Here is a 121,993-nt window from a genome sequence, read left to right as displayed (position 1 = left end):
AGTTACAACAACAGCCGCAATATAGGCTAATAAGTTTAAGACTGCGAAGGAGAATAAAGTCCTAAGAAAGGGAAGCAACTTCTTAGACTAGTTAAGGATGCTTAAAGCAGCCCTTATAGACAAGGAGGTGTTAGGCTATGTCTTTTATAACATTCCCTAGTGCCCTACCTAACTAAAGCTAGGAATTAAAGTTAGGTATCCCTCTCTACTAACTAAGGAGAGTACTACTTTATCCTCCTAGGCTCTAACTCCTTCCTAAAAAGAAGGAGGGGACACTCTAGTAACAGAACCTATTCTAACTAGTAGACTAAGACTAACTCCTCTCTAAGTCTAGCATAAGCATAACCTAATTGCATACGGGATTGTTAGCAAAAGGATTAACTAATCTCTAAGGCCTAACTTTAGGGATATAGAGAAGATAGCTAAGGAACTATATAATACTATTGCAGCTACCTATAGGCCTGTTGTAACTATAAACATTTATAATAGCCTAAGGATTCTTAGAATTAGCAATATTAAGATCTAAGGAACAAACACTTAGAAGTACTATAAGGACTTCTAGAAGTGGTATTATAAGTATATCTCTGCAACAGAATAATACTCTAGGTCTAAGAGCATTCTAGTCTTAAAGCTTACCTTTAGTAATAAGCAGATTAGGCTGTTTTTTATCTAGGGCCTCTACTATCTAGAATACCTAAGAAGCTAGAGATAATCCTATTACATTAAGAACACAACTCTTAAAGAGCTAATTACCTTACTAATTAAGGAACCTCCTCTACAGACATAGAGGACAGTAGGAGGATTTAGGGGTGCTGCAGTAGATAATAATTAGTGTACTAAGTGTACCTATTATATCTACACAAATGCAGATTGCTTTAAGAAGTACCCTAATAAGGCCCTAAAGTCCTAGGTACACAGAGGAAAAGGAGGATCTAATAAGGACAAGAAGAAGTCCTAAGACAAGAGCAAGAGATATAACAAGAAGGGAGGAAAGGATGCTGCAGTAATTAAGCCTATCTCCTCTTCTAATGCAGGCTTAGGCTCTAATTTAGATAGCTTATTTGTAGGAGCAGCAATTGCTACCGCTAGAATACAAAGGAGTAACACTATTATCTAGGATTCTAGTATATTATACTACTTCTTTAACAACAAGTCCTAGTTCTTAGACCTTAAACCCCTAGAAACCCTAATTAGGTTCTCTTAAGCTATTAGACAAAGTATAGTTACACACTTAGGAAGTGTAAGGATTATGATAAAGTACAAGGGGAATAAGTTAAATATTACTTTACAAGATGTGTTGTACTCTCCTAACTCTAATTACAACCTTATCTTAGTAGAGACTCTCTAGCTAAAGTACAAGGTCTACCTAGACAGGCTATCTTTATGCATTCTAAGGAATAATAAGAAGATAGGCAAGGTTTAGTCTACTTATAATGTTCTAATCCTCTAGAATGCAACTGTCTCTCTCCCTAAGGGGAGTACTAAAGTTGCTTCTACAACTAACAGGAACATGTCCTATCTAGCCTTTGCTATGCCTAAGGCTAATATAACAAGATAGCACTAGAGACTAGGCTATGTAGGGAACAAGATTCTTAGTGCAACAAAGGCTTAAGTCTAAGGACTTAAGCAGATTAACACATCTACACTTAAGTACTATAAGCTATACAAGCTTGCAAGGTTATAGAGAGTAGTGTTAAGAACTCTAAGACTAACACCTTAATCCTTATTAGATAAGGTCTATATTAACATTATAGGACTAATCTTTCTACTAGACATCTTTGGATGCAAGTATATCCTTATAATTACTAATGCAAAGTTAAGAAGGAGATAGGCTATTTTCTACAAGCTTAAATTACAAGCTGTATAAATTATTAAGAAATAGACTACTAAGATATTTAACTAGTACAAAAAGATAATTAAGATCTAGTTCTTAGATAGAGGAGGAGAGTTTAATAACAATAATCTAATTACATTTGTAGAGAATAAGGGACTAAGATAGGATTTCTTAGCTCCCTATACTCCTAAGCAGAATAGAATTGCAGAATCATCTAACAAGGTTATCCTTAACAAGGTAAGAGCAATAATAATTAACTCTAGCCTACCTCTCCCTCTCTAGAGTTTTGCAGTTGCACATGCAATCTTCCTTACTAATAGGCTAGTATGCCTGTTAACTAACAAGATTCCTCTTTAGGAATTTGATTAAGATCTTAATACTAGAACTCTATATATTAATCTAACAAAGGTTAGGAGATTTAGATACAGAGCATATCTGCATAATTAGGGGAGACCTAATTTATAGAAGTTCTATCCTAGAGCAGAGAAATACTAGAATCTAGGATTCTAGGAGAACACTTTAACTAACTATATAGTTTAGAAGTTTAAACTATCTACCCTTGCTAGGTTTCAGCACAAGATTGTAACCTCTCCTTATATAACACATAATAAGGATAAGGTATATAGCATAATACCTGCTGCCCTAGACTTCTAGGGGGAGAGTTTCCTACAACTAATGCAACCTATTACTACAGAACAGGAAGTCTATACTATCTACACTAAGGATTAAGATTAGGGCCAGGATGCCTAAGGGCAAGATGCCTAACCTCTTACTACTTCTTATCTTTAAGAAGTAGAGAACATGTTTAATACTATGTAGAGAGAGAGAAACCAAGCCTCCCTTTTAACATCTTAGGGGGAGCAAACATTAGGTTAGGACATACAGTCCTAGGATAACTAACACAAGTAGTCTAAGCCTAATTAGCCAGAGGCTACTAAGCATAAAGAAGCCTCCTAGCTAGCTTAGGGGGAGCATGTTTCTAAGGAAACAGGAAGTCCTAAGGGATTCTAAGGAAGTCCTAAGGGATTCTAGGAGTAGGCTAATGCCTTATTAACACAGCTACAATATTAAGCATTAGCAGAGGATTGCCCTAAAAGGGAAGACCTCTAAGATTATGCTATAACTCCCTTCCTAGATATTTATGTTACAGGAAAGAGGAAAGTAGGGAGAAGCCCTAAGAGACCTAAGAAATTAGGTAATAAAGCAAGTCCTAAAAGCTTAGGCACATTTAGACTCTTAAGAAGTAGAAGATCAGTTGTAAGAAAAGACTATAGCAAGATCTAGAAGATAGGACTTAAAGCAACAAATCCTAATCTGTCTAATCCTAAGACAGTTAAGGAAGCTCTCTCTAGATCTAACTATAAGGAATAGGAGAAAGCTATTATTAAGGAAGCTAAGTTACTTAAGTCCACAGGATGCCTTAAATAGAAACTTATTAGCACCCTCCCTAAGGGGAGAGTCCCTCTTACAGGGAAATAGGTCTTTAAGATTAAGGTGCTCCTAGATAGAACTATAGAGAAGTACAAGGCTAGATAGATAGCTAGGAGATTTACACAAAGGAAGGGACTTAACTATGTTAATACCTTTGCTCCTACCCTAAGAGCTGTAATAGGGAGAATACTTCTATCCCTCTTAGTTAACTTTAGCTAGAAGAGGAGACAAGTTAATGTTAAGACTACATTCCTAAATCCAAACCTAGATAAGCAGATCTTTATTAAGCTACTAGAGGGAGCTTATCTCTTTAAGAAAGATGCCTACAAGTACATTATACATATTAAGAAAGGACTATATAGGCTTAAGCAGGCAGCTGCTCTCTAGTACTACGATGCTGTAGACACTCTCTAAAAGCTTGGTCTAATAAGAACTGTTAGCGATGCTTGCCTCTTTTAAGGGAAAGGCATCCTTGTTCTCCTTTATATAGATAACTTCCAGATCTTTAGACAGTTAGACCATAAGATTAACAAGCTAATTAAGGGATTAGAGCAGAAGTACATAATTAAGGTTGTTAATACTAATGTCTTTCTTAGACTTTACCTAAAGGAAGGGAAAGATAGCTCTATGTCTGTCTCTTAGGAATACTATTCTAGAGACAAACTCTAAGGACATAGTCTTAGCAATACAAAGAGTGTTAAGTACCCCCTTAACACCCTCCTTAAACCCCTCCAGGATAAGGGAACAAAGGAGGACTATAATCTCTTTAACAAGATTATTAGGGAACTGCAACATCTATTAAACCATACTAGACTAGATATTAGTTTTGCTATTAACTACTATGCAAGGTTCCTTTAGAACCTAGGACCTTTGCATATTTAAGCAGCTAAACACATCTAGAGATATGTTGCAGGCACAATTAACAAGTGCCTTATATACAGGAAAACTAAGGAGCAAATTTAGATTAAAGCATTCTTAGACTCTAACTTTGCTAGTAATCCTAGCATATCTAGGTCTACCTTAGGAATGCTCTTTAAAATTGTAGGAGGCCTAGTTGTCTAGAGATCTTAACTATAGAAAGAAGTAGTGCTGTCTAGCACTAAGGCAGAGTACCTCTCTCTTACTAAGGTAACAAGAGAAGTAAATTAGGTAAGGAATCTTATTAATAAGCTCTAGCCCTTCACCTAGGCCAAAAGCATTTCTACTATCCTTATTAAAGTGGACAATTAATTAGCTATTAGCCTTGTGGAAAACTATGCTAACTCCAAAAGATTAAGACATGTCTCTCTTAGGAACTATTACTGCAGAGAGTAACATAACAAGGGGAGCATTAAGGTAGAGTTTGTAAGGACAGACATGTAGCTTGCAGACTGTCTAATAAAACCAAAATCCCTAAACACTATCCTCTAATATATAGATCTATAAATCCAGCAAAAAGATGCTTATGTGTCTATGTTAGGCAGCTAATATAGACACATAAGAGAGGCTAATATAGGAATTGAACCTATGACCTTCTAATTTGTAGTTAGAAATTATACTACTAGACTAACTAGCCCTTAATAAGAAGAGGGAAATTGCTCTTAAATTTATGCCTTAATACCTACATTCCTACCTAAGAAGGATTCCCTCCCTAGAATTATACTATTTTATTTGTTACAAAACTAAGAAGTATAATACTTAGAACACTTATTTTATTCTCATCTGTATAAAGGAAAGGAGGCAATTACACACCTTTACAAAAGCATCTAAGAAACTATAAGAAAAACACCTAGCTAAAGGAAAACTTTTCTATAAAAACCTAAAAGCATTAGAGTATGTCCTAGAACCTATAGCCTGCCCCCCTAAAACTACTACTAAAAGACTAAGCTAATTCCCCTAGAATCTTAACTTAAAGCCTAGGAGAATATTAGTTTCTATTAGGGAAGAAGGGATTTTAAGGAGAACATATATAGGATGCTATGCTACCAACTACTACTTTATCTCTGCCTTGTTAGAGCTTAACATTTAGCTAAGAAGAGTCTAGTTATAGCACAACACAAATCCCTAAGGATTAGGAGTTATTAGACTAGGGTAGTTTTCTACTAGGAAGGCCTACTCCCTTAGGTTGTACAGCTCCTCTATTACTATGTTAATAAGGTCTGTAGTAAGGAGATCCTTATTAAGCTTAGCTATAAAGTTATTAAAGCAAGCTATAAAGGAGAAGGGACCCCAAGCCCTAACATTTACTCTATTGTAGTGTCTATTTATCTCTCCTCTAATAAATTAATGCATAGTCTAATATGCTACAGAACTATCTTTATAGATCTATAGGAGATCTCTACTACTAATAGCTCTTACTTTATCGATAACTTGCTAGAAGGTTTTCCTAGGGACAGAGAAAGCTGCTCTTCTTCTAGAAGCTATAGCTAGTAATATAGATTATGTTGTTAATAGCTATAAGGGATAGATAATAGATTAGCTAATAAATTAGCTAAATAGATAAGAGGTATAGATTGTAAAGTAGAGGAATAAAAAAAGCTAGAAGAAGATGCTTTTTAACAAGCTAAAGCCGAGCATTAGCTACGTAGTAGGTAAATACCTGCTATATTTAGGTAACAGACAGCTTGTAATAATGCAGCTGCTAATAGGGGAGTGTTGTAGATTATTAGACTAACTATTAGTAAAGTGCACGTAACTAGTGCCAAGGCACTTACACACACAGATAGCTAAAGTAAGAATCTCACACTTAAGATTCTCTCTGCATAACAATATATACCTGCCAATCAGAGGTCTTCTTCCACTCAGCTTGAGTCCAATCACAACAGACTTCACCTCTCCCTGTCAGCGCCTCAAACATGCTCTCGACGCGCGCGGTGGAGACTCTTGCTCGGACAGGGCATCATGAGCGCTTTCGACGATACGATGAGTTCCAGTCAGTCGACATTGTTGACGCGCGCTGCTTCTTAGCGAGCCATGCACTCAGTCAGGTGGAGAGACAATGACTGCGTTGGTGAATGAGTATTCACCTATTTCTACCTCGTCTTCGTCCTCTCATTTTCTTCAATTCACATTCTCCTTCATCCATTCCAAACTTCTGCATTGTCACTCGCTTTCATTGCATCTTTCCATCCCTTCAAGTTTCTCTTCCTGCACATCTGTACTCTCACACCGAAGCCGGTCTTCATTCTTGCACCTAATACAAAAGCATTCCATCTTCAATCCACACCAACCACATCAACACAACAATGCCTTCCACTAGGGACCTCCTCGTCTTGGTCCTTGGCTATGCGGCGGTCATTCAAGCTGGACCCATTGGTGCACGCGACAACGCTCCGGCGTACGGAGACAACCCAGCTCCCCCAGCTCCCGCATATGGAGGCAACACTCCTTCGTCCGCTCCACACGAGGCTCCATCTCCGCCAGCATACAACGCTCCATCATCAACTGCAGTGTCCGCGGCCGAGAGCTCGCCGGCCGCTTCGATCCCTGCATATGGTGGAGGCAGTTCTTCTGTACCGGCCACATCCTCGGCCAGCATTCCAGCTCCGTCCGCACCAAGCTATCAGGCCCCGAGCTCTTCCTCAGAGGCGTCTCCAGTGGAGACGTCGTCTGTGGCCTCTGTGCCAAGCTACCACGACTTGAGCTCTTCTTCGTCCTCGATTTCCAAGTACGAGACTATCTCAATTCCATCCTCGCCATCTTCGACTTCGTGCACGAACGGCAAGGGAGCCACTACGCCGCCTGCTGATGTGCCTCATTACGGGTCCATGGCCAGCTCCGCATCGTCTCCTTCTGCTCCGGTCAATACTGCGCCCGCCTATGGCGGATCTGCTTCCTCTGTTGCACCCGTGGCAACTAGCAGCGCTTCTGTTCCTGCTGGAAGTGCTTCGGTCCCAGCACATCCCGCCACAACTCACTCTTTCACCTTCGCCCCAACATCTTCCCACGTGCCACCAAGCTACGAGTCGAAGGATGGCTCGACGGCGCCTGCCTATGCGCCATCTGCGTCTAGCAGCGCTACCGTCCCAAGCTATGGTTCGCAGTCTTCAAGCGTCCGAGGACCTGTCGGCGGATCGTCCAGCTTCCCGACCTATCACGTCACTGCCAATGTTTCCACGACCTACAGCCATGCGCCTTCATCGGCAGTGACTAGTGCTACCGTGACGGCACCAGTTTATCCCGGATATTCTGCCCCTGCATACTCCGCTCCAATCCATTCCGCACCAGCGTCGTCCAAAGCTAGCAACAGTGCCCCAGCACCCTCTGCTCCAGCCTATGTGCCATCAGGCCCTGATGCCGCACCATCGGCGCCCTCGCATTCTCAGGACAAGCAAGTCACTCAAGCATCCGGTCCATCTGCATCAGCGTATCAGCCACCGCCACCGCCAAAAGAGTCGCCATCGGCACCTCACCCATACGGTCAGACCACTGCGAAGGTACCTGGATCTTACGAGACTTCCGCTCCAGCTCCCGCTCCATCCGCAACTGCATACAATCCCCTTCCCAGCGTGATCGTTCCGCCATCCCACGGGGGCTCCTCTGAAGCATCTCCAACGCAAGCCAGCAGCTCCGAAGCGCCAGGAATCACAATCGTTCCAGTCCATACGAATTCGTGCGTCCCAGTGACCATGACCGTGACGGAGAGCAAGGTCGAGACTGTCACTGTTACCGCCTCGCCCTCTGCTAGCTCGCATTCTGCTCCCGCGTACGGTGCTAGCACATCTGCTGCCACTTCGAAGGATGCTATGTCGACTTCCGCTGCTTCCTCGTCTGCTGCCCCGTCGACCACCCATGCTGCGTCCACTTCTGCCGCGTCCACTCCTGCCGCATACACGTCTGCGGTTTCGAGCTCCGCGGCTTCTTCCACACCGGCTGCGTACACATCAGCTGCTTCCTCCACCGCCGATGCTGTGACGAGCTCTGCTGCCGCTTCAACGCCTGTGGCCTACAGCTCTGCTGCCATTACGACAGAAGCTGCTCCTACGCCGCCTGCCTACCCGCCTGCTTCTACGAGCTCCTCTGCTGCCAGCACGACAGAAGCTGCTCCTACGCCGCCGGCCTATGCGCCTGCTTCTACGAGCTCCTCTGCTGCCAGCACGACAGAAGCTGCTCCTACGCCGCCTGCCTACGCGCCTGCTTATACGAGCTCCGCTGCTGCGAGCTCCGCCGCACCGTCCGCGGCGCCTTACTATTGAGTGTGGTCAGGAATGACATTCACTAAAAAGGAGTCTGGGATAGGAGTCCGTTCATGAACTTAATACTGGGCGTACATCATGCATGCTTTTATAGCTGGAGTTGGTTGATTTCAGGAGATCGCCGTCGGATTGTACCATCAACGCGACATTATGGAGGGAAAGCACAAGAGTCGTGAATTGCGGGAGGACAGTCCTTACGACAGCACATACATAGCATGAATGGACAAACGAATTGGATCAGAGGTTTCTTAGATGAATGCAGTGATGCCCTGGTGCGCATTGTTACGTCTCCTATTACACATCGCTAATTACCATGCTCTCCGTCCGAGCGCAATGGACCATGTGGCATCGGCCTCGGTCTCGGTCTCAATTTCGGAATCGTCGCTGATCGCCTGATCGACCGCATGGTTGAGCAAGGTTTGGCGCTGATTTGAGCGCTAAGCCTGAAGAAGACGCTGGACAGCTTTCCACGTGCTTCCCCGCAAAGCTGAACAACATCACGCCGTCACGTCCTGCCAGCCTCTCAGCGGAGCGCACCGAGTCACCGCTACCTCCTTCTCATTGAATCCATCTCGGAAGCATTGTGTGCGAATGCGGTATCTCGAGCTCTTCACGAAAGACCATGAACACCGGACTACACTCCCGTTATTCAGGGCTGAAAAGGAGATCGAAATACCGTGGACCAAGCACGCCATGCATTAGACCAGCATGATTCAGATGTACGTCCGCCGCGCCATGCACTCGCTTGCATACCGCTCCACCACTCGCTACTGGTAGGGCTGAAGGACCATGCGATCTTACGATGCAGCTACTGAGACCACCTTGTCCCGTCCGCGAAAGCTTCCAAGCTAGAGAGATTATCAGCCAAGCGCCATGTCTTGTGGCGTCGACAATACAAGCTGAACAGGCCCATACCGCTGGCATCTCCTTTCATTACGCGGGACAACGGGGGTAGCGCAACGTTTAGCGGCTCCTCAGCCAGCCATGAGCACGCTAAGCCCTACCACGACAACAGTGCTTCTGCAGTACCCTTGGCTATAGCAGCTGTTCAGCCAGCCCTACACGTTCTGTGGCTTGCTCAACACTGCCGCAGCAACGCTGTCTCTGCTCTACCTTTGGCTACGGTAGCTACTCAGCCAGCCCTACACGTTTTGTGGCTTGCGGACTTGCCGACCGCGCTGCCAGCACTGACTCCCGCTCCATGAGGGCTACCGGAGGTGAGACTGTTTATGACTCCCGACCGCGGATGGTGCCATGATGGCGGTCGTCAGACCCGGCGTGTTCTGATGCGAGTATGCTTTTGCTTCGCTGGTATGGGCAGATGGTATGTATATATGCTGAGAGGCAGTCCGCCTCTGTACCACCACATTCTTTCGGTCTGCATTTACTTCCGGCACTTCCTACTCTTAACTCAGCCCTGTACTTGCTTTCGAGATGGAGTCGAGCAAGTGGTCTTTCTCATCTTTCCGTTCATCAACAGCGTTCATCGCCTTCACCATCACCTTCGCCGTCTTCACGGATCAGTTCCTCTTCGCTGCGATTCTACCGATCGGACCTTTCACATTACACGAAAGACTACACATCCCCGAAGACAAAGTCCAATTCTGGATAGCCATCCTCCTAGCCGTCTTCGGTATTGGATGTTTCGTCACAGCCGGTAAGACCACCACTGTTCTCTGGTCCCTCCACCCACACATCTAACAACCATAACAGGACCATGGGGATGGTACACAGACCGCAGCACCTCCCGTCGCACACCCTTCCTCATCGGCCTCTCCATTCTCCTCGGAGCTACACTCGTCCTCTGGTTCTCACAACACATTGCTCTACAAATCCTCGGCCGCGCACTACAAGGGTTCTCCTCTTTGGTCGTCTGGGCTACAGGTCTGGCCGTCCTCGTTGACACGGTCGGATGCAAACATATCGGAGAGTACATGGGATACATCGGCATAGCGCTCAACATGGGAAGCTTGACTGCACCCATGGTCGGTGGTGTCGTGTTCGCTCAGGCGGGATACAATGCCGTCTTCGGCGTTGTCACCGCCGTTGTTGGGCTAGATATTCTGTCCCGACTCATCATGAAGGAGAAGACACCATCCGAGACCACATCTGTCGCTCCGTTACAGGATGACCTCGAATCTGGCTCACCAGACATCAAGGAGAAAGAAAAGACCGTCGTCACAATCGAAACCATCAGCCAATCCTCCTCGCCCTCAACTTCAACTCTCGACCTCACCACCACCACTCCATCCCGCCGCCATCTCCCACCCGTCATCCGCCTCCTCAATTCCCTCCGCTTCTGCGTCGCAATCTGGGGCGTCTTCGTAATCTCCTGTGTCTTCTCCGCTTTCCAAGCCGTCCTCCCCATGGCCGTGAAAACCGTCTTCGGCTGGAACAGCACCGGCACCGGACTCATATTCCTCCCTCTCAGTCTCCCCGCTTTACTCGGACCAATCGTGGGACGCATGACGGACCGCTATGGAGGAAGATGGTTCGCCACAGCCGGATTCGTGTTGTTGGGCATCGCGGTGACGATGTTGAGGGCTGTGGAGTATAACAGCCGCTCGCAGCAGGTGTTGTTATGCGTGCTCTTGTTCCTTTGTGGATGTTGTATGACGCTTGTGCTGGAGCCTCTGGCGGCGGAGGTGACGCATGGTGCTGCGAGGTTGGATGCGAAGGACAAGGAGATGGGGATCGAGAGTGCGGGATCATATGGTCAGTCGTATGCGCTGTTCAATATGGCGTGGGCGGCGGGGAATTCGACCGGGCCAGTGTGGGGAGGGATATTGTTGGATGCTGCTGGGTGGAATGCGATGGCTCTATCATTGGGCCTGCTGGGCTTTTTGAGTGCTGTGCCGGTGGCATTGTGCTTGGACGGGTGGATGTTTGAGAAAAAGTTTTAGAGATAAAAGTGGTTTGTGTAGCGTTCAAGCGAGCATGAGGATGAACATTATCGTAGATGCTGTCCTTGTACTCAGCCAGGCGATAAAAGCGTCTATCAGTAAAAGTCTTCTCCGCCGCCTCGTTCATTTGCGCACATGCTGTAGTCGTCTTGACCGCGAGCTCTCGAGTGGGGGGCGCCTTGGACTGACAAGACTGGTGACATGGTATTCGACTGCTTGAGAATGCATTTGGCCGCCTAAGCAGAAGAACAGCACGATCGGTAGCTAGAGCTGGTGACAGCCAGGCAAGTATCAATTCAATGTCTTCCGGCCACCTTCCCCACTTGCTGTGATCACTTTTGCAGCCAGTGGCAGCCGCCATGATGCGAGCTCCTGCGACGAATGTGCTTCGCCATGCAGATCTTCGGCCCGGGGTGCCCTTCAATACCTGCCTTCTCCGTCAGACTTCCAACGAGGCTTGTAGCGGAGAGAATCCGCAGATGAAGCATCCATATGGCCACGTTCACTTTGGAGTCGACTGGCACTGGTCCGAGCGCCATGACAAAAAAATGCTGTCGAGATTGGGAGAGACAGTAGCCAGCGTGCAGTCAGCACTGAACGAGATATCACTCGTACCCGCCGGAAGCTGAACGCCTGCACCTGCATTAGGCATTCTCGTCAAGAATCCGGTAGCTTCATACGTTGCCGCATCCAGCGTGAAGCGGTCAATCTCCACTGCCGCGCAAGTGACCACGTACGTGCAGGATCCTGCGGTAAAAGAAGGCACCCAATAGTTGTAGGAGAGGCTGTAGGTTCCTCCTTGAAGACCGTTCAAGGTCTGGACAGCAGTGCCACTGGAACCAACTGAGGAGAAGGTGACATATTTCGTGTCCTCCGGGGCATGGTCATCGTTATCGGCTGGATAGGTCGCAAAGTATGCGTTCGTCAGTCGCCAGGGGCCGTCTTGCGCCCCGACTCTGTTGAGATTGCTATCTTGGACGTTCTCGAAGCTACCATCGAAGATCGGCATGCATTTGTTGCTCGGAACTGCTGGTGTTGTCGTGCTTGCGGTCGTGGTGGTGGTGGAGGAGGATGCAGTAGTCGTTGCTGCTGTTGTCGCCGTCGTAGACGCAGTACTGGTCTTTGTGGACGTTGTGCTCGTTTTGATTGACGTTGTGCTCGTTTTCGTGGACGTGGTGCGCGTCTTTGGAGACTGGGCAAGATATCAGGTCAAGAAAGTCTCAGAGCAGAACCGAAAGTGAAAGATGTACTCACGGTCATCGACGACGTCGTTGTAGCCTGCTTCGCAGATGTCGTCGTCCGCGGGGCCGTTACAGACGAAGGGCATGGGCAAGCTCTATCGTAAAACTTGTACGGCGAGCCAGATTTGCGTGTGACATTATCCTTGACCGCAGCCGAGTAGAGCCTACACGTGTTCTGGCCATAGCCATAGCTCTTGCACTTTGAGTTCTTCTTGCACAATGCTTCGCACTGGGCGACACTGCACTGGGCCTTGTTCAGGACGTATTTCCCGCAGTCGTATCCAACGACGCCGCAGAGAGGTTGGCTAGATGTGGAACGCTCGTCGACATGCTGAACTGTTGGCGATGCGAATGTGGCTTGAAAAAGAAGCGGTACAACGAGGATGACGTTTTGGAGCTGCATGTTGTCCGAGGTATTGAATTTGCCTGGTATGTGACAATCCGTGGAGACGGGCGGGCGACCTCCTCTTATGCAAAGGAGCGAAGACACAGCCCGCTACACCCAGACACGGTCATGGCCGAAGCTCAAAGCCTTCTCAGTCCGTGCTTCATGCGTTTGCGACACTACGCGAGGCATGCGAGCGCGGAGTGGCCGAGTGGCGCTTGTAGAGTTCACACAGCGCCTCCCACGTGGAGGTATTGACTTTTCCGTCGGGCCAGATCTTGATGAACTTGAGGAAGATGCGTTCTTGACCGAGCGAGCGGACTCCAGGAGGAGTGTCACTAAGACTTGTCCAGTCCCTGTACATCCATAACCAGAATTGTGAAGCGCCGTGCCACGTTGCTCAGATGTCTATAGCAGTGAAGGGGTGGCGTGAGAAGGACAATCTCGTCCCGCGGGTGACTAGTCCCAAAAAGGTTTGTGGACAAATTAGGTTCGAGCTACTGTCGGAGTTGCGTGACATTCCGTGGTCTAGATTTCGCAATATTTCGCAGACTGATGATTGTATCGTCGGGACATGAGAATTTGCGGGTCGCGGCCAGCCCAGAATGCAAGCACACGGTGTGCGAAACGACGCCAGCCCCAGCAAGGGAAGGCTGCAGACGCCATGAATGATTCGTTGTGCTGCCTCCGTCTCCAGGCTGCTGCACTGATCTCGAAGGGAATGCACATCTGGGTCGCTCAATAGCTCCTGTTTTAAGCTTGACATGATGTAGGCATTCGAGTAGAGGCCTATCTCGTGGGTGCACTGGGTGCGTGGGTGGACTGAGCGAGGAATTCTTCGTGATCAGTGCATACATCGTGTCGGTGACCATTTGGGTTGACTGGCGACCATCTTGAGTCGTTCTTGCGAGCCAGCGAAGCACTCATGCCGTCGAATCTCCAATATCAGACTCCCTCACTCGTTCATCGTCCGAGAGAGCCGCTCCTGTCGCCGCATGATCGCCGTTGACATTGCCATTGCCATTGTTATTGACATTGCCGTCGCCACTGCCGTCGCCATTCGTCGCATCGGAAGGCACTGGTATCCGCCGCCATATCCTGATCGTCTTGTCAACACCGCATGTTGCCAGTCGCTGGTCTTCCAGTCCAACGTCCACGCCGAGCACCACGCCCTCGTGTCCATCGAGTACCTGCAAGGTCTCTTTCGAGGAGACATCCCAAAGATGAGTCTTCCCGTCTTCACTCCCACAGGCTGCAAAGGCCCAAGTCGGCTCGTCTTCGTCTTTGTCGACTTCCTTTCCATCTCCGCCCAGTATCGGATCCATCCCATACGTGCCGAAACATGTGCTGATACTAAACTTGCTGTTCTTGTGACCCTGATATGTCTTCACGACCCTTCCATTGACGTAGTCCCATAGGCGTAGACATGAATCCAGAGTAGCAGCGAGAACAAACTTCCCATTCGGCGAGAACTTCACACTCGTGACAGGTGCATTGTCTTCGTGGACTAGCGTTTTCAAGCACTGGCCGGTACTGGTGTCCCACAGTCGAATCAAACCGTCACTGCTGCAGCTCACCACAAGTGTTCCGTCGCGCACGAAATCAACACCAGAGACCGGATCAGAGTGCGCAGGGAGACTTCGCATGATCCGTGCTGCACGCACATCCCAGAGGAACACTGCTTCGTCGTAGGATCCTGAGACCATCATGTTCCCTTTCGGAGAAAAGGCGATACTGTAGACATAATTGTGGTGTCCTACCAATGGTGAAGGAAGAGCTTTGCCGGTGGAAATATCCCATAATCGAATAATCTTGTCGTCCGAGCCCGATGCAATCACTTTCGAGTCCGGTGTCCATGCTATCGTGCTGATGCCTGCGAGATGTCCTTCGAGGGTCTGTGAAAGCGCTCCAGTCTGGCTGTCCCATATCTTGATAGTGCTGTCCGCCGCTGCGAAATGTCAGTCGGGTTCCTGTTATCCTCTTTATCCCTGCGCGTCTTACAGCAACTTGCGATCCATTTCCCATTAGGTGAGAACTTGACCGCTGCCACACCGCGCTTGTGTCCTCGCAACGTCATGTACGGCACATAGTTCAATCTCGTCGGTCTCTCCACCTTCCGTCTCTTCGCGCCTGTGCCATTGGTCTGCTCGTCTTCACTGCCTTGGTCTGGGGTTGGAAATTGGTTGTCGGCGTCGCTCGTAAGCTCGTCGTCGTATGCGTATGCGAGCGCAGCATCTCCGGCTGCATCGTAGGATCGTTTCCGCTTCGGCGAGCGTCGCGGCTCTGGTGACGATTGGAGACTCATGGTGTGAAGTTGTTGCGATCACAAGCTCGAGGTTGTGGTGGTTCGGAAGACGTGACTACCGTACGCGATTCGTGCCTGAGGCATGTACTGCCATCATCACCTCTTGGTCAACATGGCACTTGTGACACTCCATGTGCGGTGCAGTCTTCACCGTTCATTGCCTCTCTACGGCCCCGAAGGAATTCATGGTCCACTTGAACAAATAGGAAAATCCCGATTTCCATGCTGGCAATCATTCTTCGCCGCACTCAAGATGACACGCTTCACACCATGTTCTGCACGCGCTGACTTGCTGCATGTCCTTCGTTCAACCTGCACTACTTGACCTGGACTCCGATGGCTGGGGTCATACATTCTGAGCCGGAGAACGTGTGCATTGTTGGTGTCTTGGTTCCCGCGTAAGCACATACGTCCTCCTCGAAATTAGATCTTCACGCTCTCGCGAAGACTGCACATTCCGAGCCACTAGAGTTCCTCTGACTGCATTTTGCTAATAGTATTAGCCCGTGTAGTAGCATTCCAGGCCACACGTCTTGCAGTCGACGAAGGAACGTTTGCCAATGCATTCGTATTGGACTTCCTCGACAAGCTCTAGCAGTAACCTCCCAGTCGATCGTTCTCGCTTCCATCTTCCGGACACTGCCTTCTTCTTGAGGAGACAGAGGCATACAAACACTTTGCCCGTGTCGAGCTTTTTGTCAGCCGCACGAGTGTAGAACTTGAGACTCACACCACCTTCAGGCCTGATCTTCGCCCAAAAGTGATAGTTGCGACGGATGGTGCCGTCCTGCCTGAATATGCTTTGTTGAGTCGTTGTTTCGAGGTGTACATTGACCAGATGTTTGATGTCAGGCCCAAGAAATCTGGTCCAGTGGGCCCAGGCACCCGGGAATCTGCCGTCATTGTGGCAGAAACGAGCAATCAGGAAGACGTTCTCTGCGTAGAACATGGAGCGGCATTCTGATTGGATCTGCCGATTGGTGTGTGCCAGTGCTGGCTCGAAATATGGCTTTGCATGTCGCCGAATGGGACGGTACCGGCGAAAGTCGGCATGAGGGGTAGTATAAAAGTCGAAGACATCGATTTCCTTCTTCGACATGACACAGAGTTGCCAAATCCTTTACCTCAGCTCTGGCGGGAGCATGAGGAGACGAGACTCTGTGTTTGCGGTAACAGCTTTGGAAGAGTTGGAAGCCATGTCCTGTAGTCTCAGGGCGTTCATGAGCGAGGGGTTCTCGTAAGCAAGGTGAGGTGGACTCTGGAAACCGTGATAAGCGGAGGCTTTATAGGAGTGCTTGTGGCAGATTTCTTAGAAGATGCGCTGACATTCATAAGACATTGAGCGAGACAGTCTCCAATCCGTTTCTGGTGCTCTGATGTTCACTTCTGGGGACCCAGGCTGTCTCGAACAAGAGACATACGATGTCCAGGCCGCTGGATTTCGGCTGACAGCAACACGATGCAAGTGATGTTGATGTTGCAATATATTGTGTCTCATAGTCTGATCACTACTCAGGTCTGTAAAGGGACACCTCGGTGCCGCGCTGTAATGATAGCATTCCGGTCTCGGACAACCGCCGCTTCCCACGATCCATCTCTTGAAGGACAGCACTGCGGGATTCTCCATCCTGACGGTCTGTGTCTCGCAAGTTCTCATTCTTCTCATCCGCCCTATTCCACGCCATGCGACCGAGAATCCGTTCCAGTCGCCTTGCCACTCATCCGATCCACGCGTGGATCACTTCCAGACCACATGACTTGCAGTTCACCTCGCAGCTTCGGCTGTCGTAGTGTTCGCTGACCTCTGAGGCCAAGTCTAATACGACTTTGCCATTTGGGCGTTTCTTTCCCACCCCACGAGCTCTCGCAAACTTCTTCAGACCGCACAGACATACTGGAGTGACCGCCATGGTTCCTGTCACCTTGCGGTCATGCGCGAGGAGCTCCATGATCAGAGTACCATCGCTGTGGAGCTTTGCGCTGAAGTAGTGGACTCGATTCGCCGGTGTGCCAGACGCACTCAGGAGGTGAGTTACGTCGTAGATCTGCGTTGGTGGTCTGTCCAGGCGCACTTCCCGAAGGTGCTGAAGGGATGGTCCGAGATGCCTGCGCCAGTGCGTGATACGCTGGATGGCGTTGTCGTGATGGACGAATGAGAGGTCCTTCCGAGACTCAAACTCGTACAAGTGAGCAAGCTGGAAGATGTTCTCGGAGTAAAAGATCGGCAGACACTCGCTGCGCACTTGATGATTCGTACGTGCAAGCGCCGGTTCGAAGTAAGGCTTGTACTCGTCATCATCCGGGATGTGGCCGTCGTCGTCGACGTGTGTTCGGACAACGTGGATAGGCTTCTCAAAGACGGTGCAGAGCCGCCAAATGTAGTTGCGCAGCTCAGGGCACAGATCAAGTAGGTGGCACTTCATTTGCGCAGCATCGGTCGAGGCCGAGGCCATCTTGTGCAAGTTGTGTTGATGTGACTTCGTGGTGTTGATGTTGGTGTGAGATTGAAGGTCAAGAGACTGGAAAGCGAATCGAGGCGTAAGGTGTGCTGCAGTGCTGTCAAGAGGCAGATGGTCCAGGATTGTAGCTGGCCTTTACCTAGCCGAGAGGAAGTTGAAGTGAAGTGAACTTCATGTTATCGAGCCTGGAACGTTGAACATTCACACACTTGCTTCTGATGCGTTTCCACACTCATTGCTCGTTGCACTCTACCTCTCGCATGTGGCAGACCTTGCGGCAAAATGTAGCTCATGCGCATTTTGCTGGATGAATGGTGAAGTGTACCCTCACGATCAGCTTTGACAAAGTCTGGACAGCGAAACTTACAGGCAGTATCTCCGTGCTCTCGCTCATACTGCATGGATACATTAAGACAAGTCGGCATTCAAGCTAAATCACCAAAAGCGAAGCTATGCCATCAAAAGCCCGGCTTTCCAATGTCCCGGCTGCCCTCAAGCAAAAGCCTCCAAGAACTGTCCGATCCGTTCGTGACAATCCCCTTCTGATCTCATCCAACTTCTCCCTCAACACTTTGCACCCGCCGTCAGTGTTCAGAGGTACCCAAAGAACACCTGCCTTCCACATTTGTTGCAATCAATCTCATACCCATACTTCGTGAAATGCTCATAAAACTCCGTTGCAGCCTCGATCAAAGCCTTCCCGTCCATCCTCTTCTTACTCCTCTTCCCCGGATTGACTCTCGCCTCAATCCCACACACACAAGCCCTCGGATAAATCAAGTGGAATTTGATTAGTCGATAATTCTTCGGGATGTACAGAACCTCGACTTCGACGCGTCCTTTGGCATTGATGCTCGCGGTGAGTTGGTAGGCCCGGCTCACCGCATGGGTCGTGAACTCGTTCGTTGGCGTCGGGAGGAGGGCGAGAGTTATGTTCTGAAGATGCTTCACCGAGGGTCCAATGTGTTTGATCCAATGTCGGAGACGCTCGCGACGGAGACTGATTTTGCACTCGTAGAGTTCTTGGCCCGTGAAGTTGTTCACGGAAAAGACTTGAAAGGTGTTGGCGGAGTAGTAGATTGAGAGGACTTCGGTGCGGATTTGGTAGTTCGTGAGTGCGAGGGCGGGCACGTAGTAGGGTTTCCAACGAATTGGAAAGTCGGGGTATTGGTAAGTCGATGGCAGCCTTTCGATTACTACGACTGGGTCGTCGTAAACTGTGCAGAAGCGATAGATCCTATTGCGAAGCTCTGGCGGTAGCGTCAGTAGTCGGCAGTTTGTGGGCGCGGTGGTGGCGGTGGTGGTGGTAGTGGAGGCCATCTTGACGGTGTTGCGTCTTCTCGAGATTGTTGCGTTCTCTCGAGGTTGGTCTAGCAGTCCGGTTTCTCCTTTATTGGCCCCTTTACAAACGCCATGCGAAGCAAACGGACAATGCCAGCATTGAGATGCCCTTTTCCGGTGAAGTTGCAAACAAAGAATTGGCATGGTCCGCAGGCGGTACAGCAGAATTTGTCCTCAGCTTGCCATATTTATGAAACCGAACCTACCTGTATGGTACAAACCTCGTGGCATGCTCGAGCTTCGATAACCACGGAATCGAATGCTATCTCGAGGCGGTGGTGTTCTCCATTCCCAAGGCCGGGAGACGTGGTTGAGCACACAATAGCGCGGATGACCAACGGGAAGCGATGAAGTCGCTTGGTGGATAAGGTATGCAAAGACCTGGTGGTGAACGCGATTGATAGCTTGGAGCCACTTGATCAGCCGTATGTCGTCCGCGTCTTGGTGCTCGAGTGAGGTGAGGGTCAGTGTCATTTATGACGTTGTTCTCAATCGGTTCTGCAGCTCGAGATGTCCGATATTGAGCCTGCACGGCCCATGTCGCAGCAGAGTCGCGTGACTGTCCGCCAATTGAGAGGTGCGTGCGGAGTATGAGTACCTTACCTCGAGCTTGCCCGCGCCCTACGACGAGACGCTGACAAGGCAGGCGATGAATGCTGAGCAAGCGGTGACTCTGCTGAGACGGCTGAGAAGGGCAGGATGGTGGTATTTGTGTCTTCAACCAGAATCCTGCCGGCGTTCCACGTTCCAGAGATAAGCTCTGCATGATTGACGTGGTCTTGGCCGGATAGGGTTGGTACATGTCGTGGTACAAGTGTACATGGAGTATTGTGTGCCTCGCTCAGGGTTCATCTTCCCCGGGCCTTGTCGCAACGAACGAAGATATGACGGGATCGCAGTCATACATGGCGATAACATACCTGCACGGCGGCCTTCATGCGGAAGCACCATGATGACTTGCAGATTGAATCTGAGCTGATCTTGTGCGTGTTGACTCTGCCCCTTTGCATGAATCTTGCATCGTTTCACGCATCCCTTTCTTCCCTGATCCCCACTGATGCAATCCACGTCCTGACAAGTACCACCCCACCATCGATCCAACACATTGACTGGCCGGACCACAGCTGCCCTGTCTTGCAACAAGTTTCATCAAGGTAATAAAAGAACAGGAGAGAACTCGTCGACTGGGCCCATCCCTACAACACGGCAATTAGAACTAGCTCGCTGCCCACTTTGATGGTCAACTGATCGCTCCGACTGACAACGTCTCCCACGCCCGGATTCCCTGTGTGAGGCTGAGGACGCCAACTTCGCCACTCTTCCCGCATCTTGGACATCATCTATCTCTCTATCTGTCATAACGATCTTCACACCATCCTCGTCGCCCCCATTCAAACTCCCGCCGGGTCGCGGGCGCGAATCCCGCGTATCAAGCTCCCCCCAAATACACTTTCGTAGCTCCATCTACGACGGGACCGTTCATCCGCGAGATCCTCCCTCCTTCGACTCAGCTATCTACCGAGCATACTTCAATCACGCTCGCATGGTCACCGCGTGACGTGCTCGACTGTCTTTCGCAACCTCGTCGTCGCCATCTTCACCATCGTCGCCGCTTCCACGTCCTGTCCCTCCAGCCCTGCCTCCGCGATCCCGGCGTCATCGACCTTATCGCAGTGGATATGGCGTTCCAACAACCACAACCGCGGCCGAAAGCCGTACGCCAGGTCTCTATCAATGCTCTCCCGAATCAACAGCAACATCCCGAATTGCAAGTTCCTGCCTCACCCTCACGAAGGCGAGCGATTGAAGATTCGCAAGAATGGATCCTCTTCTCACCACAAAACGACGGCCAGTCCTTATCGCAGACCACGTCGCGAACACCCCGCACCGCCACTCACCTCTCCGACTTCGGCTCATTACAGACACATGTGAGATCGCAGCAGCGGAGTGATAGTCAAGAGCAGGAGGAAGATCAGGATAATTGCACGTGTCAAGGAACGGATGTGGACGACGATGGTGCAGAGTTGGACAGTCTGGATGATGGCTTGCTCGCCTTCCATCACCCATTCGCTCCATCCTCGGCGAACCTCGATCAAAGTGGTGGTGCTGTGCTACCGACCCACGATGGACTTGGATCGTTCTTCCCGTCATCTGCAGGCATTCAAGAGCAACTGTGGCAGTTTGAGAGACACAACCCGCACAGGAGGAGTAGTAAGCATGTGCGAAGGCGGAGCAGCGTGCAGAGGAGGTTAGACATAATGGATGAAGAGCAGGACATTGCGGTCGAGGATGACCGGACAGAACGGATCGAAAAGTGGCGGTTGGATCAGAGCAAAGCAGTGCTGGAAGAGATTGAGCGTGAGACACGGCGGAGGAGACGACGTATGAGCCGCGCGAGTGGTACCACCGCTCGGCCATCATTGCAGAGCACCGCGGCGTTGGAGAGAGTCCTATCGCGGCGAGACTCAGTGACAACAAGGCAGACGTCCAGCGCAGACGATCAGCCTCCGAGTGAGTCTTTCTGGCGGAGGATAACCCGGAAAGTGATCAAGGATCTCATCGGACTGGACGAAACTACACTATCGGTCATCTTCGGAGAGCAATTCGTCGGAGAGGCATCTCCTACACCCACTCAGCCCTCGCCGTTGGCTACGGCGGCCTCTCGAGAATCTCGCGTATCTTTCCACGACTCTGAGCCTTCCTGGGAAGCCAAGCTCCTTGATCGCATCGCACGCGAGCTGGGCGTGCTCGTTCATCAATTGGCAGAGTCTGACGGTGCAGCCTTCAATAGCTACAAGAATGCTTTGTCGCAACCCATTGACTACGCAGGCCTGCCTCGCGAGCATCCACAATCCTTACGCCAACGACTCCGGGCGGAGACCTCCCGCAGAAATGACACCGAGAACGCAGAAACCTCTCTCTTCTCGCCGACAGTGCCGCAAACTCCGCTCACGCCCGCCACGACCAACAATAATCACGAGCTCGCCGACACCTCCCTCTGGGGCATTGAAGAGGAATCCGCATCCGACGATGACTCTCCTCGCGACACTACCGAGCAGGAATACTGGCAACGGGATATCGACGTTCACATGATCTTCTCCTATCTCCGCGACCGCTTTGCTCGGAACACTCCATCGCCTCCCGCGCAGCCCTCAGCCGAAACCTCAGGTCCCCTTCCAGCATCTTGGGCGACTCCGACCACATCGTCTCTCACGCCCGCAGCTCAAGCTTCACGCACGCAACGCGCCGAAGTCATCCGTCGTCAACACCCACTCGTGTCCCGCGCGGAGACACGGAGGAGGGACTTGCTCGCACAAGTCCTCGCTTCTCAAACACCGCAAAAGCGAGCAAGTAGCTGCGCGAGTCAGAGCACGAAGCGCAGTCGACGGAGTCGAGGAAGTTCGAGGAATTATTGGGACTTGGGAGGTGACAATTCAGCAAGCTGGAGCGCAAGTGGAGGTGGTGCTGCTGAGGGTGGTGGGTGGGGAGAGGTCTAGCCGCGCATGAGGCAAGAGCGCTTGGTGAAGGCGCAGATGAGATGGACACTCAAGGTCAACTTGAATTTGGCATACTCCGTGATACGATATAACACGACGATGAGGCTCTTCCGCTTGGATAAGCGAGATACCTGGGACTTTTTGAGGATGAGAAATGGAATATACCCACCTCTGGAGAGGTTTACATGAACGATGTCTTTTCACCCTATCAACCCTCGCTTGTCTCAAGTGTCGTTTGCCAAGAATGTACTTTGCCTTGGAGTGGGAGCGAGATTATCTAATTCCCGATCGTCTATTAATTCTCACATGGGTTCGCGTGACCACATTTCAAACCACAACATCACTCCCGCAATACTCAACCAAACTCTCCCTCCTCCTCACTTCTTCCCCAACACCTCCACCGCATACCTCTCCGCCCCCATCTCCACCAACCTCCCATCCTTCTCCCTCACCTCCCGTTCACTCTCAACCATATACTCCTCCACCCTCTTCCTCACGCTCAAATCCCCAGCGCCCAAAATCCTCGCCGCCAACAACGCCGCGTTGACACTATTATTGATACTCACCGTCGCGACCGGCACGCCCCGCGGCATATTGCAGATGCTCAACAGGGAATCCATACCATCTCCAATCGTCGGCTTCACCGGAACTCCGATCACGGGGAGAGGCGTGTAGGCCGCTGTCATACCAGGGAGGTGAGCGGCGCCGCCCGCGGCGGCGATGATGACGCGGATGCTGGAGGAGGCGGCGGAGGAGGCGAACTCGGCCATCCAGCTGGGTGTGCGGTGGGCGGAGGTGATGCGCACGGTGTAGGGGATGGCGAAGCGGTCGAGGATGGCCAGGCCGGGACGGAGGACGGGGAGGTCGGAGTCGGAGCCCATTACTACTGCCACTAGAGGGGAGGGGAAGGAGGTGGTGGGAGGAGTGGAGGTGGACTTGGGTTTGTCGGCATCGACGAGGTCGATCATGGGTTGTATGAGTTCTTCGGCTTCGGCCATGGTGGGCGCGCAGACGGTGAGATGGCCCATTTTACGACCTTTGCGGGCGGCGCCTTTGCCGTAGAGGTGGATTTTTGTGCGGCGGTGTTTGAGTGCTTCGCGGGCGATGATGAGGTGAGAGTCGGGTTGCTCGCCACCGAGGATGTTTAGCATGATGCTCGGTTCGCGGAGTTGCAGATCCTCTGCGTGCAAAGGGAGGTCGAGGATAGCGCGGAGGTGGGCTTCGTATTGAGACACAGGGCAGGCTTCAATGGTGTAGTGACCGGAGTTGTGGGGTCGCGGAGCGATCTCGTTGATGAGCAGGGTGTCGTCTTGGAGGAGGAACATTTCCACGCCGAAGACGCCTTTGCCCCAGAATGTGCTGACGGCTTTTTTGGCGAGTGCTTGGGCGCGTTCGTTGAGGGAGGAGGAGACGGTGCGGGCGGGAGCGTAGGTGAGTTTACAGATGCTGTTTTCGTGGATGGTCTCGACGGTAGGGAAGGAGAGGACATCGTTGGCGGTTTTGACGACCATGACTGCGAGCTCCATGCGGAATTTGGCCCATTTCTCGGCGTAGAGCTCCTTTGCTGGTGATAGGGCTTCCAGAGCCGCTTTGAAGTCGTCTTTTGATTTGACAGCAAAGTTGCCACGACCATCGTAGGCATCTCTCCTCGTCTTGAGCATCAATGGCAGACCGAGCTTCTCACTCACTCTCTCCAATTCCTTCAAGCTCGGCTCCTCCAGCGCCAAACTCTCCGCTGTAGCAACATCAAACCCGCTCAGATGGATTTTCTGGTTGAATTTATCCTGGATAGTACGAATCGTCTTCCACGCAGGCTGGACATCCACTTTGTCGGAGATTTCCTCAAGCATGTGCGTGTCGACATGTTCGATCTCGACGGTGACAACATCTGACTTGTCCGCCAGCTGTTGGATAGCTTCTCGATCTTTGAAGGAGCCGTCAACATGGCCGTCGTGATTTGAAAGTTGTTTTGCGGACGAGTTGGGTGCATCAAGGAAGTTTACTCGGATTTCGAGCAGGTTGGCGGCTTCGACCAGCATACGACCGAGCTGGCCACCGCCGAGGACACCGACTCGTTTCTCGGATGCCATTGAGTCGTGTCCTGAGAGACTGTCTTTCTGCTCAGATTGCTCTTCGCCCAGTGTTCCGGGAGGTGCGGTATCTTTTTGGTGTTCTAGTCCTTACAAGTAAGAGCTCAAAAACGGGTGTGACGTGGTGAGAATTTCAAAATTTGGAGTGAAGTCCGAGGGGTCGAACTTTACCAGGTTTTGCAGAAGCCGCGAAGGGCAGATTGACAGTTCAGAATGAAACGCAACGCTACGATACGATCATCCTACGTCAAATAGCGGAGACCAAACTATCAGATGTGTTCAACACCCATGCAAGAAATGCACAATCTACACAGATACGGACGTCACGCAATCTGTGATGGATCTCATCGGAGATTGACCACTGATATGGTCAAGAAAATGTTCGGACGGGTTTTCAGACTAGCTTGTCATTCCGTGAACTGCATTGCCCGTGAAAGAACTCCTCATGATGTTGCATTTTCGGACGATGCCCGCCCTGTGGAACCAGCAATCCTGCCGTGCATGTGCCAATGCTTTTCCCCGACCATATAATCTCCAGCTTAAGCGAGCAATACCACACAGTAATGCAACGTTTAAACCTTGAAACCCTTCGACCGTCTGCGACCACGAGCCTTCTCGAACTTGCGGCCCTTGGACTCGATCTTTGGCTTCTGTAGAATTTGTTAGAAGGTGTCCAGTATGCCTTCTTCTTGTAGCACGACGTACCTTGTTCTTGTGTGGTCCCATGCCGAAGTGCTTGACGGCCTCGCGGGCGTTCTTTGGTCCACGGAGGAGGATGACGTTCGAGCCAGTTGGTGCGCGGAGAGCGAGTTGATCGAAAGTGATGGCCTCACCACCGGCGGCCTCGATGCGGGCGCGGGCAGTCGCAGTGAAGCGGAGGGCGCAGATGCTGAGCTTGGGAACCTCGAGCATGCGGTTGTCGTCGGTGACAGTTCCAACAACGGCGCGGATCTTGCCCTCGTGCTCCTTGCCGGAGTGCTCGGTGGCAGAGACAGCGACGATCTTGGAGAGCGACATCGGTGGGGTGTTGATGCGCGACATGCGCAGTCTGGGGTTGTGTCAGGATTTGTTCCATCTCATCCAAGTGTTGAGGCCTTGTCTGGCTCTCCTCTCTTTCTACGCACCTCCTCAAGACGGTGGCATTGAACTTGCTCTCCGTGCGGCGGTTCAAGAACTCGTACAGCTTGTGCAGAATCTTGCGGTACGGGTTGGTGCTGTGGGGCGCCTAACTTTCGTTAGACTTGCAGAGACAAATCATCTGCTCAAGGTAGCTATACTTTTCTGTGCCCAGATTTTTGGTGATGAACTGAAGAGCAGAAGTGTTAGCAAAGGCTTGGATGCAAAAGGCACATTTGCGGACGAAGACCTGCTGGCAGGGCGCGAGAAATCGTCTCGGTCCGCTGCAGGCTCCTTGCTGTCCTTTGTTTTACGCACCATCCAGATCGATACCCATTTTGGCGGTTGTGTTGGCGTTAATTGGTAGCGACGACCGTGTCAAAAAGAAGTGTCGTCGAAGTGCGGATTTTGCGAAGTGTGCCAGCGTTCGCGCTAGGGCCATCTTGGCAGATTCCTTTTCGAGGAGACTATTGAGGCCTGAGGCATTCAAGGAATCAGCTGAAAGTGGCTTTGCATTCGGTCCGTACCTTACAATGATCACCTTCAAGACGCAGAGTGCCCCTCCTCCGCAAGCCATGCATTCACATGAAGAAGGGTGAAGGCTCTGAAGCCCGGTTGCGTGCTTTGCTGGCTGAGGTGATCTCCCGGCCATAGCATACCTCCCACTCAGCGAACTTGAGGTCGAGATGTCCCCCATATGCAAAACCTCAAGCGCTGGAATATCGCCATTGGTGATGGAGGTGCAGGTCTCAGCCTTCTCAGAGTCGTCTTGCCGACTAAGATGAAAGGCCGCGTTACGATGATCCAAGTTTTCCTGCAAGAGCTAGTTGTTGACAGGCGAGACTTCTTCGTTCGCCGGGTCAACACCAAGGGACAGTTGTGGTTTTTCATGTTAGCGGACAGAAATTATCCTAACAAGCCTTCTGTCGAATACACCGGCCCACCCTTTAACACAGCATTCTACCTAATCAGAGCAGCTGCTTCGCAAGCCGGCGATAAGATCTGTGAGTTCTTTAATCGACTGCCCTTTCCACCTGCAATGCTCGGCTCGGAGATCGCCCCTACGAGCAGAAGTACCATCTCCTGCCTCCTCCGTACGGTTATCTACAACTATGTCGACTACGAGAGTGGCACACCGGTAATTTATGCAGAATGACCTAACCGAACATATACGGCAAAAACAACAGTGAGGTCAAGTTCAAGCTCCCGGTCGTCTCGATCGACGACGACGGATCTATAAGAGATAATTTCCTCACCGATTTGCCCAATGATGACAGCGTCAATCTTAACACACCGGTCCCATCACCTACGGAGTTCAGCGCGTTGTTCGGAGAGTTGCCACGTAATGTGCCAATCGATGACAAGATTAAAGGCAAGAAGATCTCGGCGTTCTTGAGACCTGGATTTCAGCATACAGCGAGTGCCACACGCGACATATTCTGTCGCATGTATGGCGCCACTCGCACTGTCACGGATCTGCGTCGATGCGGAGACTAGCTGATCTGTCCGCATACAATGGTCGCGGAGTCCGTAACGATGGGCATGGGCAAATGGCGGACGAGGTGTGGATCGTACGGCGACAAGGAGCTGTCCTCGTTTGTGGTAAAGAGCCTTTGATCACCTGGCGTGTGTGAGAGGACGTGGGAGACTCAGGAAGCTCTGTTTGGAAGTGAGATCATCGGAAAGTTGTAAGAGCTAGGAGGGTCTTGTGTATGACCATAGCTTGCACGATACTCGTGTCCCCATCGGCAGATGTGCATCATGTACGGCAGATTCAACGCAGCCCTTACCAAGTTCCACTGCCCGTCGACACCATCAGCAGACAGCTCCCGGACATGGGTCCTTGCCGAGTGTGTGTGGCTGATAGCTTGACTTGGTAATCGATCGTGTGCTCTCGCTCCTGATTGAGCTAGTGTCTCGGTCCTTTTAGCAAGGAACAAGGAAGGTGCCCTGTCCTCTTCCAACTCGGTGGATCGTCCATTGCCTGCATTTTACATCAATAGAACACAGTTCGCACGGAGACAGTACAGTGTACCGTCCTCTTCTCCCAATCACTGATTATTCTGCCTTGTACTTCTCGTTGTAAGGATTGACCCGTCGAAGTTCTGGTTCCCAAAGATCTGGCAAGGGTACGTCACAACCCAAGCCAGGGCACGCCAACGGAAGCGGCTCGTGGAGCAAAAGCCAATCTATCGATCCGACCCGACCAATTCTCCAACCTTTATCTTCCTCCACATGCGGCCCTCGACTCCTTGACATCCCCTACCACACCCTCCGCCGGACGATCACACAATGGCTGGCAGCTCTCGAGATGCCATCGCCCGAGTGGCAGGCCCAGACTCGATGGCGAAGCCAGGACCGTCGAACGCCTCCTCCTCCGCCGCCAATCCGACCGAATCTGCGCCTCCGAAGAAAAAGAAGCACAGGGCAGGGAAGAAGCGAAGAAATCGTCGACAGAGCTTCATTGCGCCTTCAGAAGCGACCGAAGAGAATGTTCCTACCGGCGAACGGCCGAGTCTACTAGATACCGCGGCGCGCAATTCGGCTTCTCATCAGGCGAGCTTCTATCGGTTGAATAACAGTGGCAATCGCAGTAATACGAGCTTGGAGAGCGAGGCGTTGCTCGATCACAGGGAGTACCAACAGCCACGATCGAGGAGGGACACCATTAAATCCGGCTTTGCGCGCGTGGCTCAGCCATTCTCCTCTCGCCACCAGCATCGATCGTCGGCGGCGTCCGTGGAGAGGTCGAATTTGAATGCACCCAACAAATCTCGTCTCGGCCGTAGGAGCAACACTTTCGATGAAGAGGAAGAGGAGGAACGCGAGTCGAACGATCGGACACCATTGCTGTCAACGCAGAACCGCAATGAGCGGCCTGGCACTAGTCGAGGGAATAGCAACGCAAACTATGGCAGCCGTGGCCACCGCCGTGCATCCAACCATTCCAAAGCGTCGTCCCGCCAGCGCGGATTCGAGGTCATCACGCATAATCGCCTTGGACTTAATGAGGAGCCGCACGATGTCAACAACCCTCCCTCTATGCCGGGTTCTCCGGTCATTGGTGCCGCGGACGATGTCTTCATGGCAGGACTTGGCTCGTCGATGTCGGATCGTGGACGGGATGCTGTGATCAACATCGATCCGCGGGACAATGGGAAGCGCTGGACGAGCGAGTCGCCTGAGAGTCGGAGGAGACCTACGGTGGCGGAGCTGGCTGAACGGGATGTCTGCTTCCCTGCTGACGACGGAGACTCCGAAGCGTGTGAGGAGGAAGAGGAAGGACACACACACGAACGACACACTTCTTCTACCAGACGCAGACGTCGCCGCGCGAGGCAATGGCCGGACTTGGAGGTGCTGGACGAATGGAGTCGAGAGGAGAAGGAGGCGCGCACGCATCAGGACTTTCTCCGCGCGAAGAGGATCTCCGAGCCAGTCATGGTGGGTGGTCGCCTGCGACCTGCCAAGACGGCCTGGCATCGTGAGGAGGATGACGCGCCATTTCGATTCACCTACTTCAACGAAACTCTTGACGGGACTATTCATGCTCGCACGATCAGCGATTTGCTTCAGGATGGAATGGAGTTTAAGGAGCTCTTCCTGCCGGATCCAGTAGAGCTTAGCGATGACAGCGAGGACGACGACCAGGGACGGTCGGAGAATGCTCTTGCTCGACCTGCAATGCATCAGAGGGCGTCTTCTGACAGCAACGCGAAGCCCGCAGATGTGATGAGCACGAATGGAGATGGCCGAACTGCCTCCATTGCCGCCACCGCTAGGTCCGGCATCGAATCCGCTCCAGTATCCGGCAATGCTACTCCCAAACAACCGGCGCAGCCAGCACCAGGGAAACATCAAGGCCCGCGCCCCACGTTCTGGCTCGACGTCCTCAAACCCACCGAAACTGAGATGAAAATTCTCGCCAAAGCCTTCGGCATTCATCAGCTGACGATCGAAGATATTCTCATGGACGAACCTCGTGAGAAAGTGGAGCTCTTTCAGCACTACTACTTCGTCAACTATCGCACTTTCGAACAGGACAAGGACAGCGAGGACTACATGGAGCCCATCAATATGTACGTCATCGTCTTCCGCGACGGTGTCATCTCCTTCCATCATAGCATGAGCCCACATCCAGCGAATGTTCGCCGGCGAATCCGTCAGCTGAATGATTACATGTCGCCTACTGCCGACTGGATCAGCTATGCTATCATCGACGATGTGACGGATGTGTACGCCCCGCTTGTCAGCGAGATCGAGCAGGAGGTCGATGTCATTGATGAGGACATCCTGTATATGCACACCACTGCAGCTGATGCCGCGGACAACAACAACAGCGCTGTCAAGCAGAAACCGCAACCTCGTCCTGCTAAGAAGAACATTCTCGACACGAAAACCGAGCGCAGCGGGTCAGGCAACGCAGCCGACATGGGTGCTCAAAAAGCCGAAGGTGACAAGACGATCGGCGAGTCGGGAGGCGATCTCCTGAGAAGAGTCGGCGAGAGCAGGAAGAAAGTCATGGGTCTTTACCGCTTGCTGGGTAACAAAGCGGACGTCATCAAGGGTTTCGCCAAACGCTGCAACGAGCACTGGGAAGTCGCTCCGAGGTCTGAGATTGGGCTGTACTTGGGCGATATCCAGGATCATATTGTGACGATGACGGGCAACCTGTCACATTACGAGTCGTACGTTTCTCGCCCACCGTATCATGGACTCAAACGACGTACTGACAACGATCACAGCCTTCTCTCCCGAGCCCACGGCAATTACGTCGCCCAGATCAACATCCGCATGAACGAGCGCGCCGAACAAAACGCCGATGTGCTCGGCAAGCTCACTGTCTTGGGAACCATTGTGCTACCCATGAACATCATCACGGGTATGTGGGGTATGAACGTGTGGGTCCCTGGACAGGATATCGAGGGCGACTTGACGTGGTTCTTTTGTATTACCGCGGGTTTGGCGGCGTTTGGGCTGATTTGCTATTTCATTGCTAAGAAGGTTTATGGGATTGTTTGAGTTACGGCGTTGAGGGCAAGGGTGTACATAAGTGAGCGAGGAGTGGATCTAGGCAGGATGGGCCAGAGTCGATACAGCCGTGAGGAGGCATAGAGTGACAGGACGATGTTGGCAGATGTATGGCGGAACAGCACAAGACGAATGATTGATACCTACTCACCTGCGTCATCTTTGATGGCTTTCTTTTGACGCTCTGAGAGATCAGTAGTCCGGCCACTCTGGATCAACTTCTTCCCTCCATGCCCGGAACCCGCCCTTGATGTCCTTCACCCTCATACCATTTCCTTCAAGGCCGAATACATCTTCAATCGCCTTCGCCGCCATTTGCGAATCATTGCCAAATCTGCATACCACATAATAGTCACTCGGGCCTTGCCCCGCAAGCGCACCACTCTGTACCGCTTTTTCCACCCAGCTTCCTCCGTCTCCAGTCCAAGGTACATTCAGCGACCCTCGCAACGCACACATCTTATACTGTGTCTCATCTCGTACGTCGATGAGAACATTCGAGCCGTCCCGTGGTAATCTCGCAAACTCCCACGCCGCAACCCTTCGATCGGGAGCGAGGAGATTGACGGGTCGTGTGAGCCCGCAAAAGGCTGCGTAGTCCATCGACCCTACCAGCAGACTTTGTGGCGTTATTGTAGCGACCGACGAACAAGCAGCACACGTCGCATGTCTCCTTCTCATCCTCACGCTCCGAAATGGCGGGCTGTTATATGCTGAGAACATAAGCAGTGTCGGGCTAGGAGGTAGAGGAGTAGGATCAGCCATCAACATCTCCAGTTCGTCCAGCGGATCCGGCGTCGGGGCAGCGAGCAGTTTAATCGCTTCCAAAGCCTGTAATATGCCCATTGTGCCCACCACTGGTCCTAGTACTCCGCCTTCGCCGCAGGAAACCACACTTTCGGCGGGAGGTGGACGGGGCCAGATACATCGGTAGCAGGGACCTCCGCTCGGATCGCCGGGTCGGGAGGGAGGGTTGTTGAGGACTATGAGCTGGCCTTCGGTGCGGAGTGCGGAGGCCGAGACGAGTGGTTTACCGGCTAGCACGGCGGTGTCGGATATGAGGTAGCGGGAGGTGGGATGGTCGGTGCAGTCTAGGATGAGGTCGTATTCAGCGAAGATTTGGAGGGCGGTGGTTGGAGTTAGGTGGGAGGGGTGGAGATTGTAGTTCACGACTGGATTGAGACTTGAAGAACGATGAAGGATGTCAGAAAGTGTGATGTGATTTTTGGTATTTTGAGTGTTCTACGTACTCGAATAGATATGCGTGCGCGCTGTCCACTTTGCTCTTCCCGAGTCTTGATGTGCTGTGCGCGACTTGACGGTGCAAGTTAGACAGTTCCACCACGTCGCCGTCCATGAGACCGATTGTGCCGACGCCTGCTCCTGCAATATATGCCGCTGCTGGACAGCCCAGTCCTCCTACGCCTACGATCAAGACTTTTGCTTTCTTCATGCGGATTTGACCGTGTAGTCCAATCTCGGGCATAATCATTTGACGGCCGTAGCGTTTGTATTCTTCCGCGCTCAAAGGCCACCTTGAGGGTTTCGGTGGTGGTATTTGGTGATTCGGTGGACTTGTCGTCACGTCGTCCATCGCTTCGTAGCCAGGTACTTCGGGACTCTCCATGCCACCAAGGGCGGACAGCGTCTCCTGCATCCATTCTGGAGGGAAGCCTCCGCTGTAAGCTTGCTCTAGCTGTCTGGCTCGACTTGCCCGCTCTTCTGCGTCTGTTAGTTGCTGTCGTAGGCTTTGCAGATGAGTCTCTGCTCTAGCGATCTGTTCGCGCAGCGAAGCGACATGGCCGGCCATATTGCGCGAACTTCACACCCTGACCGGAAGTGGTGTCCAAGATGTTCCAAAGCTCGACGTGAAGTCCACGCGAGGCCGGGCGATCGTCCGCTGACTAAGTCAGTTGTCCTCCAGGTTCCGTTCGTCTGTCCAGAGCACTTGCATCTTTCCAACTTCCGTACATCACCCAAATCACGTGCTCTCTCAATGCCCATTTGCCGAGCGAGGAGGCGCCAGTATTGGAGTGTGTACTGTGCAGATCCGAAATCAATTCGAAAGGATTGTCGATGAGCTACGGACAGAACCGAATCGAAAGATCAATGCCCGGCTGATCCCCGATCAACGACATGCACTCCTCTTTCCTCCCGGACAATCTTGATGACCTCGCTACCAAGCAAATAAACCACAAGGTCAGCTCGCAGTCCCATCTAAGCTCTAGGTCAGCATCGTGCAACCCACGCTGAACGGCCATGGGCATAACGCCACGTGAGATGGGGCTGAAGACCGACGGACTCGTTCAACGGAGAAAGGAAGGACTGCCTTTAAACCGCTTTCTGCAGGTCCCGGAGCTCGATGCGGCTCAGAAACCGCATGGCGTCGTGCAGCGTGGTTCAAGCTGCGGCTCAGTGCAGTAGATCTGCATGAGAACCAAGCCGGCGTTGTCGGTCCGCAGATTTCGAATATGGTACGCACTGCAGGCTGCTCTAGGTGAATGGTTGTAGGAACCAGAAGATCTTCGGATCGTATCATTGAAAAGTCTTCACGTTTGCGTTGGTGGCGAGGCCTTCGGAGGTTTCCTCAGCTGAAGACAGGAAGGATGTGATGCCAAGAGGGTCTGGCGACGAAGACGATGTTTCTGGCAAGAACGACGCAAATTCCTTCCATCGATCCGACTATCTAATCTCTAACAAAACGCAGCAGTTCGCTCTGCTACTACTCGTCCACAACACATCCTCCTGCAGACCACGCCGACGCGGTCCAGTGTTATTGTGTCATGCCGCTCAAGGCACGCGAGGCACCTATCTGGTTCGTGGTGGTACCAGTACCACCTCCTTGCACCTCGATCCTCAACGGAGCAGGATTTGCCTAGCAGTCCTTGTCGAGGCCCACAGTCGATCCAGCAAGTTTTCAGCGAACTTTGATTCGCTGTGAGCATCCATGAAACGGCTGCTACTCGACAACGTTGTAACCAAAAGTGTCCATGGTCCTGCATGGTGCTTGACGTGATTGCAAAGTATCGACCGCGATGGATGGCATGCAGCATGAGGAGCGGTTGGGTCCGGCGTGATGTCCAACTTGTCGGTGAGGATGTATTGGAGGTCGCTGAGTAAAATCCATCTTGTCTCACGATGGCTTTCAAGATGCCAGCTTGGTTTTCGGCTTCGCCAGTAATGAGTTGAACACTCGTCGTTTGACAATGCTACTGGGCGACGGCATTGAAGTTTGGCAGCAGAGTCGTCTTCTGCGCGACAACGAGTTCGTGTCCTTGCAGCAGCCTGTTTGCAATGAGCTTTCAATCAAGAAGCCTTCAGCTTGAGTGAACTGACCGCATCGTTCCGACGTGAGATTCTCCCATCGACTGACTTTCAACGGACAGCATTTCTGGAGATCGGTGTATCGCGAGCCTGGATTCCGTCAGTTCTCGACCCCGCCAAATGAATCGCAATGTCGACTCACACCAACACAGCACACAGTACCGTGTATGTCCGCACGAGTATCTCACTTTGACGTGTTGACACATTTTGTGGTGTTGTTGAACGCAGGATCAAACAACCATGAAATCGAGAAGAAGTCGAGGTGTTTGTAACACAGGTGATACTGAGGTTTCATACCAGCATGGATACGAGGCAAGGTGGGCGGTGTCGAAACTTAGCTGAGATCCCGGCACTTGCACCTTGCTCCCTGATTATCGGTCATCAATGGTTGTTCCTGTTCCCTGCTTGGCGCCGTAAATGTGGACGGTCGGGTCCACGCTTTTGGGAGTTGGTACTGGAGGCAGGGTTTACTTTGTTTCCGACTTTCGCAGATCTGATGCCACAAATGCCGGTGGTCCTGCGAGAGTGCAAATGGAATTGCTGATGATTGCACAACTACATTAATACGACGAAGATGACGAATACTTGCGGTCAGATGCGGTCGGTACGAAGTACGAATGTTATGTTGCGGTGAGCACCATCTCGTCACGAGGGACGTCACACCTCCAGTCTTTCGGAACCCTGGCAATGACATGCAAGGTTCCGACCCCAAAGGGACGGCTCAGCTGTCAGAGCGTGTCTCGACTTCTTCCCATGCCTCGGGTGCCGAGATTTGATGGGGATGTTGTTACTACCCGCACGACACGAACCACTGGAGCATGTTTCAGCAGCAACGATTCGTCTCAGAGTTGCACTGCGGAGACTGTTGGCGCCCAGAGTATTGCTCACGCAGTCGTTTCAGCCCGACAAGTGCTTCGACGTCCTGCGACGATATATGAGCCAAATGCTATAAGCACAAGCTGCCCCTCGTTTCCAGAGTCGCCGGCGCCGCACAGTCCTCGCACACCCATCGACTGCACCCAGACAAATCGCCGAGATTGCTAGGATTGAGTGTTCTACGCTCACCCAGTGAAGTGGTATCGGATCCAAAATCGGCAGGGGCTCCACCAATACGAAATAAGGCACCGGGACGGCGCAGACGCTAGCCGGCGATCAACCAAGCTACCGGGCTCCGGTTATTAGACCGAAAAACTCCACGGAGCAAGCTCCACTACTCCTCATCACCACCCTTGCTCGCTCATTCCAGCAACAAGGTCTCTCGCGGGACGTCAAGACATCATAGCTCTCTTGATCGAGGCCAAAGCTCGATGTTCACCATGCCACCTGCCGGGCTCAGGAACATCCGCTCTCTCATCACACAACCTGGCCCTCTCTGGTCCGGAGCGGTGCAACAAGATCCGGCGATCCGGCCATAGACGAGGCAGGCCTTGTTGATCTTCCATGTCGCTCGTTGACGTCTGCATGGGCGGGAAGATGATGAGAAAGAAAATATCGCATATCCGCACTAATAAATGACAACCTGGGCGCATCGAGACCCATGTGCTGTGGACGGGCATTCGGTCTTTGCTCATCGCAGGCACCCTTGCTTGCCAGTACTAAAACGGTATGCTCTGCCCTCCCTGTCAATGTAGGAACGAGGTGGCGAATCGGATTCCTTCATGCGAACCTGCAAGATGAGCCCACGCTGACTGCACGAGCTGCTGCCACGCATATGCAGCCGTGAAGATGCGTGACTGTGGACTGAATGTCCATACACGCAGAGATCTCCCGCGACCACTAAAGCATGCCATATCCAAAGGAGCGAGCTGCGTGGGACTGCATCGCTGTGGGACCTGGCGGAGGAATCTGGACTCTGGAGAAGGCTGGTAATGCCAAGAATCCTGTATCGATTCAATGAACGGAAGACGGTCCTCCTTCCACCTAGGCGACCATGGTTCATGAATGTCTCGATCGCTCTGCAGCAATAGAAGCGGAGCATGGCCAGGCCACTCAGCCCATCATGCGATCGCCTTGACCTCCGATTTCTCAGGCTTCGTCATGCATGCCGCGCCTTATGGACGGATGCTTGGCTCGCGGAGCCCGTGATGCCGTGCTTTACTTCGATCCCGGACTGGTCGAGGATCCATTGCCGGTCAGCTGATGACATGATCCTTCACTTGCCCGCGTCAGTTCGGTCATGGACTAAGTATACAGCCGCGGAGGCCCGCTCTTCTCAGACAGATCTGGCGTTCTCACTCTCCTGGCCTCTTCCAAGGATGAGATCTTGGTATGCACGACATTTCCAGCAGAGATCACCTCTCAAGGCGTCGATACAATGGGTCCGCTATGATCATATAGCCTCACGTCAGTCACTGGCGCGCGCAACGCTGGAAGTGGACACTGCCCAATGCTACTACGGACTTCAGAGGATGCGCGATTAACTTACACGGCTGGGACATCGCGACAGTGCCGAATTCCGCTACCTTCGCCCCGTGTGCACCGAACAGCTGCGCGCCATCTTACCCGTATGATGGACACTCCGTACAAGAACGCCGGGGACCGGACGAACGTGTCCTTTTCAGCGATCATCGCTGAACTCGCAACCTTCTCATTCGACCCGACGTCCAATTTGTGTGCGTGGACGATATTGCCGGATGTGGCCGTATACTTTATGCCTGTCATGACCTCCACTACGATCCGCTGACCAGAGACAGAGTGCGTGCTCAGCAACAGAACTTACTGGATCGGATTGGACCACAGTCACCGCTGTTCACTATGACGGGAGACTGCCGCATTCCTGCGTCGTGATGGTAAGACTCCAGCTTGTCATTACAAGTCTGTCCAAACTCAGATCGAGCGCCGACAAGATTCATCGCACTCGCCTTCAAACGGCCGTTCAAGTGCCGATGCTCTTCAACAGACATCGGCTCGTCTTCGGTGCTCACGGAATTGAATTGCGCTTCGCCCGCAGTATTCTTTTTGCCTCAGGTGGAGCTACCCACGCCATGTGTCGTCTGTATCTATCGAGAAGGTCTCCCAAGCGCTCATTGGATCGACTTTTCCGGTTGATACTGTAGCAGAATGTTGCACGCTCATCGCATGCACAGAATAGACCTTGATGACCGATCTTGCCCACGTGTCCTGCATGGAGCTCACTATCCTGGTCTTTGCCTGAACTCAAAGCTTTCGATTTCTCTCAACCCTGATCGTCTCAAACCAATGCAATTGTAGCATTGCTGACCGCCAAACCCCAGTCCCGCCTTCGGCGGAACCTACGACATCGAATCCCGGTCTGACGACGGCAATTTTCAATCTTACCTTTGCATGCGATGTGAGTCGTCGGACTTCTTCGTTTTAAGGACCCGAACATCGTGCCAGACTCCCTCGCTAGAGCGTACGACGTTACAATGGCTGAACCGACGGCATATCTCGACAACGAGAAGAAGAATCCTTCGTACATCGACGGTCCAGCCCATGCCAATAATGGCGGTCACGCACGGGAGTACGAAAGTATGGACGCGGAATTCGACGAAGTCAAGCTCGTCAAGCAGGGCCTGCACCAGCGCCATATACAGATGATCGCGTTGGCGGGCACTATTGGCACCGGTGAGCACCGGAAGCAAGAAGCGGCATGGAAGGCTTTGAACTGACCGGGTCGACAGGTCTCTTCCTCGGATCTGGTCGTGCCATCGCGAACGCTGGACCTCTCGGTGCTTTTCTAGGCTATACAGTGATCGGCTTGACAGTCTGCAGTGTGGTTCTTGCCGTTGGAGAGATGGGAGCTCTAGTCCCTCTCAGCGGCGCTATCATTCGTTTTCCGGGCTTCTTTGTCGATCCTGCTTTGGCCTTTGCAAACGGTTGGAACATGACCTACAGGTGGGCTCAATTCTTCGCAACATTGGTGTGAGATACACGCTGACAACATATAGCTCTGCTGTTTCAATCCCTTCGGAGATCGTTGCTGCTGCTGTCCTCATGCAGTTCTGGGTCGACACCAACAGCGGCGTATGGATCACAGTGTTCAGCGTTCTGGTCATTGCCACCTTGCTGGTCTTTGTCCGAGTGTTCGGCGAACTCGAATTCGTATGCTGTTCTCCGATGCTAGCACTTGATTGTGCTGATTCATCTCCTCTAGGGTTTCTGTCTGCTCAAGATCTTCCTCGTGATCTTCATCAACCTTCTCGCCCTTGTGATCACGACCGGTGGCGGTCCGAATGGCCAATCGATCGGCTTTCGATACTGGCGAGATCCAGGCCCCTTCAATCAGTATCTCGACATTCCTGGATCGACAGGCCGATTCCTCGGCTTCTGGAGCTGTCTCAACTCCGCTATATATGCCTACGCCGGGGTACAGTAAGTCATTGGACTGTACAAGGCCGGCGTCGTCTGGGACTATCTCAGGCTTTGTCGGGACTTGCGTTCCATCGCGCTGTTGTCTAAGCATCGCTGATGATTCCCAGAGTGATCGTTTGCGCTGCCGCCGAAACGCGCAGCCCCAGGCAATCGATCCCCATGGCGGCAAAGCGGATCTTCTGGCGGGTCTTGATCTTCTATTTGCTCACCATATTCATGGTAAGTACCAAAGTGTACAAGGCTTGGAGTGATCGAGGCTTTTCCACGGGAATGTCAGCAGGTCTTACTCTGCATCGAATCTCCATTGTCTGAACTGTGGCTGGCTGACTGACGCACTTCTGTTCACCTAGGTGGGACTTGTAGTGCCGTCGAACGACAAGAACCTGCTGCAAAAGACAGGCACTGCGTCCCAATCGCCCTTTGTCATTGTAAGCTTTTCTTCGGAACTCTGTACAGCAATCGGGCATCCTGACATCAAACCAGGCTGCTCACAGAGCCGGTATCAAATTCGTCCCATCATTCATCAACGCTATTATATTGACCTCCGCTTGGTCTGCGGGTAAGGAGATCCAAACGAAAGTTCACGCTGCTTACCATTCTGACCCACACCTCAGCCAATTCCTCCTTGATGTCAGCTAGCCGCGTGCTCTACGGGTTAGCCAACGCTGGACAAGCACCCGCAGTCTTAAAACGCCTGAACCGGTTCAGGATCCCTTACGTTGCTGTGAGCTCTCTGGCGGTGTTCATGGCCTTGGGATACATGACACTTTCGGACAGCGCATCCACGGTATTCACATGGCTGCAAGATCTGGTCGCAATCGCCTCACTGGTCGACTGGATCATCGTCCTGATCACGTACCTACGTTTCTATTACGGATGTAAAGCACAATCCATCGATCGGAAGCAAGAACTGCCCTGGGCGGCTCCCTTTCAGCCGTGGCTTTCTTGGATCTCCTTGGGCATGTTCCTGCTTCTATTACTCACGTCTGGATTCAAGACCTTCATCCACGGACACTGGGATACTGAGACCTTCATTAGCGCGTGGGTCGAATCGTGGGCAGAGTCGTGTAGTAGAGTTGTGGCTAACGGAGATTGCAGATACTTCAACATCCCTTTTGTACTGGTGTTGTACTTCGGCTACAAGTTCTGGTTCAAAACCAAGATCATTCCACTGAAGGATATACCTATTCGTGGATTCATCGATGTGGCGAACGATCATCCGGAGCCTATCATTCCCAAGGCTACGGGATGGAGGAGGCTCAATATTTTGTGGTCGTAAAGAATGGCTGTAATGGACTCTGGGTCCGTTGTCGAAGGTCGCTGAGATGGAACGAGAATGAACAAGTAGTCGAATTGATGAAAGTTCTGAAGCATTGCCTCATGAACTTGTCAGGTCGTTTCCTCCGAGTGTGTCTTGCACTTGATCCGACGCGGCCGATCGGGCAAAGAAAGCAGAGACCCATGTCTACTCCGCGTGCTTCACCAGCTTCTGCGCCATCTCCACCAAAGTATCACCCATGACCTCCATCTCGCCACCGAAGATCTCCAGGCAGTCGTCCTTCTCGTATGCCGAGCAGTATGCACCCTTGAATCCAACAAGTCGAGCTGCAGAGACGTCCCACATGTGTGCGGCCTATACAATTGTCAGCGTCTGGCAAAACCGTCTTCGCGCCCCGAGTAAACGCACCGCAAAGTACTTCTTGTCGTCTCTGCCAAACTTGTCGAACGTCGGCTTGTACGCAGCAAGCGCGGGCTTCGCAACGCCTTGACTGTCGCAGCTCAATATGCTTTCCGCCGGCATATCAACACCGCCTCGCTGGAAGTAGCCTTGAACTCTCGGAATGTCCGCTGTGGTCAGACACCAGACATTGAATCCGTTCGACCGCAATATCTCGATACATTCCTTCGCACCCTCTCGCAGTCCCAGCAGCGCGTATCCTTCCTGGCAGCGATCTCTCTCGTCCTCAGTAGCGAAGCCTCGCGGGTCTTTGACACCAGCGAACCACAAGATGCGGAAGAACATCGCCTTCATGACATCTTTGTAGGACGTGTGTCGACCGCTGATCGAGAGAAAGGTGAATTCCAATTCGGCGTGGGTCATCCAGGTGTATCCGAAGAATTGCGGCGTGATGCTTTGCGAGCGGAGCTTGTCGCCGATGACTTCGTCAATACGTTGGTGGTAGGCGTCGAAGCAGGCGAGGGTACCGACAATGTCGAAGACGACGTGTTTTGCCATGGTGGTGGGCGATTTTGTACCTGCTGGTGCTTGTCTGGGAAGTGAATTTCAGTTCGAAGTGTGACGGGACAGATGTTTTTTATTCTTCCTGCTGTAGCTCATCAGGCAGGTAAGCTCCTCGCCTATCGATAACACAACCTGGTCGAGCAGGGTAAAACCTGGGAATCGGTACGAGCTTCATCGACCAGGCGGAGCAATACAATTTTTGGGATGAATTTTCAGGCTGATGGTAGCTTTGAGTTCTCTCGAACACGTCGTCAAGCTCGCTCCTGGCATCTCGAAAGATCCTGCGTGAAGCCACTTGCAGAAATACAAGCCCTCCCTTATGACGCACTGCTCACGAAATGTATGCTCACCGCTGGCCAACGTGCTTTTCTTTTAGGCCTGTCAGGGTAAAAGTACTGCCTTCACAGAGCAACTTAATCTGTAGTAGTCTGCAACTATGGAAGAAGAGTAAGCAATTCAGCAACGAAGAGGATTTCCTGACTTGGCCGAAGTTCGCTCGTTCACGCCGGGTATCATCGCTTCTCTCCTCAAATGAGGCCTTGTTGCGCTCTACCGTCCTGCTCGATCTTGCTCGCAAGTCAGCATTTCTTCGAACACGGACTCTTTTATCAAAGGAGCGAATACCAACCCTTGAATCTGACTCCCACGAACTCCTGCGCCGTCTCTCTGTCAACAGAACCGTAAGAGACGATGAATGGGTCATCACTTTCAAAATGTGCCATCAATGCCTCGTAGAGTGGCTCATCTTCCTCGGGATAGCCCTTTGCTGGCGTGAAGATCACGCCGCCTTGAGGGTCATGGGAGTACCTATGGACTTCTTGGACAGGATATCCCAGCTTGCGCATAAACTCGATCGCCTCCTTGATGTGATCTTCCAGTGTGCCAGTCTCGACGAATCTAAGGGTGAGGGTACTGTCGAGACGGGAAGCAGTGTGCTCTCTCGCGGTGGACTCGACTTCGGTCATGATCTCTAACGCCTGCTTGTCGATCGAACGATAATCAACGATAAATGCTCTCGATCTCGTTCGGACTGCCTTCTGCTGGAAGATCATGCCACCTTGGAGATCGTCGGTGCACGTGTAGGCCTCCTCGACGGCAGAGCCTAGGTCAGGGACTTTGATGGCTCCCTTGACGTCGTCGTCTAAAACGCTGTCCCGGGCGGGTTGAAGGATGATCGCGATGTCAGGAAGAGATGCGATTCCTTATTTCCGTGCCGGACGTTGGGAGAGGCAATTGGCAGGTAGACCGCGGTAGTGTCGGGTACACGCCAAAGGGACAGACTGTCGTGGCTTTATGCTTCTCACTGAACACTGCTGCCGTTTCGTGACTCATTTCGGCGGATCAGCGCACAGATCAGCATAGCAACTCGTGTCAGTCGGACGCAGGTGCTTCCGCAGAGCGTTACCTGTTCCAAGGCAATCGCGCGAGAGAGGTCCAACCGAAGTAATGTCATTGGCAGAGGGTCTGAAGCCGTGACTTTCAGGCAATTGCTGATGCCCGAGAGGCCCTCGGAACGGTATGCCCATCACGGCTGATCTGAGTGCGCGTACAGTTGATGTCTTTCTGCTCGCTCGAGATGTAATGATGTCGTGGTGAAGATCGTCGTGAACAGAAACAGATCTCTCGGCGCGGTCCGCGGTCTAGCTTCACGTCACAGCTGGAAGTCGCATGTGCTTTCAAAGCTTCGCAGGTTCTCATCTACGACCTCATCATCAACACACTTCGACCCATCTCGCCGTCCACAATTCACTCTTCCACACCTCATAATCCACACCTCACCCGAACACCTCCAAAATAGAACATCACCATGGCGGAAAACGAAGTCAAACAAGTCATCCAACAGCTCGACTCCCTCAAAGCGAACCACCTCTCCCAAGCACCGCAGCTTCTCTCACGCGCCAAACTCGGCCTCCTCCATCTCAACGCCCTCATCCCCTCCGAAGACACCAAGCCTCAACATCTGCAACTCGCCACCGCCGTTCTCGAACACGGCGCGCTGATCAGCATCAAGCTGAAAGACACCGACTCGTTCACCCGCTACTACCAACAACTACAGCCGTTCTACTCGCTGCCACAGGAGGGTCGAAGGAGCCGAGCGAGTAACCAGGGAAAGGTCACGGGGCTGTATCTGTTGCTGCTGTTGAGCGTGGGCGACTATGCGGGGTTCCATACCGTGCTGGAGGGATTGGAAGTGAGCGGAGGCAAGGACCACATCGATCGGGATGAGTTCATTCAGTACCCTGTGCGGTTGGAGCAGGCGTTGATGGAGGGCAGCTACGACAAAGTGTGGGTGGAGACGAAGGGCGAGCGGGTGCCGAGTGAGGAGTTTGCGGTGTTCTCCGAGGTGAGCATATCGAAAGCGATGTTAGTCCAGCCACAATCACTAACATATTCATGCAGGTCCTCATCGACACGATCCGATCCGAAATCGCTTCCTGCTCAGAGCGCGCCTACCCATCTCTCCCCATCTCGAACGCAAAGAACCTGCTATTCCTCGACTCGGAGGGCGCCGTGGTGCAATTCGCGCAGTCTCGCGGCTGGGTGGCAAAGGATGGACGGATATACTTCCCGGAGCAGGAGGAGGAGATGCGCGCGGCGGAGAAGGATGTCATGAGCAACAGTGACGTTGTGATTGAGAACACGTTAGGCTATGCGCGGAAGTTGGAGACGATTGTGTAAGAGGCATGTGAAGACACGCTGAGGACCGGCTGGCGCAGATGGCATAGTCGGGACGAGGTTTCGCGTTCGCACTCTATGCTAGCAGCAAGACTTGTTGCGTCAAGATAGAGAGCATCGGAAGAATCATCAGGGGTTACCGCCATGAACGCCTCTCGCTGTATCTTCTGTGTCTGATCATGATCACCGACTTTCAACCTTCCGCTACTATCAAAGAGTCATGCGAAGCGAGGTCCTGTCTTGCTCGCGTCCGCCGTGGCGATGGTAGATCATCTGTACGTCTCCGTACATTCTCGTCAGTAATCTCGAGACAGAATGTGCCCTTTGAAGTTGCAAACCTCATGACATACTCGTGCAATATGCAGGAGCAATATCCGCGGAGCAAAATGCCCGGAGCAGCAGTTCGATTAGGAGGATTGGGGAGGCCAGATCTGACAACAGCAATACATCAAGTTAGAAGAGCTAAAGCACGGTCACAAACATCGTACGAAAAGCAAGGATATTAGGCATGTGGTCCAGACGAGGGTTTCCATTTGCATATAGCTACTGCAGACCATTCAAGGCCTCCCTTCTCAATCGCAGCTATTCACATCGAATCGCCTTTACTTCGGGTCGTCAAAGACGTAGGTGAGGTGGCAGCGACCGCAGTACTGGCGGTTGTGCATGGCAGCCATGAAGATACCGGCACCGCACTGTCAATTAATCAGCACGTGTCTCCATAATATCCTCACCACAAAAGATTGTGTACTCACTTGCTCGGCGGGGCACTCTCTACGCAGACGCTCAATCTTTCCATCACCGTCCACCTTGTAGTACTTGAGCACAGCCAATTTCGTCTTTTTGCGCTTGTGCTTGATCTTCTTGGGAGTGGTGTACACCTTCTTTTTGCGCTTCTTGGCCATGCCACCACGGAGACGGAGAACCAAGTGGAGGGTCGACTCCTTCTGGATGTTGTAGTCGGAGAGGGTTCGGCCGTCCTCGAGCTGCTTGCCGGCGAAGATCAGGCGCTGTTGGTCCGGTGGGATGCCTTCCTTGTCTGTGGGGTGGTCGTGTTAGATGTGCTCTGTCTCGTGGCGATTCGGGTTTTCCGCGTGTGCGCGCGGTGTCGTCTTACCCTGGATCTTGGACTTGACATTGTCGATAGTGTCGGACGATTCCACCTCGAGGGTGATCGTCTTGCCCGTGAGGGTCTTCACGAAGATCTGCATGGTCTCAGCAATATGCGTCTTCGAAAATGCAGTGACCGACAGAAGAAAGTGTTTGGAACGAGGATTTGAAGTCGACGTTAGTGGGACGTCGGTCTTGGCGAAAGATTTGACCGATGACGGAATCTGCACATGTGATACATTCTGCGCAGCGTCGACGTCCATTGCTTCAAACACTCCACGCAACCACTTTCGATTCAACATGATCCTCTGCACCTCCATTCCAATTCTCCAAGAAACACAGATGCGATCTTCTTCAAGGAAAGGATAATATTGCATTCGTCCCAGGTCGCTTATATGGTCGACATCATGAATACGACGGAGGCTCACTCCGTTGCTACGAAGATGCTGGCACACCGGTGCCATTCCTCTGGCGACCGTATTGACCGTTTCGACGTTTGATACAACGGCTGTCATCGCAGGAGTCTGAATGAACATGTTCCGGCAAAGTCCTTGTCACAGATCTCGCGCGAGCCCCGTGTGGGTCAATGCCTCTCCCAGCACGTCAAGTAAACGCCATCAACCGGGAGAAATCCGTTGCCCATGGTGATCAGATCCCGCCCTTGTCAACACCCGACTTCGAATCTTCAACCACGGCCCCGTCCATTGCATGTATTAGTACTACGCCATCCTCTTCAACTCCAAAAACAACACCCTCCATACCACTGACTCTGTACAATTGTACATAGCCGCTCTCACAAATCGCAACAACTCGACCCTTCGCGGCCGAACAGAGCGTTCACTTCCAACCACCTGCGCGGCCTGAGCGGCCTAAACAACTCTTCCTCCTCAGTGTGTTAGGGATTCGCATCTGAGGAGGCGAACCACTACGAAGTCACCTGCCCGGCGGCTGTCGGCTTGCACTGCGTGAGGTATGGAGGATGCCATCCACGGACAGTGAGCCAACCATACTAACAAATCATGCAGTACCGGAACCAAGAAGGTCGTCAGTGAATGACCTTCAGACCAAACTGGACCCCCAACCCAGGAAACCGGACTCTTCTTGCCTCTAAGCACAATATGCTGCACACAAACCCATCCTCGAGCATCCAAAGACGCCGTCTCGAACACCGTCGACAACAATCGCTCGAGGTCCCCATCCTTGCTTCACCACTTCCTACCAACTCGAAACGGACGAAATCATCACGATCAGGTCATCAACGAGGCCGCAGTCTCGACCAAGACCTGGGCGCGATGGACTCGTCTGCAGGATTTCGACCACTACTTCCCCAGGATCAACAACTCTACCATGGCCTACCCTCTGGACTACCATTAGCAAGGACACACCCGGATACTAACTTAGCATACCTCCCGGATCAGCAACATATCACCAAGCAAGAAACGCAGTCGCACAGTCTAGCCCAGCCGGGCTTCCAGCCTGCGCCGCTTCAGGCGCAACCACAAAACTTCCAATCCCACCTCCACCAACAGCTGCACGGGAGCATGGATCCGTCTGGCGGCGGTCAAACTCACGAACAAGCCGCCGCCATGCAAAGTCTGCAGAGCCACTTGATGTGGTACGAGCAGAACTTTGGCAGCAACCCTTCAAATCCACCCATCAACCACCCTCCACACCCCAACCACAACCTCAACCCTCATCCCACCATGCAGAACGGGCCATTCGTTCAGATCAGCTCGCCTCCGCCCACCGACATGAGCAGTGTCATCTACCTGCCACAACAACCCCTTCAGGCCGTCCCAATGACTCCCGTCTCAAGAGGTCACTCACGTACCGTCCCGAACACACCGCAACATCACAGCCAGACCTGGCCGAGCCCTCCACCGACGCAGAGAAAGACAACTCGCAGCAACAGCCACCAACTCGACGTCGCTCCGATGCCCCATGGGCAGGATCTTGGGCAATTCGTCAACCAAGGGCAGATGTTCCAGAATAATTCATTCACCTACGCAAGCGAACAGGAGTATGCAGCATCCACTTACTCATCCTCCGTGGCAGACCCTTCATCACCTGTTCACCAGCAGAGCACGCCAATGCCGACGCTGTTCGAGGAGGTCTCGAATCCGTACTGCGGACAAGGAGACATCCTTCTCCAAGCGGCGGCTGGGGCTGACCAAGACTTCAACAGCCCACATTTCATGATGGGCGATGGATCCGCATGTGCAGAACAAGCCGCACTGGATGCGGCTGGAATCGACGCCACGTATATCGACACAGGTATCTCAGAGGAGCAGATCAATTCCTGGCTCGTTCACCCCGTCGGCAAAGGCGAGGCATACACCTGCAAATGGGAGGGATGCAACACCACCATCAACCGCAAGGAGAATGCCCGTTCTCACGTACAGAACCATCTCGATGACCGCCGATTCCGCTGCAACCCATGCGGCAAGAGATTCAACCGCCTCCACGATACGAAACGCCACCACCTCACTCACACAAACGAGCGACCTGCAGTATGCCCTTGTGGCAAGACTTTCGCACGAGCCGATGCGCTCACCCGCCATCGTCAACGCGATATGTGCGAGGGTGTGCTGCCAGGTTTCGAGAAGCTCGAGGAGGAGAAGCCAAAGCGTGGACGCCCGAAGAAGGACAGATCTGAGAGCACCGGCCCTTCGCATCGTTCCGAACGTCCTGAAATGGATTCTCGCGCACGCAAAGCAGCACTGGCTCGACGAATGGACCAAGTGTACGGAAATGGCAGCGCTGCTAGCAGTAGCTCCGGTGCCAGTGTTCGCAGCATGCCAGACACTCCTCCGCAAGAATCCGACGAGCTCGCGGTTGGCGCCTTCTTGGATCTGAACTCCAGCAACGCACAATTCACCAACGCAGTCGCCGCATGGCTCGACACACCTCCAACCTCGCCGCCATCAGCCACCAAGAACATACGCTCTGACTCTAAGGTGTACATCGATCTGAGCATACCCGAGGAACGAGTCGTCTCACCTTCAAAGCTGTCAACCCGCTCATCACCGCCTGCTACCACCGGTGTTGACGCAGCAACGTTCCACGATTACTCATCTCCAGCGTACAACAACAACAACTCCGGTTTCGCCGGCGAGTCAAGCCCCATCGGACCCGAACACGACATCTTCAGCGACGCTGTCAACTTCGACGTTCTCAACTCGCATCCCGAGGTCCACCACGACGCATTTTCTCCGCCCGGCGAATCATGCAGTGGTTCCAGCGTCTACAACTCTGACTGGGACACCGTTCAAGTCAGCAGCGTGAAGAACAACAGCACCGTCAACGCTATACCCAGCACGATTTACGAGGAAGGCTTCCATCGCACCAGCTTGGGCATGGACGACTTCATGAACGATCTCATGGGTGGCTCCGGTGATTCGTACCACGACGACGTCCGCGATATGCTGGACTCGTGGGTCGCGATGAACTGAGCTGCTTCACAGACGGCAGCGAACGATGCAGGATTGACGATCTCGACGACAAATATGATTTTGCATATTAGCGAAGCCCAGAAACGGCGATCACGACTTGAAATGACTTGATGACCGTGTTGGCAAGCACACGAAAATCGTATGGGAAACGCTTGGGTCACTTTGAGCGTGGTGTTTGGAGCGACTTCTTTTGGACGATGACGAGCGTTTTGGCGCTTCTCTTCTCACCACCCGTCGAGCACCGAAACACTTCCACGAGCCCGCCAACGGACTGCTTAATTGCATCCTCTGTTGGCGGGAGGGAACTCGATGGGAATTGTCGAGGGTCTCGACGGTACGGCAATCTCTGAATCCTTCTCTGGAAAGAAAGAGTTGCCTTCTTTTTGACTTTATCCTTGTTTACCTCGCGAATCGCTCCTTCTTGGAGACCTGCTCTGCGAGGACTCACTGGTCTGTCGCTACCGATACCCACCAAGAGACCACCTCACGCGGACATGTATGATATACAGAAGCAAGTGCTATTGCTATTGCTACTTCGTGCGGGCGTGTCTTAGATAGATAGTCTTAGGTTAGAGTCCTTGGCTTTGACTCCTCGCTCTACTTGCAAAGTATGGCGGGTTGAGTTGGTCGGGTTTGAACTCCCTTGTTTGGCAAATCTAACAATTGACGATACCTGCATTCTTACTCTTTTCCGATCCATCGCCTCATGGAACTGGCAGAGGGCTTTACTGACGTTGGCTGTGATCGAATTTCTAAGCGTTCCGCTCTTCATGTGTATTTGGCAGCAACATCAACAAGCTTCGGCCGAATTCCGCGCCTGATGACCAACGATATACCAGGGATGGCGGCCCATAGTGACATTTAGGCGGATTCATCGATTCTGAAAAACCTCGTTTATCGATGTTAAGGCTTACTAAGCGCTCGCAACGTCTACCTCTCTTGCTCGCAATAGCGTTCTTCTTCTTTAAACCCTCACTACCCTCGCCGTCGCCGTCGCCGTCGCCGTCGCCGTCGCCGTGACCCTCGCCCTTACCACCCTCGACATGCCACGCCCTCGCATCGATATCGACTACCTTCGAGAGGAGATCGAGCTCCTTCTCAGAGTTTCCGAGTAGACGCAGGACGCCGTTATCCAATGGCTAAAGGACGAGAAGGGCATATTAATTAGCCTACGAACATTCCGCGAGAAGCTCCAGGCATAGGGCATATTAACACGGCCAAAGGTCTGCAAAGATATAGAATACAGAGCACTACTATATACAAGGATTAAGGAGCTCTTCTAGAAATAGGACTCGAAGGATAAGAGGCTGCTAAGGAACTTAAAGAAGGACGGCTTTAAGCTCTTATTAAGGCAGTTAAGAACGATCCGGAAGGAGCTAGGCTTATATCGATCAACTCTAAGGGCCGATTAGCCGGAGCACGATAAGATTATACGGATAGCGTTAGAGGGGACGATTGTAGGCGGTGCTCTAGATAACTATAGATACAAGCGGTTAGCAAGGCACCTACGGAAGGAATTCCACCTAATAGGAAGGTCTGTATACACGCTCGTAAGCACGCTCGCAGGCTAGATTCGTCCGCTCGCAAGCACGCTCGCAGGCTAGATTCGTCTGCTCGCAAGCACGCTCGCAGGCTAGATTCGTCTGCTCGCAAGCACGCTCGCAGGCTGGATTCGTCTGCTCGCAAGCACGCTCGTAGGCTGGATTCGTCTGCTCGCAAGCACGCTCGCAGGCTGGATTCATCCGCTCGTAAACCCCAATTTACGCTGCTTCCCTTGCTCGTAAACTCCCCCGCCTAGCTCGCACGCTGACGCTCGTCTGCTCGTAGGAATTGTATATCTCACATCGCGTATTCCCTTAATCCTACAGGTTATGATGCACGCCGCCGGAAGGGTGGTAAGGAGGATGTTAAGCGCGGTCGTCCAAAGGCTAAGGGCCCTAATTATATATGGTCGGTAGATGCCTACTGTAAGTTCGAGATCTTTAGCATCTGCTTCTACGCCTATATCGATATATACACACGGAAGATTATTTGGATCTACGTAGGCACTATAGCTAAGACGGTCTTCTCGGTCTCTAAGCAGTATTTAGATACAGTCCGAGAACTTAGCTTTACACTAAAGGTAGGCTCGCAACCGGTTATGCTGTGCTCGTAGCTCTGCAGCCAGCTCTGCTAACTCCATTTACACACAAATCATACGGGCGGATTACGGCGTAGAGACTCCTATAATAGCTAATATACACCTCTTCTGCTGTGAACTTTAGGAGGGTTAGAGCATTGAGTTCCGTAATAGCTTCTGGTATACAACGAGCAAGGGCAATTAAACGATCGAGCGCTTCTGGGGTCTTAGTGCAACCGCAGTATGGAATCGATGGCGTGATCTCTTCCACCGGCTTCGCGATAGAGGCTTCTACAGCGAGGATAACAGGGCTGACCGTGTAGCGTTCCTTGCTATCTACGTTCTAATCCTCCGGTTTACGGTCGAGCTGTTTATTAACAGCTACAACGACTACGCTATTCGGAAGTAGGCTAAAGTCGAAGGGCACTTAAAGGGAATCCCTGCTAAGAACTATAAGTACCCTCCTGATAGCGTGGAGGATCGTGGAATCTACCTTAATATAGAGTATCCGCGTATCTAGCGGATGGCGGATCAGCATGCTTAATTCGGTTAGTATCCCCTACGCACGAGCGGCTGCGAGCGGCTGCGAGCAGTTGCGAGACGACTAGGGTTAAGGAGCGGTGTAGGGATTGCAAGCTTGTAGGCCAGCTTCTCGCCCTACTAGCGTTACGAGCGTTTTGCGAGTGGTAGCGAGCGCTAACTATTCACAGATCTTGTTGCATACCTTCCTCCGCCGACTCTGCTGTAGGCTTCCGAGATGCTAGTAGCTAGTAGCTATCCGGAGACGCTAGATAGTCGCGAGCTGGACGCTAACGAGGATAAGATCTATGTAGAAGCATATCTGTACCTCCGCGATGCTGCCGCTCGTTACCTTGCCGCTGGTAATAACCTCGTAGAGTTTCAGACCCCTCCGAAGGGCGCTGAGTTATAGCCGCGTAACCGCACAAGGGACTTCTTCCGTGCTAATAGCTTTGCATTCGACTGAACGATATATAAGGGCCAGCCCTCCTGCTCTTCCTCTTCCTCTTCCTCTTGCTTATCATAGCTACCTCTCAATTCTGCCGCAATCCTGCGGCTCCACCCTACACCTCTTATGCTTCCCTCGGCGATAAGAACTATAGCTTCTGCGGCTGCCCTCCACCCTCGCGAGCGGCTCTAGCGAGCAACAACGGCGAGCCTACGAGCGACCACGAGCGCCAGCCTACCCCTCCTAGCTCCGGTGCTCGCGAAGGCTTCTTTATTCCGCAGAGCCGTGCGAACGCTAAGATAAAGAAGGCAGCCAAGACGAAGGCCCGTAAGTTACCTAACGCTACCGCCAACTTATTAAAGGAGGCTAAGAGGGCTAAGCGTTTGAGGGAGGTGTTGGCTAACAGCAAGGGTGCGAGGAGAGGTAGTGCCTAGGACGATAAGGACAAGCCACTGCTACTGTTCACTACTAAGTGCTTCCTTTACACCGTTACCCTTACAGATCCGGAGCCTCCTGTAGACGGCGAGGACGCTAACGATAATGCAACGCCAGTCTACTCCGACAAACGTAATAAGATCTTATAGCAAGCACAAGGCGTTGTTGCCGAGATAGACACTATTCTCTAAAACGCTTAGAGGCATAACCGTAGACGGCTCTTCTTAGAGTATCTAATAAACGAGAGCGTAGCTGCGAAGCAGCGGCGAGACAAGAGGCCCTACTACGACATCTATTTAACGAAGGAGTATAGTAGGAATTAGCCTATTAAGCTCGGCGCTAACAACGTAGCCGCTGCGAATACTACGATTAGGATAATACAGCTGTTCAATCTAAAGACAACCGGCAAGGCCCCCTTAGCGACCGTTCGGATTACTTACGTTATCTACTCCAGCGGCTGGAAGAATCACGACGATAGCTGGGTGTATATGGACTTAAAACGCTCCGTAAAGAAGGACGGCGAGCCTACATTCTAGTATGTAATTGGCTACGACGTGCAGACCGATGGCACTGTCCTGCACCCTGACGGGCGTGTATTCAAGGACAAGGACGGCGTTATTTACCATCCGTTTATATAGACTAACAGCTACACCAGCGTCGACAGCAAGAAAGTCCTCGCAGGCTAGAGTCACCTACTCGCAAGCTAGCTCGCACCGGAAGCACGCTACCTTGCAATAGACGCAGGCCCGTCCGGTAGCAACATTAAGGCGCTCGCAGATTAGTCTGCAGGGCTCGCAAGCCGTTCTCGTGTAGCTCGCACTGCCCTTGGCTCCTCGCAGGCGGAGCGTTCTAGCCCTTAGCATTAGCAGCGCTCCAGCTCTAAACGCCCTACCAGCTGCGACCTCTAATCCTCGCCGGTAAGCCAGCCTAACGACTATATTCTGCTCGACCCTAACACGGACAGCTTAGACGATATAGCAAGGGCCAAGGAAGCTATCGCGAACCGAGCTAAGGAGAACAGTGCTTCTTCGACGATTACCTCCGCAGCAGCTAGTACGCCAGTAATCCCTTCGGACTCGACGATGCCCTCTTCGTCAGCGACAACGACGATGCTAACGCCTCAGTTAAAGTCGAAGGCCCCTAGCACTGCTGCTAGCACTGCTAATTAAGGGGGTTTGGAGATGCTAGAGGAGGTCGCCGAGCCGGTCGTTAAGCAGGTAGTTAAGCCGATCGTTCAGCAGCAGAAGATGAAGAAGAAGAAGAAGGTTAACGAGCCGGTGGCTGTTGGCACCAGACGGAGCGAGCGGACTATTAAGCTTACCGAGAAGGGCAGGGCTAACCAGAAGGACTAATATACACGAATCTAATGAATACACGCTACCGACGACTCGCTCGTTGCGTGCTCGCGGACTGAACGGACTGGCTCGTAGCTAGAAGGAGCAATAAACGTTTATCTCATATCTTAATAGCTCAATATCTTAATATCTTAATTCTCTTCCTTAAAAACGGCTCGCGGCGTGCTCGCAGGCCAAAACGGCTCGCTCGTAAGCGTGAAAACGAGGGATTCAAGCGTGAAAACGAGGGATTCAAGGAGATATACAGCAACTAACGCATTCATTTGGGTATCAACGTGCAGGCTCGTAAGGCTCGCGGAGAGCTCGTAGGCCAAATCGATCTATCTATTAATCCATCACGCCTAGTCTGCCGAACTTCTTGTTAACAGCACGCTAATACTGCAACACCGACTGCTCAATCTTAGCAATGGCAGCCTTTGACTTGCTCCGCACGTCATTAACCTCGTCTATAATCTCCTTAATCAGCTCCTCCTTTAGCTAACCTTTCAAGCCCCTTAAACCGCTGATCTTATACTTCAAATCCGACACCTCCGACTCCAACGCAGCGATCTTGTCCTACGCCTTATTTATCTTACCTCGCATGCTGCCAACTGCCTCCTTTAATATAGACTTCTTTTCTACCGGCTCCTCCTTAATCTTAACCTAATCTCTAGCAAAACACGGAGGCTTGCCCTTGTAGTAGCAGTAGGCGTAGGTAGGGAGAGTCGTAGAAGTCTTGCACTCGAGTCCGCGATCCTTGCACTAGCCGCACTCGGTAACCGCCGGAATGCCTGTTTTTTTTTATTAGCCTGCGAGCCTTACTAAGAGCCGTACGAGCTACATTACCTTCGTCCGTCTCCATAACTCTGCATGCATAATCGTATCTTATAAGCATCTAACGTCCGCTCTTCTTAGTGTTTTTATTACTACTCTATGCTCTAACGAGGGCATCGTTCTATTAGAGGTCGGAGATGTACCAGAAGTCTTTAGAGGTGGCCGTAGCAGGCTTATCGTAGACGAGAAGGTCGGCAGGTAGCTAAGGAGCAGGAGCGATAGCTATAGTAAATGTGGTCGCTAGCTTATCGTCGTTGTCGTCGGAGAGAGAGAGTCCGCGTAGGCGATTGGGGTCGCGAGCCTTACCAAGTTCCGTATTAAGTAGTATCCAACCAGCCATTTTCACGTGCGCGCGCGGTACGATGTTGCGAGATGTGTGTATTATATAGCGAGCGCGCTGCGAGCGACGACGAGAGGTAGTAGAAGTAGTGGTGTTAATAAGAGGTTTAAGAGTCGAAGAAAATGACACTTATCTAACCAAACGGCGTATTAGCGCGCACTTACATGTGATTGTTGATAATTAGAGTAACTAGCGCAGTGACTAGCGCAGCTGTATGGCGACAATACAAGCAATTGGCGACAATAGTGGTGGTAGTAGTGTTATTGTAAAGTTGAAAATCGATGAATCCGCCTAAATGTCACTATGGGCCGCCATCCAGGGCAATGATGTTCCCGACATTTCAACGACACCGGCTTATGAATGCATACGACGACTTTATACAAGACTTCTCTCTGATTCAGATCTCAGCACGCATCCAGTCAACTTCCAGCGCACATCAACCCATACAAACCTCCTCCACCATCCAACAAACCATGGACCCAACTCTCTACAAATACCCATCTCCCCTCGAAGGCTGGGAAAGCAGCGAACCTCTCTCCGAGTAAAATTCGTCCACCACTACCTGTTTCCCTTACAGCACTTTCTAAGCTAACACCCCTCTCCCAGCGACCGCAACCCCGACGGCAAATCTCTCCAAAACCCACCCTCCACCACCCTCAGCAAAGCCTACACCGAATTCATCGAACCCCTCGCCAAAGACGACCGCGGCGCCTTTGACGCCCACATTTACTTTCTGCACACCGACGAGCGGGAGACGAGTTTTGCCAAAGCGTTGCATGAACGCGTGAGGCGGGAATGTACGCACATCCTCCCTGACTCTCCAACCCACCCCTACTTTATCCGCTGATGGAGGTATTCCTAGTTCCCGAGTTGCGAGTCTACCCACTCCACCAGCACCCCATCGGCCCTCATCCAGTGGGCATGTTCGAAGTGAACCTCTTCACACCGCAGCAATTCGGAGCGTTTGTGAGTTGGTTGGTGATTCATCGGGGTCCGTTGAGTGTGTTGTTGCATCCGAATACGGGGGATGCGATGCGGGATCATACGCAGAGGGCGATTTGGTGAGTGTTTCGTTCGGGCCCTTATTGGGAAAGTTGGAATTTGTGCTGATGATTGCTGGCCGTGGTAGGATGGGAGAGAGGTATCCTTTGCAGACGGGACCGTTGAGAGGGGAGTGAGGGGTGGATGTTTGGGTAATGGAGGCGTTGGACAGTAGAGTTCGCGAGGACAGATGGGTGATTGTTTGTGATGTTGTTGTGAAAACGCAGTCAAAAGTACCTCATGCTCGAGTGTTTCGCTCTCTTGGTGCTCGTCATTGCAGACTGCGGACGCTAAAGGAGCATTTGCTCGCAGATGTTTTCCAACACAGAGCCGTCCAGGCTTCTTCTCATCAATCAGTGAAACCGCTGCTCCAACCGTTCCATTCCCAAGGGTATCAAGTCCCGAAACGCCAACGCACATAAAGCAACAGCATTCCCTCAATCACCCACCCCTTGTCGGCACACAACCCGCAACCCCCGCCATCAGCAGCACATAAACCCCTCCACAAACCACCCACTCACCTCTCTCCATCAAATCCCTCAACCTCGTCGCAGTCCCCACCACAAACGCAGCCCCCGCAATAAGCAACGTAACCGTCAACCGCCCCGCAAACGTCGGAATAATCGAGAAGAGCAAAATCGGCAACATCAGCGCGAGTGGTAAGCACGAGACCACCACTGCATTCATGGAAGGCGACGGCGAAGAGATCTCGATCTGCTCAGCCTGCGCAGCTTGCGCAGCCTTTAATGCGGGTTGGCGAGAAGTTTTAATGTGAAAGAGATCCCCCTCAAATTCCAGGAACTTCGACTCAACCTCATGAATCGGCCTCCTCTCTTCCAACCACGCACGATACTTACCCACCTGCTCTGCCCCAGCAGGACTCGACTCCTTCTCCATCGCCACAAAAGAAGTCATAGCGCGAGAATACTGCTCTGTCTTGAGGAAAATCCTCCCCAGCAGAGCCGTTCGGCGGTGATGCACTTCCGTTCCTCCTACCGACTCGGCGCGGCGGGAAGCAGGTTGTCGCGGCTGATCGACGGGGGTAGGGGGCTCCATCTGAGCGATGATCTCGTCGAAAGTGCGGAGTTGAGACTCCATTTCGCTGAGTTCGTCTTGAAGGTGGAGGAGGATGCGGTGGTTGAGGTAGCAGAATTTGCGGTAGAGGGGTTGGATGGGGGAGGTGGGGGTGGAGAGTTCAAGGGCGAGGAGTTCGTAGCCAGTTAGGGTGCGTTTGGATAGGTCTGGTGCGTCCGGGGCGGGAGGGCGGTCAGGGGTGGCGACATGACCTGGCTGTTCGGGATGGGGGTAGGGTATTGGTGCTGAAGGGTGGTGGTAGTGCTGCATTGCTGTGAAGGGTGGATATGGAACACTGGAGCCAGCAGATCCGGTCGAAGAGCCCGAGTATGATCGATATTGGTCGTAGTCTGGCAGGGTGGGATGTTGGGCATACTGCTGCGATTGTGAAATAGACTGGTGGTACTGCATCGCTTCCCGCTGTTGCCTCAATTTGTCCTCATGTCGAGATGAACGCAATAATGAACTGCTTCTGCCATCCGAGCCAGCGGCAGATTGATTCGAGGCGTCCGCACTACCATCTTCGTGGATTTGGTAGCCTATACGCCGAGACTTGTCCATAGAGGCGCCACTCGACTTGGGACCGGGCCCTGGTGACTCCGCAGAAGCAGAAAATTGCGAATCATACTTGCGACGCAATTCTGACACACTGCCCGCAGAGCTTCCATTACGTGTCGTGGTAGGCGACGGACAGGAGGAGAGAGAGGACGGGGTTCCTGGATGTTCACTCGAGCCAGCGTCAGAGCGTTGATCATGCGATGACTTGGTGGACGAGCTGGAAGCCACAGAACGGGCGTCCTCCTCGTCTTCACTGGTCTCCATATAGTCGAAGACGTTCAGTTGTGAATCGTCGTTGTTGTCGACAGTGGGAGCGGTCTTGGGTTCGCTGTGGTCTCCACCTGCCTCAGGGCTAGGGTTCTCACGGTTGTAATATGACCGCTGAGTGATGGTGGTATTGCTACTGCTGTCCGAGACACCCGTAAGACCTGACAGGACCGATAGCAAGGACGGACTGACTCTCAACAATGGCTCGGGTCGTTTCGATAGACTCCCTACTCGGTGCTTCGTCGGCCGACGATCCTTCGCACCAGTCTCCTCTCTATGTCGATGTCGACGAGTAGAACTTCCTTGCGAAGCTTTCCCAGATCCAGAAGTCCTGCTAGGTGTCCGCGTGGATGTGCCAGATTCAACCGACTCCAAAATTCGACCAAGCCGTGTCCCAAAGAACTTCCCAATGTCGCCTTCTGTATTCCCACTCCGAGCTTTATGACCACCACCACTCGACGACGCACCCGCTCTTCTTCTGGTTGTGCGCCTGCGTCGAGCAGGGTCTTCCTCAACAACGTCCACCCACTCCACCGCAGAGGACGACCGGCCTGACTCCTGGAGCACCGAGCTCTCAGTCTTGCTTCGGCGTCGCGACGCCAGGGTTCGTTCGCTTGAAGGTCTTGAGCCCTCCTCCAATGGTCTCGAGACGACGACCTTGGATGCCACGGGCGAGGATGTTCGTCCTGTGGTTTGCGGCTGTTTGGTTCCAGGAGAATGTCAGTCGCAAGAGCGGTCTGCGGCGAGTGAGCACAGCAGGAGAAGGGTTCGGCAAGGAGCAGGGAACCGGTAAGAAGAGAAGACAAACATCCGAACCAGACTTACCATTTCCCCGGATGTCTGGACTCTGGAGACTCTAGACCGAGTCAGTCGGAACTATAGGTGTAGAGGCGTAACGAGTAAGTGAAACACAGCAGCGAAGGAGCGAGTGAGTCGTGGAGCCCGGCGATTGCGCGCCATCGGCAGTGAGAGAGCGATGCGCAGGCAGAGAGAAAGAGACTCAAAGAGTGGTGGTCCCACCGCAGGGCCAGCCGGGAAAAGGCTTGTGTCACTGCTGTGTGGTGAGAGGTGAGAGGTGATCAGTGAGACGGAGCGGGTGTGTCGATGTAGATGTGGTTGTGGTTCAGGGGTCGGCCGATGCGGTGATATTTCCTCATTGACCGGGGGGGGGAGCGTCCATTGGGAGTGAGTTGGTGGAGATGCGCTGGCCATGTCTCCGGCGAAGCAGCGGGGCGCGATGCATCATGCAGATGGTTGGTGGATGTCGCAGATGATGTGTCGTCGTGGTTGTCATTTGACCGCAGCCTCCGACGTGGACGTGGACATGGACATACTCCACTGGCAAACAATTGGTGGTTGTGAGAGTGAGAGGATTTCACCTCCGGGAAATGCATGTCACATTCCTCGGAGCTATCAAACTTTGGTTCGTGCGATATGACGGGAGGGTCCTCGGTTTCAACCTTTCAACCCACCACCACAGCACCCGACGACGCCCGCAATCGTGCATTGCACACATGTCGGCGATGGTACAGCACACTATCGTCGTCCAATTATTTCGCTGGCATGAGGATGAGGAGCCGAGTTGGAGTCTTGCCTCGAGACGAGCTGGGATCTCACAGATCAAAAATCCTCGACATGTGAGCCAACGGAAGCATATGTTTGATGGAATCCAATGGTCGAGTAGATGAGCTCCGTACTGCAACAGACGAAGCTCTTGCTCGTATGCCATGAGAGAAACCGGCATCATTTCTCTCGAAACCAATGGTCAGACACCCTGCGCGTCCTTCCAGCTTCCGCTCTGCTCTGCTCTGCTCGGTTCTGGGTTGGCCAGACGCACCAGCGTCTAGACGCGCATTCCTTTCAACTATGATCCGTCGTTGATACCATGTCCATTACGCCTGAACGTCCTCCATTCGCTATTGTTACAGCCTGTACAAGCCCTTCGCTCTCAGGAAAGGGTATAATCTCCCAAAGTATGCTTCTCCAAACGCCAGAATCGCCGAATGAGCGCTATGCATTCATATGTTCCATCTCGTACACCTCCTCTGGGCTCGCAGCGCATATAAACATCGTCTCCCCAACCCGCTCTCCTAACCCCCGAGCCATCCATTCTTCTTCTCGTCATAGCGCACAATAATCACCTTATGCCTCCTCCCATTCACTCTCCATCAAGGCACAACCAAAACCCCACAACTCCCCGCCTGCGCCACAACACTCTTCACCACCCCCCTCAACTCCAACCCACTCAACCTCTGCTCACTCTGCTTGATCCTCGCAATCTCCCACACATGCTTCAGACTCACCGTGCCCACGCTCCCCAACATACTATTCCCCGGCGGCGCACCGCCCGAATGCGTGCTCTTCCCCATCGCACCTGCGCCCCTCGCTTTCGGTCCCGCGGTATTACCCGCTCCTTTGAGTTTGTTCTTCGTCGGGGAGACGCCGGCGGCGGAGAGGAGGAGGGTCGCGGTGGGAGGCGTGCGGAGCTCGAAGTGGAAGGAACGGTCCGGGCGGACGGTGACGCGCGCGGGGACGGGGGTGCCGGGGATGTAGTTTGCTGTGCCTGTGAAGCCATCCATCGTTAGTGAGGTTCTGGGTGTGCGTATAAGAAGGGTGAAGAAACGTACGAGCGTTGAACTCCTTGCAAAAGTCCATGGACTTCACGCCTTTGGAACCTAGCGCTGGACCAACGGGAGGTGAAGGCGAGGCTTGGCCGGCGCCGACGATGAGTTTGACGATTTGGTCGCCTTGGACGACGCGTTTGGCCATGATTTTTGGGGGATGCGGTGGATGAGGAGAGGTGCGGGTTGCGAGAGGATGGATGTCGAGCTCGGGCATTGATGAAAGGCTGCCAAGATATATTGAAAGGCTTTACGACGGATACGAGACGGTTTCGGGAGATTGAAGGTGTTCGGCGAGAGACTGGTCTGCTTTTCGCCAGGACGTCCTCAGAATTGCACGATACAACAGTGACAGCATGAGAGGTTCGCAGCTCTGAAGATCGTCTCGTGCTATGCATTATGATTATGTACTCTCCTCTCGCCACCCGAGTCTTCTCTCACAGCCAGCATGATCATTCGTAAACACCTAAACCGTGGCTCACCCTCATCAATGCCTCGCCCGCTGCGCTCCTTTCAGGCGCGATAAAAGCTGACTCCAGCTACCCGCCTACTCCGAATCTATGCATGGTGATCGTGGTCTGCTTGCCCAATCCTGCCATGTCCCGCCTTCCCTGTATGCTCCATCTCCTCCTCGTTTGCCCTCCTGTATCCCACATATCCCCCAAGCGAGTGTCGCTGTACAAACAATACAAGAGCGAATGTAGGGTATCTCTTCCTCGCGCAAATAAAAAATGATTCCCGGCCTGGCACTGTGTAGCGCAGGCCCACCGAAAGAAAACGCCTTCTCACTCAGCATTAAAAAGGTCTTCCTCTCTTCGTCTCCACTGAAAGATACCCGCTGAAAATGCTGCAGATAAACCCCATGACACCTCTGTAGTCGTGAACGCCGTGCAGAATGCATATCAGTAACAGTGTATATGTCTTCCGTCATCCCTCCTCGTCAAAGCCGTGCATATTCATCTCGTCGTTGTCAAGTCCTACGTCCGCGCCTATGCTTTCTGGTACTCGTTATCGGACGAGGCAGCGAGAGTTTCGCCTTCCCATTGCTCGTTGTCGCCGATCGGAGAGCGCATGCCAGTGGAGGGCTCGCGGCTGGAGGAGGAGAAACTCGAGCTGGAGCCAATTGTCCACTCATCGCTATCACCGCGGAGGGCCAGCTCGTAGTCGTCCAGATCCGTGAGACCGTACGCATAGGATTCATTCAATTCGCCGTGCTCAACGTAATCGTAGTCCCAACGGAACATCTTGCCCGGTTGCAGACGAGGAAGATAGCTGCCTTTGGCGATGAAGTAGGCGATTGCGGCGATGACGCTGCCGCCGACGAGATCTACGGCGTAGTGGTGGCTGAGATACATCGTGGCGTACCACATCCAGAGGACGTAGAAAGTGAAGAGCGGGCGGAGTTTCGGGAAGGTGTGTGACATGAAGAGGGCTTCGATCGTGGCGTTTCCAGAATGAAGCGATGGAAATGCGCCAAAGACGAGGGGTGATGCGGTGAAGGTGGATGTGTAGAGGTCAATCCCGAACAGCTTGTCAATGGCTGCCAGACCTGCGGGAGATCCGGGGATGGAGTAGTTCGCGGGTGCCAGGCCGTAGAGGTTCTCATACCACGGTGCACTGCACGGGAACATGATCTGGATCATGACACCGGTGATGTTCATGTATCCAAATGCTCTCGCGAAAGTGGGAGTGGTACCTGGCGGGCCGAAAATGAACATGATGCCAGAACAGACGAATGGTGCTCCAAAGTGCGTTATCCCGTATGGCAGCCATGCGAGCACGTCTAGGAACGAGTTCTTGTGTGCAGAGAGGATGTTGCTCAAGTTAGCGCCGTATAGTATATTCTCCAGCGCAGGCAGAACCCGTACCCAAATGCGTGGTCGGTATGCCGGTGGTATGAATTGGCAGGCGAAGAAGAGGACTAACCAGCCTGCTATAGGCAAGAAAGGCAGCAGAAACTGCCGTGTTATGGGTATTGCCAGGCCGGTCAACAAAGCTGTGGCCACCAGTCCTTTCTTCAACGGTCCCGGGTGTTCAATCATGCAGAGAGCAAAGAGACCAATCGCAGCCAGAAAGAGGTATTGTGCGTCATATTTCGTCCAGTGATGTGTTCGCAGGGCTCGAATGGTGTTTATCGGGTTGAAGGAGGTCTCGAGAGAGGCGATGGAGGAGGTGGGTGAGGATCGGGCGCTGATTTTCGACTTCGTGGCTCGAAATCGCCTCCGTATTCGATGTGGGACGTGGAGAGGTATTGATGGTAGCGAGAAAGGTAATCGTGGGAGTGAGAATCGTGTCGCGGAGCCGTCGCCGGTGGAGGACGGGTAGGCCGCCATGGTGGTGACAGGCGGGAGGAGGCGGCGGTGTTGACAGTATCGAGGTCGATGTGCTGGGGTTCGCGAAGTCGAGTATCGGGTTGCGCGATGTGGACCGGGGGTGATGTGCTTCTTTGGTGGTGGTGGTACGGGCGGGTTGGCAGCGCGACGACGGGAGAGAGGAGAGCGACACAACGCTCACGCGACAGCACGTCGAATCGGTTCAGGCGACCGAAAAGGCTGCAAGCAGAAAATGGCGGAGGATGTTTTAAAGGGATCGTCCTGAACGTGGGAGATGAGCGGATCCTAGCGCGCAGTAATGAGATGAGGCCCCGGGAAGTTCAAGTAAGCGCTCCGTCCGGGATTCCGCGAACGTCGAATCCTGGAATTTCGTGCCCGTGAAACACCGACCTTCCGATGCCGTGAGACGCAGAAGAAACAGGGACACGATGAGGCTGTGCTGCGTGGTGGTATAGGTAGGTAGGTAGGTGAGGAATATGAGATTGTAGGTGGAAGTGTGTGAATAATGAAGAACGGGGAGGGAGTGCTTGTCAGAGGCGCAGCGGCCGGATGGTCTTGTCCTGGATCATGGATGATGACTTTGCTTGATCTGATCCTACTACTACTACTACGGGCCGTACTGCACTGCTCATCCTTCACCGTGGCGCATCGCATGAAAGACACCGAATCGCAGCAGTCACCACAAGCCATGGAAGCGCCCAGCACCAAGCAACCAAGCTCTGTCGCACGGCGCTGCTTGCGTTGCTGACCGATCTGATGTGAGGCGCAGGAATTTCCTGGGCGAATTGGCCGAACGCAGCGAATCACACGTCCCTTGTGCAGACCAGCTCTCTCTCTCTGCGAAGCCTTTCCGAGCCATCCGAGCACGTCGATTCTGCGATTTGCTTCCGGCAACTGGCGAAAACGTTAAATACGCCGTTTCGACGTCACCCCGCGCTAGACTTGTGCAAATCATTTCGTTTATCGCGTGATGTGAAGAACACGATGCTCGGGTCGCCGCGACCATGTATAAGGTATCTATATATCCACGCGCGGCCAGCAATGCCCTGGCACTCAGACTTCATACTCTGATCAGGGCAAATCCTGCAACACTCGGCGCTCCGTGTGCAGTTCCACCCAGCGGTCCACATCCATGTCACCGCCATGTGAAATTCCAGCCCAGCTCTTGGCGGCATGTGCAAGCCGCTTTCGATCAATCGGCGGACCACGGAGCTAGATCAAGTCCGGCTTGCGAAATGTGAAAATGCAATCACAGAAGCACGCTTGCAACTTCCGCCAGCCTTCCGATGGATGTGACTTGGAACTCACGTCGTCTGATCATCACCTCGAGCTGTGAGGAGAGACGAATCAGAAGACGCATCAGATGAAGCGTGTGAGGACCCCAGCGGCCAGCACATCCTTCCAGGCTGCCACATATCACGCCCAACACGCCGCCATCATGCTTGCACCTTGGCGTGTTGTCCAAGCTGTGGCTCATGCATCGGCCGTCGGCCTCTATACTTCGCATGAGCAAGATTCACAGCCACATCTTGCAGGTTTACGCGGAGCACGAAAGATAGCGTCCTACAAGGCTACGGACAAGTAGTATGGGTAAGCAAGGGAGACCTTGCACATGCCGCCACCTCACCTACAGTTCTCCATTTCATCCAAGCTTGCTCTTGACAAAGGCCAACGCATTCTGACCGTAGATCCTGCCATAGGCCTGGTGGGCGGCGGCGTCGTTACCAGTGCAGCAGTATCTGATGATCCAATTAGCACTCGGAATCACTCAGGACTTGGCCCTGGAGTGGACTCCTTACGGATCAGCCGCATCGCAATAGGATCTAATGCGAGCAGCGAAGGTGCTGCAAGAGAAACCGGCAGGGCGAGGAGAGAACTGCGAAAGACACATCAGCATACAATACATTGGTCAGCGGACATGACCTTGTCGTTGACTTACTCCTTGGGCATTGCAGCTCCCGTATCCGAACACCGACTTCTCAGCCGGTGAGTTCCGGGGATTGCCGGCCAAGATGATGGCCTTGACAGCCGTGCCAGCAGCAGAGGTCAACAAGGCGCGGGTGTCAGTGAGGCCTGCAAAGCAAAGTGTACAAGGTCAGCGGATGTCGTAGACTTCGAAGCATGGATGGAAGCCTGGCGTCCGAGACAGTCTTGGACAATGGAGGCCTTCTGCACTTCGGTTTCTTACCTTGATTCGGGTCTCCGCCGCCGCAGATGGCATTGTCGGAGATTTGCGCGCCCTGGATATCGTCAGCTCTGATGGATGAGAAGCACACACACACACCACCTCTGCCAAAGGACATACCTGCGAATACCCGACGACGACGAGCTTTGCCTGAGGGCATCTCTGGTTGAAAGAATTGATCTGGTTGGCGATGTTGGCCACACCAGTCCTCATTGAACTGCCATAAGAGTCTCCACCAGTGGCTGGATAGTTGATCGCCTCCGTGGTGGCCGAGGGATATGCGCCTACGATGAGATTGATGAAGACGCCTGCGGTTCCAAAGCCTGGCGATGCTGTCGTCTCGCGCGCGCCGAAGATGTGGATTGGCGGACAGCCGGACTGGCGATCTTCCAAGCTTGGGAGAGCTTGCCCGCTGGCGACCAACACCGTCGCGATGGAAACGAATTTGGAGAAGAACATGTTTGGTATGGTGAAGACTCCAGCTGCGAAGTTGAGTGCTGGAAGATGGACGTGGAGGTAGATGAGGCAGGCAAGGTAAGTTCGAAGATGTCTTGCACACTTTCCAACATCAGGATAAATTGCCATACACCATCGCTTCCATCATTACCACTGGTCCTACCGATTCGGGCGCTTTACAGCTTCACTCTGGATGAGTTGGCAGCGAACGTCCGTCTCGTCTACGCGCTTTTACCCACCCCGACGAATCAGACGGTCTCCGAACTCGTGGTGGACTTCGACGACAACGCGTTGTCGTCGATATACAACCCGTGACCCACCGCATCGGGCTTCATGCGTTCAGAGAATATAGCACATGGCCCACTCAGGCTGATTCTCGGGTCGGCGTCGTCGAACATTTCGTCCGTTTTAGCGATTATACCATGCCTGCAATTCAGCCTATACTCCAGACAAAGACAAAGGACCACACGACCACCACACTCCAGCCATCCTGCACGAGCTTTGCCATCCAAACAATCCCGGACAACCTCGTGCGCATTTCCCAGGATCAACCGTGGTGGTTCCCGAACGCTTCTCCACTGCATGTTCGCCTAGCACAAGCATCTTGCACTAGCGTCAGAATCATAGTGTTCGGCCAGCACTAGCTCGACACCCGTTGGCCTTGCACCTTCCCGATTGCTGATTCGTGTCGTTCACGCGTTTGACATGTATTGCGATGGTGTTACCATTACGGCGAAGCGATGTGACATCTCCATTCCTCCGGACGACACGGTGGAGATGAAGATATGGCTCGCATTTAGCCGCGACGACGAATCGACGACGATCTCGGTGCCAGTTATGAGACTCTTTCGACGTATAAGATTCACCTCTCCTTCCTCATAGCAAGTCCCCATCAACTCTGTCAACACCTTCATCTTTCAGCTTCGAGATCAAACAAAGTCATGCTCTTCACACGCGCTCTGCTCGGCCTCGCCGCCGCTACGTACTCTCTGGCCGCTCCCATCACCGAGGCCTCTCCCAACCCGGACTCGGCCACCCACCTCTTCGCTCGCGAGAGCCCGGGCACTGGCACGAACAATGGCTACTACTACTCCTTCTGGACCGACGGTGGAGGCCAAGTGAACTACAACAATGGCCCGGGCGGCTCGTACACGGTCTCGTGGAGCAACGTTGGGAACTTCGTTGCGGGCAAGGGTTGGGCTACAGGGTCTGCTAGGTGAGTTTCTTCCTGTTCCATTCCATCCGAGTGATTCAAGAAATGAGCCGGGTTTGCTGAACCTTTCACTCCAGAACCATCAACTACTCCGGCTCCTTCAACCCCTCCGGCAACGGCTACATCGCCGCCTACGGCTGGACCCGCAACCCTCTGATCGAATACTACGTCGTCGAATCCTACGGCACCTACAACCCCAGCTCTGCGGCTCAGAAGAAGGGAACCGTCACCACCGACGGCGGCACCTACGAGTAAGCTGATGAGATCCGACCCAACCTATCCCAATCACATTAGCTCTAACGCAGACACAGTATCCTCCAAACCACCCGCGTCAACCAGCCCTCCATTGACGGCACGCAGACCTTTCAGCAATTCTGGAGCGTGCGCCAGCAGAAGCGCGTCGGCGGCACGGTGACCATGAAGAACCACTTCGACGCTTGGTCGAGGCTGGGCATGAAGCTGGGTTCGTCGCAGAACTACCAGATTTTGGCGACCGAGGGATACCAGAGCAGCGGGTCTGCGAGCATCACCGTTTCGTAGATTGGATGTGGTTGAGGAAGTGTTTTTCGCGTGTTGCATGGAGTCGTGGACATTCGTTCTTGTGTCGGGAGAGTCGGAAGCAGTACATCGTCGAACGGTGTTGAAATCGACAGGATACGCTTTTTTATGTAGACGGATCAATTGATGTGTGCTACGGTTCTTGGGTCCAGCTCCGTGGTCGTGATCTGCTTCTGTTCGTGAATAATGGTTGGTCCATGAGGAACCTGCACATTTCGTCTTCCCCAATGCAAACTTCTCGACTGTGCAGGACAGTAACATGGCTTTGTGTGATTCTGTGAGACCTCTCATTACTTATTGCGGGCACAGTGTGCTTAGGCTAAGCCAACTCAACTCCCAAGGGTGTTTAGTAGACAATGCATGGAGCAGGTCGAGAGAGCAAATTTCCACCAATGGCAAGAGGCAGAGGAGAGCAACGGCGAGAAGAAATACGATGACTCGAGGCCTGTCGAAGTCAGCACGGGATTGTGGCTGTGAAGCAGCGACGTGTTCATTGACAAGGGCGAGTTCGTATTTGGAAAAGCCGAGACATGGTATTCCCATCCATGCAGCAAGGTAGAACCACGTCCCCTTCCGAGAAGACCGGTCGAAGGGTATTGCAATCGACCGGAGACACTTTCAGTAGACGGAACAATCGATGCGTGCTAAAAGTATACGGTCATGGGTCTACTTTCGTGATTCCGTGGCGTGTTCTGCCGCCGTGATGGCGAGTGAGGAAGTCTTCGGTCTTCGTGTGTCGTCTCTCTTGCTGGAATCCTGCGACACAGTACTCTATAGGATAGGAACTTGCGAAGTCTCTCGTCCTGCGAGGATGATTCCATCTCCGTCCTGGTAGGTGTCTACAGCAGTCGAAGAACGGAGCAGGTCGAAGAGAGGGAGGTCTAGGAGGTAGTTAGTCTCACGGCTGACCAGATGATGTGCACCAACCTAAGGTTTCCCTGCATCTGTGGGGGCCGGAAAGAAAGGTGGGGCCAAATCGCGTCTCCCGACCGCGACCGCGACTCTTCTCGACCTCGACATACATCATTCTTATACCTCACTTTGGGGCCTCCTGCTGTTCCAACCATGTCGGTCGACACGAACGAGAACAGCATCGGCGTCGATGTCCTCCGATCGCATATCAAAACCTGGGAGAGCTCTTTCCAAGCGGAACATGGACGCAAACCCGAACGCGCGGATATCAAGAAGGACGCGACTATAGGTGAATTTCTAGTTTGACTTCGTGAGAGGGAGAGAAGACTGATATGCGAAACTCAAGCTGCAAAGTACAAACAATATCAAACCGCGACGCGACCCTCCACCACCTCCCGAAAGTTCACGAAACCGCGAGACGCCCTTCGAGAGAAATCCGGCAACAGCTCAAGCAACACATCCATAGCAAGGACACCTTCAAAAGCCTTCCGCACAACTACTCATACCGCCGTCCTCTCCCCCGTCAAGGAAGTGGAACCCACACCCGCCCACATCCGCCTCGCGCTCGGTCCCACGCCTCAAAAAGATGGTCAAGTCTTGGGGATTTTCGACCTGTTATCCGGCACACCTTCACGGAACGACTCCGTAAAAGTCGCACATCTTGTCGCTGGAACGCCGAGTAAAGCTACAGCAGTCTCGGCGGAAGGCGGCGTGGAGAGGACTCCTCAGTCATCGAGTAAACGCTTCTACCTGGATGCATTTGCGGGAACGCCGTTGAAACGAAAGAGGGAGGATGAGACGGCAACACCCAGCTCTTCGAAGAGGAAGTATGCTACACCGTCCTTCCTGCGCCGCAGCTTCCCTCTCGCTTCGATCGATGAGGACGGTCCGGATACAACGGGTTCATCTATGGCAGCGCCGTTCAGGAAGAGAGGTCTGGTGCGGAGTCTGAGCAGCATTATCCAAAATCTCAAGAGGCAGGAGGAAGAGCGCATGGACGAGGACTGGGATATCCTGAACGAGATCGAAGAAGAGCAGCAGAACGGCGGCGATGTAGCAGGAAAGAAAACCGCAGCGACATCGAAAGTGCTGGTGCTGGATAGTCAGACGGGAGACATGCCTCTCGGACCTGATAAAGCGCCGGAGTCGGGGGAAGACGACGAAGTGGTGGGCAAGGGTGATCGACCGAGAAAGGCGTGGAAAAAGAAGGGACTGAAGAGGCAGACGAGACGGGTGATTATGCGGCCTGTGAAGCGGAAAGCTGGGAAGGAGGGAGCGGGATTGGAAGATGTGGCTGAGGAGGAGGAGGGACAGGAGGTGATCGAGAAGGAGGTAGAGGTGGTACCGGAGACGCAGCTCGTGGATGGAAGAGAGGAGAGTGATGCGTATGAGTCAAGTGGGGAGGAGGAAAGCGATGAAGAGGGTGCTGGGAAGAAGACTTCGAAGCGGAAAGTCACGAAGGCGAAAGAGAAAGATGGCGAGGCTGGAAACGGGAAGGAGGAGAAGATCAAGCCGAAGAGGAAAGTGAACGAGTTGGCGCATGCGAACTTTTGCAAGTTGAAGATCAAGAACAAGAACTCCAAGGCCAATGGAAAGGGTGGTGGGAGGAAATTCGGCGGCAGACGTTAGAGCTGTATCCTGGTTGTTGAGACGACGAACGACAACCGCGAACATGCTATACTTTCGGTATCCATTGACTAACACACGGCGTCAACGTGATGGACGGACTGAGCGCGCGTTGCAGACAGCTATCTGCACATCATACGGCTTGCCTTCGACACATCTTGGCGAGGCAGGCGCGCAGTCTGATCTTCCCTTCCGCTTTGGCAAGATCGGCGCTGCTACTCGAATCACTGGGAATTGTTCTGGAAGGCCAACGCCGTCCATGCCAGCAGCGACGATGCAGCGTGTGAGCGCACCGAAATGCCGTGCCTGCAGACCGGATGTGAGCTTGATAGTCTGATTGCAAGGAGAGGATTCCATGGAGCCCCCTGATCCCACCGCTTGCCTGCAGATACGGACACGCGAGAAACGCAGTAAGGATGCCGCACGTATGATGTATCATATTCAACGATCTCGGACGAATGCCATCGGTCAATTCCCATCTCCATGACATTCTCTGACATTCTCGCTCAATGTGAGTCCTTTGTTTGCTGATAGTGAACTTCGACAGCACCCAGCCAAGAAGCGCATCTGCCGATATTGCGAAGTATGCTGTCGACAGAAGATCATCGCGGACAGTACACTGGCCAGCGTCGACGCATCCGCGGGTTCAGATGTGTTGTGCTATACTGTGGCGTAGCAGTGGATGCGACGAGAACTTCTCGTCTCGCGAGGCATGACTCCCTCACGAATGATGTACGCTGGTTCGGTCTCCAGTGTGATCCGATCTCCGGTGTGAGACGAATCAAACGTAAGGACTGCTGCGACGGTGAGCGACGAGCATCGGACAGCCAAGATCCGGCGACGAGCCTGTGGATATACACGCACTCACGGCGTAAATGAAGTTCGCAAACTGATTGACGGCGGGAGGCTTGGGACAGCCGAGCTCCAAGTCGACGTCCAGATTTTCACCGGTTGCCGACCTATCTTTACTGTCTATTGTGATACTGCGTATTGGTAAAGAGCGAGACAGACCTTGTCACAAAGTCCGATTCGAGCACTTTCAGAGCAGCGCGTACATTATAAAGGAAGCGACAAGAGTCGTCAACCTCAGATGGCCGGCTTGAGATCCTATGGCAAATCACTTGTGCAGCCCTTCGGAACTGCCGTGTTCCGTGGTTTTCTCCATGCTACTGTCAGGCCATGCCAAGCATCGCGGTCGAACTTGCAGTCGGAAGACAGCCAAGTAGAGCACGCATCGGCGTGCGTATGTGCCCTTGTATGCGATCAATCGCCGACCAGGAGAAGCTCGTAGGGGGATCGGTGCTTCTTGCAGGCACGATCAACCCTGCGAAATGGTGCCGACGGTGCCTTCGTACCAGTAGGTCGGAAGTGGACTCCGATCTGAGCAAGGAATAGAACAGCAAGCGCGAAGGAGTAGTGAGTCGAACGAGAATCACAAGCCCGGCAAGAGAGCCGAAGTATCTCCTACAGACTAGAAGGTCGAGCGATGCACGATCTGCCACGCCTCGCATCAGCCGCATCGAGGATTCTCGTGGCTTGGCCTCGACTACCTGAATCGGACATTGCGTTCAGCATCACCTATAAGCAGTTCGATCCGTCGCGATCACGCAAAGGGTCCATTCGTTTCACGCTCGTGACGTCAAAAGAAAAAACCAATGATCGAGCCGTGCGAGCATGTTTGAATCGAACGTGGCTTGTCCTTTGCCGCAGAGCCGCATGTCGAGCATGTCGATCGTCGATCTGACACGCGCAGGTTCGTCATTTTCGGGCTGTAAGGACTTTACTCCGAAAGTTGCAGGTCGACATCGTTCGATGGAGAGACACATCGTGCATGTCGGGCAGGCCTCATTTCGGTCGCCGCCCGTCAATATGGAAGTGCTGGATGGGCAATGAGAGACCCAAATGGCACATCTTCGGTGAATGACAATGCAGTCCGAGTAGTTCAAGTAGCAAGGGCCCTGGCGTGCGAGATTGCGGTGTCACTCAGGCAGTGTTGAAGAGGTCAATGTGATGGTATGCGTGTGTGTATATGGGATGGCGGTCATTCATATCCATCGATGGTTGTACACTGTCCAACCGAATATGGTATCGGCGATGAAACGTAGTGCTATACTTGAAGTTCGAAGGAAGAAAGAAGATCCAGCCCAGTCCGGACCCTTTCTTTGTCGATCTGCACTACCAACGGAAGTCGTCCACGATCGAACTTCTCCCACCTTGTTGAACGTCACTTGTCCCCTGGCCATCATCGGCCCCATCGCGCTTCTCGCCGCACGATCGTGAGGTTGGCCATGTCAGCCCTCACTGCCATCGCGTTTCTGGTTCGGAACGGTCGATCTGCGACGTCCAACACCGGTGCGCAGCCACTGTTAAGTCTTCGCCCAGGACACGTCCCCGAACTGCTGTCGATTCGCTCCCGATGCACATCGATTTTCTGATGCGCTGCCCTACCATATCGGTGCGACTGGACTGAAGCAGTGGTGAATCGCCGCTCTATGAGTCCCGAATTGCCCATCGATTCGTCCAGCCCTGCCGCTCGCGGGCCATATCGCCCTGTTTGACTCTATGACAGATGCCGTTGTACCCTTTCGCATCCACGCATCCCTCTGTACTGCCTATACGTTGCATCCTGCCACCAACACCCACGCAGTAATTCAACGCACACGATAATCCGGACCAATTTGTTGTCACATTCATCCACAGACAGCATAGACGCTCTCCCTATGGATCCCGACCTGGAAATCAACCCCTAACCGCACGATGGCATCAAAAGACGCCCAAGCCGCCGCCGTGCAATCTGGCCAGACGATCGCGCCGACAACGCTCAACAATCCTCGTCGGCCTCCCGCCCACCGCTCCGTGTCGCTCTTACATTCACAAAAGCGCCAAGCCGCTCAGCAACAGCAGGAGCAACAGCAACAGCACAATAGCGACTCTTCCTCGCCAGACAGCAACGATCCGAGCTCGAAATCCTCTCCCACGGGCCTCAAGACGGGTAAAGGAAGCTCAGGCGAAAGTAGCAATGCCGACAAATGGTTCGACCAGTCCAACAACGAGCTCCGCGATGCCAGCGCCACTTTCGCCGACGGCGATCCGCCTTTCTTCATGCGGAACTCCTCCTCATCCGAGACTCCACCGGAAGCGCAGCGAAATAATGCCAATTACACTGGTGTCGCGAGTGCACTGCCAATGCATGCTGATCTGTTGAGGATCGGTACCGATGGAAGCAGCACAGAAGAGTATCGCGGCGTGATCGATGATCTGACGATTGAGAACAAGAAGTTGAAGAGAAGGTTGAAGAAGTATGAGAAGATGCATGACTCCCACCTGAAAGATGAGAGGTTGTTTGAAGTCAGGATACATGGCCTGCCCACCGAGAAGAAACGCGAACTGGAAGAAACTCTCCGCAAGTTCGCGGAAGGTTTGGTTAATAACGCTTTCCCATCGAATGGGTACAACGGACTTATGCCAATGTTGCCGAAGGACAAGACGGCATCCTCGATGACATCTCTCCAGCAGACCGACTCGGCTTATGCGTCAATGTCGGCATCAGGTCAAGGTTCATCGAGTCTAGGCAACGAAAGCCGTCCCATGAAGTCCTATGCGGTTGGTCAGAACGCGGCGTCGAAACGTGAGAACATTCACAGCTTCCTCCACCACATCCCGGAAGGCCTCTTGCCTCAGTCCAGTCCTGTGAACATGACTGAACGCATGAAGAAGAAGATTGTCGTGCGTCGCTTGGAACAGATTTTCGCAGGCAAGGGAGCCGCGCTTGGCGGTCACCAACATCCTCAGCAACAACAAGAGGTATCAAATTTGGCCGCCAGAGCCGACAAGACCGACACCGAAGCACATGGTCGTGCTGCTGCACGAGCTGAAGGTCACCGCGAAGCCAACATTATGGTCGGAGAGGTTGAGGATCCCGCCGACCCTCCTCACAGCAAAGCTTCTCATGAAGCTTCGCCAAACAGTCACTCCGATGTAGTCAAGGAAGCCGGCACTTCAGCACTTCGAGAAGATCAGCGACCGACACGACCTCTGGATCTTGACCCCCACCGTGCTCAGGTTCCTGTCGAAAATCTTCAGTACATGCGCCACTTGGGCTTCTCGCCATACGACCCGATGTCGTCCAAGTCGCCGGAAGAAGGCCACGGGTGGGTTTACTTGAATTTGCTCATTAACATGGCTCAACTCCACACCATCAACGTTACCAGCGAGTTCGTCCGCAAGGCTGTGGCGGAGTACAGTTCTCGATTCGAGGTGTCTGCCGATGGCCGTAAGGTACGATGGAAGGGTGGACGAACCGTCACCCGCACGAGCAGCAGTGGTGGCGCATCGAACAACAGTCCATTCAATACCGACACTACTGACGGTCAAAGTCCACGCAAACGGCCGAAGTTGACACATCTGGAATCCTTCCGATCGGAAGACTCGAGGGCGCCTGCGGGTGGAGCCTCTGCCCGTCCGCCGGAAAAGAAGATGATGTACACGCCTCTCTTCTTCCACCGCAGCAACTCCGACGAATCGTATGGCTCTTCCTCAGAGGAAGAAGAAGAAGACTTGTCCTCCTATGCTCGTGCGCCCGTGGGAGGAGAGTCCTCCGCCTTGACATCATCTGGCATGCGCACTATCGTCACGAAGAAGAAGCAGAAGCGTGAGGATGGTCCCATCATATTCTACAACAACGCTAGGTTCTGCACAGATCTCAGCGGTGATCGCAAGGTGGCGTACAACGCGAATGCTCCGCCGTATGTTCCCGCCAGCTCGATTCCTCTGGGCAAAGCAAGACCTTTGGGAGGGACAGTGGAGGAAAGAAGGGGTCCCTTGGCAGACGCCACGGAACTCCCAGAAGCTATGGATCTGGACGACAATCCCATACCGTCAAGTATGGAGCTATTCTTCCCACCGACCTCACCCATGGACGACTCTCAGGACTGGACACGGAAGGAACCGCTGGAGCTAGAGGTCACAGGTATTGGCGGCGTATGGCCTGCAGACAACTTCACCATCGACGTGCAGTCTCGGCACGCGCGGTTTGAACCATCAGCACCGCCTACAGCCGTTCAAGCTGTGCGACCCACCAGCGACCTTCCCGCGAAACTCGCCCGCATCCTGCGCTCCTCACCATCGCGGAAGACCAGCAGGCGCTCGCAACCGAAAGTCGCTCGCCAGATTCTGCGCACGGCATATCGGCCTCTCGCGCCTGCCTCTCTACCTCCCGCCCTTTCATTCATGCCGTACAACTCTTCTTCATTCGGCGACGACCAGTCCGAGTATTCATCCGACGAGGAGAATCGCTCCCCAAACCCAATGCTTGACCACCGATCCACTCCCTCCGCCGCGCCACAGCCAGTAGGCTTGCAGTACGACTCCACCTCGGAAGAAGGCGATGTAGAATCGCTGTCGGAAGATGAATCCGAGGGCTCACTCGACCTCCTCGCTGCGGCTCGAGAGATGGATCCTCAAGCCGTGCGGGAGCAGGAGAGAGAGTACGACGCGAACATGGCAGAACGGTTGGCCGAGGAGATCCCAGCTGGCAGCTCTGCCGCTACGGCAGGTGGTGGCAGTGGATTCAATTCTCCGGTGCACCCTGAGTTGTTGAAAGGTCTGAGTGAAGAGTTCCGGAAGGGAATTCGGGAGGCGCGACTGGGCAGGGGTGGCGCAGGCGTCGGTAGCGCGATGAAAAGGGCGACGACGTCGGACAGTATTACTGCGCTCAAGGGAGAGGAGGATGTGGATAGCGATGGCGGTAATGATATGCTCGATGACTCGTGAGGTGTGCGATAATATCGACCAGGTGGAGGCTGTACAGATATGTTCATAGAAGGATGTGACATGATATAATGCTCATGTGTACAATCGACGTCTACTAGTAGGCATCTTCCCATGCTCTTTAAGTGTAGTCCTGCGTTGTCATCTCATCAGCACAATACATTCCTTCAATCCTCCACGTACAAAACTCCTCAGGCTCGACATATCCCGTCGCGTACAGAATACACATTTAAGCTTCTCAACCGGGTCGAAGGGATCGACATGCCCGCCACAACGCCGGAGTTCTCCCACCTCACGCTTGCACCTCACGCTTAGTACATCGCTTCCAAGACTCGCAATTCGCCATCGCGATACCCTGCACAGATTTATTCAGTCGACGAACCTGAAAAGCATCGAAGAGTGCTGCAATAGTTATCGCGCTTAGTTGCTGCGCTGCTGCGTCCTGGTTCCGGCTTCTTTGGATATCCATTCACTTCTTTATCCATTCGGCTTGAAAAGACAAGCACCGAGGGAGGGCACCTGGTTCTCGGGAAATCCTGCGCTCTCCACACCGCGCGTGCGGAAACTGTGGCGCCACGCACAATATCCCGACCTTCAAGCGAGGACGAGCTGTCTCAGATTGCCGGTCGTGCAGAGGAACCTGAGTCCGCGAAGACTTCAGCTGCGAGACGACCTGGACTTCGGACCACAACCGTGGATACCGATTTGTGATACGAACGACCTCCGAACGATTCGAAATTTGACCCAGTATGGATCCTCAACTCGCGGCAATGAGCGCGACGACGCCGCCCTATGGAGAGAATGTGGTGCCGGCGCCGCCGCAGGCCGAGGTGGATGATTTCTTGAGGAAGAAGAGGAAGGCGAGAGAGCATAAGGTATGTCGCAGTTATTCTTTCCGTTAGGGTTTTGTTCGCGCTGACTGGTGTCGTTGCGCAGGCTTGCTATCCATGTCGGCAAAGGAAGGTGAAGTGAGTCGTCCGTTCGTGTCAAGACGTCTACGCTTGCATTCGGCTAACCACAATGACAGATGCGATCTCTCACGGCCCTGCACTACCTGCAAGGAACGTGACCATCCGGAACTGTGCTCATATCATCCTCCAAACAAAAGACAAAATGTCGACCTCCATGCCCAGGGCCCTGCCATGCGAGCGGACCATCAGGATGGAGGAATGGCAATGTCGCAGAACAACAATCCAGGATACGTGACGTTAGCTCGGTCTGAGTTCGACTTACTATGTCGGAAGCTGAACGGACTGGAAAATTCCATTGCAGATTTGAGGCGTGAGATTCGCAGAAACTCTCATGAGAACAACAATGGAACTCACGATAGTGACGGGAGTAGCGAGGGTGCTAGGATGCAAACTCACACTGATTTGCACGGGTTGCATACCAAGAATGAATCGGTACGTACTTGTAGGGAAGCATGCAGAGAGTCGATTTACTAACAAATATGCAGGGCGAAATCGTCCATCTTGGCGGAGGATCCGTCCCAGCAATGCTCTATGCCATCAGCCAGGGTCAGCCTCCCAGCGGTGCAGAGCAAAGTCAACTCCAAGAGTTCCTCGGCAAGTCCGTACTGCCCCTGTTCGGGCTTGACAACGAGTCGGCCACATACCCGTTCGTGGATCTCTGGGGTCTACCGCACGGCTCCCTGCAACGTGCCCGAGAACTTGCCAAAGCATTACCAGGCGATCAACAACTACTCAGTCTGTTCGCCAGCTACCGCGACATTGGCTATATCATCTATCCGGGGATCGCAGACTTGGAAGCATTAGAGGCCGATCTTGCGGTGTTCTTGGCCAATCGATCGAGTCAGCCCAGTCCAGAGGATGGAGTGACGGAGCAGTCAATTTATGGAAAGAGCTTTTACTGGTTGGGGATGTTGTTCGCAGTGCTGGCGAGTGGGGCTCAGTGCAGTGCGTTGACGAGGAAAGAGAGAGAATTGACCTCGCAGGTTTACGGTGAGTCCTCGCTTATCGTCCGTGGCGGCATTGATGGAATCTTACTGACTTGTGCAGTGTGCTGTGGATTCGAATGTTTACGGTTCACAAATTTCTTGTCGCAGCCCCATATTGAAAGTATTCAGGCGCTGGTCATCATTGGTATGTCGATCAAGGTGCCGACCATTTGAAGAGCTCAACGACTGACATATTGATAGGTAACGTCATGACGAACAACATGGTATGATAATCATTCTGCAGGGGATCAATATCTATTGCTGACATTTACAGAATGCCGGCACAGCATGGAGTCTACTCGGTCTTACCATTCGACTCGCTCAAGGCCTTGGACTACATCAAGCATGTCCGCCGCACGTTCCACCCGAACACGTCTTCCCTCGGAGCAAAGTATGGTGGTCTATCATATGGGCAGATTCTCTGCTATCCATCACTTACGACCGCAATGCTGCCTTGGACGTGCACACGATGCCAATGCCGAACCACTTTGGTGGAGGTAAGCCAACACTCGTCAAGCAAACGGAAAGCGAGCCGAAGCTGGTCCCTTGCTCTGAATGTTCCGAATGGATTTATGCTGACTTCTGTGCCTCACCACTAGTCTCCTCCTACCATCAATGCATGTATCGCATGTGCAAGATCGGCCTTGATATCATTCGCGACCGCGCCAGGGCCACTACTCCTCGTGAACACATCGCCAGCATCCGCCAGCACCGCGATTCCATCGCCGCCGTCATGCGGGATGCGTCCGAACATCTCCGCGACTCTCGAAAGTGCGCGACATCAAAGGACACGCTCGAGCACTGGGCTCTCTATCTGCATACCTCCTACGCCACCTCCGAACTCTGCCGTCCTGCAATCAGTCCGTCCACCACATCCAGCGAGATCGTCAACACCTTCAGATCGGTATGTGTCGAGTATTTGGCCAACACAGTTGAAGCATTTCTTGGCCTCAACAACATTACCTTCTTCGCACGCCAGTCTTGGGCCGCCGTTCACCGTGCGCTAAGCTCCGCTCTGCTCCTCGGTATCCTCGGCGAGCACACCCGGAGTGAACGCGCGCGCAGACTGGTCGGCAGGTTCATTACCCTCATGTCCGAGGTTACTTCGACCGTCGATCCAACGGAAGTCTCCGCGCCCGTAGAGCGCGGCATCGCCGCGTTACGAAAGCTGAACATCGAGGGGGCCCGCAGCGAAGCGAGCTTCACCGGGAACGTCGATACTCCAGCAGACAGCGATGGACCGATGCTGAAGCTCGATCACGGACAGATCTTTACTCCCGCCAGCTCGGACGGACTGCCGTATGAAGAGTTCTCACCGTATTCGGTGTTGAACACTATCCTTTGGGGCAATAGCGCGGGTTCGATAGGGCCTGTGATGGAAGGTGGACCGGCTATGATGTAGGTTGGACGGTGAGGAAGTATATGTGTTTGTTGAAGCATCGACTTTTTACTCGAAGCGGCAGCAGCATCGCTCACAGGAGCTGGACATTCAACGGAAGAGAAATAGCGAATAACGATCAATACACGCAGCTCATGACCGGCAAAACGCGACTTCATATTCGTTCTCGAAGAAATTCTTTCCTCGGGAGGACATGTTTGCTGGACACGTCGGTTCTCCCTTCGAATAACACCCTCAACCTCTGCGATCTCAGAAGAATCCACCCTTCTCCTCACTCTTCTCCTGCTTCTCCTCTCCCTCCTCCTCCATAGGGGCCGGCTCTTCAGCCTTCTTCTGGCGATTCTTACCACTGATACCTCCCCACACACCGGAAGCGAGCCCACCTACGCCCTTTCCTACTCCACCGACCGTGGAGCTGAGACCTGAACATATGTTAGACTGGCTACCAAGGACAGGAATTTATTCATGCACTGGACATACCGCCGATCACGTCCCCCTTCCCTATTTTGCCGACACCTTCGCCTACGCCGCCTGTCACTCCTGTGACTGTGTCGCCTACGCCTTTGGTCAAGCCTGCGGGCTGTCAGTTATGTTCAGGTAGTTACGGCGCGGGACATCGACCGACCTTCCACTGCACCGCCAGCTCGTCCAGGGATGTACCCTCCGACCTTCGCAACATGTAGTCAGCACGACCGCCTTCTCGAAGTCAACGAGCTTCCTTACACTCTTGCCCACTCCTTCCACCGTATCTCCAGCTCCCTTCCCAGCTCCTCCTACGGTCGAACCAACTCCACCCGTAGCTCCAGACGCTACTCCGCTGATGTCTCCTCGGCCGATGGCTCCAGTGGTATCACCGATGGTCTTGCCTAAGCCGGAGGTCGTTCCCGAGACGGTCTTGCCGAGGTTGTCTGTAACTTCTCAGTCATGTATCTCACAAAGCCTTGGCTTCTGGAGCGACCCACCCGTTGCGTTGCCGACAGTCTTGCCGACTGGTCCCCCGACTGTGTCGCCCACGTTCTTGCCTAGCCCGGAGCTGGTCGCATCATTAGTGTAAGAATGAACAGATTTCTGACTTGAGACGCTGGCAAACTCACACAGTAGAGTCGAGACCTTTGCCAACTCCACCAACTGTCGCACCAGCCTGCAACGGCCGTTAGCATGGATGGCTCCACGATACTGCCCAAGAGGACCTCAATGTCAGACTTACGCCTCGGCCAACACCGCTGACGGTCTTGCCCGTGCCCTTCGCAAGACCTTTTCCAACGCCCTTGATGTCGCCTCTGCCGATTGCTCCTGCAGTCTCTTTACCGGTGTTCGTCAAATCTCCAACGGCACCCGTCGCTGTGTTGGAAACGTTCCTTGCTGCGCCGGTGGCGGTATTACTGACGCCCTTCGCGGCGTCACTGCCAGTCTTGGTCGCGCCGGTGGTGACTTTATTGACGTGAGATGTCACTGGCGCAGACTTATTGCCGGTCGTCTTGTCGATGGTGCCTAGAATTGGAAAGAAGTGTCAGTCCTGAAGAGCACAGAAGTCGAGCGAGGAAGCACTTACCGGTCACGCCGCCGACAGTCTTGTTCGCACCACTTGCCGCCCCATCGACGCCTTTATTCGCCGTCTTCAATCCCCGCCCAACGGCCTGATTGGCCTTATCTGTCGCTCCGCCGGCTGCTTGCTGCGGTGCTACGGCTGGCTTCTTCTTCTGTTCTCGTACTTCCGGCGGGATTGGCTTCCTTCGTTCCGGGACCGAGGTGACCTCTCCTACCTTCTTTGCAGGTGCAGCAGAGCTAGCTGGCTTCTTCGATGCAGCCGGACTCTCCTTGGACGGTGCTGGAGTTTTGACCGGTTGTTTCGCTGGAGTCTTTACGGGCGTCTTCGCTGGAGTTGGACCACCTGCAGGCGCCTTCAAAGGGGTCTTGCCGGGCGTCTTTGCTGGTGTGCTCGCCGCCGATTGTGTTCCTAAGACTGGCTTCTTCGCGGGAGCCGACGATTTCGCAGGCGCAGAGGGTCTCTTGACGGGTGTTCCTCCGACCGGCTTCTTCGCCGCGGCCGGAGTGGCTTTCTTGGAAACTTCGTTGTCGACCATGCTGATCTTTTGCATCGAGTCTGTTAGGGCACAGAGTCCAAAGTCAGCAAAGTGGGTGTTGAAGAATCCCAGCGATGAACGGTGTACAAAGTGGTGTTCTTCGAGGTGTTGCGGTGACACATGACGTTCATACGGGTGTATAGGATGCACCACGCAGGGCAAATGCAGAGTGGATCGGAGCTCGGTGCTGACTGCGTGCGTGTACGTATCCACTTCAATGGCAGATGGAGCACATACTCGACCAGTACGAGTATCCCAATGCAGCAACACCGGCGGAAGCAATGGGCAGGACTCGCTAGAGATAGCAATACGCACCGGACGTACCTTGAAGATTGGCCTGTTGGGCTTTGAGGTCGTCCAGGGCTGACATTGTGTGTTGCTGTTCGATCAAGACCGTACTTCGAAGATGGGAATTTTGCAATATGAAATGTAGAAGTCAAGGGCAGAAATCGCAGGAGACGTCTACTGCCACGTTCAAGTGGTCAATCCTACAGGATATATTGACCTCCGCCACATCTTGAACCAGGCAGCCAGGTCGAACAACGTCAGGCCGCGTCCACACGATTCGAGGCTGAAACATGTTGACCTTGAGTTCCACAATATATCGTTGGTTCGCGGCTCGAATCACGAGTGAAAGCTCCAATTCTTGAAGATGTCGAAACTTGGACAGCTACCGAAGGAATCGGGCAAGTCGGGATCGAGGTGAAGTCATGGCGACAGGGATCATTCCTGGTTTATGGAAATTGTAAAAGTCGTCCAATCGTTGACTTTTGGGACGTCGTTTATTGACAGTTTTGGTTGCAAGAGCCAAGAGGCTTGGTCGCGGTGCATGACTATGTTCGCCCAGGACTGATCAGTTCACCATGATGTGCCATATAGGGAGCAGAACGACCTCCAGAGGTCTTCACGGAACTCTTCACGATGCCGGGGAGTCTGCTCAACATTTGCTTCGGACTGGTGCTTGGAATGTAATGAAAGATCGAAATGACATTCTCGCTGCCGGGCAAGGAACACCTTCCAACGTTGCCTCATTCTCCTTAATGGTGTGTCGTAAGAGAAAGTGGTTTGCTTTATGTTTCTTCGGCTAATCATCGGTCAGACGCGTCTCTAATTATCCATCAATCTGCACGCGGCAGGAACGCGACACAGCAGCCTGAACAGCCCCACCATCAACAGCGATAACTTCGACTTCACGGATCAGCACCTCACTCTCCATCCCAGACACTCAACAGACAACAGAGAAGCAGCGATCATGGCCGATGCAGCGGGTGTCCTCAGTGCCGGCGTCCTGCGCGAGGTCACCGAAGGCCAAACACACGAAAACCCCATCGTCCAGTGTGTTCAAATTAAGCCCATGTCCGCCAACCAGGCCACCGGTCAAGAGCGGTGGCGAGTTGTTTTCAACGACAGCATCAACTTCATTCAGGGCATGCTGGCAACTCGTACGTGAATCAAGCAATGGTAGCGGGATGGATCAGAGAGGCTAACACATCTGCAGAGTCAAACAACCTCATCAATGACGGCACGCTCAAACGAGGCAGCATCTGCCGCCTAACACAATTCACCGCCAACTTCGTCAAGGACAAACACATTCTCATCGTCGTCGATCTCGAGGTGTTGAAAGAGTACGGCGAGCCAGAGAAGATCGGACAACCAGTTGCCATTACATATGACGGAGCAAAACCCGAGCAGCAAGAGGATGTCAAGCCGCAGCCGGGCAATATTGCAGGAAACGGATTCTATGGAAACAAGCCGCAACAGCAGTCAAACTCGGAGCTCAGCGCTCGTCCCAAAGCCACCGTCTCGCACAACGGGCGCGGCAACATCACACCCATTGAGGCAGTCTCTCCTTACACACACAAGTGGACAATCAAGGCGCGATGCACACACAAAGGCGACATCAAGACATGGCACAACAAGAATGGCGAGGGCAAGCTCTTCAGTGTGAACTTCCTCGATGACTCTGGCGAAATCCGTGCGACTGGCTTCAACGACTCGGTCGATCAGTGGTATGAGTTCTTGACAGAGGGCAACGTCTACTACATCTCCAGTCCGTGCAAGGTCCAGCTCGCGAAGAAGCAATTCTCCAATGTTAACAACGACTACGAACTCACATTCGAGCGGGACACAACAGTCGAAAAGGCGGAAGACCACGACGGTGTGCCGCAAGTACGCTACAACTTCACGGACATCGCTGCGCTACAAAATGTCGACAAGGACACCACAATCGACTGCATCGGGGTCCTGCAAGAGGTGGGCGAGGTGAATGAGATAGTATCGAAGAGCACCAACAAGCCATACAGCAAGCGTGAGCTGACACTGGTGGACAACTCCGGCTACAACGTCCGTTTGACGGTCTGGGGCAAAACGGCGGAGTCTTTCGATGCTCGGCCAGAGTCAGTCGTTGCTTTCAAGGGAGTGAAGGTCTCGGACTTTGGTGGACGCTCTCTCTCCCTCCTCTCCAGCGGCAGCATGAACATCGATCCCGATATCGACGAAGCGTACAAGCTCAAGGGATGGTATGACGGAGAGGGCCGCAATGGCAACTTCGCCTCCCACGCCAATAGTATGGCGGCGGCCGGTGCTACCAGCGGCGGACGACCATCTGACTTCAAGACCATTGCGCAAGTCTACGACGACAAGGATGGACAATCAGAAACCACCGACTGGTTCAGCATCAAAGCTACAATCGTCTACGTCAAGCAAGACAGCTTTGCATACCCTGCTTGCCGCACTACCGATCCAAAGCCTTGCAACAAGAAAGTGACAGAGCACGATGAGGGTCAGTGGCGATGTGAACAGTGTCAAATGACCTGGGACCGGCCAAACTACCGCTACATCATGAGTGTCAATGTCAGTGATCACACAGGTCAAATCTGGCTAAGCTGCTTCGACGAGGTTGGCGTTCAGGTGATGGGCATGTCGGCGAACGACTTGATGGCATTGAAGGAGGAGGGAGACGACAAGAGAGTGGGTGAGGCCTTCAGCGATGCGAATTGCAAGAGCTTCATCTTCAAGTGCAAGGCGAAGATGGACACATTCCAGGATCAGCAGAGGTATGTTGTGGTGTCGTTGCGATTGGTTTTGAAGGAGCGTTATGCTGACTACTGTTCGCGTGCAGGGTGCGGTATCAAGTGCAGTACGTCAACCCCATCGACTACGCTCGTGAAGCGAAGAAGTTGGCGGACATCATCAAGCAATACTCGATCCAGGATAACAGCATGTTTGTGAATTAAAGTGAGGAGGAAAGAATGCAGGGTCGGCACATATTGACGCGGCGGAATGATCGGGATGAACGCCGAGCGAGGGCCTAATATGAAAGCGCAGAAGACGGACCAAGATGGTCGATGAATGACATTGCGAGGATTGCCAATAGCAATCACTTGCCGCACAAAATGCTGAAGTCAGGCGGCGCAGTAAAGACCGAATGAAGCACTGTACCACGTTGCGTCTTCTCGCGTCCGTCTTTCAATCGTTCCGTCTTGACTTCGTCACACTTGCACTGCTAGACTCCGCCACTCACTGATGCTGACGGATAGTCTTCTCTCAACGAGCCGAGTATCTCATCAAAGTCGAGTTGTCCTTGCGAACGATCGAGCCGCGGTGGACTGGAACAGGCATGGACGAGCCAAGAAGTGTATCGGGGCACCCGCGCTTCGTGAGATCCACGCGTTATGCTCCTTGAACGCACAGCATGACGTGTGATAGATGAAGACAGCAGGTCGAGATCGTGATCAGAAGACAGATGGGGAGGAAAACGGACACATCCAATTCGACCCGAGTCGAGAGCGTCAGCCCGCGCGATCAAGTGTTGGACCCGTGCTTCCGCACTCTGTACTGTACAAGTCGCGCCTCGGTAGCTTTGTGACGCTCTGTGAGCAAGGAGAGCGTACCTCATACCTACCAGAAGCGATGCCGAGGCAGAAGCACTTCAGAAGGACTAGATCGAGTCCTGCGGCCCTTCTGCGGCCGACGATCACTGTTATTCTTGCCTGTGATGGAAGCCAACGAGCCATATACCAGACACCGGCTCGCGTTTACACCACAACCATCGTCCGAACACCCCGCATACCAGTCACTCAGAGGAGTCGGAGCTGGTCCGATACCCACGTCCGGCACACTAGAAACGTGCATGGCGCAATCGCATTCGCGGATGCAGGGCTGCGATGTCCGTTCGGGGTTCGGACGCATTCTTGTCCTTCCGTCCCAGAGTGGGGGTGTGCTTAGAAAGTGCCGGGGAGCGGGTTGTGGCTGGCCTAGAGTCTTTGAACGCGGCATTTTGGGGATGTGTGAAAATGTGAGCTGCTTGTCGTCTGTCGTGGGGTATGTGAAGGGTAAGCGGAAACCGTGATAGAAAGGGGTGCTTGACCTGGGTCCTGCAGAAGGTAAGGATCGAACAGTGCAACGGTCCGATCATCTCCGTGTGTTATTATGACGAGAACTGTTCGACGACGGATTTGACGATAACCTGGAGGCCGCTCGACACGTCGACTCGGAGGCCAAGGTGCATAGAGGTTGAGCGTCGTTGGACAATGCGTTTGTCCATCGCAGCGATGCGTCGATCCGGGCGAGGTACGGAATTCGCAAGACTTGCAGCCGGCCTCGAGCTTGCGACCTCCATCCGTACCAGAAGTCTTGCATGCAGTCCAACGTCCAGATCACCGACCGGTACACTTTTCCGACGGATGTGTTATCTGTCTGTCTGTACGTAAGGTATGCTACGCACATTCTTGCAGGAAAGTCTTTCGATGAGAAACGAACAGCACTCCAGATGGGGAAAAAGGAAACGACGAACGAGCGAAAACTCGTGATTGGCTGCAACATTTTTCAACTTCCTCACATTCAGGCTCCAGTGCCTGCGGAACTTATGCGAGACTTCTGCATGCACGGTGCGGGATAGTATGCAGTAGCATGGAAGGATGCAGGTCCATCGGCGACAAAGTGGGAAAACATCGGCTCTTGATGGATTCTGGTGCCTGACGTTGGAGGCTTGCATGTGAAGGTGCCAGGAGGCTTCGCCCTTGAAGGCATATGTGGAAGGCAGTGGGTTGGGGGACGTTGATGCATATGGAGGAAGTGCCCATGTGCGTCTTCTCTTCGGGGGTTGAGGTGGCTGAGGTCGTAGAAGAAGAAGCCCATATCATCGTAGATGATTGGCCCGCGTTGGGATCGCACGACGAGGTGCGGTCTGGATGTGATGAGTATGTGGCTTATTTGGGAAGGTGAGATGGTCCTGCTAGAACGACATGTGTATCGCGGAATAATGTGAGGTATGCTCAATTCACGCCAGGTGGAGAGAAAGACCTTCGGCACGAGCTGGCTTTCCAAACTCCTGCCACGTGAAAGCCACGACACAGTTGAGCTGCAAACTCGCACAGCCTCACAGGAATCCATTGTGAGTCATGAATGACGGTCCTCTCCTTTCTACGCTTCCACCCAAAGTTTCTCAACAACCACATCACTCTCCACTTCGCGAGGTGGGACTCATCACAGAGATGACGCCGCACGCACGAGGAGAACGCGACCAATGATTTGCCGACGCGTCTACCTCGTCCTCGATATCAGAATCATCAGAATCTCATCTCCGACTGTGGACCACCATGAATAGATCACGTATTCAGAAACTTGACCGTGCAGCGTGGCATAAATCCGATTCAACTCAATGCCTCTACGTCGCAGACCTGGGCTTGGCGGCACCGTGTCCAACAACCAACAACCCAGTGCTTACCGAGCGACGGCGTGTTCGCGAGATGATTGCGGATGCCGGTCTTGCGTGTGCGACAGGGTGTTGCTTGCGCGGAGATGTGGAGAAGTCGGCTAGTTCTATTGATTTGTGACAGTGCAGGGTCATAATGAAATGAAGTGCTGATGGACCTGATGGGCTGGATTTGTGAATACGACCTCCATTTCTGGTGGTTCCTGTGCTTCAACAAATGACCGAGACACCCGCCATACAGCGTTTGCCTTGATAACACTGAGTCTTGTGTGTTTCACCTCCAGCTTCCGTAGTTGACTAATAAGTGCTCAGCCTCGAAGTGCTCAGCCTCGAATGTGACGTGTAGTTCTTCCCGCAATCAATGCGGCGTTCGGTACGTGGCAGGGCTCACGATTGCAGCGATTGCGAAGCCAAGTCTAGAACGACGCCTCTTCGGCAATTCTCGTTTTCATCAGACAGGGATATTCCAGGGTAAAGTCACCAGCAGGCTTGGATCTGGATGGCCAGGGAGGGAGGAGCTCACAAGGCGAACCTTGTTCGATCTTGGAAAGCGTGGTGAGAAATCCGTGGTATGCGTGAGAGCTAGCAAGGCATGTTCATCGCCGAGGAAGAGCCTACTGGCAAACGACAATGCTCTTGGTCTGTTGAGACCCACGAAATCGTGACTCTTAATGCTAACGGCGTTCCTCTGATGTAAAACATGGTGTCCTCCTCGAAGCAAACGACCGCATTTTGATTTGGACAAAAAGGTGATCTTCCGGAAGTAGAACGCGAAGCAAGTAAGACCGCGGCGCAGGGACAAGGCATAGGCGCGGGTCGGTAGTCGGGTCGGGACCGCGGAGGCTTGTGTTTGCGGGATTATTACTATTGGCGGTGACCAAAAACGTTACCTTAGACTAGGAAGCGCGGCTGCCAGAGCCCCGCAGCGGACGTTGGATAACCGCGTTTGTTGGAGACGTGTTTGGTGGTAAACAGCAACGAAAGGCCCGATCTGGATATGCATGAAAGCTGTGAGAGCTGTTTCTCGATCTGCTTGGAGCGGAGTTATTCATGGTGATGTTGAGTTTCTCGAGAGCGAGCATAAGCTAGATCACTAGGTATCCCTTGGAGGTCATCGCAAGATCGGACGGCCAGGCCAAGACCGGGCTGCATTGATCATAAACTCTCTCCAACTCCCGATTCCGACTCTTCCCTTCCTAGCGCGATGCAACCTTCCCCGTTCCTGGGCCTGGGCTTGACCAAAAGGGGAAGCGCCAGGAGGTCCGTCGACGGGGAGCATGGCCCTCATGCAGAGCTGGGGAAGCAAGTGTGCATGCGGCCGGCATGCGAGGAACACGGTCGATGTGACGAGCTTAGCCATGGCGAGCTTTGCGGAGACTTTTTTGTGATGGAGTGTGACGGATTCTATCACAATGTTCGTCTAGCCATCACTGCATTCCCGTCACCGCGGAGCTCGGAGGAGGCTCAAACGACAGAAGTATAGCCGAGTACCCCACCGCGATCCTGGCGCCGGATGTCGCGTGCGGCGTTGCTGCGTGCAGAGCTATGGGCATATCTGGGCTTTTCACACGGCGTCCAGAAGAGCCAGCTCGGCTTAGCAGCAATTCGATTTCCACTGGGATGGCCCAGTCGATCGAGTGGGATCATGGATGGCGTTGGACAAGATTCCGCCAGGTAGAGGAAGTAAACAGTCGTGCATCCGGTAGTAGTCTTGCTCCGGTGTTGTTGCCATCACTTCCGTCCATATACAGAAGATCGTCCTCGTCCTCGTCGCCGTCCGCCTCGTCCTCGGTTGTCGTCTTTCGTTCCTCACATCACAGTCTCAAGTCAGCCTCCAGTCCAGACCTTTTGTCTCTCCGCTCCAAACAAGGCACAGCACGTCAGATCCAACACAACTCCAATAGCGACGTTGTCGCCATCACCGCCACCATCGTGTTTGTTGTTCATCTCATCCTCTGTTTACACCCACAACGGCCAAACCGAGACTCCGAGAAGACTTTCGAGAGACAACGTTTGGCTTCTTACTCAACCGTCGCCAATAGTTCCTCACCCTTTCCGGACCACTAGCGCTCCAAACAAACCTAACGCGAGAACCCCACCTCACTTGCCCACGCTCTGCCCTCCTGCAGCTGCGGCCTGCCCGACTTCATCACCGACGTGCATCCCAGGTCCCATTAATATTACCTATTCTCTTTCTTCACACTCAAAGCCCGGTCTGCTTCACGGTCCCCCTTCCACAGTCCGGCGCGACTCAGGTTCATTCGCTTTTCACTTTCCCTTTTCGACGCTGCACACTCGTGGGCAGAATTCCGCACATTCAACCATGGCATCAACAAAACAGCACTCGCGCTCCTCCGCGTCCTCCACTTCCTCCAATGGCTCCTCATATCAGCTCATCCTCGACCACATTCTGACCTATCCCGGAAACTATGAGCTACCTCTACGGACCATGCACGCATTGAATACGGCACAACGAGGCTCCCGTCGATCCGGCTCTCCTTCCTCCAGCCATGGCAGCAGTGGTAGCTCACCGGCAACACCACAGGGTGCATTCCCCACGGCTCATACACCAACCTTCACCGAAGACCTCCTCGCTCAAGTGTCACAACTGTCAAAAGCCTCTGCCTCATTGCCACCCAGCTTCATCATCGAGTTCGCCCAAAAGTGCTTCTTGTCCGATTTGAAAGACGTCGACTTCCCTCAAGCTCTCACCGGTCTGGACTACCTCAAGGATCTGGAGATGCGGAGACGGCGCGAGGTTGCTTCTGCCATGTCCCGTCTCCAAATCGATCGCAAGTCTCTCGACCAGAATGCTTCCGGCTTGTTGCACATGTCTCCTGAAGTGCTGCAATGGGTCAAGTCGGTGGAGGAGAAGGAGCGAAAGATTGATCACCTCTACACATCAGTCTTCGTGGGCATTCGACGGTGGATTCTGATCAACGAATTCTCTCTTCTTCCCTTCCACAAGCACAACTGCGTCGGCATGCTCAACACGCTCTACCCACCGCTTGGCCTGAACGACCAACCCACCAGTGCTCTCTCACATCACGTCCTCAAGGAACAACGTGAGCAGTACTTCAAGTACATTTCCGCGGTGGAGAAGAATGGTCCACGCGTACTGGGCAACCTCATGAGGCAAGGAAAGGGACCAACTGACGAATTTGGCTGGGAATCAGTAGTTCGCACTCTGGGCCACTACATGCAACTCGCAAAGAGCATGATTTCCGAATGCGAAGTCCTCTACGACGTGCAGGACCTCTCTTCTCGCACAGTTATCCGCTCGTCATCCCGCCATCAACGCAAAGCCGACTCCGGTATCAGTTTCGGCAGCACTTATTCCAACGACTCGTTGCCTTCGCCCGTCGACTCGAACCGCCCGACTTCCTCCTCGAGCAGCAAGTCCAGACAGCGCACATCATCCAACGCCTCAAATACCGCGCTTGAGAGACTCGCTCGAGGACTTCGGACCATCGGTCGCTCTCGCACCGATGTCACCGAAATTGCCAATGCACGAGATGCCGCCGGCGCGGCTCTCTCGAGCTTCCCGCAACCGGAGGCCAAGCCAGGCATGTTGCGCAAGATGCGCAGCATGGGCAGCTTATCTGATCGCAAGGCCAGCAGCAGCAATTTGAAGACCATGCCGGCATTTGATGTTGAGGAGATGAGGAAGCAGAGAGCATTGTACGAGAAGAAGAACGAGATGAAGAGGGGGAGCCACGAAATTTGAACGACGCACTTGGCCTTCGACTTTTGATGCGACACTGGCCGGCATGCTTTTCTTGTTTTCTTTTTCTTTTTCTTCACGACTTTCAATGATACCAACGATATGACATTTCAGGAACGGAAAATGGTGGGATGGAGTTTGGGGAGGCCAAAGTACTTTTTGGGGTGTATTGCATTGTAAATGGTGGGGATTTGGGGTGTGGTACGGAAAATGGGTTGGTAGGGAAGGCTGTTCTGCAACTACTTTCGGAGTATGGATCTGATGGCGCACGAGGTGTTTTGGTCACCGCGCATGACTGCGGTTGTCGGGATTGGGAAAGGAAAATGGGATTGAGGGCGAGTGCAGAGGAACGACAATGAAGAACGAGCAGGACCAGCAAGTTGCTGCGGAGAGAGGGATTGTTCAAGGCCGTGGATGGCGATGGGCGAATGAAATAGCAAAAGATCATCACGACGATGTCTACCGATGCAAAAAGCACAGTACCAAAACAATTGAAACTTTATCAAACATATGACTTCTCACCTCCTTTCACTGCCTGTCTGCCTGTATATGTCCGTTGTCGTCGGTCACCCATCATCTTCATCGCACCATCACTGTACAAAATACCCGACCTACCCAAGCGCTGATTTCCTGGAGGTGGAAGCCCAGCGACCCGGACCTCCAACCCCATCGGACTCTCGGAGGAAGCACCCAGATTGAACTGTACATATTACAGTACTCTGCCAACCGTTTCATGATGACTCTGTTTCCAAGGATATTCCTCCTTCAAGCTTGTCGGTCCATGTATTGCCGGCGCCGGCGCCGCTGTCATCTGTCAACTTGCTCAGTGCTGGGAGGATGCTGGTGAATTGGGTGTCTACTGCTCATCCTGGCTTGGTTGGCTGAGTCGTGGCTTCGCATGGGCGTCCTTGTCTGGTGGACGGCTGGATTGCTGAGAAGGGTCTTGGACTCTTGGTCAACGAGTCTAGACACTGGGCGAAGGGAATGTACTTCTCCGAGGCAACTTTTGACGATGTGTCGATGCGCCTGGGTCGAATTTCTATCTTCCTCGAGACTTCTCATCCTTTCGTCTTCGTCGTCTGGTGCAGTGAAGGTTGGCCTGTCGACGGGCACAAACGCAGGCGAGCTTCATGGCAACCCATCTCATGTGAGAGCTTGGAGAGCCTGCGGGTGCGACATGGCCGGCTGGTGAGACCTTCCTCTTTGTGTGTTGATATGTCTAATCTTCGCGCCGAGAGAAATCCATATCAGACAGCCCTCAGCGTCGTCGCTGAGTCGCGATCAATGACATGCCCATGAGAGTCATCAAAGCCTTGTTCAGGACACGACCTGAATGAGGGCACTCTCCATGTTTTACACTTGTCGACATATCGATTGAGATGATTGAGAAGGGCGCCTGAAGTTCGGCGGTTGCCAGATTCATCGCCGACTCCAGCAGTGGTCGGCGAAGCTAGCAGCTAGATCGCCGGCGGCGCTTTATCAACAATCTCGAAGTTCTCAAATTCACTTCTTCTCAAGAACAAACACATCTTCGAAGACGAACACAAAACTCACTCGATATCACCCACGAGCAAGATCGACAATGTGCAAGAAAGCAGTCTGCGGTACCTGTCGTAAGCACTTCCTCCATGCCTTCCAAGCAGCCGCTTTCGCCTCGCACTCCTCGCCATCATCACTGTGTCACACCTCTTATCGTCCCTTTACTGACCACCCTTCTCTTTACAGAGAAGACATCGTGGTGGGGTTGCGGCCAGCATATACCAATGGTACGAAAACCTAAGGGCAGAACGCCTGTAGCTGTCCGAGATTGTCTCTCGGGCTCTGCCAGCAGGTCTCAGTCTATCCTCATACCTCTTATACCCCTATGTCTGAACAATTGCTGACCCTTCTACCCTTCTGTTTCAGGTGATGGATCCAGTTCCAGCCGCCGACCGCTGCACCTGCGAGCCCAAGGTTGAGAGAGAGGGCAAGAGCTATCCACCCATGGGCAAGCAACCCGCTTAGAACCCCGGCAGGCTTGACAAGTCTTCCTCTTTCTGGACCTCCAAGGACTGACAGTTGTTTTTTCGCTTTGAAGGTGCGGCGTTCGGAATGGTCAAGGCGGCTTTTGGTTTCGGTGGCGCTTCGTCGAGCAAGGAAGAGCTTTGAGGATACGAAATCAAACTCGAAGTGCTGCATCGATACGGGACGGCTACAGAATCGGGGCGAGTTGATGTGGGACGGGATGGGGATGGACGTGGGCGATGTGGAAGTGAAGTGCATTGTGGCCATCACGGTGGATTTTCTGGGTTCTGAGCATGAGTGAGGGATGGAGGAACCCGAGTGTTATGCCCTGCGTCAACAGGAAAATATCGACCACTTTGCCAGTCCCATCCCAGACTCATGCCATAACCCAAATCCTGAATTTGAGCGATCTCATCTCAATGGATTGCTGTCATCAGAATATGTGTTCAAGCCGTCACCCAAACCTTTGGGTGTATGGGGGTAATTTTAGCTGTATATCGACGGTGTGTGTCAATTAAACGGTGTTGTTACCGCAAGTAAAAAGAAACCTCTCGGGTTCAGAACAGTTTCTCGTTTTAACAGCTAAGATGCGATTGCCGTCCGTCGACAGTTAACTCGGAAAGCGTTTTTGATTTTGCAAGCTGTTTAACGCTGTAACTGCGGATAGACGGTTTGACAACTCAAGCCGCTGCGTGACGGTAGATGCAGTTTAGCGTTATGCAGGAAAGACGTTACGTTGTGTTTGCAGTAAATCTCCGGTCTTAGAATTGTAACAGCTTGTAAAAATAGACTGTACGCTAATGGTTAATCTGCGGTTGTGTAAAAGCTTTGCGGCTGACTAACCGTTAGCTAAGGGTCAGACGACGGTTAGAGGAGGGTCAGTCTGAACTAACAGTTTATAGGGTAGGTGCGTCCTAGAGGCTAGGACGGCTTTCTGCAAGTGCCGTGGAGGCTGGGAAACCGCGTACGTATAGCATACCTCTCGGCTTGCAGCCTCCTTAATCAGTACACTACCATACTCTTAGTCCGCGCGCCCGTCCGAACTCCAATCGTAATTCAATTGTAGCCTCCTCTTAATCTCTCTGGTCTTCTTTCAATCTTTCTGGTCTCCTCTCGATCTCGCAGCTGTCCGCAACCTGTCCGTCTCCAGCATCCGCTCCGTCTTCTACATCCGCTCCGTCTTCCACATCCGCTCCGTCTTCATTATGGCCGACGAAGCAGAGCAGCAGCAGCAACAGGGCTCCGGCTCTTCTCTACGAATCGCTGGCACTACTACTATAAGTCTATCGATGAGCTCGAAGTACAGCGATGTCGTTTCTGCAGCGTTTAAATCGAGCTGGATCCTTTGTGTCCTACCGTCTCCCGGAAACCTGCTACGCTCGAGTCCACCCTATCCTATTTACTGCAGCCTTTCGTGCCGTTTAGCCTACAACACTTCGGCGTGGAAGACTAGCGCATAACTTATCTTAACATTTCTTAACTCGTTCTAGTACAGCATACGCAGCCCAGGTCGTTTAGCAACATCCAGCATATCCTAGCGAATCCCGAATTATTCCTGCAATTGCCTGCTTGTCCTACGGTGTCCCAAACCGCTGCAGTACTAATAAAAAGTAGGAGTCCCGTATAGCGGCTGCAGCTAAAGCTGCACTTCCTAAAGTCCGCTACCGCCGCAAGAAGAACAAGATTACAGAAGACTCGACGCAGGAGGAGCGAGACGAAGATAAGCGTAGTCGCTTGCTTATACGCGAGAGTAGATAGGTTACGCTTTTAAGCGCCTAATGTCTTAAGACCGACTACAACGCGGTTATTATAAGCATCTGGGTAACTTTAAGGTGCTGAGAGTGGGATACGCATGCAAAGACTAACATTGATACTGTAGGGCGAGCTTACGGCCGACTGTAGCGAGTATAAGGACGCCTTGGAGAAGATGCAAGGCTACATTAAAAATTTTAAATACCAGACTATCGAGCGTATAATCGTAAGCCTTAACTTCAAGTCTCGGACTTCGAGCCTCGTCAGTCCTCTAGCTTACAAGCGTACCTTAGAAATTTGTAGACGGCCTGCTAGAGAACGACTAGGAGATGCTAGTCAACTTAAACAACGTGGGCCGGGTGGCCTACTTCGACAAGCTGTGCACAGCGGAGACCTTTTTAAAGGTCTATAACTTCATGTACTAGTTCTTGGACTACGAGAAGTCCTCATCGAAGGGCCGCTAGTTTATAAATAGTAAGTCAGATCATCTGGTTCCTCCCCTCTCCCTCTTTTGCGTCGGTCCGCTGCTCGCTCTCCTCCCTATTAACTCGTCTATGTCCATCTGCCACTCGTCCTCGTCCGTCTATCACTCGTCCGCTTCATCCGTATTAACAAATTGCGCAGCCCTCTTTAAAACCCTCGCGAACGAGGTCCTTACGCACTGCCTCGCGGGCAAAGACGACAACTCCCGCACGAAGGTCGTAAATGCGTTCGCGGCAATGCCGCACCTCGACGAGATCGTCGCAGTATGTTTCCTGTCTAAAATCCTCGCTCTCCCGACCGGTCCTAGTCTACTACATCCCGGCTACTACAGCTATGCCTGCTTTTCTCTAGCCTTTCCTACATTACAACAGCCTCGAAGAACATACCTTAGGTCGATTTAACAATCCCTATTACGGCTCAATTATTTGCAGCACAGCCTAGGTTACCGTAATTATCGCAGTTATCCTAAGCCGTTCCCAGAATGTCCCAGCTGTCCTATCTACTCCCGGCGGACTGCAGCTTTCCCTAGCAAACCGCAGAACCGCAGCTTTGCAAATATCGGTACTAACATTTAAGCAGGCGAAGATTGTGCGAAAGCACTTTTACGAACTTGTTGCTACTACAATAGGGCAGAAGAAGCAGAAGAAAGACGTAGATATGTCAGTTGCTGAGCGCGCTGTGTTGTCTGCTTACCCCGCATTAGATAGTTAGTATTTTTATTTAATTTGTAATTTAAGATAGGTAGAGAAGAGCACGAGGGTAATAGGGTAGTAAAAGAAATAGGACGGGCATACTACTAATGGCATGGACTACTAATAACTGCGACCGCTGCGACTGCGACGAAGCCTTGCCGGGCATAAGCTACTAATATAGACATCTTCGACGATTATACAACTAACTACCTTACTATAGCATTATTATCTGCCTCGGACGAAGAGTCTTATCGACTCTCTAAGACCTAACCCCAACCGCAACCCCAACCCTCCACAATCGATCCTCGCCTCCTCCAAGAACCCTATTAACATTAATATTAATATCAAGATTAAGATCCTGCACCTGTATTATCCCGGCAAAGAGGTAATTATTCTACTACAAATACTAACTACGGGCGAAAGAACCGCGGAGGGAATTATAGCGAGGCGACTCCACCCGACGATTCGCAAACCATTAGACGCTCGAGAACGACTACGACGAACACCGCCGCCGACCGCTCTCAAACCGCCGACCGCTCTTAAACAATCGGTCGCTCTTAAACCGCCGACCGCTCTCAAACTATCGGTCGCTCTTAAACCGCCGACCGCTCTGAAACAATCGGTCGCTCTTAAACCGCGGGACGCTCTCAAACTATCGGTCGCTCTTAAACCGCGGGACGCTCTCAAACTATCGGTCGCTCTTAAACCGCCGACCGCTTACACAACACTACGAATGCTAATCCAGAAGTGTACGCTCCGCAGCCTATAGCAACACCTTACTACTAAAGTCGTCGCATCTAAAGATCTGCGAGGGATGAAGAGGCAGAGCGAGAGGCAGAGCGAGAGGCAGGATTAGAAAGCGAGAATAGTTATAGCGGCAGCGATAGCAATCTCCGATCTAAGGATGGCAATCCCGAAGAGAGGCCACCGAGTCAGACCGCCACAGATCTTGGTCTGCTTTAACAAGACGATAACTGTTAGAAGCACCTCGAGAGGGAATGTAGGCTTGCACCGAAAACAAATGGTTGTAGAATATAACGAGTCGATTCGATAAGGAAGGGAATAGACAAGAGCGTCCCTCGAGGCTATGTACCCGCCCTTCGTATTGCCAAATACGTCCCTCCGCCTAAACTAGGCACCGGTCGTAGTCTAGCGTCCGCTCGGGGGCTATCGTACGCCCGTAAGGTTCGTCCCTCTATAGGATGTCCTAGTCTAGGCTAGATAAGATAGCACCGGTAATCTGTAGTACTAGGATAGTCTAGGTTAGGACAGGTAGAGAGCGTTATCGTAAGGGTGTCCTTACATTGCCCCCCTCCCCTCTCTGCAACTGACCTTAGTTGCGGTAGAAAATTCATAAGCTGTTAGCTGCCAGATGTCCTAATCTAGAAGGATTTGCGGGTCTATAGCGTCGCTATATTAATTTAATTCTTCTTCCAAACTTTCTCTCTTCTTTACTAACTACTAAAAAGTAAGTAATCTAGGGTAGTGCTAGTATAGTCTAGTTTGGGTCTAGCAAGGCTAACATTAGCGCAGACACACTATGTCTTCCGCTGCCGCGGCCCTCGTGCGCAACGATTACGCTAAAAAGGTCCGCAACGGGACTTTTAACTACAATCCGTGCTTTAATTGTATTAAAGACGTTAAGCTAAACAAAGACTTAACTAAACTGTACTAGTTAGCGCCAGAGAAGCCTATTAAGGGCATTACTGCCAAATGCGCCGGCTGTCTAGACGACAGAAATGCCGATTGCTTCTAGGTAGGATATTTCTAGACTGTTCTAGAGTCTTCTAGATCTAGGCTAACCCTAAATAGCTCCCTCCGGCCCGTAAGGACGAGTAGGACATTATCAATGCCCAGATTTAAGCAGAGTATACTAATCCGGTAGTAAACGCGGACAACAGGAAGAAGTTAAGGAGCAAGGTGCTCCTGTTTGCTAGTTCGATTAAGTTGTATATGCCGTTCTGGCTTATTTTGGACTAGTATGCTAACAGTTAGCGCCTTAGGGAGCTTAGAAACAGCGTTCGCGGCCCGGAGGGTCTTACTTTGTACCAGGGTACCCGCGAGTAGGACACGACGGGTTAAAAGGTTAAGAAGCGGGACAGGTCGGCCGCTGCTTATATAGAGAAGGCCGTAAGTATACCGTTCTGGCGCATTTTAGGCTATGCTAACGCTAGGATGTAGGAGCAGGCTGCTGCCGGGACCCCGAGGGCCAAGAGAAGCCGCCTAATTAATCCAAAGGGCGCTATTACGGTCTAGTCGTTAACAGACAAGCTTAACAAGTACAAGACTGCCTTGCATCGTAACAGCAAGGCCCTAGAGAGGTTTAATTCGTACGCTAGGGGTACGGGAAAGACTAACAGGGAGGCGTTAAAGGCTTTGGTAAGTACTATAGCCGCTTAGGAGCGTAGAGAGGACGCTTCGGACAAGGATAGCGATAATTGAGCCGGTTTGGTCTAGTTAGCTCTAGCAGTGTGCAGGGTATAACAGATAACGCTATTACGTAGAGTAATAGGGCCCTTTTAAGTTATAATAGCGCAGAATAGCTTAACGTAGACCAGAATAGTCCAGAATGGAAAACCTTAACGCCCAAATAAAATCCCTAGAATTATTAAAAATGTTAAAGTCTAATGTTATAAAGCAAAAAGGATTGAAAAATTGACTAAGGGGGTTAGCGTTTTTTCTGGAATTTACCGCGCGTAGTTAGTCCCTTCTAGCCTATTCTGCGCCGGTAGGCCCGCATTGCTGCCGGGCTAATGTTAACTACTGCTTCCTAGGAGTTCTCGGACTAGTCGTAGTCTTTCTACTTAATAAGGTACTCCCGATTGTTTAGTTCGTCTACACGTTCGGCCAGAATAGCCTCGACTTCGTATTTATTGTCCTCTCCTGCGTCGTATCGCATTATCCTGTCCTGTTTGCGACTAAACTAGTCCGGGATAGATAGTTCTAGCAGAGAAATATAGAAGGTTAGGTAGATCTTTAGTAAGTCTGGTAGATCGAGCATGTATGCGACGCGGTTAATAACCGCTTTTACCTTATAAGGTCTAATGTATTTGTAATCGAGCTTCGCCGAAGGTCTTAGTAACCTAATGTTGCGTATGTTAAGGTAGACTTTGTCTCCGACGTTGAAGGAGATGTCCTTCCTGTGCTCGTTCGCCTACTTAGCTATTTGCTTCTTTGTTTTGGCTAGTCTAACCCGCAGTTTCTTCTAGTTGGAGATAACGCGGTCCGCAAGTTGTGCAGCGAACAGGGCTTCTCGTCTATTCTGGCGTAGTCTGGGCTAGTAGCACCGCCGAGGGTCCTGTGTCGTGTACGCCTAGAATAGCGTAACCCCTATTGCGGAGTGTACGCTGTTATTATACGAGAATTCCGCAGTAGAGAGTAGAGAGGCCTAGTTGTCCTGTTTATAGTTGCAGTATGTGCGAAGATACTGCTCTAGCGTCTGGTTTTAGCGCTCTGTTTGCCCGTCTGTTTAAGGGTAGAACGCTGTACTTAGTTTTCGGCGTATGCTAAGGCAGAAACAGAACGTGCTCTAGAACTTTAAGGTTAGGATAGGCCCTCGGTCCGACGTAATCGTAGCTAGTGCGCTATAGAGTCGTACGACTTCCCTTATAAACACCTCTACGAGCTCTACTGCGGTAATCGTCTTCTTGCATAGCGCATAATAGACTATTTTAGTGCATCTGTCCACGATTACTAGGATTAAGTCGTAAGCCTGGCCTAGAAGCATGCTAGGTAGCAGGTCCGTTATAAAGTCTAGCGTCATATCCTCCTATAGTATAAGCGATAGTAGCTCTGCGTGCAGCAATCCGTAAGGTTTGTGCCGCCGTAGCTTTGCCCTGCTGCACGCTTAACACGTTCGTATATAGTCCTTAACGTATTTCCTTATTTTAGGCTAGTAGAAACTCCTTTATAGAAGTTCGAGCGTTCGAGAGAAGCCGAAGTGCCCTGCCATAGGGTCGTTATAGCATTCCTAAAGCAGTTAGAGTCTTATGCTTCCTTTAGGTACGTAGGCCTTGCCGTCTATGTACGCGACTCTATCCTCGTTAGTCTATCGATCTGCCTAGAAAGCAGGTTCCGCTTAGTCCTTCTCCTCGTTAATCCTATTAAAGGTTAGATCTTTTAAGAGGGCGCGTTTCAGGCGCGTTTTCAGGTCTGGGGTGTCCTTTACTGCCCCTACGTGCCTTACTAGTCTATTATGGTCCAGATGCGGTTAGAATGCAGTCTAGAGGAGCTGCAAGCTTGCAGACGACTCTTCGTCTGTAGCCTACTGTCTAGAGTAGTCCTTGTCCGTAAGGTCGGGCCTTCTGCTTAGTGCATCCGCCGCCCTATTAGCCTTGCTAGGTCTGTAAATAGTCCTAAAGTCGATCTGCGACAACTACTCGGCCTATCTAACCTGCCGCCTAGACAAGGTCTTAGTCGTTATAAGAGTTTGCAGGTTTGCATAATCCGTTAGTAGTTCGACCTAGTGTCGAGCCCTCTCCAGGTATTATCTAAAGTACTTAAAGGAGTCTACAACTGCTAACAGCTTAGCGTCTTCCGTAACGTAGTTCCGTTCTGCCGCGATTATCTTTCGTAAGAAGTATAATACAGGGAACTACTACGTCTTGCCATAGTCTTCGTATAGTTAGCTTAGGATGCCTAAGATTGCCTCGCCTAAGGCGTTGGTTTCTACCCTATAGGGCAGTTCTAGGTTAAAATAGCGTAGGATAGGAGCTTCCGAGAACCTTTTCCGCAACTCGTCGAAGGAAAGCATAGCTTGCTCGTCGAGCTCTAAGTATGCTCGTTCCTTCTTGCGTTAGTTTACTGCCTTTTTCCCCTCCGTGTAGCGGTTAAGTACCGCAGCGAGGCGTAAGAAGCCTTTAATAAAGCGCCTATAGTAGTTCGCGAAGCCGATAAAGACCCTAATGTTATGTATTAACTAGGGAAGTAGCTACTCCTGGACCGATCTAACCTGTTCTAGGTCGATCTCTAGCCTATTACGTATAATAACGTACCCGAGGTAGTCGACGCGGTCCTTGTAGAAATCGCACTTAGACAGGTTGGCGTACAACTTGTGTTTCCGGAGGCGCTCTAGCACCTCCCGGACGTAGCCCTTGTGCTCCTCTACCGTTTTGGAGTATATAAGGATGTCGTCGAGGTAAACGACGCAGAACACGTCAATTAGCCTTATTAACACGCTGTTGATAAAGTTTTGGAATACTGCGGGGGCATTACAGAGCCCAAAGGGCATTACGGTGTATTCGAAATAGCCGTATCTAGTCCGGAAGGCTGTCTTCTACTCGTCGCCTTCCCGGATACGGACACGGTAGTACGCGTAGCGGAGGTCTATCTTCGTAAAGTACCTAGCGCTAGCTAGCTAGTCTATTAACTCGGAAATTAAGGGAAGACCCCCCCTGTTCTTCACCGTAACTACATTTAGGCCGCGGTAGTCGACACAGAGGCGGAGTATGTTGTCCTTTTTCCTCGCGAAGAGGATTAGCGCGCCCGCCGAGGATGTCGAGCGGCGAATAAAGCTACTCTTTAGATGTTTAGGGAGCTGCTTGCGCATTGCATCTATCTCTGCCTCCGACAGAGCGTACATAGGGCTAAATAGGACCCTTGCTCCCTTAACTAGGTCGATCCTAAGATCGTACAGTCTATACGGTGCTAACTCGCTAGCCAACTCCTCCGAAAAGACGTCGGAGAAGTTAGAGTACGCTGTTAGGACGCTATTCTAGTCTAGTTCGAGTCTATCCTCGACCTCTTAGATCGACATAACGTAAAGAGCTGCCTCGACTTTACCGAGACACTCCCGGTAGAACTTGTCCGAGGACACTACTGCTATTGCTTAACGCTTTCGAGGTTTCTGCCTCTAGAAGACCTCCTTTAGAGCGAAGTTAATACCCGGGTTGTACTTCTCGAGCTAGGGCATGCCGAGCACGACTTCGAAACCGTAGATACGTCCTACCTTAAATGTGTCTATGTACCCCTGCGCCTTGCCAGAGGTGTCTATAGCCTTGTAGGAGTTTCTCGTTTCTCTAAAGACCTACAGGCTCTAGCTATTTAGAGTTAGGTACTTTATCTAGGTAGATAGCTCGGAAACCGTCTACCCTATTTCCTTTACTAGCATAGAATCGCAGAAGTTGTCCTAGGCGCCGCTATTAATTAGGCCCCGGACCTTTCTAGACTCCCCTAGGCCGTTTAGCGTTAACTCGACGCTAATTAGGCGCCCTTGCTAGGCGCGGCGCTTTCCTAGCTTAGCCGAGCGCTGCTAATCCTTATTATAGAGGACTTAGCCCACCTAAGCAACAGCGTCTACTTAGGGGGCGTCTCTTTCCCCGAATCCTTCTATAGGTGCTAGTTAGTGTAGTCGCGGCGGATATGCCCGACCTGTTAGCATCCGTAGCACGTAGCCTTAGAGGGGGCCTTCGGGTTCTGTTCGCTATTGCTAGTCCTTGCCTTCTTACCGTCCGGAGCAGCAGAGCCGTCGCTAGGGCGCTTCTTCGCCTGCTTAGCGGATCTTTTAGCAGCCTGCCTCTTACGAGCCTCCTATTTAGAGCCCTCGTTAGTATAGTAGGCCTTTTTAGCCCTCTCCTTAGCGTCTACCAGGTTTAGTAGGGCGGTAGGGTAGTTCGAGAGGCGGTTACGAAGGGTCTATAGAAGGGCGCTATAGAACCTAAGGATCTTCTTGCTATCGTCCCTTTTATCGAGCTCCTTCTAGAGTGTCTTTAGCTCCTCGAGGAGTTCTTCTAGCGTGCGGTTACCTAGGGTAACCTTTTTCAGCTTCTCGTAGGCCTTCTCGCGCTGTTTAGTCTCTATGCCTATTAAGTTAAGTATAACCTCCTTTATTATAGACTAGGTTAGCTTAGACTAGTCGTTAAGGCCGTCGACGTAGCGTTCCTAGTAGTCTTGCTAGAGCTTTCCTATATAGTCGGTAGTAAAGTCGACCTTGCAGTCTTCGCGTTCGGCGAATCCTTCGTATTGTCTAAAGGCTCTTTCGAGGGCTCGGACCTAGTCGTCGTAGCTCGCACGCGACTTGCCCTCGAAGACTAGTAGCTCCTTTAACTTAGGGAGGTTATCCCTCGTTTTAGTATGCTAGTTAGGTTCGGAGAAAAGGTAGCGGAGGATAGCCGTCCTTAGGTTCCCTTCTAGCGTAAGATAGTCTAGTTCGGCACGGAGTTCCTTAATCTTCTGCTAAAGGGTTAAGAACTCGAAGGTAGCGCGGGCGACTTCGTTGTCGTGCTCCTAGGTAGCCTTTTCTTCTGCGGTCTCTCCCGAGCTAGGCTAGTTAAGAAGGTTAATATCCTATAGTTAACTAGTAGGCGTAGCCGATAGCTCCGTAGAGGAAGCGCTCGCCTACTATCGGGCAGAGGTATTAGGAAGGGAATCGTCCTAACAACGGGTAACCTTTAGAGCTATGTCGGTAGTTTTCGGTACAGTTGTACAGTTGTTTTTAATCGAATCGAATGTTAGAAGTACCTCGAGAGGGAATGTAGGCTTGCACCGAAAACAAATAGTTATAGAATGTAACGAGTCGATTCGATAAGGAAGGGAATAGACAAGAGCGTCCCTCGAGGCTATGTACCCGCCCTTCGTATTGCCAAATACGTCCCTCCGCCTAGACTAGGCACTAGTCGTAGTCTAGCGTCCGCTCGGGGGCTATCGTGCGCCCGTAAGGTTCGTCCCTCTACAGGATGTCCTAGTCTAGGCTAGATAAGATAGCACCGGTAATCTGTAGTGCTAGGATGGTCTAGGTTGGGACAGGTGGGGGGCGTCATCGTGAGGGTGTCCTCACAATAACTGGTATCCGCAAACGCCTCCCGCATTCCCTAACCCGGAAAGCCAGCGAACGGATGACTATAATGGTAATTAATAATCCTTTACAACGAGACGGTAATCCTAGGCTGACCATTAATATTATAGACATATCCACCTACGCCCAAACACAACTGCCGCTTTCGCCGCCACTAACGAACTATCGAAAACACCGACGGCGCTGATAAACGACGTCGCTGATAAACGACGTCGAAAGAGGGGTGGGAAATCGCGGGCGATAGGTTCATTATTAAGGACGATCGTGGCCGGCACGAGACGTCGCACCTCAACAAGAGTCCGGTGCAGTTTATAAAAGTGCTCCTTTCGGCGATCTAGACGATATCGGCCGTACGCATGTGGGGAGAGTGTTTTAATGTTACCTAATAGAGGATGCTTAAATCCACAGAGTAGGACGATATTAGAGGCGTAGATGCCATAAGTTCTACTACAAGTCATTAGTTCTCGTCAAACGCTTCGCTTTCCTCATCTATAGCCGCCGCCGTCGATGAAGAAGACAATGTCAATATCGAGGAAGGAGAGCAAGATCAAGTCGAGCCCGCACGTAGCCATAGATTAGCGTTAATAAAGACACAGTCTGTCCTAAGGTCGCTATGCGACAGCCTATCGACGTGCCGCTAGCGGCGGAAGTGAACGAACGCCCATCGGCATTCGTATATTCTTCACATTAGGTTCACAAAGCCGTTAGTCGATCCGGTCAGGTTCAAGGTTATAGTCAAGTAGTCAAAGGTTAAGTAGTCACAGTCAAGTAGTCAAAGGTCAAGTGGTTAAGTGGTCAAGTGGTTAAGTAGTCAAGTGGTCAAGTAGTCAAGTAGTCAAGGTCAAGTGCAAGTGGTCAAGGTTAAGTGCAAGTGGTCAAGGTTAAGGTCAAGTGGTTAAGGTTAAGGTCAAGGTCGCCATCATCTGTGTAGTCACAACTAAGGTCAAGGTCAGATCGTAGTTAACGTATTATAAAGCAGGATTAGTAGTTAGCAGGTCAGAGAATCGATCGTTATGGTGTGGCAAGCCTATAATCCAGGTTGCGGAGGTCGCCAGGAGAGGATGAAGGGCGACTTAACAGCGATCTAGCGGCCGGAAGCATTGTCCGAAGTTTGTAGCCGTTGTCGAACTAACGGAGGCTTAGAGGGTTAGAGTCGCTATCGATAGGTAATAGAGGTAACAGACGGAGGTCTAAAATCACCGACGGAGCAACGGAGGTGGCTAGTATGGCCGTCGTAGATCGAGGTAGAACTATAGATGCCGTTATGTTGTCGAGCTCGAAGAGCCAGGTTACTCAGAATGCCGGCCGTCGATTAAAAGGAGGTAGTTAGGTTAGGATAGCTAGGATAGCTAGGATAGCTGGGGTAGCCGTTAATGTTATGTTGTCGAGCTCGGATAGCTAGGGTGCTTAGAAGGTCGCCGTCGATTGGAAGGAGGTGGCTAAGTTAGTTTAATAGCTAGCAAAGTCGGCATGGCCGTCGTGGATTAAGGTAGCCTAGCTCGTCAAATGCCATGTTGTATATCGGGCCGTCGTAGATTAAGGTAGCCTAGCCCGTTAAAAGCCATGTTATAGGTCGCCGTCGATTAAAAGAAGGTAGTTAGGTTGCTAGTTAGGGTAGCTGGAATAGTCGGCATGGCCGTAGTTAAGGTAGCCCAGCTCGTCAAATGCTATGTTGTAGGTCGGGCCGTCGTAGATCAAGGTAGCCTATATACTCCTTCAAATACTATGCCTATTAGCAGAACTAGTGGTCTAATAGTTATAATAAGGCGCATACTGTTAGTAGTGCGCCCGATGCGGAGTTCGATTCCCGCCTGGTTCATTCGTTTTTGCTTCGTTACGGTTTATACTACCAGATTGCGAGTTTAATTGCGGATTAAATCCACGGTGAATTTTCCTCATTGTTTTTTTGCTGGAATCACCGCAACGAGAATGTGTCGATTCCTAGTCGGGAGCCAATTGCGAGAACATCGATATTTTGGCCTCCTGGATAAGGTCGTCTAAGGTGCGTAAAGCCGGCGGCTGGCTGCGTAGGTGGAGTTGTTGTGGATCATCAGACTAACTATTAGTAAAGTGCACGTGACTAGTGCTAAGGCATTCCTACATACAGATAGCTAAAGTAAGAATCTTATACTTAAGATTCTCTCTATATAATAATATATACCTGCTAATTAGAGGTCTTCTTCTACTTAGCTTAAGTCTAATTATAACAGGTTATAAGCCCGGCGTAACTACTATATACTTAAGGAAGAATTGTCTGTTCTAAGCGTAGCTACTAGAATCTTACTATACACTGTTTAGATAGTTAACTAGCGAGCTAAGAAAGAGCTAGTTATAATAATAGCCGCAATGCAGGCTAATAAGTTTAAGACTACAAAGGAGAATAAAGTCCTAAGAAAGGGAAGTAACTTCTTAGACTAGTTAAGGATGCTTAAAGCAGCCCTTATAGACAAGGAGGTGTTAGGCTATATTTTTTATAACATTCCCTAGTGCCCTGCCTAACTAAAGCTAGGAATTAAAGTTAGATATCCCTCTTTACTAACTAAGGAGAGTACTGCTTTATCCTCCTAGGCTCTAACTCCTTCCTAAAAAGAAGGAGGGGACACTCTAGTAACAGAACCTATTCTAACTAGTAGATTAAGACTAACTCCTCTCTAAATCTAGCATAAGTATAACCTAATTATATATAGGATTATTAGCAAAAGGATTAACTAATCTCTAAGGCCTAACTTTAGGGATATAGAGAAGACAGCTAAGGAACTATATAATACTATTGCAGCTACCTATAGGCCTGTTATAATTATAAATATTTATAACAGCCTAAGGATTCTTAGAATTAGCAATATTAAGATCTAAGGAATAAACACTTAAAAGTACTATAAGGACTTCTAGAAGTAGTATTATAAGTATATCTCTGCAACAGAATAATACTCTAGGTCTAAGAACATTCTAGTCTTAAAGCTTACCTTTAGTAATAAGCAGATTAGGCTGTTCTTTATCTAGGGCCTCTATGTTACGGACCTGGCTCCGCCAGCCGCTTACCTAATCCCGCTCCCGCTCCCTTCCGTTGCAGTCTGCCTACCTCGACTGCTTTCCTAGCTACCTCTTAGTCTAGACACCACACAATAAGTCTTTACCTTTGATTATTGCTCTTACACCTGTCTACCGAGTCCCTCCGTGACAGTTTGTGTGGTTAGTAAGAATCGACTGCAGCCAGCAGTTACCCTAACAAGTAGGTTCAAAGTTTCCTACTTCACAAGACGGTCGCCAATCGTCTCTTCTTCGCTTCGCTCGCTATAGAAAACAACAATGCAGCGCGACCGTAGTCGCAGTTGCGCTCTCGCTCGACTAATCGCTAAGTGCGCTCCGGCGCAGCTACGTCTCACTACGAAGCCAACAATCGTGGTGAATCCGACGAAGAAGACCTAGACGAAACCGACTTCTCGCGCAAGATCAGGACCTTAATGCAATCTTAGCAGCAACCGCAACAACGTTCCTACGCCTCCGCCGCTGCCGACGAGTCCTAGACTTAAGGCCGCTCTTAAGAACAGCAACGCGCTTAAGAACAGCGCACCCGCACCCCTTAACCGCAATTAACTACTCGCGTTACGCCCAATGCACCCACTAGCACCAATTAGCGCCGTACCTCTACCGCCAACTTCTCCGCAGCCAACATTTCCGTGCCTCCTAGTAAGCGCGATTTCTCGATTCTCCAGAATCGCATTTAAGAGCAAGAAGTTTTAGATGATGCGTACGACGCAGAGCACAACACTAACACAGGCGCAGGTAAAGGACAACTTGACTTCGCAGCGCTGTAGAGATATCATAAGGATAGCATGCCTTAATACGACGCTGTCGACAGAGGAGAAGGCACTATATACAACACGGATAATTACATCGCGCATGGTGTTGTCGACTTCTTAAACAAGGTCAACGTGCGCCTAGCATACTTCTACGCCTGCTGTTAAGCACTCGTCTACGAACAAACAAAGGCCTATGCAAGCATCTAAGAAATGCAGAAGTCCGCTCGAGAGTCCATCCCCCTTATCGTACGCTTGCGCAACGAGCGCAACTAACACGCAGCTCGTACCGTCGAACTCACTACTCGGGTTCGAGAAATGGACAAGAACTACGATAAAGCCCTTAAAGACATTAAGGAACTCGAAGAGCAGGCCCCTAGTAAAGAGCTTCAAAATAAGCTGGACGAGGCCCTCGAAACGGTCGCCGCCCAAGCCGCCGAGATCGATAAGCTTAAGGCTCAAGTTGCCGCCGCACTAACAGTTGCTACTAACCTAGTGGATGCTAGGCTCGCTAAGCAAATGGCAGCACCTCCGCCCACTCACGATGCGTATAGAGTGCTACTACCTCGCCGCCGCGATCGCCGACCTGTAGCGCTAACCGTTTAACCAGCAACTCCAGCACGTTAGACACCGATGCTAGCACTAGCAGTCCACACCCTTCCCGCACTTCGCCACAACGACCCCGTTTCAGACAACGTCTTGTACTTCGACACCGAAGTGAACCGCCGCTTTCCTAACCCCGAAGTCTTTAATGGAGTTACACTAGACTACCGTCGCTAGCGTAGCGCTCTTAAGGCCAAACTCGAAGCCAGCTACACCTCAGAGACGCGCCTAAGCGAGCTACTAAAGTACGCTTCCACTCGCACCGATAGTGGTGCGTAGGACATTATCGAAGTTAACAAGAACATATAGCAGTCTATAGAGGAGATGTTCGCAGAGTTTAACGCCTGCTATAGCGAACAGGATGTGATTTTTAAGGCCTAGGCATCCCTCTTAGTCCTCAAGCAAAAGGACAACGAAAGCTTCTCCTTATACATCCTTAACTACCGCAGCTTGTGCAACAAGTCCGGCGATCAGCCTAACACCTAGCGCCTTTAGCTTACCCTTAACTCTACCTACTAGGGTGAGCTTAAGACCAAGACCCGCCTGCCCTTTTACGAATTCTGCCAAGATGCCCGTCTTCTCGAAGACAACATGAAGACGATAGCTAACTAGTCCGGTCAATCCGCGCGTGGCAACAATAGCAACCGCGGTCGCGGCCGTAGTTAAGGCGGCCGTAGAGGAGGTGCCGCTGGCGCTAACTCCGGTCGAAAACCCCCAGTTCGCATTATCCCCATGCGCTTCAAGGACTTACCGAAGCTTGACGACGCTGGTCGTAAGAAGCTGATAGACGAGCGCCGCTGCTTCCGCTGCCGCGACTAAGGATATGACCGTGTCAGCCCCCTGTACGTCTTCGCTGAGAACAAGGGACCGTACGAGTTCGGCAACGTCCAGCAAGAGACTCCGAAACTCGCCGCCGCCTCTATCGAGGCTGCACTATAACAGCTGCTCCTGACCAACGGCTCCGGTTCGGGAAATGCGCAGGCTCAGACTTAAGCCGCAGTCTTGAGCTAATTCACAAGTATATTACGGACATGAACAATAACTACAAAAGCAACATAAGGATCCTACCTAAGATAAGATGGACAGAAACAGAGCATACACTGTGCGAGCTATCCCCCGATACAGATACACCCTACAAGGGCGCATAGTTGGTTTGTAACGGCAAAGTACATAGCCACAATCTATTAATTATCATATCAAAAGCACGCTCCCTTATCGACAGTGGAGCCTCCTTATTGTTCATCGACCCCCGTTTTGTACGCGCACACAAGATACCTATTATTCCCCTTAAACAACTAGAACGGCTCCGCCTAGCCGATAGTACACTAAAAACACTGGACTCAGCTGCAATGGTTACGTTGACTATTGGTGGTCACACCGACTAGTCCCTTTACTATATTACGGACCTCGGCTAATATGACATCGTCTTAGGAATGTCATAGCTAGGGACCCACGACCCTCAGATTTCCTTCAAGAATCGCACGATCCACTTTAACTCGGACACTTGCTGCAAGCAACACAACTACCACAGCCAACTATTGCTTGTTGCAGTCGACAGCTATGAAAAAGCCAGGCCCGTCGAACCTGATAAATTACACGATATCTGCATAATTAGCGCCGCAGCTGCATATGCATTCGCGCGTCGCGCACAGAAACAACCCGAGAAGGGTGACAATGTTTTCGTCCTCTGGCCTGAAGATCTATTACCAGAAGACGACCATTACGTCTACGTACTGACACCTGAGGATGTTAAGCGCTTTATAGATACATTAGGGAAAACAGACCCCAAATCCAAACTCCCGGAATACCTGCATAACCTGGTTAATGCGTTTAAGCACAAATCCGAGTTTAAGGTCTTAAAGTATGGCCTAGCTGACTATGCGATCAACCTCAAGCCTGACGCTCAGGTGCCCTACAAGAAGTTATACGCGATGAGCGCTACACAGCTGGCTGTCGTGAAGAAATATATCGACGAAGAAACAGCGAAGGGCACTATTCAGAAGTCTAGCTCTCGCTGCGCGTCACTAGTCCTTATCGTTGCTAAACTAGGCGGCGGTTTAAGAGTCTGTGTTAATTACCGTGCATTAAACGCCCTTACTATTAAGGACAGGTACCTAATACCGCTCCTTAAGGAGACACTCGACCGGCTGTGCAAGGCCAAGTTTTACACTAAGCTCGACGTCGTTGCAGCCTTTAACAACCTGCGCATTCGCAAGGGCGATAAATAGATGACCGCCTTCATTACCCGATACGGCCTGTACGAGTACAAAGTGCTGCCCTTCGGGCTATGCAATAGGCCTAGCTCGTTCCAGCGCTACATGAACGATATTATTGCACGAGGTACGAGTGCCATTTTATGAAAGACTGCAGCCGTCTTCTTCCACCGACAGGGATCTTTCAAAGGTCTGTTTTGATTGGTTTTCCTAACAAAAAGAGGGGTCCATCAAAGCTCACTTTTAATTAGTCCCTCGCATCGTCGCATTCTCGCATTCTCTCGCATCGTCGTATTCTCGCACCGTCGCAATGTCGCATTGTTACCTCGGGCAAGGTAAGCTCCCTTACCGTGCTTCTGCGGCAGAAGAAAAAAAGAGGCATTGCATTGTCGCATCGTCGCATTGTCGCATTGTCGCATCGTCGCATTGTCGCATTATCGCAACGTCGCAACCGTCGTAATCGAAAGGTCGCGGGTTCAATTCCTTCTCTTTTTGCCCCGTCGTACCGTCGCAATCTATAAAGGTTGGGACAGTACGATTCGACGGGGCAAAAAGAGAAGGAATTGAACCCGCGACATTCAAAGCCAGATTCAACCGCTCTTTCCAATCGGCTAAAACGCCTACCTATTAGGTAGCCTAGAAACGGGCTAATCTATTAGCTTACTAGCTCTACCTCGTGCACATACTTGGACGCAGCGAGTCCGCTAGAAACCTTGTAAAGGAGCATCTTAACAATTTCGTTACTGTCTACCTCGATAACCTGCTAATCTACAGCGATACCCTAGAGGAACATTAGCTCCATGTCCGCACTGTACTCTGCAAGCTGATAGATGCCGGCCTTCCTGTCGACATTAACAAGTGCGAGTTCAGCGTGCAACGTGTTAAATACCTCGGCCTTATCGTTACGACCGAGGGCCTAGAAATGGACCTAGCCAAAGTCGAAGCAGTCTAGTTATGGGAAGCTCCGTCTAATGTCAAGGACGTCCTTGCTTTTCTTGGTTTCGCTGGCTTCTACCGCAGGTTTATTAAGAACTTCTTATTAATCGTCGCACTAATAGTCGCCCTAACTAAGAAGTTAGTTAAATTCGAATAGTTACCCACTTGTAACACCAGCTTCCGCCTTCTTAAGGAACGCTTTATAACCGTACCAATTCTTGCACACTTTAACCCTGCGCTTTAGGTCTGGCTTGAAACAGACGCATCAGACTAGGTTACAGCAGGGGTTCTTTTACAGATAGGAGCTAATAGCATCCTTCGCCCTATCGCGTTCTTCTTAAAGAAGATAAGCGTGCATAAAGTCAACTACGATATCTACGACAAGGAGCTCCTTGCTATCGTTAAGTGCTTTAAGGAGTGGACTCCCGAGCTTGCAGGCTTAGACACTAAGGTTCTCTCGGATTACAAGAACCTCGAATGGTTTATAGAAACTAAGCAGCTTAATCGTCGCCAAGCTCGCTAGGCAGAGTTTCTTGCTTAATTTAACTTTAAGATCACGTACAGGCTAGGAAACCTAGGCACGAAGCTAGATGCATTCACGCGCCTGTCGCAGAATCTCCCCGATAGTACTAACGATCCACGCATCTAGCACTAGTTACAGACGGTGCTCAAACCCGACAACCTTAACATCGTTCTTAACTACGCTATGCAGTGCGAGCCTGACTTTGTTCCCATGCCCGGGGACGAGGAAGATGACAACAGCGACGAAGGCGTTCCGCTTTCTCCGAGACTAACCGGCAACTACCAACCGCCCTCTGTCTGCGACAGCGACGACGAGGAAGATGGAGGAGTTTTAGTCCCAGTGCCTACGCAGGAGCTCACATTCGCTCAAGAACTAGATAAGGCATACAAGGGCCTTAAAGCGACATTCAAAGTCGTCGCCAGCGCCCTAGAAACTAACACTCCCTTACCATAGCTGAAGTTACAGAAGCTGGCAGCGCAAGATTGCTGCTAGAAGGACGGTCGCCTGTTTGTCAACGATTTAATATGGATCCCTGATTACAAGAACATTCGCATAAAGGCCATCTAGCAATGCTATAATCCAACACTAGCTAGCTACTAAGGTCCAGCTCGCACGTACGAACTACTCCGCAGATAGCTTGTTTACTAGACAGGAATAAGCAGTAATGTTGCGCGCTACGTGCGGAATTGCGCATGCACTCGCTCCAAGCTATCCCGTCGCCTATACTAAGGCACCCTCTCGTTAATGCCTACGCCAGCCTTACTATAGTCGCAGATCGCTGTTAACTATATCGTAGACCTTCCTCTAAGCAGAGACCCCGAGACTAGCATCTTGCATAAGAACATCCTTACGGTAACAGACATATTAACTAAAGAAGTCCACCTTATTCCGACTAACGACCTCTTAGCTAAGAACGCAGCAAACCTCTTCTTTAAGTATGTCTATCTACACTACGGATACCCTAATGTTATCGTCTCGGACAGAGGCTCTTAGTTTACGAGCGCATTTTTCCAACGTCTGTGCGCAAGGCTTGGCATTACACAGAATTTGTCTACAGCCTTCTATCCTAAGACTAATAGTTAATCCGAACGCACGAACCAGACCCTCGAACAATACTTGCGCGCGTATGTCACGCACCTTCAGGACAACTGGGTCTCGTTCCTGCCAATAGCGCAGTTCGCTCTAAACAACTATACGGCATCTACCGGTATAACACCATTCTTCGCAAACACCGGTCGCTATCTAAGGTTAGGTATCGAGCTTTTACTAAAGCCACAGTCCTCAGCCGCTGCGCGCAAGTTAATTAACTCTGCGGACGACATCGCAGACAACATTGCTGCAACTACTGAATTCGCGTAGACCATTCTTGACGACCTACGCGCTAAATATGCTTTTACGCAAGCCCGAACTACCGACAGCGCGAATCGCTTACGAGAACCACCGCCAGTGTTTACTAAAGGCCAGCTCGTGTATCTTAACACACACTACCTTAAGACCGACCGACCAGCAAAGAAGCTCGACGACAAATAGATCGGACCCTTCCCTGTCGTCAAGCTAGTCGGCCGCCGCGCATACAAGCTCGACCTTCCCTCGACTATAAAAATCTTCGACACCTTCTATATCAGCCTGCTGCGTACAGCGGCCACCGATCCCCTTGCTAGTTAACGCCCATCGAGACCCTCGGACGCACCACCACTGGTTATTAAAAGAGAAGGTGTTAAAAGCACTAAATAGGAGGTTACCGCAGTGCTAGACAGCCGCATCAAATACAAGAAGGTTTACTACAAGGTCCAGTAGTATAGAGGCACAATCACAGAACAACCATAGCATAACTTGCTACTAGGCAGTAAAGAGGTCGTCGCCGCCTTCTACGCGCGATACCCTTAAAAGCCAATGCCGCCCGCTGCTTCCAACTTAACTTTAACGCCAGAGCACGGACTTGCAGTAATAATAAGCATCGCCTCCGGCTTCACAGACTATGGCATAAATGTTCTGGAGCTTAACCGCACGCCTAGGGCACCGATCTATTGCATGCATGCAGCGAGCTTCGCTAAAGGACATCCTTACCGCCGCTATAATAACTGTTGCTCGTTCGAGAGTTGCGTTCGCGCTACACCGCTGCGCTTCGACTCCTCCGACCCTGTCTGAAGGCAAGTTCATTTCAGCTGTTTTCTTGCTTCAGTTTTTGTTTCTTTCACGTCGCTAGAGCTCCGTTCTTTAAAGGGGGGGGGTACTGTTACGGACCTGGCTCCGCCAGCCGCTTACCTAATCCCGCTCCCGCTCCCTTCCGTTGCAGTCTGCCTACCTCGACTGCTTTCCTAGCTACCTCTTAGTCTAGACACCATATAATGAGTCTTTACCTTTGATCATTGCTCTTACACCTGTCTACCGAGTCCCTCCGTGACACTCTACTATCTAAAATACCTAAGAAGCTAAAGACAATCCTATTATATTAAGAACATAACTCTTAAAGAGCTAATTACCTTATTAATTAAGGAACCTCCTCTATAGATATAGAGGATAGCAAGAGGATTTAGGGGTGCTGCAGTAGATAATAATTAGTATACTAAGTATACCTATTATATCTATATAAATGCAAATTGCTTTAAGAAGTACCCTAATAAGGCCCTAAAGTCCTAGGTATATAAAGGAAAAGGAAGATCTAATAAGGATAAGAAGAAGTCCTAAGATAAGAGCAAGAGATATAATAAGAAGGGAGGAAAGGATACTATAGTAATTAAGCCTATCTCCTCTTCTAATATAGGCTTAGGCTCTAATTTAGATAGCTTATTTATAGGAGTAGTAATTACTACTACTAGAATATAAAGGAGTAATACTATTATCTAAGATTCTAATATATTATACTACTTCTTTAATAATAAGTCCTAGTTCTTAGACCTTAAACCCTTAGAAACCCTAATTAGGTTTTCTTAAGCTATTAGACAAAGTATAGTTATATACTTAGGAAGTATAAGGATTATAATAAAGTATAAGGGGAATAAGTTAAACATTACCTTGCAAGATATATTATACTCTCCTAACTCTAATTATAACCTTATCTTAGTAGAGACTCTCTAGCTAAAGTATAAGGTCTACCTAGATAAGCTATCTTTATACATTCTAAGGAATAATAAGAAGATAGGCAAGGTTTAGTCTACTTATAATATTCTAATCCTCTAGAATATAATTATCTCTCTTTCTAAGGGGAGTACTAAAGTTGCTTCTATAACTAATAGGAATATGTCCTATTTAGCCTTTACTATACTTAAGGCTAATATAATAAGATAGCACTAGAGACTAGGCTATATAAGGAATAAGATTCTTAGTATAATAAAGGCTTAAGTCTAAGGACTTAAGCAGATTAATATATCTATACTTAAGCACTATAAGCTATATAAGCTTGTAAGATTATAGAGAGTAGTATTAAGAACTTTAAGACTAATACCTTAATCCTTATTAGATAAGGTCTATATTAATATTATAAGACTAATCTTTTTACTAGATATCTTTAGATACAAGTATATTCTTATAATTACTAATGCAAAGTTAAGAAGGAGATAGGCTATCTTCTATAAGCTTAAATTACAAGCTGCACAAATTATTAAGAAATAGACTACTAAGATATTTAACTAGTACAAAAAGATAGTTAAGATCTAGTTCTTAGATAGAGGAGGAGAGTTTAATAATAATAATCTAATTATATTTATAGAGAATAAGGAACTAAGATAGGATTTCTTAGCTCCCTATACTCCTAAGCAGAATAGAATTGTAGAATTATCTAATAAGGTTATCCTTAATAAGGTAAGAGCAATAATAATTAACTCTAGCCTACCTCTCCCTCTTTAGAGTTTTGTAGTTATATATGCAATCTTCCTTACTAATAGGCTAGTATGCCTATTAACTAATAAGATTCCTCTTTAGGAATTTAATTAAGATCTTAATACTAGAACTTTATATATTAATCTAACAAAGGTTAGGAGATTTAGATATAGAGCATATTTATATAATTAGGGGAGACCTAATTTATAGAAGTTCTATCCTAAAGTAGAGAAATACTAAAATTTAGGATTTTAGGAGAATACTTTAACTAACTATATAGTTTAGAAGTTTAAACTATCTGCCCTTATTAGGTTTTAGTATAAGATTATAACCTCTCCTTATATAACATATAATAAGGATAAGGTATATAGTATAATACCTACTACCTTAGACTTTTAGGGGGAGAGTTTCTTACAACTAATACAATCTATTACTATAGAATATAAAGTCTATACTATCTATACTAAGGATTAAGATTAGGGCTAGGATGCCTAAGGGCAAGATACCTAACCTCTTACTACTTCTTATCTTTAAGAAGTAGAGAATATATTTAATACTATATAGAGAGAGAGAAACTAAGCCTCCCTTTTAATATCTTAAGGAGAGCAAATATTAAGTTAGGATATATAGTCCTAGAATAACTAATATAAGTAGTCTAAGCCTAATTAGCTAAAGGCTATTAAGTATAAAGAAGCCTCCTAGCTAACTTAGGGGGAGTATATTTCTAAGGAAATAGGAAGTCCTAAAGGATTCTAAGGAAGTCCTAAGGGATTCTAGGAGTAGGCTAATACCTTATTAATATAGCTATAATATTAAGTATTAGTAGAGAATTACCCTAAAAGGGAAGACCTCTAAGATTATACTATAACTCCTTTCCTAAACATTTATATTATAGGAAAGAGGAAAGTAGGAAGAAGCCCTAAGAGACCTAAGAAATTAGGTAATAAAGCAAGTCTTAAAAGCTTAGGTATATTTAGATTCTTAAGAAGTAAAAGATTAGTTATAAGAAAAGACTATAGCAAGATCTAGAAGATAGGACTTAAAGTAACAAATCCTAATCTGTCTAATCCTAAAATAGTTAAGGAAGCTCTCTCTAGATCTAACTATAAGGAATAGGAGAAAGCTATTATTAAAGAAGCTAAGTTACTTAAGTCTATAGGATGCCTTAAATAGAAACTTATTAGTACCCTCCCTAAGGGGAGAGTCCCTCTTATAGGGAAATAGGTCTTTAAGATTAAGATACTCCTAAATAGAACTATAAAGAAGTATAAGGCTAAATAGATAGCTAAGGGATTTATATAAAGGAAGGGACTTAACTATATTAATACCTTTACTCCTACCCTAAGAGCTATAATAAGGAGAATACTTCTATCCCTCTTAATTAACTTTAGCTAGAAGAGGAAACAAGTTAATATTAAGACTGCATTCCTAAATCTAAACCTAGATAAGCAGATCTTTATTAAGCTACTAGAGGGAGCTTATCTCTTTAAGAAAGATGCCTACAAGTATATTATATATATTAAAAAAGGACTATATAGGCTTAAGTAGGTAGCTACTCTCTAGTACTATAATGCTATAGATACTTTCTAAAAGCTTAGTCTAATAAGAACTATTAGCGATGCTTGCCTTTTTTAAGGGAAAGGTATCCTTGTTTTCCTTTATATAAATAACTTCTAGATCTTTAGATAGTTAGACTATAAGATTAACAAGCTAATTAAGGGATTAGAGCAGAAGTATATAATTAAGGTTATTAATACTAATATCTTTCTTAGACTTTACCTAAAGGAAGGGAAAGATAGCTCTATATCTATCTTTTAGGAATACTATTCTAGAGACAAACTTTAAGGATATAGTCTTAGTAATGCAAAGAGTGTTAAGTACCCCCTTAATACCCTCCTTAAACCCCTTTAGGATAAGGGAACAAAGGAGGACTATAATCTCTTTAATAAGATTATTAGGGAACTGTAATATCTATTAAACTATACTAGACTAGATATTAGTTTTGCTATTAACTACTATATAAGGTTCCTTTAGAACCTAGGACCTTTGTATATTTAAGTAGCTAAACATATCTAGAAATATATTGCAAGCATAATTAATAAGTGCCTTATATATAGGAAAACTAAGAAGCAAATTTAGATTAAAGTATTCTTAGACTCTAACTTTACTAGTAATCCTAGTATATCTAGGTCTACCTTAGGAATGCTCTTTAAAATTGTAAGAGGCCTAGTTATCTAGAGATCTTAACTACAGAAAGAAGTAGTGCTATCTAGTACTAAGGCAGAGTACCTCTCTCTTACTAAGGTAACAAGAGAAGTAAATTAGGTAAGGAATCTTATTAATAAGCTCTAGCCCTTTACCTAGGCTAAAAGCATTTCTACTATCCTTATTAAAGTAGATAATTAATTAGCTATTAGCCTTATAGAAAACTATACTAACTCTAAAAAATTAAGATATATCTCTCTTAGGAACTATTACTATAGAGAATAATATAATAAGGGGAGTATTAAGATAGAGTTTGTAAGGATAGATATGTAGCTTATAAACTGTCTAACAAAACTAAAATCCCTAAATACTATCCTCTAATATATAGATCTATAAATCTAGCAAAAAGATACTTATATGTCTATATTAGGCAGCTAATATAGACATATAAGAGAGGCTAATATAGGAATTAAACCTATAACCTTCTAATTTGTAGTTAGAAATTATACTACTAGACTAACTAGCCCTTAATAAGAAAAGGGAAATTGCTCTTAAATTTATGCCTTAATACTTATATTCCTACCTAAGAAGGATTCCCTCCTTAGAATTACACTATTTTATTTATTATAAAACTAAGAAGTATAATACTTAGAATACTTATTTTATTCTTATCTATATAAAGGAAAGGAGGTAATTATATACCTCTATAAAAGCATCTAAGAAACTATAAGAAAAACACTTAGCTAAAAGAAAACTTTTCTATAAAAATCTAAAAATATTAGAGCATATCCTAGAACCTATAGCCTACCCCCCTAAAACTATTACTAAAAGACTAAGCTAATTCCCCTAGAATCTTAATTTAAAGCCTAAGAGAATGTTAGTTTCTATTAGGGAAGAAGGGATTTTAAGAAGAATATATATAGGATACTATACTACTAACTACTACTTTATCTTTGCCTTATTAGAGCTTAATATTTAGCTAAGAGGAGTCTAGTTATAGTATAATATAAATCCCTAAGGATTAGGAGTTATTAGACTAGGGTAGTTTTCTACTAGGAAGGCCTACTCCCTTAGGTTATATAGCTCCTTTATTACTATATTAATAAGGTCTATAATAAGGAGATCCTTATTAAGCTTAGCTATAAATCTATTAAAGCAAGCTACAAAAGAGAAGGGATCCTAAGCCCTAATATTTACTTTATTATAGTGTTTATTTATCTCTCCTCTAATAAGTTAATATATAGTCTAATATACTATAGAACTATCTTTATAGATCTATAAGAGATCTCTACTATTAACAGCTCTTGCTTTATCGATAACTTACTAAAAGGTTTTCTTAGGAACAAAGAAAGCTACTCTTCTTCTAGAAGCTATAGTTAGTAATATAGATTATATTATTAATAGCTATAAGGGATAAATAATAGATTAGCTAATAAATTAGCTAAATAGATAAGAGGTATAGATTATAAAGTAGAGGAATAAAAAAGCTAGAAGAAGATGCTTTTTAATAAGCTAAAGCCGAGTATTAGCTACGTAGTAGGTAAATACCTACTATATTTAGGTAATAGACAGCTCGTAATAATACAGCTACTAATAAGGGAGTGTTGTAGATTATTAGACTAACTATTAGTAAAGTACACATAACTAGTGCTAAGGCATTCCTATATATAGATAGCTAAAGTAAGAATCTTACACTTAAGATTCTCTCTACATAACAATATATACCTGCTAATTAGAGGTCTTCTTCTACTTAGCTTAAGTCCAATCACAACAGGAGTGCCTTCCGTTTGCGGTATTGTTTTGTAGCTTAGGCGACTTCCACCTTCTGCTCTTCGACCTTACTACTTTAACATCGCCCACTTCATCGACCTATTAAAAAGTCAGTCGTGTTCGTCCGAAGATCTTTAACGGCCAATCTTCCTCGAAACAAACCTGCGCGCACGCTTTACGCTAGACGAGCAAACGACGACTCCGACGACTTCCCCCTACTAACAATTCACGAGCACGCAGATTACGACCACACAGAGACACCGACTCCGTCCTTAATTGTGCTCCGTGCTTAGTCTCTTGCGCCGACACAAAATCTCTTAACTTCCCACTTCTTCCTACTTCTTCCTACCTCTTCTACCTCTTCTACCTCTTCCACCTCTTCTACCTCTTCTACGTTCGACTTCTACCTCGAAACCGGTCTAGCAAAGCCTACGCCTTCGGTTAGCTTTAGGACGATTCGACAACACCCCTCCGAGATTCTCTTATTCTCGAACAAACCTGCGTTCAAGCGTCGTGTGCTGTGCACAACACCCCTTTCCCGTAAAGCGCGCCTTCCTACGGACGCCGACATAGCCCCTTTACCACCTCCTACCTCCTACTTCCCACATCTTATCTATCACCTACTACTTGCGCCTCTACCGACTCTCTTACATACACCGCAACTATAGTAAAGAAGCGGAGCATGATTAAAAAGCCGGCTAAAGGCTTAGGCAATGCACTAAGAATTCCTCGCCCTGCACCTCTAGCACTGCTATCGCAAGCTACCGGCAGCAAGCGCGAGCGCGATAAGACGGAAGAAGACAGCACCGTCCTACCTAACGACGATAAGCTCCCAGGCCCTAGTAGCCTAGGAATGCTTGCTACCGAGCTGGATCCAGTTGAATTAGCGCAGAAACTCAGCACACTAAACTCTGATGCGATCGAAGCTAAAGGCGACGAGCAGGCGGTCGATAATTATAGCTATGATGCGCTGTAGCAGTTGGCCGACCTTGCAGCGTACTAGAATTAAGCGCCTGTTCGCACGATGGACGATAAGGAACCCGAAGCGCTACTCGAAGAGGAGGAAGAAGAAGTGGCAGATCCAGCTGCGCCGCCTGCTTTTGACATGCCGCCTCCTTCGCTGCTAACAGCAGCAATCCCTAGCTTCGGCCCGGATACATTAGTCGTTCTTCCTTAGCTACGCATTTTAAAGCAGATCTTAAGCTTCGAGCTTTCGGTCGGACTGTAGGCAATTGCTTTAAACATTTCCCGCGTCGACTATACGCAACTGCGAGGCATTTTTGAAATAGCTGCGGCCGCTCTAAACTATGTCGAGCTCCTTCGCGAAATGCCCGGTACGATTAACACTATTAAGGCGCACGTTAAAGGCACGGTTCCTCTTCTAGATATCCGCATAAAGGAGGTTAGCCTTAATCCGCACTAACAAGCGTCTGTCGCTACTAGCAAGAAGCAGAGCAAGCCATCTAACAAGGAGTTTCTGTACTACTTCGACTTAATGCAGTTTTTCCAGGCATATCTTGTAACACTAGTGTCGAAGGAGAAGTTATTCGAAGGTCTCGGTTACTTCGTCGATGCCCTATAGCAGTTGTAGCATTCTCGCGCGTAGCATTCTATAATTCGAGTCTCGTCTAGCTAGCATGCTCGCTATACAGACGGTCCGGACTAGAGCGATTTTGGGCCTAGGCTAGAACCAATCCGACCAACAGCGCCAGAAGGCGCGCGCACTCGACACAATAGCGCCGTGTTCGCCGCGTACGACTAGGCAATAAATACCTTTAACCGCAACAACGCCGTTTGGCTTACCGACTCTAAGGCAATTGCGCACCGCGGCTAGCGTGGAGGACCGATATTCTAGTCGGACTTCGTCGTGTTCCGTTATAGCGAAACTAACTGCGGGTGCGCAACCGACGACGCACTTATGCACGGCGGTCGTGTACTGGCAATCGCGCACGACTATCGCTCTAACGCGGATCGTAAGCCTAATGTTAAGAAGGGCGACATCGTAGTTAAGATCTAGCTACTTATTTAAGCTTAACAGGTTCCCGCTACATTAGCAGGCTTGTTCTCACCGCCGCTTACGGCGAACGAGGTAATCTTGCTAGAGGACGATAACAGGTACGTAGCAGTTAAGGAAATCTTAGCCGCGCGCTTAAACACCTTTGTCCACTACGCTTTTCGCAGCGCTCTAAACCCTTAGGACATGCTACCTAGTAGGCCAGAGTTCTTTATCCGTCGCATTATGTCCGCGGATGCCCTCGACAACCCACAGACAGCCGACCTAAGCCGCCCGGTCTGGCAGCGAGATCCTATCCGCGGAGAGCTCGAGATCATGTATTTTGGTCGGCAGTACCTCGTCGACACCTTCTCCGATCGCAAGGATAGCCGCCGCGTTCAGTCGGTGCTACTAGTAATATTCATCGATAACTTCGGTCTATATCGAAACATATATCGCGCGCTAACTGGGTTTTACATGCTATTCGGATCGCTCTCTAACAAAGAACGCAATCGCCGTGCGAACTGTATCCCTCTTACGCTCGGCCTACACGGCAGCAACATAGAGGAGATAATCGAAGCGATCGGCGGCGCGCTCTCTTTGCTTAACCGTAGTGCGGAGATAACGGTCGGTAGCGAGGATCGATTGGTATATACGATAACTATAATGTTTATTAGTAACATAAAGCAGCAGCAGACGAACTCCGGATTCCTAGGCGTTCGCTCTACGTATAGCTGTCGGTTCTATGTTCACCCGAATAACTCCTAGGAAGACTTGCGCCTGGATATAGTCGGTCAACGTCGTTACTACCACGAGGTTATGCGCATTCGGCGTTTCATAGAATCGCTCCTAAATCCGAATGCGAAGAAGAACTTTATCGCCGGCAAGCGTATTACTAGTAGCGTTTAGTTGCGACCAGATCACACCGGCAAAGCAATAATGCTCGAAACGATCCTACTCGAGCGAATTAATCCAGCCGGCGACTGCATTATAGGTAATCCCTCTAACGCACCGCATTCTGAGGGCAATAGTCTTACTAAGATGGCCTTCCAGATTCTTAACGAGCATGTGTTTACTAACAGTGCGATGTTAGAGTTCAGCCAGCGCATGCGCACTTTCCCCTTCCTACCTAGCTAGGGTCGCCTGTAATCGACCGCCTATTACATCGGATTATACAAGCTCGGTAAGCTAGTTCGTCTTTCGGTCGTTAGCGCGATTCTGCTTCGTTGCTAGCTAAAGGACACCTATCTAAGACCCGGATTCGCTTAGGCGTTGCGAGATGCTATGCCAAACCTAGTTATAGCCGTCGAATCGATAGTTACAGAGCGTCTAGTCCCGGCGTTATTTATAATGTCGGTACTGTTCGGTCGCATCGCAAACTCCAACATATTAACAATGTCCGACAATCTTACCTCTAAGCAACACAGCTACCTAGTCCCAGATCTCATTATCTGCCGCGACATGTTCCAGGGACTGTGCGAGGCTTCTGCTTTAGCGGTTAAGGGTCGTCCGATAAGTCGTGTAGCAATACCGACTAGCGGCACTGCTCCTTAGGGCACAGCTACTGCCAAACGCGCTCGTACCCGCGCGACCACACCGACCCTACGAGGCAGCCGTACGGCGACACCGGCTGCTAGAACTCCTAGAGTCGTCGACGATCAAGATTAAGGCGACACCGGTATAGGCACTAAATTCGATAATGGTAAAGGCATAATTCCGAAGAAGTCGGCTCCTGGCCTACTAAAGGCGAGACAGCTACGTGCGATAAAGCGGAGGCCTAATGTCCACACCGGTCTGCACTACGCTGAACTTGTTGTGGATCATCAGACTGACTATTAGTAAAGTGCACGTAACTAGTACTAAGGCATTCCTACATACAGATAGCTAAAGTAAGAATCTTATACTTAAGATTCTCTCTGTATAATAATATATACCTATTAATTAGAGGT

General features: G+C 51.0%; 29 protein-coding genes across 29 annotated transcripts; 17 read left to right on the top strand and 12 right to left on the bottom strand.

Annotated features, from left to right (window-relative positions):
• Positions 1-6,326: 6,326 nt before the first annotated feature.
• MYCGRDRAFT_109922 (uncharacterized protein) lies at positions 6,327-8,439 on the top strand (the record flags this gene model as incomplete). Its single annotated transcript, XM_003851741.1, has 1 exon — positions 6,327-8,439. The coding sequence occupies one exon, from the start codon at positions 6,490-6,492 to the stop codon at positions 8,437-8,439; it is 1,950 nt and encodes a 649-aa protein (XP_003851789.1).
• Positions 8,440-9,858: 1,419 nt separating this feature from the next.
• On the top strand, positions 9,859-11,701 carry MYCGRDRAFT_60141 (uncharacterized protein; the record flags this gene model as incomplete). Its single annotated transcript, XM_003851742.1, has 2 exons — positions 9,859-10,096; positions 10,153-11,701. The coding sequence occupies 2 exons, from the start codon at positions 9,874-9,876 to the stop codon at positions 11,340-11,342; spliced, it is 1,413 nt and encodes a 470-aa protein (XP_003851790.1).
• A 2,190-nt stretch (positions 11,702-13,891) lies between these two features.
• Positions 13,892-15,248, bottom strand: SWDC2401 (WD40 repeat protein; the record flags this gene model as incomplete). The annotated part of the gene is made up of 3 exons (XM_003851506.1): positions 13,892-14,210; positions 14,301-14,916; positions 14,970-15,248. The coding sequence occupies 3 exons, from the start codon at positions 15,043-15,045 to the stop codon at positions 13,892-13,894; spliced, it is 1,011 nt and encodes a 336-aa protein (XP_003851554.1).
• A 524-nt stretch (positions 15,249-15,772) lies between these two features.
• On the bottom strand, positions 15,773-16,372 carry MYCGRDRAFT_93990 (uncharacterized protein; the record flags this gene model as incomplete). Its single annotated transcript, XM_003851505.1, has 1 exon — positions 15,773-16,372. One exon carries the CDS (start codon positions 16,370-16,372, stop codon positions 15,773-15,775), a length of 600 nt encoding a protein of 199 aa, XP_003851553.1.
• Positions 16,373-16,991: 619 nt separating this feature from the next.
• MYCGRDRAFT_93989 (uncharacterized protein) lies at positions 16,992-19,052 on the bottom strand (the record flags this gene model as incomplete). The annotated part of the gene is made up of 3 exons (XM_003851504.1): positions 16,992-17,792; positions 18,100-18,127; positions 18,379-19,052. The coding sequence occupies 3 exons, from the start codon at positions 19,050-19,052 to the stop codon at positions 16,992-16,994; spliced, it is 1,503 nt and encodes a 500-aa protein (XP_003851552.1).
• Positions 19,053-19,200: 148 nt separating this feature from the next.
• MYCGRDRAFT_109919 (uncharacterized protein) lies at positions 19,201-22,570 on the top strand (the record flags this gene model as incomplete). Its single annotated transcript, XM_003851743.1, has 2 exons — positions 19,201-19,650; positions 20,532-22,570. 2 exons carry the CDS (start codon positions 19,584-19,586, stop codon positions 22,568-22,570), a joined length of 2,106 nt encoding a protein of 701 aa, XP_003851791.1.
• Positions 22,571-22,947: 377 nt separating this feature from the next.
• Positions 22,948-24,721, bottom strand: MYCGRDRAFT_73277 (uncharacterized protein; the record flags this gene model as incomplete). Its single annotated transcript, XM_003851503.1, has 1 exon — positions 22,948-24,721. The coding sequence occupies one exon, from the start codon at positions 24,658-24,660 to the stop codon at positions 22,948-22,950; it is 1,713 nt and encodes a 570-aa protein (XP_003851551.1).
• Positions 24,722-25,040: 319 nt separating this feature from the next.
• On the bottom strand, positions 25,041-26,145 carry MYCGRDRAFT_104916 (60S ribosomal protein L18; the record flags this gene model as incomplete). The annotated part of the gene is made up of 5 exons (XM_003851502.1): positions 25,041-25,310; positions 25,366-25,708; positions 25,785-25,885; positions 25,938-25,966; positions 26,095-26,145. 5 exons carry the CDS (start codon positions 26,111-26,113, stop codon positions 25,233-25,235), a joined length of 570 nt encoding a protein of 189 aa, XP_003851550.1.
• Positions 26,146-28,119: 1,974 nt separating this feature from the next.
• Positions 28,120-30,798, top strand: MYCGRDRAFT_73271 (uncharacterized protein; the record flags this gene model as incomplete). Its single annotated transcript, XM_003851744.1, has 3 exons — positions 28,120-30,142; positions 30,230-30,464; positions 30,522-30,798. 3 exons carry the CDS (start codon positions 28,120-28,122, stop codon positions 30,796-30,798), a joined length of 2,535 nt encoding a protein of 844 aa, XP_003851792.1.
• A 201-nt stretch (positions 30,799-30,999) lies between these two features.
• Positions 31,000-32,617, bottom strand: MYCGRDRAFT_86562 (uncharacterized protein; the record flags this gene model as incomplete). The annotated part of the gene is made up of 3 exons (XM_003851501.1): positions 31,000-31,990; positions 32,058-32,342; positions 32,451-32,617. The coding sequence occupies 3 exons, from the start codon at positions 32,615-32,617 to the stop codon at positions 31,000-31,002; spliced, it is 1,443 nt and encodes a 480-aa protein (XP_003851549.1).
• A 4,704-nt stretch (positions 32,618-37,321) lies between these two features.
• Positions 37,322-39,742, top strand: MYCGRDRAFT_73269 (uncharacterized protein; the record flags this gene model as incomplete). Its single annotated transcript, XM_003851745.1, has 9 exons — positions 37,322-37,716; positions 37,773-37,986; positions 38,040-38,193; positions 38,246-38,463; positions 38,571-38,682; positions 38,814-38,891; positions 38,947-39,022; positions 39,078-39,504; positions 39,562-39,742. The coding sequence occupies 9 exons, from the start codon at positions 37,518-37,520 to the stop codon at positions 39,740-39,742; spliced, it is 1,659 nt and encodes a 552-aa protein (XP_003851793.1).
• Positions 39,743-39,928: 186 nt separating this feature from the next.
• On the bottom strand, positions 39,929-40,699 carry MYCGRDRAFT_44448 (uncharacterized protein; the record flags this gene model as incomplete). The annotated part of the gene is made up of 2 exons (XM_003851500.1): positions 39,929-40,096; positions 40,151-40,699. The coding sequence occupies 2 exons, from the start codon at positions 40,697-40,699 to the stop codon at positions 39,929-39,931; spliced, it is 717 nt and encodes a 238-aa protein (XP_003851548.1).
• A 614-nt stretch (positions 40,700-41,313) lies between these two features.
• On the bottom strand, positions 41,314-42,065 carry MYCGRDRAFT_93981 (uncharacterized protein; the record flags this gene model as incomplete). Its single annotated transcript, XM_003851499.1, has 2 exons — positions 41,314-41,854; positions 42,010-42,065. 2 exons carry the CDS (start codon positions 42,063-42,065, stop codon positions 41,314-41,316), a joined length of 597 nt encoding a protein of 198 aa, XP_003851547.1.
• Positions 42,066-42,496: 431 nt separating this feature from the next.
• Positions 42,497-43,792, top strand: MYCGRDRAFT_109914 (uncharacterized protein; the record flags this gene model as incomplete). Its single annotated transcript, XM_003851746.1, has 3 exons — positions 42,497-43,049; positions 43,106-43,380; positions 43,747-43,792. The coding sequence occupies 3 exons, from the start codon at positions 42,513-42,515 to the stop codon at positions 43,790-43,792; spliced, it is 858 nt and encodes a 285-aa protein (XP_003851794.1).
• Positions 43,793-43,888: 96 nt separating this feature from the next.
• On the bottom strand, positions 43,889-44,620 carry MYCGRDRAFT_104912 (ubiquitin-40S ribosomal protein S31; the record flags this gene model as incomplete). Its single annotated transcript, XM_003851498.1, has 3 exons — positions 43,889-44,073; positions 44,134-44,417; positions 44,496-44,620. 3 exons carry the CDS (start codon positions 44,587-44,589, stop codon positions 43,984-43,986), a joined length of 468 nt encoding a protein of 155 aa, XP_003851546.1.
• A 2,207-nt stretch (positions 44,621-46,827) lies between these two features.
• On the top strand, positions 46,828-47,049 carry MYCGRDRAFT_31187 (uncharacterized protein; the record flags this gene model as incomplete). The annotated part of the gene is made up of 1 exon (XM_003851747.1): positions 46,828-47,049. A coding segment is annotated over one exon (222 nt), but the record flags the coding sequence as incomplete, so codon positions are not given.
• A 7,393-nt stretch (positions 47,050-54,442) lies between these two features.
• Positions 54,443-55,034, top strand: MYCGRDRAFT_86557 (uncharacterized protein; the record flags this gene model as incomplete). Its single annotated transcript, XM_003851748.1, has 3 exons — positions 54,443-54,510; positions 54,576-54,766; positions 54,832-55,034. 3 exons carry the CDS (start codon positions 54,443-54,445, stop codon positions 55,032-55,034), a joined length of 462 nt encoding a protein of 153 aa, XP_003851796.1.
• A 4,043-nt stretch (positions 55,035-59,077) lies between these two features.
• Positions 59,078-61,873, bottom strand: MYCGRDRAFT_109911 (uncharacterized protein; the record flags this gene model as incomplete). Its single annotated transcript, XM_003851497.1, has 3 exons — positions 59,078-59,472; positions 59,537-59,757; positions 60,548-61,873. The coding sequence occupies 3 exons, from the start codon at positions 61,861-61,863 to the stop codon at positions 59,078-59,080; spliced, it is 1,932 nt and encodes a 643-aa protein (XP_003851545.1).
• A 1,632-nt stretch (positions 61,874-63,505) lies between these two features.
• On the bottom strand, positions 63,506-64,507 carry MgAXE2 (acetyl xylan Esterase/Acetylesterase; the record flags this gene model as incomplete). Its single annotated transcript, XM_003851496.1, has 5 exons — positions 63,506-63,602; positions 63,663-63,739; positions 63,803-63,936; positions 64,052-64,103; positions 64,169-64,507. The coding sequence occupies 5 exons, from the start codon at positions 64,505-64,507 to the stop codon at positions 63,506-63,508; spliced, it is 699 nt and encodes a 232-aa protein (XP_003851544.1).
• Positions 64,508-65,410: 903 nt separating this feature from the next.
• On the top strand, positions 65,411-66,294 carry MgXYL1 (endo-1,4-beta xylanase glycoside hydrolase family 11; the record flags this gene model as incomplete). The annotated part of the gene is made up of 3 exons (XM_003851749.1): positions 65,411-65,720; positions 65,795-65,968; positions 66,029-66,294. 3 exons carry the CDS (start codon positions 65,446-65,448, stop codon positions 66,255-66,257), a joined length of 678 nt encoding a protein of 225 aa, XP_003851797.1.
• A 1,046-nt stretch (positions 66,295-67,340) lies between these two features.
• On the top strand, positions 67,341-68,816 carry MYCGRDRAFT_93973 (uncharacterized protein; the record flags this gene model as incomplete). The annotated part of the gene is made up of 2 exons (XM_003851750.1): positions 67,341-67,476; positions 67,534-68,816. 2 exons carry the CDS (start codon positions 67,341-67,343, stop codon positions 68,814-68,816), a joined length of 1,419 nt encoding a protein of 472 aa, XP_003851798.1.
• Positions 68,817-71,570: 2,754 nt separating this feature from the next.
• Positions 71,571-74,585, top strand: MYCGRDRAFT_93972 (uncharacterized protein; the record flags this gene model as incomplete). Its single annotated transcript, XM_003851751.1, has 1 exon — positions 71,571-74,585. The coding sequence occupies one exon, from the start codon at positions 71,571-71,573 to the stop codon at positions 74,583-74,585; it is 3,015 nt and encodes a 1,004-aa protein (XP_003851799.1).
• An 815-nt stretch (positions 74,586-75,400) lies between these two features.
• On the top strand, positions 75,401-77,638 carry MYCGRDRAFT_21193 (uncharacterized protein; the record flags this gene model as incomplete). The annotated part of the gene is made up of 8 exons (XM_003851752.1): positions 75,401-75,457; positions 75,519-75,550; positions 75,610-75,985; positions 76,039-76,543; positions 76,601-76,684; positions 76,741-76,763; positions 76,814-77,036; positions 77,139-77,638. Coding segments are annotated over 8 exons (1,800 nt in total), but the record flags the coding sequence as incomplete, so codon positions are not given.
• A 763-nt stretch (positions 77,639-78,401) lies between these two features.
• MYCGRDRAFT_109908 (Ca2+-modulated nonselective cation channel polycystin) lies at positions 78,402-80,457 on the bottom strand (the record flags this gene model as incomplete). Its single annotated transcript, XM_003851495.1, has 8 exons — positions 78,402-78,511; positions 78,564-78,606; positions 78,662-78,846; positions 78,901-78,971; positions 79,033-79,079; positions 79,146-79,429; positions 79,491-80,042; positions 80,338-80,457. 8 exons carry the CDS (start codon positions 80,390-80,392, stop codon positions 78,402-78,404), a joined length of 1,347 nt encoding a protein of 448 aa, XP_003851543.1.
• Positions 80,458-80,943: 486 nt separating this feature from the next.
• Positions 80,944-83,258, top strand: MYCGRDRAFT_109907 (uncharacterized protein; the record flags this gene model as incomplete). The annotated part of the gene is made up of 4 exons (XM_003851753.1): positions 80,944-80,990; positions 81,244-81,464; positions 81,521-83,078; positions 83,144-83,258. 4 exons carry the CDS (start codon positions 80,944-80,946, stop codon positions 83,256-83,258), a joined length of 1,941 nt encoding a protein of 646 aa, XP_003851801.1.
• Positions 83,259-87,554: 4,296 nt separating this feature from the next.
• On the top strand, positions 87,555-89,465 carry MYCGRDRAFT_73238 (uncharacterized protein; the record flags this gene model as incomplete). Its single annotated transcript, XM_003851754.1, has 2 exons — positions 87,555-89,228; positions 89,301-89,465. 2 exons carry the CDS (start codon positions 88,062-88,064, stop codon positions 89,463-89,465), a joined length of 1,332 nt encoding a protein of 443 aa, XP_003851802.1.
• Positions 89,466-91,044: 1,579 nt separating this feature from the next.
• On the top strand, positions 91,045-91,466 carry MYCGRDRAFT_43911 (uncharacterized protein; the record flags this gene model as incomplete). The annotated part of the gene is made up of 3 exons (XM_003851755.1): positions 91,045-91,075; positions 91,188-91,228; positions 91,368-91,466. The coding sequence occupies 3 exons, from the start codon at positions 91,045-91,047 to the stop codon at positions 91,464-91,466; spliced, it is 171 nt and encodes a 56-aa protein (XP_003851803.1).
• Positions 91,467-93,937: 2,471 nt separating this feature from the next.
• On the top strand, positions 93,938-95,162 carry MYCGRDRAFT_93967 (uncharacterized protein; the record flags this gene model as incomplete). The annotated part of the gene is made up of 3 exons (XM_003851756.1): positions 93,938-93,964; positions 94,281-94,360; positions 94,817-95,162. 3 exons carry the CDS (start codon positions 93,938-93,940, stop codon positions 95,160-95,162), a joined length of 453 nt encoding a protein of 150 aa, XP_003851804.1.
• Positions 95,163-120,434: 25,272 nt separating this feature from the next.
• On the top strand, positions 120,435-120,674 carry MYCGRDRAFT_19346 (uncharacterized protein; the record flags this gene model as incomplete). Its single annotated transcript, XM_003851757.1, has 1 exon — positions 120,435-120,674. A coding segment is annotated over one exon (240 nt), but the record flags the coding sequence as incomplete, so codon positions are not given.
• Positions 120,675-121,993: the final 1,319 nt, after the last annotated feature.

This window comes from Zymoseptoria tritici, chromosome 6 (genome assembly GCF_000219625.1).
Source record: "Zymoseptoria tritici IPO323 chromosome 6, whole genome shotgun sequence".
Classification (NCBI taxonomy): Eukaryota; Fungi; Ascomycota; class Dothideomycetes; order Mycosphaerellales; family Mycosphaerellaceae; genus Zymoseptoria; species Zymoseptoria tritici.
This window is presented reverse-complemented; position numbering and strand designations above follow the sequence as displayed.